Source organism: Scleropages formosus, chromosome 7, assembly GCF_900964775.1.
Source record: "Scleropages formosus chromosome 7, fSclFor1.1, whole genome shotgun sequence".
NCBI classification, from domain to species: domain Eukaryota; kingdom Metazoa; phylum Chordata; class Actinopteri; order Osteoglossiformes; family Osteoglossidae; genus Scleropages; species Scleropages formosus.
In genome coordinates, this window is record NC_041812.1 from 3,968,145 (window position 1) to 4,110,590 (window position 142,446).

Sequence of the window (142,446 nt, forward strand, 5' to 3'; positions counted from 1 at the left end):
CAGACGTCCAGGTGGCCAGGTGTCCAGGCATCCAGGCATCCAGGTGTCTGTCCATCCATCCATCCATCCATCCATCCATCCATCCAGCCATCCATCCATTCATCCATCCATCCATCCAGACGTCCAGGTGTCCAGGCATCCAGGTGTCTGTCCATCCGTCCATCGATCCAACCATGCATCTGCTCGTCCATCCATCCATCCATCCATCCATCCATCCATCCATCCATCCATCCAGACGTCCAGGTGGCCAGGTGTCCAGGCATCCAGGCATCCAGGTGTCTGTCCATCCATCCATCCATCCATCCAGCCATCCATCCATTCATCCATCCATCCATCCAGACGTCCAGGTGTCCAGGCATCCAGGTGTCTGTCCATCCGTCCATCGATCCAACCATGCATCTGCTCGTCCATCCATCCATCCATCCATCCATCCATCCATCCATCCATCCATCCATCCATCCATCCAGGTGTCCAGGCGTCCAGGCATCCAGGTGTCTGTCCATTCATCCATCCATCCATCCAGATGTTCAGGTGTCCAGGCATTCAGGTGTCTGTCCATCCATCCATCCATCCATCCATCCATCCATCCAGGTGGCCAGGTGTCCAGGCGTCCAGGCATCCAGGTGTATGTCCATTGATCCATCGATCCATCAATCGATCCATCCATCCATCCATCCATCCAGATGTCCAGGTGGCCAGGTGTCCAGACATCCAGGCATCCAGGTGTCTGTCCATCCGTCCATCGATCCATCCATGCATCCGCTTGTCCGTCCTTCCATCCATCCATCTATCTCTCCATCCATCCGTCCATCCATTATCAAAAACTGTTTATCCTGTGCAGGGTTGAGGTGGTGCCAAAGACTTTTTAGAGTGGACGGTCACTTCAATTTCTGTGTGTTCTGAAAGTAAGGAGAACGCATCATCCCACCCTATCAGTCCATGGAGAGGAGGTTCAGGGACTACAGACTAGCTCACGTTCCATCAGGATGGGGGCAAAGCTGAGACCCTCTTCAGCTTGCTCATAACAATACCTACTGTGAGGTAGGAGCCCTACAGGGCTGAAAGGGGAACATTTCCATATTAATGTGGAACATTACATATTTACATATGCACAGCGACATACATCTCCGAGAACAATACAAAGAGACCAACAGCAACAGATGGAGAGATTTGGATGCGGACACATGATTCTTGAGTAGAGTCGATTTGTCACATACCACAGTATCAACCAGAGGACGTTACTGGTTAAACAGATAAAATAGTACACATTTATGGTATGTAGGAGGTCAGGAAGAAGTGAGTCTGAAAGAGGAGAGTTTTGCTACCCTTCTCAAATGTTGAGAGAGATTCAGCAGTTCTGAGTGGGAGAGGGAGGTCATTCCACCACATTGGAGGCAGAACCGGAAACCTTCGTGCTTTTGATTTTGGACCTTTGGTGGGATGTGCACTACCAACATGGACCATGGACCACCAACCAGACAGTGGTGGAGGATGTAGCAGTCCGGTTGGGGTGTATCTGGTGATCAGTTCGATCAATACTTGTGGGTATTGGAGAGCAGACACCAGCGTTCTCCTCAGGCTGTGGAAGGTGCCATGAAACCTGCAGTGAGTACAGCGAAAAGAAGAGGATGGCTCACCGCGGAGGTGTGGGTCTGACTTCACCCCTTCTGAGATGCTGTGGGTTTTGTACTTTGAGCGGGACAAAGAGAATTCGATAACTGGCCTTGAATAAATTGGGAGGAATGTCACCATTTTCCGACAGATCGGGGCGACTCCGCAAGCCTCCCGCAGCAGTCCGGACACCCGGGGAGGTCTCTTGTTCGCAGTGTGTTTGCAGCGGTGGCTCCTATTACCGAGAACTCAGCGGCACACCATCCGAGTCCAGCGCCGCTCCTGTCCTCAGGCCACCTCTCTCCGTCATATTCCAGCAGAGCTGGAGGTGACAGGTGAATTAAGGCGCCTTCCCACCTACCCACCCGAGATCTTGACAGGTTCTGTGGCCAGAGACAGTGAGCCGAGCGCCGTCGAGAACAACGCATCTCGAGAGAGAGGCCTGGAACGGGAAGAGGGGACAGGCGGATGGACGGGCCTTTGCCACTGTGATAAATTGGACAGCGTCCTGGCTTCTGTGGTACCCATCTCCAGCTGGTCATTACAGGGCCGTAGCCCGAGCGGCGTTGATGGCCACGAGGCTCAACGTAGAGCCGTGTGTCGAATACAAATGGGCCCCGGCTCACATTAAGAGCATCGCCGACGAAGTGTGGACTGTTAAATAATACATAGAAAGCTGGCTGCGCTTCAGCTGTCGGTGACTGATATTGAAACGGAGGGCGCCATATGTATGGCGTGTAACTGCGGAGCGAAGCGGGTCGAAATTGCGTCGGTGCCGCGAAAATGTACGTGTTTCCGACGGGCAACGAAAGCAACGCAATTCCCCTCGTACGGGCCCCGTGTCATCCATTCATAATGTAAGAGCGAAAGAAAAACCGATATGCGAAGAATAAATAAGCAGACGCTTGGATTTCGTTAAAAAATCCTGCTTTTGCATAACCCTAATGTTACATATACATCTCAGCTTCCCTTGTTATGGCTTGTAACTCAGTTTTAGTTTTTACCGAGTCCGGCTTCTGACCAGGTTCGAGATTTTTGGGCCGAAATTCTCAGAAAGTGGAAAAAATACGCATATGCTTTGACTGGACTGCGGCACACACCCGCACACACCCACACACACATTTCCTGAACCGCTCATCCCATACGGGGTCACGGGGAACCGGAGCCTACCCGGCAACACAGGGCGTGAGGCCGGAGGGGGAGGGGACACACCCATGACGGGACGCCAGTCCGCCGCAAGGCACCCTAAGCAGGACTCGAACCCCAGACCCACTGGAGAGCAGGACCCAGTCCAACCCACTGCGCCACTGCGCCACCACGCCCCCCTTCTGGACTGCGGCATTCATTCACTTTTAAGAAAAAACCGAATTGTACGGTGCACCCTCAAATTAGTCATATGCTTATTCTTACGCCTTGTAACGATCATTTTGCAACAAATTAAGTCTGATATTACGGGTTGCATATGTGCGACTAAGGTCAGGTGAACTGTGTAACCGTGTTGCAGAAATCAGGGTTATGGGTTATGGGTAAAATACAGCCATAGGAAGGACCCATGGTGCAGGTGCCACCATCTCTGCGAAGGGCGGGGGACACGGTCCGGCGATCCGCTCTGTGCTGGAGCGGATTTGCTTCCGCAGGGCCCTGCAAAGCGGGGGGAGCTGGCGCCGGTACGGGCACGTTGGGCTCCGCTCTCCAACGTGTGGTGTGTGGGGGGTGCGGGGGGGGGGCACTTCCTGAGCAGATGGAAAGAGACCCTATGACTCCATTGCCATAATCCTGAAAGGCTCCGTCACGGGAGGCAACGTACCCCCCCGCCCGTCTCTCTCTCTCCCTTTTTCCCATCACGTAACACCGCTCTGCTTCCCTTTACTCCACCACTGATTGAAAGAATCTTTTTTCCAACCGCACCGCTCAGTGTTTTCTCTTTTTTTCCCCCCCTGTGCATCAGTAACAAGAAGCAGAGGATATTTGTTGAGCCGAGTCTGTTTCAGGGACGGGGGGGAGAAAAAAACTGAATGAGTAAACATGGGAACTGAGTGCTCTTTCAAGAAAAATAAACGAATACATTTGTAAAAGGAAGCTCTTGTAGCGGAAGGCGAGTCTGAACATTCGGTCTCGAGCAGGTCCGTATTTCGTTGAGTTTTCCTCGTTCGTTCGCTCCCTGAAATAATCACGCCGGACTCCTCTTATTGGCCCAGGTTCCCAGACCAGACCTGTTGACCCTGAGGAGCCACCGACACTGACTCCAATGAACAGTCCAGAGGACATGAGAGCCCGGGTGGCCTGGTGGTGCAGCAAGTAGTGCTGCCGTCTCACAGTACCTGGGTGGTGCAAGAGGGTTTCATCCCAGCTCAGTCTGTTTGGAGTTTGCATGTTCTTCTCGTGTCTGCGTGGGTTTCCTTCGGGTGCTCTGGTTTCCTCCCACACTCCAAAGACATGCTGTTCAGGTTCACCGATAATGTGTGAGTGACAGAGAGAGTGTGTGTGTTGCACTGATGTGTGGATGAGTGACCCAGTGTATCTAGCAGTGTAAGTCACCATGGTGAATAAGACGTGTGGGCTGATAACACTACATAGAGTTCATTGGAAGTCACTTTGGAGAAAAGTGTCTGCTAAATGTAAATGTAAGCCTCTTTGGCTACGCTAGGCTGTGGGGACTGCCTGTTCTCCAATCCTCAGTATTCAGATCCTGCTCTCATCCGGTTTAACAACATGGAGCTTATTAGAGAGCTTATTATAGCCCATCGCATTCCCGCCAAACACACGTGACACCCTGCATATTCATGAACCATTTAGCATTCCTGGTGAATGCCCTCACGTGGAGTGCTGCCCTTGTGCAACTGCACTTCAATGACACCTCCATGGCTGGTGTAGGGAGAGAGCAGGCACTGCTGTTGCATGCTGGGTTCAGCGTCACGGGGAAGGCAGGGGACCGAATTCGCGCCCCGGCACCTGAGTCGTCTGGGGGGTTGCGCAGCTTGAAACTCACCAATACGGAGACGTCCCTCATGGGTCGGTCGGTGACCCACCTGGGTGTCGCAGGCCACTGGAACCAGTGCAGCTGGCTAAGAGCGGAGATGCATCGGTGCTGAGGTGGCAGGGATGGGGCGGCTCTGTCCCGTGAGCGCTGACAGGCCACCAGGTGTGCAGCAGCCAGGTGAGGGCCAGAGGTCATGGTCTCCAAGGCTTTCCCACTTTTCAGCGCTTGGCTTTCAGCAAGTATGTACCCTTCATCAGCTGACACATGCAAAAAAAAACGCCCTTCATATCAGCTGCTCTATCGAGTCGGGGCTCCCAGCAGGGGGGCGGCAGGGCAGCACCTGCCCTCAGAGTCCTTCCACTCCAAAAAAAAATGACCAAACAGCGCACAAACTCTGAGCATAATTATTTAAATAACAGCTGCAGTGCTCTGTGTGCCGCATCGCAGGAGTACAGTGAGTACACAGAGTGATAATCACTTAACGTGTAAAATGTAATTGCATCATTTGTTGGCATACACGAATACGCTCGAGTCTATGCAATTAATTAGTAATTCAGAAGAAACTAATGTCGCACGGTGGCGGTTCCGTATAAAACCAGAGAATGTCAGATTTAGGCATTATGAGCTATTGCTACTGATAAAGGAGAAAAGTGCCCAGCGTAAATGTCAAACGCACAGTAAAATGTCTTGCGGTAGAGGTACGAGAAGATGACAGTATGAGCATCATGTTCAGCAGAGCTACTTGTGCAAGTTACAGTCCTTCTGACAAGCGTGAGCTTTACCGTATGGAGAGCCGTGGGAATTTCTTTACCTTCACCGTCCCCTCGTTCGTCCTGCGGTACACAGAGCCGGATGTGGCTGTCGAGCGGATGGGTTTAGAGGCAGAAACCCAAAGCCCGAGTGCTGTAGGCGAATGGAGAGTCGGGGCATGAATGGGGGTGAGAGGATGAGACGGGGACGGGAAGAGGCCACAGCCGCCACAGGCAGACGTCACAGCGGGAGCTACGGCACGCTAGCTTCTGGAGACGGAGGCGACCGCTCCCTCTTTGCAGCCCGAGGGTTGTGGGAACGCGTCCCGACGGTTGTGGGCACGCATTGCAGGCGTGGCATTAATGTGACATCTCACTCGGAGGACGCTGGTGCGGCGCCAGATCGTGCTGTTATGTGGGAAATGGCTTTTGCTGCCCCCCCCCCCCATCCCGTCCGTACGCGGCTGTGCTATTACCCTCCCAAGTAAGTGGGGTACAATCCGAAATGAGTCAGCCACGAACGGCCGTACTTTCACCGCACGTAGTCGTACCAAAGCGCGGTCCCAAGCGGCAAAAAAAAGAAATGGAAACATAGAAGAAGCATATTTATAAACAAGAAGATTGTGCGAAATTTGCCAGTACCCTCACTTCTATAATTCCATCATCAGCCACTTACCTTGTATCAAGGTAACTGAGGCTTTCACTCCAAATAAAAACATATCAGGTTACTCAGAGACTTCTGCTGACTAATACTGTTGCACTTCACAGACTCAATAAAATGCTATACTATATATATGTAGCGGGAGTGCGGTGGTGCAGCGGGTTGGACCGGGTCCTGCTCTTCAGTGGGTCTGGGGTTCGAGTCCCACTTGGGGTCCCTTTCGATGGACTGGCATCCTGTCCCAGGTGTGTCCCCTCCAGCCTTACGCCCTGTGTTGCCGGGTTAGGTTCCGGCTCCCCGTGACCCCGTATGGGACAAGCGGTTTAGATGATGTGTGTGTATATATGTATTATGCATATAGAGTATATATTTTTTTTCTGACACTAACAAATGCCAACAGCCTTGTGGAAGTTCTTCCAAGGCTGTATTTACCTAAAAGCTTGAAGGCGACCAAAGGAGATCGTTCTGCACTTTACACGGTGACTTTTGAGTGATGACACACGTCTATATGCCGAGCCCCCCCCCAGCCAACTCCCACCCCCACCCTAGCTCCCCATTATAAGATGCAGCGGAGAAAATCAAGAGGGTTTGCTTGCTTGGGCCTATCGGAGGTAAGACCAGAAGGACCTCATTATGGAGGCTTTCGTGTTCCGCGCCGAAGCGATCGGGGCCATCCGCGCTGTGGGAAGTCGGCCCCTGGTGAGGGGAATTAGCGCGCTTCCGCTGCGATGCTCGCCCACTCAGGCTGCTGACACCATTAGGACGGCAGCACCTAATACGGTTGCAGGCTTTGCTGCTTGAGCTCTGAGAGCAGCGTAGGAATCTGTCGGGGTAACAAGAAATCGGGGCGGGAAAAGAGAACGGAACAAGGCTAAGGTGAGTGTTAATAAAGGAGCTGGGCTGCTAGGGGAGTGATGTCCACATGGTCATTTCAGCGGTATCCGACCACAGAGCTCTGCCAAGAGAAAATACCACACGTCCGACTCCTACTTTCTTCAGACAGTAGAAGTTCTATTTAAATTCCGCCTGCTGTCGTTATTTTGAACCCGGAGCAACAGCAGCTCAGCAAAACGAGGGAGCCACAGGGCCGGCGATTTCACGCAATTCAGAAGCGAGGACACAACATGTCAAGGTGACCCACCTGGTTAAGGTGTCAACTGATGTTTGCTTCTGCACACAAATGGCAGTTCGGACATAAAATTTAAGTCCGTTAATGATTTTACGGGGGCGTGGCGGTGCAGTGGGTTGGACCGAGTCCTGCTCTGTGGTGGGTCTGGGGTTCGAGTCCCGCTTGGGGTGCCTTGCGATGGACTGGCATCCCGTCCTGGGTGTGTCCCCTCCCCCTCCAGCCTTGCGCTTTGAGTTGCGGGGTTAGGCTCTGGTTCCCCGTGACCCTGTATGGGACAAGCGGTTCAGAAGGTGTGTGAGAGTAAGTAAGTAATTATTTTATGTACCATAAACATTTTTTTTTTTTACACATCACAATAGTACAGTGACCAAAATCTATGGTTAGAAGTTGTGAAATTACGCTGGATGATTGAATATAATGTACAGCAGAGCAACAGAAGTGTAGATTCCTCAGGAGGGCACCTAAGAGAGGTGTGACGTAAAGGGAGGACATGCGGGGTCTCGGGTTCGGTCAGGGTCAAGCAGCAGCCGTTCCAGCTACCTGTGGGTCGGAGGAGGGCGGTCGATGAAAGGTCTCGCCTTCTCAGCCATGCACGTTCACCTCCGCTCTGCTGTAAAGACCTCTGATTCCACCCAGTGACGGCAAGAACTGGATTTCTGGTTTTCAGAGCAGGGTTGTGTGGGATGCTGAGAATGACGCACCTGTCAAGCTAAACCTACCTGTTGTATTCATGGAGGCACTATTGATTCACCTGCCAGAAATGTGAAATACCACTTAAATTTCGTGTGCTCAGAAATGTTTTTATTTAACACATAATTTCGGCAGCGGACAGTTTCGATTATATTTCTGTTGTTTCTTACAGGGAAATCAGATTCCGACAGAGGTGCCGAAGAAGACGGTGCGGAAGAGCGGCTCGTGTCTCGGGGGCCCGGGGGTCCGAGGGGCCGAGTCCTCGCTCTATTGCTCGTGGCCTCGTATGGGAAGGGCAGACCGAGAGGCCAGACGGGTTGAGCACGTCGGGAAGCGGCCGTTTTCCTCCAAGGTGCATCCCTTCGCTGCACACTAACTCTTCGCTAACCACAAGACAAATGGAGACGTCCCACTAAGACGCAGCCTAGACGAAATCGATGAGCCCAAAAGTGCATCGTTTCCATTCCCTTTCCCGAGGCCAGAGGGGGCTGGCGGCAGGCGGGTGGCAGAGCAGCGCAGGAATGGGCACGGCATTGGACCCAAAGGGTCTCAGGTGACAGTGAGCATGGAGTGGTGGAACAGGAGGACTCACCCGCTGCATCTCCGAACTACACAGACCCAAAAAGGAGCCAAAAGCCAAGGCTGGAGGTGTAATTTTCCAAGCAAACACAGGCCACCTCAAGAAACCTCTCATTCGGCATTCAAGGGTAAAAGCTGAAACGCACAGCAGCCAGATCAGCGTGTTCGGCATTGTTTCAAAGGTCTGCGTCTCACAGGTTGAGCACAGTGTTCGGGTCATACTCTGCTGTACCTGCTCTGTCACTGGTCTTCTCATTGTCTTTTTCTAAAGTGCCTGGAATGACTGGTCACCTTGGAAGTGCTGGATGGTTGCCAGACCTCTTCAAGCCCAGGATGATATAACAATTCATAACATGGTATTCAGTAACACGGGATTAATAGCTATGAGCTTCATGCTTCCTCTTGAAGTAGGGTGGCATGGTGACACAGAGAGTAGTGCTGCTGAGAACAAGGGTTCAATCCCCACTCAGTCTGTCTGGAGTCTGTGTGTTCTCCCTTTGATTGTGGGGGTTTCCTCCAGGTGCTCTGGTTTCCTCCCACAGTCCAAAGACATGCTGTTCAGGTTCCCCCATAGTGTGTGAGAGACAGAGAGAGAGTGTGTGTTCCACTGATGTATGGATGAGTGACCCAGTGTAAGTAGTGTATCTACAGTGTAAGTCACCGTGGTGAATAAGGTGTGTGAGCTAGTAACACTACATAGAGTTCATTGGAAGTCGCTTTGGAGAAAAGTAAGTAAATAAAAGTGTCTGCTAAATGAATAAATGTAAGTCACCACTGGGTTACTGCCATGCAGTCCCATTTAAACGTGGCTAATAAAGTGAAAAGGATGAAACTTCCAATGTCAACGTTTTTAAGGGCAGACAGAATTGATTTTCTCCTGATAAACATTTAGTGACAGCTGCACAGAATTTCCATGAAAAGTCTGGTAAAGCCAGGACTCCTCGAGCAAATACGGCATGTTAAGAAAAAAAAACCAAAATACAGCTTTGAGCGCCTGGATATTTCCCAGTGGCCAAATGTAGTTCCAATAGAGTCCTTTTATTGTTCAAAATTTCTGTACTGGGCTTCCTGACTCCCAAATTGATTCAGCGGCTCCACTTGATAAATGAGAGTGCCTATTCATCAGCCCTTTGCCTTGCCCTGGGTGGAGGATCTTCCCTCCCTGTAAGACGCATAAGCTCTTTTTACACATCCTCCCACACAGAGAGAGGAAAAAAAAGGAATAAAATGTCACATAGGCTTCATCAGTCGCTAATACTGCGCAGAGCAGATCACTTCATCATAATCATAAGCAATAAGCATGATATTGATCTCTCCTAAGGTCAAAGAGACAGTATTCCCCTCTCTATAGGTACGGTATGTGGGAAACTCCGTCCGCTTCTCTTGCGCCTGACAACGTGTTGATAAGTTGGCTGCGTCTCTATCACTCTGCTTCGAAATAAAATGTCAAGGTTGACTTGATGAATGTGGCAACTGGTGGTTTTAATAGATTCACTGTATTTGAGGTGATGCCTGGCCTGGAATGTTGATGTCCTACTTAAGATAAATAAATTTTCACCTTAAAATTCCGAGTCACACCGATGAACAACTCGCTGTATGGATGGTTCTATAATTAAATATTGCGAGCTAATTATAGACAGCTGGTAGCATGGCGGTTAGCGCTATTGCCTCTAGATCCTACAGTTACAGGTTCGATCCCCACCCTGCTGTGTACTTCCTCTAAGCTGCTCCAATGAAATTCATCTAGTGGCATAAATGCTTATAATGATAAGTCACTTTGGAAAAAATATCAGCTAAGTAAATGAATATAAAGTAAATTACCCTGCTGTATAAAAGGGTAAATAATTAATCCTGTAAGTTGCTTGGGAGAAAAATGCCAGCTAAATGAATGTATAATTTACAGATATTCACTTAGTGATCAAGCAAGGGAAGCTGGTAGAGTAGTGGTCAGAGCTGCTACCTTTGGACCCAAAGGCTGCTGGTTTGATCCCCACCTCTAGGTGCAGTACCCTTGAGCAATGTACTTATCCCTAAAATTGCTTGAGTAACATTACTTAGCTGTATAAATGGGTAAATAATTGTAGATAGACTAACACTGTAAGTTTCTTTGGAGAAGGGCATCAGCTGAATGAATAAACCTAAATTAAAAATGCAAATATCATGGTGTATGTATATATTTCACTTTTAGCTGTTTTTCTCCATACTGACTTAGAACGTTAAGCTACTTATGAATTTTTACCCATTTGTACAGCTGGGTCATTTTTACTGGAGCAATTTAGGCTAAGTGCCTTGATACCGACCTTTGGTTCCAAAGTGGACAATTCCATGCACTACACTACCAGCTGCACCTATATTTAATAATAGTATATAAAATAAAACCTATGATAATCCATTTCTGGAGTTAGAAACCACTGCTGGTGGGACCAAATTTTTGATGTGGGCTCCTGGTAAGGTACTCACTAGAGTGTTGCTGTTATAGCCTTGAAACTTGTAAAATCAGTAGGCTTTCTGATGGGACAGCTGGTATTATAGTGGTTAGAGCTGCTGCCTTTGGCTCTAAAAGACACAGGTTTGATCCCCACCCCTGCTTGTAGTACCCTTGAGCATCATGTGTACCCTAAATTGCTCTACTAAAATTCCCCAGCTGTATAAATGGGTAAGTAGCTTAACATTGTAAGTGGCTTTGGTGTAAAGTGTCATTAAATTAATTAATGCAGGATCATTAAGAGTGAAAAAAATCTGTTTTATGTGAAATCTTTTTTTGGGAAGCACTGGAGAGGCGTTTAAGAGTTCTATGTAGAATATCATGAGCAGTCTTTTAGAATGTCTGTTCCTCGCACAGCTAAGTTGAACCGTATGTTCCAAGAAAATCATTGACGCTAATTTTGAAATTTCCCTTTGATGTCCCTTGAAAGTTGCCGGTCTGAAAAATACAAAAGTGTCATGTAATGTGTCACCAGTAGAAAAATACTTATGAGAAGACAGGTCTTCGACTGTATTATAAATGACCTTTTCACAGATGGAATCTGTAGTGTGGGATACTTGGGCATCCCAACAAACCCCCTTTGTTATCATGGTAAGCTAAATGTGTCACTGTAGGACATCAAATTACATTTACATATTTAGCAGACACTTTTCTCCAAAGTGACTTCCAATGAACTCTGTGTAGTGTTATCAGCCCACACACCTTATTCACCGCGGTGACTTACACTGCTAGATACACTACTTACACTCGGGCCACTCATCCATACATCAGTGGAACACACTCTCTCTGTCACTCACACATTATTGGGGAAGCTGAACAGCATGTCTTTGGATTGTGGGAGGAAACCAGAGCACCCAAAGACTTACACTGCTAGATACACTACTTACACTGGGTCACTCATCCATACATCAGTGGAACACACACACACACACACACACACACACACACACACACACACACACACACACACTATTGGTGAGCCTGAACAGCATGTCTTTGGAGTGTGGGAGGAAACCAGAGCACCGAGAGGAAACTGCACACAGATGGAGTGGGGATCAAACCCATGTTATCTTGCACCACCCAGGCAGTGAGACAGCAGCACTACTTGCTGTGCCACCATACCAATACTATAGTAAAACTCGCAACCTGTATTATATCCACAATTCTCTAAAAGCTGTACTAAATCACAAGGAAAATGATTTCACTCTTCACATGTGCTGTATATACAGGCTGTTTATGCATTCACCTTCTACACTTGTCCTTATTAATAGATCTTCAGCCCGAGAGCCTTTGAGAATGGTGATGGAAGTTGATTTTAAACAAGGAAGGACAGCATCTCAATAAATAGGGGCTGCATCAAATACCATAATAAAACGTTTGGATTATGACACCCTTTATGTCAAAATATGTCTGTGCAAACACTGTCTATGAGAAATGGGGAAAAAAATGAATCCCAGCTGCACGATATCATTTCTGCTAAGGCTTATATTTATGCATCAGTTATGATAATCAACTGTCAGCATCTCTAATGCTATCTGACCACCAGAAACGTCTGCGTTCATCTTCTGTATCCCCCTTCGCAACCTAGCAATTACAATAGTCGCCCTTGATTATTGCCTGAACAAAAATGACACTATTAGAAAGTTCGAATAAAAAATTACAAAGAAAAATATTACGTAAAGTGTGTATATTTTAAGTGCAAAATATAAATCTTTAACTCGAGATATAAATGATGTTAAACTCTTCAGTTGTCAGTTCTATGCAGGCACGTATCTAGACGCCATTCACCAGGGGTCCTGGAAGCGAAGGGCCCGGCGATTGTTGTAAGATGGCGTCTTCCAGTCGCTCTCAGGTGATTTCTCTCTACAGGATGCTTATGAAGGAGAGTAAGAAATTCCCTTCGTATAATTTCAGGTAATTGGCGGAGCGGAGCACTTTTCGGTAACTTTAAAACGGGATTCATTCTACTGCGAATTCAGTGCACACTCAGTGCAAAGACTGGGAGCAGCTACTCTCTCTGTCCAGCAAGTTCGCTGTTATGCAGGCAGACTCTCTCACACCTGGTTTTCAGATATAGAAACCAGTAAACTACATATATTTCTTCTGCGACAAACGAGTTTCAGCAGTTTCTCTTTCCCCCAAATGGGCAAATATGTAGAATTTAATTTTAGGTTCTCAGACTGCTGTTATATTCTGGTTTACTGTTTTGTTTACCTCTTCTTTCCTCAAGAACAAGTCACAAGTGGATAGTCTTTTACAGCACATTTCCCTGCATTTTAGTCCTTTAATATGCCAGGAAAATCTTTCAAATTACATTCTAATAATTTATGTGATGCCTTTTCTTTCACAGTGCTGACAGTTTTACAATTTTTACTCATATACACAGCAGGGTAATTTTTTACTTTATCAGTTCAGGATAAGTATCATGTTAAACAGCACTTCAACAGGAGCAGGTTTGGTTCCAGGTCCTCAAACCACCATGCCACCTGCTGCCAATATATTGTTACTCTGTTAGATATTGAGTCCCTGAATAGCTTAATGTGGATGTGAGCTTTATTTAATTAGAAATATAACAGAGTGTTATAGCAGAGAATAATCCGTTTCACTAAACACAGGGTTTTTTTGTCACAGCCCTACGTATCTCACCTTTTGTTATCAATTCATATGGTGGGATCTGGTAAAACAGACAAGATTCTGTTTTACCTTTATGTGTTCCGCCATCTTTTACTCAATTGTCTGCTTCGTTACACCCATCTGTGGTAAACAAAAAATAATTACTTATGGTCATCCTGACGCAGCGCTTGCTGTTTTAAATTTCTCATAGAATAAATGTATAGGTTCAAATCATTAAAGAAATGAAGAGACATCAAAGGTCCTGAGATGCAAAGATGTAAAGTTGACTGATTTGTACTGTATGTTGTCCCTGTAATTCAAAATGTGGCCCCTGAATTACTGCGGTACAAAGTCCTCTCCTGGCTGTTTTCTGCATGGATGGTGAAAGGGCAAGATGCTGATCCTCTGAAGCTGCAGCTGGAGCCTTTTGAAGTAAGCTGGGGTCTTTAGGTTTGTGCCCAGCACCTGTGGCAGGATGTTTTAGAGTGTGGAAGGCGTGCCAGGGTGCAGCTGGTTTTTCTGCTGTGGTTACAATAGAAACTGTGGCAGTTGCTTTAATATAAAAAAAACAAGTGGAATGTTGATGGAGGTGGGAAGCATCAGAAGGAGTGCTTTTTATCACAGACACCTCTGAAGAGGAGCAAACCTGGCCTAACTGAGTGAAAGAGGGAAACCACCATATGCAAGAAGTGCAGGGAGCACATGTGAGGAATGTCTCTTAGACTCGCCTTTTCAATCCTTGTCGCTCTTGTTTAACTTGCTGTGTCCCATTGTGACACCGATCTTGTTTTACTTACTGTGAAACTGAAAAACACTGAGTAGTTGGCACTCATTGTATTTGATTTCAGGATCTTACCCAGCCCTGATTTGCATGTTCTCCCTGTGAGTGTTGGGTTTTCTCTGTGTTCTTTGTCATCAGAAGGACTGGCATACCATCTTGGCTGTACACCGTGTTACACTCTGCGCTTCCCTTGGTTGGAGAGAGATTGACAAAACTATACCTGTTTGCGGGCTTAGTGAAAATGGAGGGGCTTTGTTAAAAATGATCAAATTTGTGTAACCAGTGGATTGTTTTCCTCTGCACAGATGGGCAGTGACAGTGAAGGCGATGCTGTTCACATTATTCAGTTCCTGCCACGTAATGGGATTCTAATTATTCATCAATATGCGCCGCTCCTCTTTCTATTGTTAGCAAGCTTTTTCAGCAGCCAGGATGTGAGAATAGCGTGTCGGTTTGTTGCAGCTTTATCTCTGCGTACGACCGCAGGGGATGCTCTTGTTCAGGATGATACATTCCGCAGGGTATGTCGATGACAGCTGCAAATGAATAAATCAACAAATGAGGAGCTCTGTGACTAGGTCTGGTCGGGTGGATTCGTCGCGTATCTCAGTGTTCAGACCTGTTGGCAGTATTTAACAGCTTATTTGAAGCAATCATTTCATATCAATATGTAGAAATTGAGGATCTTTTCTACATGCTGAATAGCATTCTGGATTTAATTGTTATAATCCAAATGTTTCCCATTTCCCAGGCCTCCTTGTCTGCTCCAAAACGCACTGCTAGCATCTTCCATTTTAAGTTGCCTCTTTGAAAGGTAATTTTGCGTGTGCTGATTTATGTAACGTTTTAGTTCTGTCACAACTCTTTGCAGCTCGTAGCGATGTGAAGCTTGAGATTCTGTCACACTGTGATGGGAGTCTTGCGCCGTTGTGCTCGTGCGCTTAAGCCTCTATTAAAGAAACATGGAGTTTCCGTGCCGATGGCGCGGTGCATATTCCCTGAGCTCAGCGGAGGGGTCTTTTGGAACAGCTGCTCTCCGTGGACCACCGATGTGACGACGCAGCCAACCAACCCGCTTTGCAGATCGCTCTTCTGTTTCTCCGTGTACACGCAGTGCGTCTCTGTGATTCCTGCGTAGGTGCGACACTGTGGACAGTTGTACAGATGAAAAATGAAATATGTTAAACTCCTTTTTACCAATAAATCTTCACTGCTGCAGTTCCCTTGAGTAGGGTACTATCTGTGAATTACGAAAGTAAAAATACCCAGCTCTGGGTCTAATACTGTAAATTGCTTTGTTGTTACCCACACAACAACAACAGTAATACCATGTTTATCTTCTGAATGTCTGATGCCTTATCTGACTTAACTAGTTAACTGACCTGAACTTTTTAATGTTACCTCATGGGACACTAATTGAAACATCGTCATAAGAGATCAGTAATACAGTACATGTGTATGTACGTTACATAAATGGAGATATTTGTGCTGTAATGGTTATTTCTAACCTGGAAAAAAATGTGTGTGTGTGTGTGTGTGTGTATATGTATGTACGTATGCGCACACACACACATATACACATATATACATGTATGCATATGGAAGGGTCCCCCTGGGTGACAAGATGAAGCAGAAATGCTCAAGCTGGGTGTGACAAACTATTTTTTTTATTCCTTTAATTTGTCCTTTTCTTTACAAGGTACTGGGTAGGAAGGAGGTGAAGAGAGGTTGTGCAGTTAGCGAGTGATTTCACGTGGGTCAAGGTGGTTCTCGATGTCTCTGGTTCAAGCTCGCTCTCTGTCCAGCAGGGTTCCTCTTCACGCTCGTGCTCTGGAGCTTGGAAAGTGCAACGTAGGTTAGTTATACTTGTTGTAGTAGCAAATAAACGCAGAAAAGAGTATTTCATACTATCATTTGTTTTGATATTTGTTTTAATTTTAAAACAATTATTATGGGACAAGGGGTTCAGAAAATGTGTGTGTGTATGCTAAATTACTAAAAGGAATGAAATAAAAGAGCAATAACTAAACCGCTAATGGAGGTATCTGTGTGCTCTGGTTGCCTGCCTGATGAAATGGGGGTCAACATCTGCCAGAGCCCTGTGGGTGGTGTATCTAGGCGGTGCTCTCCCAGCTCCACAAAGGCTACAAACTCATTAATAATCCAGAACTTCTCTTTTGGGAGATGCTGAGCAGCAAATGTCACCCACTTCAGGGGTCATAAGTCCTTGGCATCTAGAGTTGGAACCATCTTCACAGGCCTGCTCTTGCACTGTGTGTCGCTGCTGCAGGGGCTGGAATTTTGGTGGATCGCTTAGTTGCGTTCCGCTCTGCAGTGCACTGGAAAGGGGAGTACATCTGAGTTTGATTTATGGACTTTGCACAACAGAGTCTCTGTCATCCAGGCTGGGATATCATCTCTTGACAGGCCTTGGTCGTTTGTGGAGCCTCAGCTCGGTGGAGATGGCAGACTGATGAATCCCAAGAACTGTTAATTTTGTCACTTGGACGTCCTTTTAATGCTGTGAAACCTAATCCTATGAGTCCAATCCATTTGCAGTTTCAAGGCTCAGAGTCTTCTGATTATACCACTCAGTAGTCAAACGGTGTACAAAATGCGCTGTTGACCGTACTGTTGCAATGTGTTCCAGGACATATGCCCTGCGAAGGGTGAGGGATGGCTTCCGTGCAAACCGTAATGTGGACAACCCCAGAACTCTGGACCTGCTCCTGAACCAGGCCCGGGAGAATCTAGCGGTCATCAAGAGGCAGGTTCGTTGTCCGTCGGTCCCTCCAACCATGCCATCGCAGAATTAAATGGTGCGCTTTTATGGACCAATATTAGTTGACATATCATGTGAATACTGTAAATGGAAAAAGTAGCTATGCAAGTTGGTTTTCCTATGGGGGTATCTGGAGTTGAGGTTGAGTACGTGCAGTTGGGCGGCACAGCGCTACAGTGAGTAGCGCTGCTGTCTCACAGTGCCTCGGTCGTGTGAGAGGATGTGGGTTTGACCCCCACTCAGTCTGTGGAGTTTACCTGTCCTGGGTGTGTCTGTGTGGGTGCTCTGGTTTCCTCCCACAGTCAAAGACGTGCTGTTCAGGTAGGTCGGGGAGTCTTAGTCACCCATAGTGTGCGAGTGACCGAGAGAGTGTGTTTCACTGATGTATGGAGGAGTGACCTGTTGTAAGTAATGTATATAGTGGTGTAAGTCACCTTGGGTGAGTAAGGTGTGGGCTGACAACACCACATACACACATTTTCAGAACCGCTTGCCCCATACGGGGTCGCGGGGAACCGGAGCCTACCCGGCAACACAGGGCGTGAGGCCGGAGGGGGAGGGGACACACCCAGGACGGGACGCCAGTCCGCCGCAAGGCACCCCACGCGGGACTCGAACCCCAGACCCGCCAGAGAGCAGGACCCGGTCCAACCCACTGCGCCACCGCACCCCCTTCTGACAACACTACATAGAGTTAATTGGAATTAGCTTTGGATAGCTACTTAGAGCCTGCTAAGTGAAGTAACATAACGAGTAGAAGTTGATTCATGATGACCACTTGCACGATTTTACATTTATTCATTTAGCTTTTCTCCAAAGCTATTTAGTGTTAATCTACCTAAGATTATTTACCCATTTATACAGCTGGGTAATTTTTTTTTTACTGGAGCAATTTAGGGTAAATACCTTGCTTAGGGGTACTACAGTTGGAAGTGAGATTCAGACCTGCAATCTTTCGGTCCAAAGGCAGCAGCTGTAATCACTGCACTACCAACTGCCAGGCTACTAGTTTTCATGGTGATGGAGGTAATGGTTTTGCCTCCATGTGTGTCTTTAGTTTGTGGGCATGCAGAGAACATGTAAACTCCACACAGCCTGAGCGGGATTCAAACCAATGGTTGAACGTGTAGCTTGGGCACTGCGAGGTACCAGTTGTACTGGCTACACAACTGTGCAGCTTTCTTCCTACCCTCCCTAACCAGGAAAACTACCCATATTGTAGCGATGAGTCAAACTGGACTCTGTGGCACTTACTCTACCTTATAGTGTGGACTCCTGCTTAAGTTAGGTATAAAGAGCATTCAAAATTCACAATTTCAGATTGCATTTCAGTTTTGAATAACAAGTGTGCACATTCCAGGATAAATTGTGAGAAAACCAAATCTGTTTACAGGTAGATGTGTGTCAGAGTGGGAGAGCAATCAAATGTGAATAAAAAAAACTGAAAAGTAAAATTCCAAAAAGTATGGCGGGAACAGATCAGTTTAAATGTGAACGATTTCAATGGCTCTGCTGAAGAGAACAATAGGAAATTCACTAATCTTCAGCACCTGAATAAGCGGGTGGGGCTTGGTGTTCACTGGGCTATCACGTTGTCGGCATGTAGGGCGGCACGGTGACATGGCGAGTGGATGGTGCGAGAGGATGTGGGTTTGATTCCTGCTCAGTCTGTGTGGAGTTTGCATGTTCTCCCCGTGTCTGCGTGGGTTTCCTCTAGGTGCTCTGGTTTCCTCCCACACTCCAAAGACATGCTGTTCAGGTTCCCCCATAGTGTGTGAGTGACACAGAGAGAGTGTGTTGCACTGATGTATGGATGAGTGATGGGTAAGGAGTGTATCTAGCAGTGTAAGTCACCACAGTGAATAAGGTGTGTGGGCTGATAACACTACATAGAGTTCATTGAATGTCGCTTTGGAGAGAAATGTTTGCTGAATAAATAAATGTAATGTTGCCAAGGAGCAGTTGCTCGCGGTCAGCCCACTTTTCAGCTCCCGCAGCGAGATCCTGGGCCGTGTCTGTCCTTTGAGTGACAGCCTGGTGTTGTTTTGAAATGCCGGAAAAGTTCTGGTTGCTGAATCATTGGAAGTCTGGAACAGACATACATTTACATTTATTCATTTAGCTGAGAGATTTAATTTCTCCAAAGTGACTTAAAATGTTAAGGTTATGATGATTTACCCATTTATAGAGCTAGGAAATTTTACTGGACCACTTTAGGGTTAGTACCTTGCTCAAGGGTACTACAGCAGGAGGGGAGGCTTGAACCTGTGACCTTTGGGTCCGAAGGCAGTTGCTCTACCCACTACGCTATCAGCTGTCCCTGTGTGAGTCCCTACATAGGTGGACATCCACCATGATGTGTGCATGTTGGTCCATTTTGTTTTTATGAAGTGTTTCAGAATACTAATTATGTTTTTCTTTCTTTCTTTTTTTGAATAGAATTTTTTTTTTTTCTAAAGTTGTGAGGACAGCTGCTGGCAAAATGTAAAAATGATACTGTCCGTTGCCCAATAAAATGTACTTTGCTGTTTTTCTGCTACATGATTTCTCCCAGGTGAGCCTACCGTGTTGAAACCTATGACCTTTGTTCGTCAGTTCTTTCTAGCTCTTGTGCCATAGTTTCGTCGTGACCCCGAACATGAAACCAGCCCCTAAACTACCGTCAGAATGTCAGCAGCCACTTGCTGCCAGGGAGGCTCTCAGCCCATGAGAATTATGCACTCCTTCGCTTCCATCTCCACGTGTAATTGAGACATGACACCTATGTGTTTCACTGTAACGCTCCTCTGGGTAGAGAAAAGGCTCTGGCATAGTTAAACACGCTCCGAAGAGGGGAAACGTTCATCAGGCGAAGCAGAGTGCTACTTCCACTGGAATTAAAATCCAACCAGGGATATTTAAGGAAGATTAGTTTTAAATGAAAAGCAGCTCGTGCGATCGGACGGTGTGAAGAACATCTAGCTGAGCTCTTTTCCGGAAGCCAGTGCCTGTGGACATTTCGGCACCTGATAGGACGTGGTTGCACGTGGGCTCTTGACATAAAAATAGAGTTTCTGTAACTTCTGTGTGGTTTTACGTGGGAAAAGCTTGACTGTGTGAGTTATTCTGAAGGTGTTTAATTTAGCTACACATAAACCATGTGTTACTGGTTTTATAACGAAGATACATAGGAACATTTTTCATCTATACCATTTTTTCATCTCTTGTGGCACAGTAGATGGTTCAGTTGCCTCCTCACTCCTGTGCCCGTGGGTTTGGATGTGGGATCCGATATGTCTCAGTCTGTGTGGAGTTTATATGTTCTCCCTGTGTTTGTGTGGGTTTTCTCCAGGTGCGTCACGTTCCTCCAGCAGTCCAGATACACGTTTCAAGTGAATATATGATTCTAAATTGTCTCTAATGTGTGTAATTTGTGATGGCGATGGTGCCCTATCCAGGATGTACCCTACCTTGGCTCTATGCTTCTGAGATAGGCTCTAGACCACTGTGGCCCTGCAGTAGATAAGGGGTTATTAATGATGGATTCATGGTTGTTTTTATCCAGACTCTTAAATGTACTTCAGGTCTTTGTAGCGCAGTTGTATTTTTAAAAGAACAGAGGATTATTCAGACACGTACACATATAACTATACATTACAGAAAATACATTCATGGAGCACTTTATTAGGAATACCTGTACACCTACATATTCATGTAATTATCTCATCAGCTAATAATGTGGCAGCAGCACAATGCATAAAATCATGCAGGTACAGGTCGGGAACTTAAGTTAATGTTCACATCAAACACCATAATGGGGGGAAAATGTGACCTCAGTGATTTTCACCGTGGCATGATTTTTGGCACCAGGTGGGCTGTTTGAGTATTTCTGTAACTGCTGATCTCCTGGGATTTTCGTGCACAACAGTTTCTGGAGTTTATTTGGAATGGTGTGGGAAACAAAAAAAAAAAAAAAACATCCAGTGAACAGCAGTTCTGTGGATGGAAACGCCTTGTTGATGAGAGAGGTCAGAAGAAAATGGCCAAACTGGTTTGAGCTGAAAGAGGTGCGGTGGCGCAGCGGGTTTGGCCGGGTGCCGCTCTCCGGCTGGTCTGGAGTTCGACTCCTGCTTAGGGTTCCTTGCGACGGACTGGCATCCCGTCCTGGGTGTGTCCCCTCCTCTTCTAGCCCTGCGCCCTGTGTTGCCAGATTAGGCTCCTGTTCGCCATGACCCCGCTTGGGACAAGCGGTTTCAGACTGTTTGTGTGTGTGTGGTTCAAGCTGGCAGATAACCACTGTTTACAACTGTGGTGGACATTTTAAAATGCTTTTCTGCTCAACATGTTGAACCTTGAGGTGGATGGGCTACAACAACAGAAGCTCACAGGCTCACCAAAATTGGACAGTTGAAGACTGGATAAACGTAGTCTGGTTTGATTGAACCTGGTCTGAATCTTGATTTATGCTGAGGCATACAGATGGTAAGGTCAGAATTTGGCATCAACAACATGAATGCATGGACCCCACCTGCCTTGTGTCAAGAATCCTGCTTGGTTGGTGGTGGTGGTGGTGTAATGTTGTGGGGAATGTTTCCTTGGCACACTTCGGACCCTTTAATGCCAGTCAATCGTCACTTGAACGCCACAGCTGATCTGAGTATTGTTGCTGACCATGTGGATCCCTTTATGGCCACAGTTTATTCATCTTCTGATGGCTACTTCCAGCATGATAATGCATCGTGTCACAAAACAAAAGTCATCTGAAATTGGATTCATGAACTTGTCAATGAGTTCAGTGTTCTCCAGTGGCTTTCCCAGTCACCGGATCTGAATCCAGTAGAACACCTTTGGGATGTGGTAGAACGGAAGATTCCCAGCTTGAATGTGCAGCTGACAAATCTGCAGAAATTGCATGATGCATTTCGACAGGAACCAGAATATCAAAAGCATGTTTCCAACATCTTATGGAATCCATACCATAAGGAATTGAGGCTGTTTTGAGAGCAAAGGGAGGCCCTACCCAGTATTAGTATAGCGTTCCTAATAAAGTGCTCCCTGAGTGTATATGGCTGCATATAGATGAACATCTGCTCAGCCTCACCCCACACGTCCCCAAGTGGACTAATTGCTGTAACAATCTGTGATCTGTTGTGAGCTTGTCTTCATAATGAAGCTACCTGATGAATAATCACAAAGGGTCCCAGGCCTCTTAGCGTAGCGCCTCATTCTCTCAGGTCTATGAGCCTGTGATACAGAAAGGTGTAGGTTCATATCTGAAAGCGCTTCAGAGGCTGTGCTGAAGTCCACTCCATTGCCTTTGTGTTAGAAGCAGAAACTGGCGACTAACAGCGATGTGGGATGAAGATGGCCAGTGCTGCTGACCCGCCGGATGCCCAGGACTGAGAGTGCAGCGTGTGTGTCTGCTGGGATGTGTAATGGCGAGGTGATGGAGTAGCAGGATTTAGCAGGAGGCTGAAGGAGCCACTCTGCTCTGCAGACCGGACCAGCAGGAGCTCATGGTCCCAGTGGGATTCACGGGACTGTGACAACCTGTCTGACAGCAGCATGGTGGACACACTCTGCAGGGGACGGGAGGATGTGCTACAGCGAGCAGCCTGGTCAGGCACTGAGCTACCGTTCGCGTGAGAGAGTGAATTTAAGTGGTTGTCCAGACATACGGATGGTTTCCAACCAAGTGCCAGAAGAGCAACCGGGGCTTTTGAGTAGCTGGTGCTGACCTGAGAGCCTCTGCCTCTGCCCTCCAAAGCAGAGGTGGTGTGCGTGGGAGTGTGGTTTGCTGTGCTCTGGCAGGCCACTTCCACACTGCGTAGGTTGAGGCTACGATTCGCTCTCCCCCGTCTCATTAAGTGGGTGGCAGCACAGTTGTGAGTGAGGCGCTTGGGTCGACCGTGGCCACCTACCTGCTGTCACCGGCACGTCTATGAGGACCCTCACAGGTGGAGCGACTGTGTAGGCAGACCCAACATCCACCTGTCAGCAATGCTGCCTTGAAGATGCGCCGGTGTTGAACCGCTTGCTCTCGTTTTATTTTTTGCCACATATTTCACCCTATATCTTGCGCAAACTGCTGACTCAGATTTGTTGTCCACGTTCTTCATTTAGCTGTGAAAGGGAAAGGCACAGTAGCTCAGTGGGTCGTGACAGTGCGTCACAGCACTCGGGCTGTGCTTTTGGGTGTGGGTTTGAATCCGATTCCCTCCACATCGGCTTTACAAAGCTATGCGCTACAATAAGTCATCTTGGGAAAAGACCTCTAAATACTAGTTAATAATAACTCGTCGCCTTTAACAGAAGTGTCTCTAATGAATTCACTGGATTCTCTTGTTTACCGGTTGGCTGACATTCCTCAGAGCTGGAGATCAACATGACAAACGTGCGTGTTTATGAAATTAATCAGTCAACGATTGGCATTCACTTGGGGTTTGTGGCAAGTAGGTGTTTTTTCATTCCGTGATTTTTAAATGTCTTAATTTTAATGTAGGTCACAAGTTAATAAAAGTGTTGAAAAGTGTGTAACATTTTTTATTTATTATAACTATATTCTTGACTTTTGCAGAACCCAAACCATAAATAAATTGAGGGACATCTGTTTTATTAAGCTTTTATTGATTGTCTAGATAGTTAAAGTAAGTTGGAAATGGCATGAAGCTGACAAACACTGCGAAATGCTTATGGGATTAAATGCTCAGTGCAATTGAATGGGAGGTTGTGGAGACGTATTTCTTAGTCTTAGATTTTTCAGTCATTTTCAACGTGTTTTAATTTTAATGTTGTTTTGAAGTGTAAAAAAAAAAGGAAAAAAAAAAGTGATGATGTGGTGTCATTTGTAGGAGGAACCCTGCCGTGCCCTGTTTCCATGACACAGCACATCACCGCGAATGGTTATTGATAAGGGCTGGATGGAAACATTTTTAAAGCATCTTTTATTCACTGTAGCTTTGCCAAAGGTTATTTACAGAAACTAGCCTGTTAAAAAGTGTATGGAGGGTCTGTATTATTCACCTATTATTGATTACGATGTGGTAAAAGTGACTTTGGAGTTGCAAACAGTTATAAACAGACTTCTGGTCCCAGGTATTGAGGACTCAGTATAAACGAAAGACAATCCATGGCACCATGAGACGTGTCTGTTGTTTTGTACGTGTGGCCACGGTACGGATTCCACTTCTCTAAGTGACCTTTTCTTTACACTGGCGCCCCTTCCTTTTAACCCTTACCTCCCTGGCCTCGGATGCATCATTAATGTGCCCCTGCAATACTGGCTATGCAAATATCAACATACTAATGAGGACAATTCTTCTGCCCCCTGGCTGAGTCTTGTGAGCTCTTGGAGACCCATCTCTGACCCTCCAAATGCTGTCTCCTGCTTTCCTACTTCACCTTCTGAAAGAACATTGATACAGGTCCTAAAGGGCTGCTGACCTGTTTAAGGACTTCACGTTTCCTCTCAATCAGGTTCCACTTCCTGTGGGTCACGGCTGGAGACGGGAGTCGATCACGTTCCTTCCATAAAACACCCCTTTATCTGTGAAGCACGAAAGTTGTACGTGCTCTAGATTTTTATGATAGGTTTGTGTTGGGTACAAATGTCTTCTTATCATTATTTATTATATTTACTGATTTCGCTGAACCTTTTCTCCAAGGTGACATATAGCGTTAGACTTGTATTCCAAGATACGATTCTTTACCTATTTGTAAAGTTGGGTGATTTGTACAGTATCGATTTACAGTAAGTACCTTGATCGTGGGTGCTCCACCGAGAGCAGGGATTCCAAGCCTGTTCCCCAAATTGCGAGATGACAGCTCTAATCGCTATGCCCCCTGCTACCCCCAGTAAAATTTTTTCTTGTTTACCCCGAGACCCTGAAACAATACATGTTGTTTAGGTACTTGGTCTAAATAGCCCCTGTGAAACATCCAGCTGTGTTAGTGGGTACAGCTCTACGTCACAGTGGACAGAAGTGCTACCTTTGCACAAAATTATTATTATTATTGTCTTTAAGATCAGGAAGAGATGTTTTTTGGGAACATTTATATAGCATGCAAGTATTTTGTATCCTCCAAAAGCGAAAGGCTTATTTCTTTTTCCATCCCGAATCCATATTTTCCCTCTCGGAATATTCCACAGTATATCATCAGAGTCCCACCGGGTTCAGCGTCCTGCTGTGTAGCCTGTAAATCTCCACCAGAAAAAACAAGGCCAATTTAGGCGCTGGTGCTGAGAGGCGAAAGAAGAGGAGCATCCTGGGAAAACGGAGACCCTTAAAATTAATGAGGCAGGGCTGAAGGCAAGAGGAGCTGCATCTCTCGACTGTAGAACCCCGCTCCGCCGCCCGGCCCTTCAAGCCTGATCTGAGGACAGCGTGGAGGGAAGCGGCGAGACTTTTCCGCGTTCTCTTTCTGACGAGGCCGCAGTCCCTATCCCAACCCTCGGCTTATCCCAATTTGGGGGCCGGAAGCAGCCATACATGGCGAACATGCTTCCATCCTACCCGAGCCCCCCCATTAATCTTCCTGCTACTCAGCGTGGATTTGGGCTGAGAAGTGAGATAACGACTTGAGATGGGATCCAGAATTCTCCCCCCGGATCTTTCAGCATCCCTCTTCCTGTTCCTGTTCGTGTGGACATTGTCTGTGTCGGTCCTGCCGCTTCTGCCTTTTTGTTCCTTGACGGATCACGGATGTCACACAAGCAGCTTTTATGCCTCCGTCTTTTCCACACCCTTTCTGCCTTTTTTTCTTGACTCCTCATCAAGGAACGCTGTCACTCGGAGGTGAGACGGAGGCGTTAAATGATGCGGTCCAACCCCTTTGATCTCTTCTTTTTCTCTTTTCCCTAAATTGAATTACTTGGCGGCTGAAATTGTGAGCTTCGCGTTGGGCGCATGAACGCAGAATTTAGGTCTCTGCGAGAACACAGGAAGAGAGGCTCATAAATAAGTTATTATTAGGCGCATGCAGAGCCAGACACACACACACACACACAAAGTCCTCCAGTGATCTGCCTCCTCTCCCAGACTCCATATTCCCCTTCATGCAGTCGCTAGCTGGCTTCGGTTTTATTTAGTCTGTTTCTCACGCCCTTTATGCATAATTCATGTCTGTATTCGTTTCATATTTTAATCTGTTGCATGGGGAGCGCTGCCCTCTCTACGCCACCATCGGCCTTGAACTTGGCCGGGTTGTCGCCATTTGTGTTGTATCACATGGGGGCTCAGGAACGCAGGGGTAGCGATTATTTCTCAGCGTTGTTTTGTAACGTGCTTGTGTTTGAGCACAGCATTAGCAGGGTTCACATCCCGAATAGGTTTGGAACCAGGTTTTAGTGGTCCATGAGTTATAACTAGTCTGGATGAGTAGAACTGGTCAACACATCAGATCTTTGATCCCAGTTGGCTAGCTGTAAGTGTGTGTGTTTGTGGACATAAATGGGTGTGTGTCTCCATGTAGCACCTACCTGTGTCTGTTCTGCCTCAAAAGTAGTGTATTGTGGCAGTCGGTAGTTTGTTTAGGGTGATTTACAGACTTACGGGTCACAGCAGGAAGCATTGTGGTTAGAGCTGCTTCCCTGGGACTCAAAGGTCGCAGGTTTGAATCCCAATTCTAGTTGTAGTACCCTTGAGCAAGATACTTACCTTAAATTGTTCCAGTAAAAATTACACAGCTGTATAAATGGGTAAATAATTGTAATTAATTTAACATTGTAAATTGCTTTGAAGAAAAGCATCAGCTAAACGAATAAATGTAACTTTAGTCGACGGGTTTTTTTTTTTTTTTTTTGCCAGTGTTCCTCTGTGAATGGAATACCACGCTCTGCTCAATTCCGTGCTTAATGCCAAAGCGCTGCAGTGTTGTGATGTTCCTTTTTCCAAAAATTATCCTTATTCTAGTAATACTGAGTTGGAAATATTTTTGCATTCTTTATTTTCTACTGGGGAAAGATTTTTATAGTTTTTTTTTTTTTTTTAAAAAACTGCTTAAGTCTACATGAAGCACTATCTCCATGTGCCAGTCCTTCACTATACTTTTTTCTCGTTTTTTGTTTATTTCCTCTCTGTTTTACTAGACAGAGGAGCAGCCATGAAACAGCCTCCCTGGAGACCAAGTGGTCCTGTATTAGTGGAGCTCACTTGTTCACCACATTGATTTCACATTTGTCAATTCCCCTGCTTCTCACTTTTTCCACAAAGTTTTTATTTTTTCCTCCTGTTCAGGGTAAACCGTTTCCCCTACATTCAGCTGTTCTGATTTCAGCTCATCAGCTTCTTGGGTCTTTTTTATTTTTTTTATTTTTTAAACAAAGTTTCCTTAATGTCTTATGTTTTCTCTATGGATTTAACAATGATTTGGATTCTCCTTGGAAATGTGGCATCTCATCTACTTTTTGTGTTATTGTTTTAAAACAAGACCATTTTTGTCCAAGAAATCATCAGGTCTGCAATGAGATATTATTCTAAAACCTTTGAGACTTAACCACTTTCAGTGTAGACATTTTGATGTTCATTTTACTTATTTAATAAAAACAATTTTAATTTTCCCAAGGTTAATATGAAGAGGTCATGTATGCAGAGCCCTAACTTTCCAGCTGGCTCTTTTTGAGCTTTATGCCATGGTGTAAAGATCAGTGTATGGTTGTCGGCCTCCTCGCGGTGTGACTGTTACACTGAGCTGGTTCTGAACCCGCCTGTGGCGACGGAATGCCGGGATGGCACTGCGTGTTGACGGACCTGGATTGAGGTGCTAAGGCACCGGTTTGGCCTGCGCTGATGGCACCGGCTTGGTAATCATCCTTGGGCGACACAAAACACGGACGGGTGATGCAAGCCCTCTGAACCCAGCTGAGAGTATAGAATATAAACGCATGTTCCGGGCAGCTGCGCTTGCGAACGGGCACTGAAAACGTGCCGTTTCAGCCTAAACGAAAACCGCTGGAACACTTGAAACCGCTGCCGTGGTTCAAGAAGAGCGACTTGGCATCCTGGATAATGAGATTCTGATTTTCCTTTTTCATAGGAGTCCTGCCATTGTGTGCCTGTGGCTGCAGTCCTTTGTGTGGTTGTTCAATATGGAGCGCAAGGCTTCTTTGTGAAATGCTCCGAGCCTGCGACTGCGCTGCATCACACGACCTGATTCATGTGTCGGAGAGCCCGTAGGAATGCTTCAGCGATCCGCAGCTGGAATCCTGCAGCTGTTACAGAAAGAGCACTTAAAAATGCGTACTCGCAGAGACCGTCGGTGGCGATGACAGCGGAGAGACTGTCTGGGGTTTCTAGGTAGATGTGTAATAGAAGAGGTGATGTAGGACTTTGATGCTCATTTGGGTTTTTCTTTTCTGCACTAAACTGCGAAACTCAGACGGAACTGATCTCCGTGCACAGCCATACAAAACCAATAGCACAGGAAGGAAATGATCTTTTAGGTGTTAACATGATGCTTTTATCAGAGTCACAGAATTTGGCCTTCTTATACAGCTGAGTATTTTAGTGGATAACACTGAAACAAGTAGCTTGATCAAGGGTACTAACACAGTTTTATAATTATTATTTATTCAGGGGGACTTTCAGTATTAGAAAATCAACTTTACAATTATTTACCATTTGCACTGGAGGGTTTTCTTGTTAATGTTTTCTTGCCCAAGGTAAGTACTTTGAGCAAAGGTAGGACAGCAGGAGGAGGAGGTTTCCAACTGGGAGCCTTCAGATTGCTGTGGTGATAGCTCTAACCACTCTTCCATCTGCTGTTGCCCATAGTTGACAGTGGGGCTTGAACCTACAACTTTCACATTACAAGTAATTTTCCTGAACCTCTGTGCTGCTTGCTTCCCCTCTGAGCACAAATATGTTAATCTTTGGGTATCTAGGGGTAGACACTGAGCCAAACTGCTAAACATGTTTGAAATTTCTCAAGGAAACCCAAGGCTTTGTGCTAGATGGCGAGGAGGCTGATGAAAGTGAGTTATCTGCTGAGCTTCTCTGGACCCTGGACAAGGGCAGAGGCTGGGAACGGTTGAAGAGGAGACAGGATGGAGACGGGCAGTGACGGAGCCTGGGGACTGATGAGGACGGGGCAGGGGGAGGGACCTTGGCAGAGCCACTGAAATCTGCCCTTGGGTTTCTGCGAGGCTGGATTCTGCTCCAGCCAGATGTGCTGTTTGGAAAGGGTAACAGCAGGCTGTATATGCAGCTTCGTATTTTAAAACTGCAGAAACACTGAGTACATTGCCACTGCTTTGTTCAGTTTTATTTATTCATGTTTAGGAGAGATTGGTTTTAAGATGCACATGTATTTCCCCTGTTATGAATTCAAGCAAAGGTGTCATTGTAACAGTGGTTATTACATTCCCATTCTGTAGTCCCCACTTTAGTACCCTTGATCAACATTCTTACCATATCTTGCTCCAGTAAACTTTACCCAGCTGTATAAATGTATGCACATGAGTAAATTGCTGTAAGCAGCTTAATATAAAAGCCTAACCCTACCTGTAAGCCACTTTGGACAAAAGGCATCAACCAAATGAATCAATGTAATGTAACGTAGTTGAAAAGAAAATCCCAGCGTTCTCTCTGCTTGTATAATGTTGCCTTTGTGACATCAGGTTTCCACAGCAGCTGTGCTTTTTTCACGGTCTCCTTTGTAGTGCAGGATGTGCAGACCAGCAGCAAGGCCCCAGGGGCTAAATCACCCTCCCTACCCCACTACACATTTCACATCCATTTACCGTGCAGTCCACCTTGTGAATATAAACTTACTTTGTTTGGAGGTGACTTCCATAAAATGATTTTTTTTTTTTTTTTTTGCAGAGGGATGCAGGAGTCAAGGTGGTAATGGCTGAGTAGAGATTCGGACAGCCTGCAGGGCGAGCGACTCCTGAGTGGGACACAAAACAGGGAAATGGATTTCTAATGTCAACTTTGTATGAGGTGACTCGAGGATTGTTGATTTGTTTTTTCTCGAGTACAAGCTTCTGGCTGGGATATTTTTTTTCTCTCCCCCTGTCTCTGACAGCGACGCAAAGCAGGCAGAGGCACACCAAGTCATGCGTGTGTTGCTTCCGCACAGCCGTAGTCAAGGGTTCAAAAGCTCCCGTCTGAAAATAATCCAGCACTTTGTTCACCGTGTCCTATTTCACCCATTCGGGTGAAGCGCAAAATGCATCAAGTTCCTGTGTGAAATGATGCTGTTGTTCTGAACAACCGAGGTTTTTTTTTTTTTTTTGCTGCATTTCCACTCGTTGAATGTGCTTCATGTGTTTTTCTTCCGGAGCTCGTGGATTCTCGATGGTTTCTTGTTTACCAACTCCTGCGGTGCCGTGTGTAACACAGCTGCCAGTGTTAAGGAAAATGAAACCGCTCGTGTTATAGATATGTGTGAGTACAGCTCGACAAACCTGTGCAATACATGCATCGGAGGAACTGGACAGAAGAGTGAAGGCGAAGCAAGCCAAAAATGTCCTATGTCTCAGTGAACTGCTGCAGGAAAGCTGGGAAGACATCCTGCCTCATTTCCTGCTCAGACATATTAACTGAACGCGTAGTGGAAGAAAAAACAGTTTCCAGCAAGCGTACTCTAACTTTTGACTGGCACTGCAGGCCAAACTGTGCAGATAACGTCCCCGGAAAACGGTGAACGCACACGACGTGTGCCGCACGCAGTCAGGAAGCAAACACCACTACAGATATTCAGTGTACACCCACGCTTTATTTGACAGGTATATTAAGTCGTCACCATGGATACACTGTGGGTTATACATATTCATCACCACAGGAGCCATTGCAATAAAGACGTATGTCGCCATGGGAACCTGCAGCATTCTGAAATGCTGACAGAGGATGTATGTGGCATCCTACAGTCTAACGAGGACGGCGGGGCTCGGCGGCCGTCTGGCTGATTGGCACCACGTTGGAGATGCTCAGGGTAGACAAGGTCTCTGTTCCTCAATGTAAGAACATGTCTTTGAGACTTTAACACCCCCAGGAACAGGTAGGGGCCCTCATGGCACAAGGCACCGAGTCTGCATCGATAAGTGACGCTTGCGGTAGGTCACCAGTCGATGACTTGCTCGCTGCAGTAAGGGAGAGTGGAGCAATTGCAACAGTAGTGCCTCACCCGGTGGTTCAGGAGTGTGTGACGTCCCTTACTTTGGGACGCCAGTGGGTATCTGGTGTGACCCCTCCAATTAGATTACCTGTGATATAAATAAATATAAATATTCATTGCGCTTAATTCCGTCCTCCCCATCCAGCAGTGGGCAGGCTGCTTTAGCTGGGTTCCAGCTGTTGGATCGCGCTGACTGGTGCCCTGGTTGCTCTAACCCAGAGCCAAATCCCCCACGAAACCAAAAGAGCATCCTGAGCATCGTTAGATCTCGCTGGGCACAGGTTACCTGGGAAGGAATGGTAGTGGCAGTGTTTGCCTTAGCAAGCGGAGCCTCGCTGCACGATGCTTGGCACGTGGTGGCTTTATGTAACCGTCGTTACAGTCCTGTATTTCCACTACATGGTCTGTGGTTTTTTTTTTGTTTTTTTTTTTTTTTTTTTGTGTGTTGATGAATTTAATCCATGTTTCAGTAAGGGGTCTTGGGGCGTCAGTTCGAGTGGGACGATGCGCGGTCCCTTCTGGTAGTCTCATTAATTGAATACTGGGCTTCTGGCCTCATGAGAAGCGGCTAAAGGTTACCCTGTGCAGGGATAAGATTAGGGCAGTATTTTACCAGTATTGGTGTTTTATTACAGTGCGCTGTGAACGTTTAAAGTAGATGAAATGCGAACTGCTCGTTCCCACGTTCACCAGGGGGACTCATTTCAAAGTAGCTTTACAGGCAATTTATTATTCATCAACGGAGAGTGAGGAATGACTCGAGCACATCCACGGGCACACAGCGGAAAGCTCCGTCTTGACATTCCTTTCCGCGGTAGACCTGCCTTTGCTCTCAGCACCCTGTTGTGTCAAGGCAGCTTCTTCTCTGAGCTTTTTACCAGGCTTGTTTAAAGTAAATGGGCAGTGATGTGAAGCAGTTACATTGATTTAAGTTCGTTTAATTTTGACCCAATCTGTTTGTTCATTCTTTCATTTATTCGTATTATCTATTTGTGAAATGAGGGGTCACAGTGGTCTGGAACCTATTCCGGTAATGTAGGACATGAAGCAGGGTACGTCCTGGATGTGCGGGTTGTCCATCGCTGGACACACACGCACACGCACGCCAGTTTAGAATCACCAATTCGCCTGAAACACATGTCTTTGGATGATGGGAGAAAAAACACAAACTCCACACAGATTGAGCTGCATTCAAACCCGTGTCTGAGCCCATGGCAGCCCTGCCCAAATATTTTACTTAATTCTTTCAACCTGCTAAATCTGCATTTCACAAACAATGCCTTCTTACTTTAAGCTCTTTCCTTCATAATACCCTGTTGGTAAGGGTTGAGTAACATCCACGGTATCTTCAGGTGTGCATGTGTTTAGGTGTAGTGTGTCATTGTTTGCTCCACAGTCCACCCCCCCCCCCCCCCCCCCCTCCATCGCAGCCTCTACAATAAAGGCTTGGATAACAGTCCCCGGGGAGACGTGCACATGGACATCGCGAGCATCTCCCGCACGAGTCACCGTCATCTTGATCGTTCATCCATTTCAGAGGCACCTCTCGGTGGGCAGCAGCGGCCGCTGTCCCTTCCTGCAATCGAGACGGCTCCGCATCCCATCGACACGCGACGGGAGGAAAAACTCATCTCGGTTACATAAACTTGAGGGCTCCTGTTTGATCAGTAAATGTCAGATGTAGATTTATACCGCCGGATTGTTTTCTCGACCGAGGGAGAGGGGAGTCATCGGGCATTCCTACAGAGGCTGACAAAAAGTATGAGTGTTTGTTTTTATGTGTTATTTCTGTTACAGTAGCGGCGGCTCAGATAAATGAGAAGGTGTGGGATGAGAATGAGCTGTTAATAGACTCGGCTGCAAATTTAAAAACGTTGCCGGAATTCGGCGAGGATTTTCGCCGCCCGTGGATGAAAGGACTTGCGACTACACGGCACAGCACAAAGCAGAGGTGTGCGGTAATGAGATTCTCCTGCCGGAGTGGGTCGTATTAGAGACCCCCCTCTCGGCGCGCGGTCGGGCTGCGCCGGGCACTGCTCTAAAACATGTTTTATTGGTTGACCTGTATGTGACATCGCTGTCCACACTAACATCTACTAATAGAAGCAAATTATGCGACCAGTGGCAGAAATTGGTAGATAAATTAGAGGAAAAGGCAGAGGGCCAGTCTCCTAAAGCCTGCTGTTCAAAGGCCTTAGTGTGTAATTACCCAGAATGCACTGGGACTCCGTTCTCTCCCACTGTGCTTGCATCTCTGCCGAAAGCTGCAGACCCTTCCTGTCAGATGCGTGTGAGCAGACTTGGCTGTTTGCTCCAGTATGTACCCAGAGATTTTTCTTCTTTTTATTTATTTATTTATTTATTTATTTTTTTTAAATTTATAAAAAAGTTTAAATCCCCCCCACAAAGAGACTACAGAATGCAGCATTGAGTGAGATTCGCAGCTGGAAGCGTCGTGTGTGTTGTGTCTTGTGGTGTCAGAATAAAAGCAGATCTGCTAGTTTTTACTACGTATGAAAAGGTTTATTTGGCAAATCTATTATGCACATTTGATAATTTTGAGTTAAAAGAAATGAATATGTGGAAAGTAGGTAGCAAGATGTGTGGTGGGTAGAGCCACTACTTCACTTCTACTTTACTGCTCTTGATCAGTGTAATTTACCCGGTATTGGTACAGTAAAAATTACTCAACTGTATAAATGGGTAAGTACTTTCTGTTAGTACAGGAGACTAAGGTAGCCTTAAAAGGAAATGGGGGGGATTACCATTTTCATAAGATGGTTTGGGGAAAAAAGGATAATTTATATCAATAAAAAATAATAAATAGATTGAAATCTCACATTAATAGTCTTCATTTATCCTTGAAATGGATGTTACTTTAGTTGTTTAGCTGGAAACTGGTTGTCATGTTATACATTATTACGCCGCAGTTACAGTAGCTGCCACCCACATAATGATGAAGAACTTTCTAATTTTGTGCCAGTTGGCAGCAAGTGGAATAGTTGTTTGAGGCACCGCATTACCATCAAAGGACCTAGTACCCGCTCCTGGTGTGGTAACCCTCAACAAGGTATTTATCCTGAACTGATGTAAGATTGCAAAATTGTATAAATGGATACATAACACAATGTAACAAGATTTTTTATTATATTGATGTTTTTTTCCCCCCATTTTCCATTCAGTTTTGTTAGATTGAACATATTTTTCATGTATGTTCATTCTACTTTTACTCATTTAGCTGACACTGTTCTCCAAAGCAACTTACAGTGTGAAGGTACTTTACAATTATTTACCCATTTGTAGAGCTGGGTAATTATATTGGAGTAATTTAGGATAAGTACCTTGCTCTAGGGTACTACAGTTGGAGGTAGGCATCAAACCTGCGACCTTTGAGTCCAAAGGCAGTATCTCCGACCACTACGCTACCAGTTGTCCTCCGTGGCAGTTTTTAGAATGTTCCATGTTCTTGAAATTAGCAAATTTTGGCACCAGGTTCCAAGCATCAAACATTCCAGTACGTTTTAGGATCTGATACTTTCTAGAATGTTCTGGTGCCTTCTAGAATCTTCTAGAACAAGTGTATTTTTGGAATCAGTCAACTGTAACTAATCGTAATCAATGAAAAAATCGACATAACTAAAAACTTTGAAGAATTTTGCTGCGTTGTTGGAATTAGTTTACAGACCTCATCTTGTAAGTCACTTTAGAGAAGTGTTAGCTGAAAGAATTAATAATAATAAATCTCAAGGGCTTCATTGCTCTTCTGCACTTTTTGAGCATCCTCTCATGTTGCTGGTTCACAGTTATTGCTTTAGAACATCTGGAGCGTCACCCAGTTGTGCACATCCACCCGAGTCGATCTTTGTAGTCCGTGAATCGGCTTTAGATGTTTCCTTGTGCTCTTGGGCTGTGTGGGCAGCACGCTGTATTTCCCGGTCATTAAATATAAATGACCTCCAAAAGGACAATGTGGGACGTTTCCCGTGGAGACGCTGGCCAGTAGGACGCGTTAAAGCGCCGTCCGCTCTGGCTTCCTCCGAGGAACACGTGTTAAACCCTAAAGCGGGAACCGGTCAGAAAACTTGAGTTTTCTTATAGGGGACATGAGATCCCAGGGTGACTAAGGGTACGGCCATATCTCAGCCGCTTTGGGGAAAATACCACACGCTTTCAAAAAGCCTGCATCTGCAAACGTGGAAAATGTCACCGGCGAGTGTAGCGCTTGCATCCGTAGCGTGAACTTTCGCAGCCTCTGCAACTGGAATAAAGGGCACGGCGGCTTTGTGTTTTGGTTCACTTTGGACCACGTAACCTTTGAATATATGATGTATTTCATGCAGGATTTAGCAGCTGCAGGCGGCGAAGAGTAATGTGAAATGCGGCCCCAACTCCGACTGAACTCCTCTCCTCGCAACGCCCGCCGCTCCGGACACTTCTACATGACACTCCAGATACTGCAGGGAGACTCGGCCGTGAGCTGCCTTGCATTAAGTGCGTCAACAGTTCAAGTCTGATGGGATGCGAACCTTCTTGGGGCTCCGTACTCTGCAGCGCTGATGCCTCACAGTTCTGGGCTGTGGGTTTGGACGTAGGTTCGGTTTTGACCCAACCTGTGTGGAGTTTGCATGCTCTCCCTGCATTTGAGTGAGTTTCCTCCCGGTGCTCTGGTTTTGATGGTACACGTCCCATCCAGGGGGTACCCTGCTTCACACCCTTTATTTCTGGGATAGGTTCTGGATCACTGTGACCCTTCTTTGGAAAAGAGATCATTTGATAATGGCCAGATGGATGAGTATGGATGTATGGATGAGTGACCCATTGTAAGTAGTGTGTCTAGCAGTGTAAGTCACCACGGTGAATAAGGTGCGTGGGCTCATAACACTACATAGAGTTCATTGGAAGTTGCTTAGGGGAAAAGTGTCTGCTAAATAAATAAATGTAATGCAAGGATGGATGTTCTTATGAATGCTGCTGTATGTCAGGATGCTTGGAAACAACTACTGATCATCTCATTTTGGAATCAAGCAGAAGCACGGCGTGGTTGAGAACTGGCGATGCCTAGCGTAGCATAGCTGTCACAGATTCCGTTCTTGCCCTCTAATGCTACCCGTTTGTTCCTGTCTGCGATACACATACCGTTTGCCTGCGAGGGTATTTTTGGACCTTTCAGCAAGTGAGCTGGGTAACACCTCCCTCTGTGCGAGGTCAGCGCAGAATGGAGGGGCACACCGGGGCCGTGGGGCTTCAGCTCCTGCTTCCTCCTACTTCCTGTTTTCGGGAAGGTTCTCGTTAGGAGGCCGGCGCAGGGCCCTGCGCGGATCCCCCTCCTGCCGCCCCGCGTGTGCGGCGCGCACCGAGATCGATGAGGTTCGCTCCAGCGCGCCTTTCCTCTCCAGCTGTTCCCGGGAATCTCGCTTTAATTGACCTTATTACAGGACTGCAAGTGGACCAGCAAGCCTGGACAGAAGGTTGTTTCTGTTCCGATTACCGCCCCTCCCATTCACAATTTTAGAAATATACGGTGAAAAGTGTGAGCGCACCCAGGCAACGCGTCTGTGGGGCGATCCAGATAGAAGAGGAGAGATCTCTGGGAATTGGTGCAGAAGAGCTGGGAAGACATGTCGACGTGTTTCCTGGTCAGAACCAAAGTGCCTCCAAATTACCCAAATGCCTTGTGGAGAAAAAAAAAAACAGACGTCTCACTGGGTCTGTGTGTGCCGATGCTGAGCAGTCAGTGGTCAGTGTGTGTTCACCTATGAGGACTAAGTGGAGTCGGCAACTGTGCCGAAACTCATGGAGCCTTTAAAGGAAATGGGGAAAATACTGGCCACGATTAGTATTTTATGATTAGTATTATTTAGTTGACTCTTCCCCAAGGTGACATACAGCGTGACGTTTGTACCGGGGGTCCTGGACTTACGACGGGCTTCTGTTCTGATGACATCGTCATATGTCACAAATCCCCTTAAACTGTTTTATATAAACCATTAGCAGTATAAACAATCGATATGAATGCTTTGCACTGATTTCACACATTATTCATATTAAAAGTAATACTGATGTACAATAAAATAGTGTTACAATTTTCATGCTGGACTATTTTCATTTTCACGCCTAAATTTATTTTCATTTTGCTCTTTTCTGCAGCAACAGAATACTCTGCTCAAGTTTTTTACCGACTAGCCATTTGAAATAAAAGGTAATTTGAACAGAAACGCAAAAAAAACATTCTGTAAATAAAACGTTTCCGTAAATAAAACGCAATCCCTGACCAAATGTTTGGACTCGGAAATAAAAGGCTAATAGGGCGATCATCGTAAGTCTGATTTGTCGTAAGTGTTGCAAGTCGAGGACCTCCTGTAGAGTAAGGTACTTACACTTATTTACCTGTTTTGTACAGCTGGGTAATTTCAGTTCGTGGCAAGTACTTCTCTCAGTGGTACTGCAGTAGGGGCAGGAGTTCGATCCCATGTCCATCGATTGCAAGGTGATGGCTGTAACCAGTACGCCCCCTGGTGCGACTTCACGCGTATGACATCGTGTATAATCTTTGGCTCTCGCGGTTTCGTGCAGAACCTTTCATTGGTGGCAGCGAATTGGTGTTGAAACTCTTTAAGAATGGAAAACGATGCTGTCTGACAGGGATTCGCCAACATTTCCCCGGACGGTCGATGTGTCGCGTACATTTCTTCGTGACTGGGAGTCGCTAATGCGCATCTGGAAGCATCGCACGTGTTAGAGTGGTGTGAAACGGTGCGCCGCTGCTCTTCTTTCGGCCACATTTTTGATCTGCTCTTGTGGAGCTGCCGGGTCGTATCTCTGGGTGCTGCAGATGAGCGTTTGCGTGTTTTATTGCCGTGGTGAAGGGGAACGGGAATGTGCCCTCTTGGCGCTCAGGGGTGCAGCAAGGCCCATGGTGGCCCCGCACAGATGCGGAGCCCTAGCACGACGATGCTCCCCAACAGGTTTACAGTGACGCCACTAAAAGCTCGCCGCTAGAGATCAGAAGCGCAGCATATGTGCGGTGTGTGTGTGTGTGTGTGTGTGTGTGTGTGTGTCATTTAGCGCAGTTCAAGGCTGCAGGAGATGCCAGCGACTCTTTAGGGCCTGTAGAAGTTTTAATGGGACCGCCTTCTCGTCTGCGCTGTCGTTTCGTGGAGAGACGTCTCTCAAGGTCCCGCCCATCTGAAGTTCCAGATGAGCCCCAACCCCCAGCCCTATGTGTGACCCTCTCCAGCAGTTCCAGCAGAGCTGCAGGACACCGAAGGTACGAAGGGTGGTACTGATACAAGCGTTCCCGAGATGCACCCAGGGAGGAAGCAGCAGTGAGACTCCGTTCTCATTACCAGTGACCTGGATGTGGCCCCTGCTCAGTGTCCTTAATGTCTGTGTGTGTATGTGTGTGTGTGTGTGTGTGTGTGTGTGTGTGTGTGTGTGTGTGTGAGAGACAGGCATTAGAGGAGCTCTGTGTTAGCATACTGTCAACCAGGGGTGGGGCGCTGCTAATGGGTGGGGCTCTTGGGCGCTGTTTGAACGATTTACCCATTTACCCCAGCTAGGTAATTTTTACTGCCAGTTAAGCCCAAGTACCATGATCAAAACATCACTTTGGCACCGCGGTGGACACCGGTACTCAGAATGTGTTTGCAGGGGTTTCCATTCCAGCTCGCTTAATGTGGGTTTTGCCCGTTCTTCCTGCGTCGCCAGGGGTTTCCTCCCATGCTCCGAAGACCTGCATGGAAGACGGCAATGAAAAACCACTTCCGTACCCTCTCTTACCTTGGTCACCATGGTCATGATTGCTGTGAGTGGAATTTGACTTACCTTGGTAGTGCGTGGGCAGTGGGCGGGGCTGTCACCGTGGGCGGGTCTGTGCGCATACAGGTTGCCTGGGCTGCGGAACCGGGGCTGCGGGTCTCTGCAGACCGATGTTGCTCCTGGGGGCGAGGGGAACCCCGGTATAAGTTCAGGTGGTGAGTCAGCCCTGCACTAGAGGCGGGGGACGAGGGGGGATTGCAGGGGAGACACCAGCTCCCAAAATGGCTTCCACCTGCCTGTGGCGTTCCGGCAGCTGCGCAGAGCATCCTGCTCTCTCTCTCTCTCTCTCTCTCTCACTCTCACTCTCACTCCATCCGTCTCCACCGGCGTGCGTCATACATGGATTCGCCACTGCCTTTCGTGCTCTGCCTTCTAAACGGCAGCCATGGCGAAGCTGAAGGAGTAGCTAAGGACACCTTCAATGCTGCCATGATGCTCCTTTTCGATGCTCCTGCTCTGTGTCTCCAGAGCGTTGCTCTCGGACTGAGGGTCATGGAGCAGGTCTTTGGGGGGGGGGCAGTTCTGCTCCTCCGTAAAGGTCCCGGTGCCTGCGGAGTTTACGATACGCAGCCTCCGCATTGCCACAGTCCCGTCTGTCGGGGGCGCAAAGTGACCTAGACCTAGATGACACACCATAGTGATGGACACCAGTGCTCCCAGTTGGGGGACTGAGAGATCTTGTGGTCACGCTCACCAGTTGAAGTAGCGGACTGCATTCTGGTCTTGGACAGCGCTCTCTGTGTGTGTGTGTGTGTGTGTGTGTGTGTGTGTGTGTGTGTGTGTGTGTGTGTGTGTGTGAGAGAGAGAGAGAGACCCCACCCATCCAGGCCCCTTCCCAGCAGGTGGACAGTAAGTGGATTCCACCCTTAAGCGTCCGCTGCTGTAACCGATTTCACTCCCGAGAGCATTTTCTTCTTATGATCATTAAGTCACATCGCAGCTCTTCCACTTCTGCAGGAAAATATAATTGAGACAAGAGTGCGTGTAGCTGCACATAAATGAGGTGGAACATTTTACATGCGTAAAGCAGTCGAAAGGTGTCTCGCGCCGCAGAAGCGTCTCCTTGAGCGACCTTCGCTTCCGCAGCGCTGCGTTCCGCCTGCAGGTCCCCGCGTTTATTCGGAGCCCCTTTCAGCCGTGACGGGAAGGTGTTTCCTTGCCCGCGAGTGTGTGAGCAATATGAGATCGCGGTTACAACCGAGGGGCTGCGCCGGCAGAATGCAAAGCGCGACACACCCCTTTCTGCGGGGCGGGGCGGGGGGGGGGGGGGGAGCAGCGAACTAATGGAGCCGCCAACATTCCCACCTCTAGTAATGAGGCCCTTTCCGGAAAGCGGGGTCCCACTGCCCCCTTGTGGACATGCTGATGCGTGGATGCATGCGAGCGTGCACGTGCACACACACACACACACACACACACACACACACACACACACACACACACACACACACACACACACACACACACCCCGCCCTGTCCCATCCCCTCATTCATCTCTTACTGTCGGCTCTGGAGTCCTTCCCACAGAGGCCGCGTCTCTCCTCTCCCACCTGGCTGCCGCAGGAGCACGGCCCCCCCACCCCACCCCACCCCCTACCGATCAGGTGTCTGTCCGCGTTCTCCCGCGATACCCTTGCAACCCGAGCCCTGAACCCCAACCCCCCTTGACCCCCCGCTGGCCCTTTCCTCCTCCCCCCAGCACAGGGAGCCCTTCCTGCAAAGCAGCCCAAGCCTCCCTGCAGCACAGTGGCTCGCGAAGCCAAAGACAAAATGGCTCCCGTTCAGCCCCCCCCCCCCCCCCCCCACATACACACACACTCGCACATTCTTACACACACAGACATGCAGGCACATAGTGCAAGGAGACCTGAGTGGAGCTGTGCTGCAAGCAAGGAGCCCTGGAGACCACCGAGTCCCGTCCCTCTCCTGCAGTGTTTGTCTGCAGTGGGAAGCAGAGCACAGGGGCTGGAGACACGTGTGTGTGTGTGTGTGTGTGTGTGTGTGTGTGCGCGCTGAGGGAGGCGGAAAGAGCACACTCTTCCTAATCGGCCCACGAGAGACCTTTCCAGCCCCACGCTCCCTCGTTGTTCGAAATGCTCTCCTGCACGGGGGGGGGGTCGGCCACACAGCGCGCATAGGATTGTGGGACATCTGCGACCTCAGCAACACATCCTGCCTTTGTCTTTTTCTGTGTTTAGGGCACCAGGAGGGGGCGCTGTGGTTAGAGCTGCCACCTCGCACTAGAACCACACTGGTTTGAATCCCACCTCCAGCTGTCGTACACTCAATCAAGGGACTTACCGCAAATTGATACAGTAAAAAATTACCCTGCTGTATAAATGGGTAAATAACAGTAAGTATCTTAACGCTGTAAGTGGCTTCAGGGGGTTTAGCTATGAATGGTGACCAGGTGCTGCTGTGACCATTTGCCGTGCGACGATCGAGGTTCGAGTGACCCGTACAGCTGAGGACACGCTCCGCACCGCCGCCCCCCCCCCCGTGGGCGGCCGTTGGACGTGGGCCTTGCGCAGGCAGCTCCCGGCACACCCTGGTGTGTGCGTGTGCGCGTCGCCCCGCTGTCGTGGTAACGCATCTGAATCTCCAGACCGGGTCTCTGTGTCGAACCTTCGGCATCTCTAGTTCCCCCGTTTCCTACACTCCCTTCCTGAAGACCTGGTACGAGAAATTGTGTGTGTGTGTGTGAGAGATGGATCGGAATGGCACTAATCTGTAGCCGAAGTGACCTCGAGGTTGAGAAAGTCCTCCCGCCGAGAGATTCCCGAATTCCACTGGCTCTCAGCGCCCCCCCCCCCCCAAAGAGCGACGCCCATCGAACGCGGCCCAGAACGCCGACGACGTCCCGCCCGGCCGCGTGTCTCTAGCCCCACCCGGTGGAGGAGTCGGGTACCGTAGGGGGGCGTGTGTGGAGCGCCGCTTCCTGTTGGTTGCACCTCGCTTGTTTGTTTATTCGGTAACCAGTGTATTTATTTCAGGTTGAGTCTTTTTTCCGAGTTTGTGCACTAAGGCGTGTGAGTGAAATAATGATTTGGGGGGGTGCGGTCCCGCACTGGGCAGTACGGCGCCATGATGAAGCAGCGTGATGATGAGGAGGACGCGGTGCTGCTGTGACCGGTGCAGTGGAGCACAGGTCAGGGGGGGGGGGGGGGCCTCTCCTTATGGAGCTCAGTGCCGGATTCCGAATACCTGATCAAGTGGAACTGTAGGGAAAATGTTCGAATGTGGTTAAAGGTACGAGAGCTGCTCTCAGTTATATCCAGTGTGTGGATTCCATTGTTGCAGTTTCTTGGGAAGGAGGGGGGAGCAATGGGGTGTGCGCGTGTGTGCGCGTGTGGTCCTGACCTTCCCCCGCCAGCCAGAGCTCTCAGATCCTCTCAGCACCTGCTGCTGATGCCAGCGGAAGCAGAGCCACCGTGTCGCAGTGTGGTACCTGGCCGAGGCCCTGGGAGATGCTTGGGCAGGATGTGCGAGCACCTAGGGGAATGGGTGGGTGGGGGGGGCGTGGCAGCAAGGACATTGTGCCTGAAGGGGGCGGGGCTTGGCAGCCTGCTCCTCTCACCTCCGTCATCTGAACTCATCGCCTGTAGTTTTTCCCTCACGGTGACACTTACACACCCCAACACCGCCCACCCCCCCCAGTGGGGCTCGTGAATCACAGTCACGTCACTTTTTAAACCCGGAGTCGCCGATCCGTCCAAAATCCACAGTCCGTTCCACTCTTGATCAGGGCTAGGTCTTAACTCACCTCTTCGGGTGTCATTGATCAGCATCCCCATTGTTTACACTGTTTACTACTATTTACTCATTCAGCCGACTCCTTTCTCAACATGCTACTCGGGTCCCCTTTGTACAACTGGGTACTTTTTACTGCAGTAAAAACTCAAGGGTCTGCAGCAGGAGGTGGGCATCGATTGGAAGGGTACAGACCTAACGCTACGCCACCTGCCGTCCCGGGAGCCGTACACTGAGCGCACGCGTGACGTACGATGGTACGTGCTCCTCTTTTTAATATTCCTGTATTTGTCATGGGGGATACTTACCGTAGGGGGTGCGGTGGCGCAACCGTTTTGGTCCAGGGTTCGAACCCTGTTTGGGGTACCTTGTGTGGGTCTGGCGTCCCATCCAGGTTGTTTCCCCTCCCCCTTCAGAGCTTCAGCCTTTCGCTCCGTGTTTCCGGGATGGGCTCCGGTTCTCCGCGACTCCGCTCGGGAGAAGCCGTTGTCGACATTGGTTGGATACTTATGGCATTATTGTATGTGTTATTATATTATTAATACTTCCCTTATTATTACTATTACTGTGTAACTTTGTTTGGATGTTTGATGTCGGCCGTTGATCAGCTTGACTTGACGTACCTGTTTTGAGTGTTTATTATATCCGCTGACCGCATCTGTGTGCCGTTCGTCTGAAAGCGGCTTTGCGGGAAAACATCTGTTAAATAAAGAAATAAATGTAAACACATCAGTCAGAAGTGGAATCAGCTGTACAGGAACTTTTTTTTTGTTCCACCATCAAATTTTTACTTTTTTTTTTTTAAAACCAGAAATGACTCCATTGTGGTGCTGCCTCGCTCGCCCTTCACTGCAGAGCCCCCCCCCCCTCGCTCGCCCTTCACTGCAGCGTCCCCTCGCTCGCCCTTCACTGCAGCGTCCCCTCGCTCGCCCTTCACTGTAAGCCCCCCGCAGAGCCCCCTCACTCGCCCTTCACTGCAGCGCCCCCCTCGCTCGCCCTTCACTGTAGAGCCCCCTCGCTCGCCCTTCACTGCAGCGCCCCCTCGCTCGCCCTTCACTGCAGCGCCCCCTCGCTCGCCATTCACTGTAGAGCCCCCCGCAGAGCCCCCTCACTCGCCCTTCACTGCAGCGCCCCCGTCGCTCGCCCTTCACTGCAGCGCCCTTCACTGCAGCGCCCCCTCGCTCGCTCGCCCTTCACTGCAGCGCCCCCTCGCTCGCCCTTCACTGCAGCACCCCCCTCGCTCGCTCGCGCTTCACTGCAGCGCCCCCTCGTCCACAGCCTCACTTGCCTTTTCCAGGTTTTCAACTTTGAAGGCTTTTCGGTCACTGCAGGTTTCGTGTCAGCGATGCATCGCTGTACCGTCCTCTTCCGTTAGAGATCTCTGACGGCCTCCTGCCCGCAGGAGTAATTGGAAGCTCCCGCCGTGACCTGTTGCCCCATCTGTCTCTGTGCCGCATTAGAGAAACGGCCCCTCTTTGCACCGGCGAGTGATGGATGCGCCTGCGCCGCGGCTCGGGAAACAGCGACTAGGGTACGAGGAGCAGGAGGATGGATGGGAGACGCGACTTCTGTTCTACGTAGCACATAAAGTTTCGGGTGCAGGAAATCACATGCATGTATTTATAAGTTTAAGTGTGGTCATTTATGTGGCGATCGGGAAAGACAGTATCCTGTAGGGGCAGCGACGCCGAATTGTCACAAAGCTACTCTTGTCACTCTTGGCTGCGGTGTGACTCGTACCTGGAAAGGTTAGGGTTCGAGTGCAGAGTGTATATTGTGCGCTACAGCATGGCCATAAAGTCCCTAAATGCTGATGAAACTTGATTAGAAATCGTCTGCATACTTCCCGACATCCTCTGGACGCATCGGAATGTTCTCCCATGTTCGTCTGGACATCATCGTCTGAAAGAAACAAAACATAAAACAAACATAAAATGCAAATTACAGTAAACAACCACATGTATAGGGCCTTTATGGCCACTCTGTACATTGAGCAGGATAAAAAGGCATGTGCCATTACTTATAATATTATTATTATTATTATTATTATAATAATACAGCAGGTGGTGGGAATTAAACCCTGATCCATTTGTTATTGTTATTATTATCATCATCATTATTATTATTTTACAGCAGCAGGTGGGAATTAAACCAGGGTAATGGACTCAGGTTTAAGTCACACCTCCGGCTGTATAATAATAACAATAATGATGATCATAATAGTAAATTATGTTGCCAGTCATGTTGCTTAGAGTGTTCAAGGTCCAACTTTTTGAAATAACCTGTTTGCACGTGTGTGTTTTCAGCAGAACGTTGGTGTCGAGATGTATTGAGGCGACTCCAGAACGGATCAGTGTCCGCCGTTGCCGAACCGTCGCTCGAAGAAATAGATGGACGTTGTTGCGCGAGAAGGACTTTGAGTCGGCCTCGCGGTCGACCTCGTGCTCAAACGCGCTTCCGTTTGATTTTGCTTCGCAGGGCAGCGCCGCCCAGCCGTCTTGTCTTTACCTGTTTCGGAAGTGGAGCTCCGTGGTGCTGGAGGTGCAGTCTTGTCACTCACTTTGCAGGGCGTCTGCAAAAGAAAAAAAATCCTGCAGTATGTTAGAAGGAGAATATGGTGTTTTTTGGGTATGATGTCTCCGAAGTAACACATTGTTACGTCTAGTACTAGTATTACTAGTACCATGTCCTTTACCACCTCGGAGACAGTGGTGCACAAACCAGTTTACCTCACTACAGGAACAAGGCACATCTTACATTCTGAGCCACTGCTCATCCCACATGCAATAGGTCCATAATCTAAAACCCGTCAGTCTTGGTCTCTATGTGGTGGAATTAGCTCCCTCTGTTCCTCGGAGCTGCTGAATCCCTTCCAGTATTCAAGAAGAGTTTCAAAACCAATCCTTTTCTCACCCATTTTTCTCCCAAGCTCCCAGAGCCTTCATAAGGTAGTCCCTCACTTGCTACTACTTATCTACTGTGTTTTTCTCCTCATTTTACTATTTATATACCACCTTTACAGGTCGCGTTACTGAATAAACAAGCTGGGCTGTGGAAAAGGTGCTGATTGGATCATCCGCTGTCACATGACAACAGGAACCAACTTTGTCTTCTCTGTGACTTGGCCTTTGTGTGATAAAGTGCCGCTTTAGTCGTGCACACAATGGCCGTGTTGTAATAGATGATGTGTCGCCGTGGCGACGGTGCTGGGAAAGAATTAGCTCTGTTGCCCTTGCGCTTCACCCCTCAGACTTACATAGAGCCCCACCCCCTTTCCAGAGAGGTGCGGAGGCTGTTGCTCTCAGCCCCGGGCAGTTCCACAAACAGCCGGAGGGCAGCGGTGTAGGTGTGCCGCGAAAGAACCCTACCGCCGGAAATCTTTCCTGCGCAGGATGATAATCAGACGGCCGAGGGGCAACCTGTAAATGGAAGAGGCCTGGCTGAGGGCCGTGGGACGCGCTTGTTGTCTGGAAGAGCTGTGATGTGGAGATTGAAGCAGCGGCGCCTCTGAGCCTCCCTTCGGCCGCTGAGGACCATGGTAATATACGGCTGCGGAGCTGTGGAGCGCGGTCCAGACGCCAAGGCAGGATTCCGGGGAATTTCTCTTTTCTGATGGGGACTGGGGGTCATAATAACTGTTGGAGATGCTATATGAAACTCAGGGGGTCGATATATCGGAACAGACGCAGGAAAATACGACGCAGGTTGAGTTCGGGGAGCTCCGCGTTGATCTTCTGCTGTCTGGCGAAGGACCATGTGAGGTTCATGGGGGGTGTGGGATGCCTGCCTGCATCAATGGCAGGGCCGGCTGGTACCCTAGTGTTTAGAGCTGCTGCTTTTGGACCCAAAGGTGCAGGTTCAAATCCCATGCCTAGCTGTAGTACCCTCGAATAAGGTACTTACCCTAAATTGCTCTCGTAAAATTACCCAGCTGTATAAATGGGTAAGTAATAGTAGGCAGTTTAAAATTTTAAGTCACTTCGGAGAAAAGCGTCACATAAAAGAGTAAATGTAAAGCACTGTGGTCAACCCTCTACAATCGTTCACCCACGTTAGCAGCGCAGCGCAACACGCCGATGCACAAAGGGCAGTGTAGCATCACCAGTTCACCTGAAATGGTCTTTGGGAGGAAACAAGAGCACCCGGAAGAAGCCTAGGAGGGAACATGCAAACTCCACACAGACTGAGCAGGATTCGAACCCACAGCTCCGGAGCTGCGAGGCACCGGCGCTACCCGCTGAACCGCCGTTCGGCACAGCATCTTGTCGCCAAGGGAGGATGAACTTCCTCCTGATTAAAGCACATTGCGTTTGCTGTGTGTGACACGTGCTGAGCAGAACGGCGGGAGCACGGGGTCACATCCCACGTGGTCCCAGCGTCCTTCCTAATGAGGTTTCTCATCGCTGACCAATTCTTGGTCCCATCTTGTGATCGGTGAACCACCTCCCCCCGCGTTACATCACATCCCGGTCCAGTCACCCCCCGACACACCACGCATGCAGCAGCACAACAGTCCGCTAATACTGACATTTTAATTGCTTGGATAATGAATGAGTCCAAACAATGTAAGGGGGGGTTTTCCATCGGCATGTCCCACTGGGGTCCCACTAGGGTGTCCCGCTGGATGGAATCAGCCAGAAGAGCAGCCAGGGACTCTTACACAACGTAGCTTTGTGGTTTGATGTTAGACCGAACGCACGGGTTGCTCCTATCCCTCCAGATGCGAAACCTCCGAACTCATGACCCATCCTGTCCCGACCTTAAATTTGCAAATACCCTCAGAGGTTAAAGCAGCTATTGTTTTTTTTTTTTTCCTCAGTTTTTTTTATTTTTTTTTTTTTTTGGCTGAGCCGACATGTGGTGTGGCGCTCTGTCCAAAACCCACTGCTGTGTGTTGCTGTTGTTTCCTTGGGGCTTTTGTTTAATTCTTTGAGGCCCTGGAGCAGAACTTGTCTTTATTTGGGGTGTTAAGTTGGCCTCTGGTGGGTTTTTTTTTTTTATTTTTTTTTAAAAAAAAGATGTATAAAATTAAATTTATAATGCAGTGCGAACAAAGATTGGCTTCTTGTGAGAGGCCGGCTAGTCGTCCCCCACCTTACGGAGGTCATTTGCTCCTGAAGAACTGTTCGTAAAGTCAGTTCTCACAACTCTGTTTTTCATGTTTCGTGCATAGTTTGTGCATTCCTGAGCCCCAGCACTGACATCCATTTATGGTAAAGTATCACCAAATCGGAGTAAAATGGACACAGTTACTACAATAGTTTACATTAGTTACCATAGCACAAGATAATACGGCAGTTTCCCTTCATTAATTCTTGCATAATAACACTGTTATTAACTTAGCTAAATACTAGTCGATAACCTTTCACTTTGAAGAAAGGCGACGTACAAATGTAAGTGTAAAGACGAAGAAATGCCTCGAAGAGGAGGCATGAAATGGGACTGCTCAGAAAGTGCAACTGTCGTAACTTGTGTAATGGGTGTGACTGTAGCTGGATAAGTAAACCGATGTGTGAATACTAGTGTAATTACAGTACGTTAGGATACGCTCTCTGTGTGTATGTGCCGTGCGGGAGTACGGAGGACAGTTCATCACAGAAGCTCCGTGTTCCTGTGTCAAAATGCGCTCGTGGGTTGTGCGTTTCACCAGTTGGGGAATTATTAACAGCTGCACACACAGGCCCAGCTGTTCAGTGTCTCTCTGCAAAGCCTAGAAAGAGAAGATGGTCCCACCCGGTCGTCCGTGTCCAGACCCACGTAATAAACTCCGCCCACCATTGCCCATCTTTCGTCATTCCCACCACGAATCTCAAAATCAAAGCTTTTCACTGCAATTACCGCGTCCCTTTCCACACTTTCACACACTCACGGCTCGTGTCCTTCCGCAGGTGTCCGTTGGACAGCTCTATTCCACCCAGAAGACCATCGTGGAGGACAAGGAGATGCAGAGGCCCAACTGACCAGGTGGCCAGAAGATCAGTGAGCCTCAGTTGCCATGATGAACCTTCTCCACGGGACGGAGGGGGAAACACTGTGACCTCTATAGCTTGGCTTCCCCACCATCGTTAAGTGTTCATGTCTCCACATATTGTAGAAGTATGTATCGTATTTATTTTTACCGTTGAAAGTGATGCAACAATTAAAATACATATTCAAAGCGAGAAGTATTATCTCAGTGTTTTACAGGTTTGGTGTCTCATTTATACAGGGAAACTCAAATGGGGTGGTACGGTGGCACAGCGAGTAGCGCTGGTGTCTCACAGCGCCTGGGTGGTGCGAGATGTCATGAGTTTGATCCCTGCTCAGTCTGCGTGGAGTTCTCATGTTCCCCTGTTTCTGCCGGGTGCTCTGGTTTCCTCCCACACTCCAAAGACATGCTGTTCAGGTTCACCCAGTGTGTGAGTGACAGAGAGTGTGTGTGTGTGTTCCACTGATGTATGGATGACTGACCCAGTGTAAGTAGTGTATCTAGCGGTGTAAGTCACCATGGTGAATAAGGTGTGTGGGCTGATATCACACTACATAGAGTTCATTGGAAGTTGCTTTGGAGAAAAGTGTCTGATAAATAAATAGATGTAAATAGAGGCGGGACAATCAATGAGATTGTTGTAATACTAACAGTGACAGGAACTGCAGGGAGGTTAAAATGTTTTTATTATTATATCCATGTTTTTTAGCTGCATACATGTGAGCGGTGTGTATGGATAGTGTGTATGAAGAGCTTCTGTTCAGTGCTGCACAGGAGTAGCAATTCTTTGACGCCCAAATGATGGGTTGCGTGTGTAGGTGTTTGGTGTGGCTGATGGTGATGGTGCCGAAGCTCTTCGGAGCCACACACACAGCGCGCAGCAAGTTAATGCGAGAGATGAGTGTGATCCTGCTGTGTGTCGGGCTGCAAACCAGGAGGCTTCACTGACCTCTGGGGTACAAAAGGGCTCAAAGCAGGTGCTGCAGGATCCCACCCCCACCACAAAGTGCCGGATTGTGGGTCAAGACCCAGAGACCGACGGCACCCCTTATGGAGGACTCACTGCATGGTATTTGACATGTTTTTACCGCACCGAATAAATCGGTATTAAAGAGCTCCATTTATTCCAGCCCCACTCCAGTTATGGTCTCATTTGTGTGTTAATGCTAATGGAGTAAATTACTACTGAACTGTTTTATGTGGCCCTTAACCACCTCTATCCTACCTTTTTAGGAGTTTGCCGAAGTGCCCGGACCCCCCGATCCCATCAGTTTGTTAGTATAAGTGGCAGGTGAACGGATCTGTGTGTCACAAATATAGAGAGGCTCATAAGTACAACTTTAGTCACGCGATCTGCGATTGCCAACCAATGAAAGGCTAATTATTTAAAATAATAAGGAAACATAAAGTCACTTTCTTTTCTAAGAATGACCTGAACAATGTTTGTATGATCCTTACAGTTTCTCTTTCCCTTGTCTGTTGTCATGATTATATTAAGGTGATGCATTCAGCTACATTTTGTCTCTTTGGCAAAATGATATATTTTATTGATTATTTTCCATCAATATACACAGTAACCCCCCCCTCCACGAACGACACAGGTAATGATGTCTGCTCAGGGGAAGCTCCTCTGCCCAGCGCCCACATCTGAATGTGGAGGAAATGGTGTGGAACATCACGCCTGGTGTCTCGCCGTGCTCCTCGGACCCCTGATGTCACTTTGCCGAGTTTGTTCCATCCAGGGACATGGAGGAGACATGAAGGTGGTCTTTTGCTGCACCTTGACACAGTACAGCATGCCCACTCTGGGGTCTCGTGAAGCTCCTTTGTCCCCCAGTTCTCACCTCAGGAGGGTTTGAGGGTTGCAGAGCTTTGGAACAAATAGAGTGGAGCAAAACCCACATGATTCATACAGTAATAATGCAGTAAATTATATTACTGCCTCTCCATGTGGCTCCTTATTATTTAGCAGTATTTCTCTTTACAGTGTCAGCTTTTTATACGGAAGCCACTTCCAAAGACACCCACTTATACTACAGTATACTGTCAATTTGGGGTAAACGCCCTGAGTGGGGAACTGCAGCAGGAGTGGGATTCGAACCAGCAACCCGATAGCAAGGGACTAGTGACTCTACCAGCTGCTGTTTTTTTTTTTTTTTTTTCCAATTTTTTAAATTTATTTATTTTTAATTAACGTTCATAAGACATCCAAGTAGGGTAATTATGATAGGTTTGTCTGAGTAAATAAATTTTATTTTTATATTTATAAAAGCTGTTATTCTATAATAATAAGACACACAGCTGGCCGCTTTAGTCGCACTTTATTCTCCGTGTTTGTGAACAAAAGTGTTTCATTTACACAGGACGTTGTGTGGTAATTGTGATACCTCACAATCCCACCCCCCCCCCTTTGGCGGGCGGGTCCCGGGGGATCGCTTGGAATGTTATTAAAAATCTCATTACGCGCCCCTGGGAGCCGCCGGGCATGCGCTTAACGCGGCTCATTTACCGTGTTTAACCGTGTTTTACCGTGTAGTTCCACCCCCCGTTGTTGTCCCACCACTCGCCGAGCTCCGTCCTGCAGAACACCGCGAAGCGCACCGCCGTGTCCGCTTCCAGGGGCCCGGGCACGCGCAACGTGAACGCGAAGCGCGTGCCTGCCTCGGCGCCTACTTGGTCCGGCGCGAGGGCCCCGTGCGCGTCCGCGAAGGAGAGCCACTCGTCGAGAGTGTAGCGCGCGCCCACCTCCGCGCGGCGGCTGCCCGAGGTGAGCGCGCGGACGAGGCCACGGACTTCCAGGCCGGAGACGGACACGTCCTCCAGGGCCACGTGACAGCGGCGGACACGCGCGTCGAAATCGGCGCTCTCCGGGGGCATGGAGAACGCGGGCGCGGGCGCCTCCTCGGCGGCACTGAAGCGCTTCACGCTGGCCAGGTCGAGCCCGAGCGCGTCCGCGAACTGCACCTTCTTCCTGCAGCCGTCGGAGGGGAGCGTGGGTGCAGCGTGGCCGAGCCGCGTGGGCGCGGAGATGCCCCCCCTCGTCCTCCTCCCGCGCACCTCCGCGCCTCCATCGCTGTGCGAGAACACCTCCTCCGGAGGGGGGTCCGTCCCCGGGCTCTCGGGAGCGCCGTGCGCGTCCATGAGCCGAGATGCTCCGCACCTCGGAGACGAACTTGTGTGACCCGGGGGCGCGACAGGAGACCGTCTGCGCGTGTCCGCGGCTGTCCGGCATCAGATGTACCTGTGCGGTGGTGCGTCACGGCGGCGCGGGTCGCCATCAGAGCAGCTGGGGCGTTGGGACAACGAGGGGTGGGGGAGCCCTGTCAGCGGAGAGCACGTGCGCCGGGACCGTCAAACTAGTGATGAGGTTAATGAGAGGATGAGATGACACGAAGTTGATTAAATAAACACCGGGGACAAGTTCCACTTCCCGTTACACACACACACACACACACACACACACACACACACACTTCCGGAACCGCTTGTCCCATACAGGGTCGCGGGAAACCGGAGCCTACCCGGCAACACAGGGCGTAAGGCCGGAGGGGGAAGGGGACACACCCAGGACGGGACGCTAGTCCGTCGCAAGGCACCCCAAGCGGGACTCGAACCCCACGCCCACCGGAGAGCAGGACCAGGTCCAACCCACTGCGCCACCCCGTTCCCGTTAAAATGTTACCTAATAAAAATAACAACTGTGAAAAGTGCTGCAGTAAACGCATCCCAAATTCCAGTGGAGCAGAGCGCGCGCCCGCAGCCTGCCAGTTTGTCGCTCTTTTCTGCCCCCAACATTGTGACTGTTGTCCCATTTGCAGGGTTCAGGTTCACACTTGAACACATTTTTTTATGAACTACAACTTTAAAGAGACTAGACAGGGGGTGTGTCACACACTTGTATCCTATTCACTCCCTCAGTTTGGATAAATGCCTGGTGAGGGTCCCGGCTCTCCGGACCCTATCCCGAAGGGGGGTCTGGAGGGATACCAGTCCATCACAAAGTAGCAACACACACAGTCACACACAATGGGCAAGTTAGCGTGACAAATTCACTGGAACTGCGTGTTTTTGTGCTGTGGGAGGAAACCGGAGCACCCAGAGCGGAGAACATGCCAACTCCACAGACTGAGTCGGATTCGAACCTACGTCCGAAGGCCGGGTGCAGTGAGGCTCTAGCTGTTGTGTAAAGAATATAGGAAATGAAGGGAGTGAAATTGTAAGTACCTCTAAACATCACTTACCATAGTATACTAGTACATCATTGTACACTTGACTGTAAATTATACCGCAGTAAATCATATTATACAGTATCACAACATACCTCACTGATCTATCCTATATCGTGTACAAAACTGAATTTACAACACGACCACTATACCGTAATAAACTGTACTGAGCTTTACTGTGTTTTACTGTACAGTCACGCTACACTTCAATGTACGATACTGAACCGTCAGATATTCCGTATTAGGATATAGTTTATTACGGTATATAATACTATTTGTAGTTACTAATAATACGATTGTTCATCATCATTTTTAGTAATAATAAGAATAATAATAAAACCATCATTCGGCCAAATCCGACTATAACATTAAGTGCAGGAGTAACATTAGAAATACAGACGAGGAAGTTCTCGCAGAAGCTCACATTTATTGTTCTACTGCGTTATAATGCAAATATTTCTGCTGAAAAGTGTAAACTATCACCACTTAACCCCTTGAACGCCGGCGTGCTTCTCACATCTCCGCCTAAAGTCTCAGTGCGGTTTAAAGCTTCGTGTATTATGATCACTTTCGTGTTTGTTCACTTTTTTCCATTCGTTGCTCGACCGAGAGGTCAGAGAAGGCGAGTTAAAGTAACGATCGCGTAACAGCTGCGTAGTTCAGACGCGTCATAGTCGAGAAACTGCGGCCGATTTACGCAGAAGCGTATTTACTCACCAGTCGCGTCTTCCCCCCCCCCCCCGTTTGTAGTTCGTGGGACGTTAATAATTGACACTCACTGCGCTCATATTTATCTTGGAGTTCCATGAAACCACTGGAAAAGTGTATGTAACGTCAACAAAGAAGAGTAACAGTAATAACTTCAACAATAATAATAAATAATGTGAATCTGCTCAAATTGTGACCCGAGTACCCAGTCAGACCTGTGATTTCGAACACGTTACGAAATAAAGTGTTTAAATATAATGTGTTTATAAAAACTGACCGAAACACACGACATCGGCCTTTATTAATTAAAGCATAATAAGCAACAAACTCGATGCATCTTTCAAGTTCAGAAGCGCCGCAACTTCAGACCACATGGCTGCACACGTGACGGACCAGCAGCTTCGTCAGATAAGAAGCATCCTATTGGAAGGCTGGGCCTGTACAGGATGTGACGTAAGGGGGCCGGGTTTTTCCGAGGACTGTGATTGGTTCTCGATACGCTGCGGGAATGAACTGCGGAAGAGAATACTTCTGAAAAGTTTGAGTCCGCAGATCAGTGCGGTTAAAAATAATGTTAAAAAGAAGCGAACTGTAATTTGTCCATTTTCAAGTCAAACGTCAGCCATGTTCTCGGAGCTACAGAAGTGCCCGCGAAACGTGTTGGTGTGCGAGAGATCCAGTTTTATGAATGAGAAGTCCCGGCATGACAAACACGTGTCGCAACATTATTTCAACTACAAGGTGAGCGCGCGGAGGTGTGTAGCGGCACGTGTGAGGGAGCACGAGCACGGAGCTGGCGCGTAGGACGATGGATGGTCCACGCGTGTCACTGATGGTCCCCCGAACCGCGTCGTCCCGCAGGTCTCCGTTTTCATCCCACACTGCGGGGTCCCTCCTTCGTCCCTGAGCGACGCCATGCGCCGTTTCACCCGCTTTTACCTGGTCAGGGAGGTGCCTGTGTTTGAGTTGCTGGGGGAGGAGTGTCTGGAGAAGACTGTGAGGACAGGTAGGCTGCCGCAGGGCTTTCTGGGACACGGCAGGGCCTGCAGGTGGAGATGTGTGAGATGGGTGTGATGGGGGGGGGGGTGTGTCGGGGGTGGAGGAGACGTGTGAGATGGGTGTGATGGGGGGGGGGGGGGTTGTGTCGGGGGTGGAGGAGACGTGTGAGATGGGTGTGATGGGGGGGGGGGGGGTGTGTCGGGGGTGGAGGAGACGTGTGAGATGGGTGTGATGGGGGGGGGGGGGGGGGGGGGGGGGTGTGTCGGGGGTGGAGGAGACGTGTGAGATGGGTGTGATGGGGGGGGGGGTGTGTCGGGGGGGGAGGAGACGTGTGAGATGGGTGTGATGGGGGGGGGGGTGTGTCGGGGGTGGAGGAGACGTGTGAGATGGGTGTGATGGGGGGGGGGGTGTGTCGGGGGTGGAGGAGACGTGTGAGATGGGTGTGATGGGGGGGGGGTGTGTCGGGGGTGGAGGAGACGTGTGAGATGGGTGTGATGGGGGGGGGGTGTGTCGGGGGTGGAGGAGACGTGTGAGATGGGTGTGATGGGGGGGGGGTGTGTCGGGGGTGGAGGAGACGTGTGAGATGGGTGTGATGGGGGGGGGGGGTGTGTCGGGGGTGGAGGAGACGTGTGAGATGGGTGTGATGGGGGGGGGGGGTGTGTCGGGGGGGGAGGAGACGGGTGAGATGGGTGTGATGGGGGGGGGGGTGTGTCGGGGGTGGAGGAGACGTGTGAGATGGGTGTGAGGGGGGGGGGGTGTGTCGGGGGTGGAGGAGACGTGTGAGATGGGTGTGATGGGGGGGGGGTGTGTCGGGGGTGGAGGAGACGTGTGAGATGGGTGTGATGGGGGGGGGGGGTGTGTCGGGGGTGGAGGAGACGTGTGAGATGGGTGTGATGGGGGGGGTGTGTGTGTCGGGGGTGGAGGAGACGTGTGAGATGGGTGTGATGGGGGGGGGGGGGTGTCGGGGGGGGGGGAGACGTGTGAGGGGGGTGTGATGGGGGGGGGGGTGTGTCGGGGGTGGAGGGAGACGTGTGAGATGGGTGTGATGGGGGGGGTGTGTGTGTCGGGGGTGGAGGAGACGTGTGAGATGGGTGTGATGGGGGGGGGGGGTGTCGGGGGTGGAGGAGACGTGTGAGATGGGTGTGATGGGGGGGGGGTGTGTCGGGGGTGGAGGAGACGTGTGAGATGGGTGTGATGGGGGGGGGGTGTGTCGGGGGTGGAGGAGACGTGTGAGATGGGTGTGATGGGGGGGGGGTGTGTCGGGGGTGGAGGAGACGTGTGAGATGGGTGTGATGGGGGGGGGGTGTGTCGGGGGTGGAGGAGACGTGTGAGATGGGTGTGATGGGGGGGGGGGTGTGTGGGGGGGGGAGGAGACGTGTGAGATGGGTGTGATGGGGGGGGGGGTGTGTCGGGGGTGGAGGAGACGTGTGAGATGGGTGTGATGGGGGGGGGGGGGTGTGTCGGGGGTGGAGGAGACGTGTGAGATGGGTGTGATGGGGGGGGGGTGTGTCGGGGGTGGAGGAGACGTGTGAGATGGGTGTGATGGGGGGGGGGGGGGGGGGTGTGTCGGGGGTGGAGGAGACGTGTGAGATGGGTGTGATGGGGAGGGGGTGTGTCGGGGGTGGAGGAGACGGGTGGATGGGGGCACTGACCGCCCTGTGTGTCTTGTGTGATCCAGGTAGATTCTATGCCCTGTCCTACAAGACGAGAATCGACCAAGACGACGTCGTCGCCCTTCTTCCCACTGGTCAGAATAACACTCGTTTATTTTACCGATTTGCTGATCACACTGTTTGTTCCCCCCCCACTTACACCGCTCAGTACTCTTACTGGGGTAATTCTGGCTAAGTACCTTGCTAAGGGCATTGCAGCAGCAACCTTCAGGCTACAAGTCCACATCCTTAACCGCTGCGCCACCTACCGTGTGTCTCTACGCAGCGTCTGTGTTCCGCTTCACTCTCTTGTCCCGCCAGGTCAGTTGATACTGTCTGTGGTTAAGGACACGTACGAGCAGCTGGGTCTGGAGGGCAGGCCGTCGCAGTACGCCCATAAACGGCCCATGAGATACGGTGCGTGTCTTCAGCACTTCCCCCTCACGTCAGTACAGGGTGCCACTTGGTTTGCTCTTACGTGTCTCGGTTGTTTTCTCCCCAGTGGTGGTCATAGACCTCACAGACAAGTCCATGGCCCCGGGTTCGAAACGCTACGACCGGGTGTTGTGGGCCCTCAGAGAAAAAGTGCCGCTCAAGACGGACTTCCTAATGGCCTGTCACAGCGTTGGTGAGTTGGTAGAGTACCTAGCAGATATGTGGATGCAGGTTTCAGTCCCTGTCTCAACCTGCCTGTCCCCATCCTGATTAGTATTTACATTTAGTCATTTAACTGATGCTTTTCTCCAAAGTGACTTACACATATGTACTCAAGAAATGTAGGGTAAGTACCTTGCTCAAGGGTACTACAGCTGGAGGAGGGAGTTGAACCTGTGACTTTTCAGTCCAAAGGGAGCAGCTCCAACCTCTACACTACCGGCTGCCCCTTATTTAAAAATAAATAAATAAATGTGCCAGCTTTCCCTTTATAAAGTGTGCCTTTGTATAGGAAATGTTGAGATGTTTGTGTCTTTTTCTAGGAGCCACAAAATTCAAAATGACCTAGTGCTCCTGACCTATTGAAGAGTACACTTTGTATACCGAGTTGCACATTGCGTAGTGGAAATGTTTGCTAAATGAATGACTGTAAATGTAATGTGTGATTATTATTATTATTATTATTATTATTATTATTAATAATTATTAATAATTATGAATGTGATTCTTACCCCACAGCAGTACACTGAACTGTCGCACTTAATCCATTTTGGACAGACTCATACTAGTATGGCTCTTCTGCGCTCTTAGTGGGCACCGAGGCCTGGTCTCTGCCACCCTGCCTCTCCCGGTACCCCTGGAAGGAGCTCCAGGCATCTGTGGACACCCAGACCTTGCGAGACCTGCCCTGCCCTGTCCTTCATGGCGACGACCTGCGCGGAGAGACCGCCTGCGAACCTCACGCCTTCCTGGAGTGGCTGGGAGCTGTCGGCTTGGGCATCGGCTGGTGAGGTGACCTGTGGCACGCCGTGCCGCCTCTCTGTCCCACCATCCCTAGCACAGCAGCTCATTGGTCCAAAGGCATCTTGAGGGTTCAGACATACCTAGTGGAGAGCAGTTGCTTGAGAAGGTAACGAACGTCAGTAGAAAGAGGACCCTACTGAGAGCACCTTGCTCATTAGGATGTTCGCAAATTAATCGGATTAGCCGCATCTCTGGTGTCGCAGAAACCTGAGAACATGCAGCAGTAGAGAGAGAGACGGACACGAGGTAAAGCCCAGGGTCACCGACTGGCAGCTTTTGTCATCTGCAGTGAGAACGAGGCCACGAGTTTCCTATCCACGTATGAATGTCCAGAGCCGCGGACGCTTGTGGACCAGGCTGTGCTCTGCACGGTCACTGGGCTGCTGCTTCCTGAGGATATCCACTCGCTGCTGGAGGAGCTGCGGTAAGACCGCCGCTATCCTCTTATTTTGGGTCTGTCTTTTTTTTTTTTTTTTTTGTTACAATTAAGCTTTTCACATAGTCGTGTCTTTGTATGGTCATATTTAGATGAGCTTTCTGGGAGCACTGGTGTCTCACAGGTCCTGGGGCTGTTTGAGACATGGTTTTGAATCTGGCTCCTGTGCAGGATTTGTATGTTCTGTTCTTGTCTGGATGTCCTTTAGGTGCTCTGGTTTCCTCCCACAGTCAAATGTTTCAGGTTAACAGATGCCTTTGAATTGCCGTGTGTGTGTTAAATTATTGTTCTATATAAATAGAAAGCTGCCTTGGACAAATGTATATCTCCTCAAGTATAATCAACTTATGGATGATAACATTGGACAAAGTCTCATGTCAGCACCAGTGATCCAGGTTGTTAGGTTGTGTTCATCAGTGTAAAAGCCCGCTGACGTTCTCGCTGTTTCTTCTCCTCTTGCTCGAAGGCGCTATTTTGACCAGCCCAAGTCGTCATCCTGGCTCTCACTGGTGGTCCACGGCTTTGCGGACAGTCCCATCTCCTGGGGGATGGCAGAGCACGGCTTCCACAAGGGCGGGGAGAACTTCTACAGCTTCGTGCTCTTTAAGAACCAGGACTATTGGCTGCACATGGGCACTGGGGCAAATGATGGCTGCCCTCCCTAACCACTTTAGTACACGTACGTGTCATAACTTCACGTGAAGTGTCACATGAACAGGAGCTAAGAGAGACCTGTGGGGCAGCGCACATCTGGAGGTCTTCAGATCTGCTCCATAACTGACTTCAATTCTATGCTGTAGTCACTAACCAATGGTGTGAAGACCTGTGAATCAATAAAACAATGAAGTACTTTCCTTTTTGTATGCCTGAGTGAAAAATACAATTGGTCTGCAGGGCACGGATGTTTCCCCACTACAACACTTATAATAATGTCGTACCTGAAAGGAAACATCAGTTACTGTTCCAGTTCAGCTCTGTAATAAATGTCAGTGTGATTGTGGGTTTAATTATAAAGAGACCAATGAATAGTTCAGCATTGTCAAATAGTCTCTTTAAAAATTGTTCCCTCTATTCTGTGGTAGCAGGCGAACTGATCCTAATGCACTTTCAGGTGCTGGAAATATGAATTTTAATTTCAATACTTCACTAAGACAGACATCGCAGAGGCAACCGATTCGACGACAAAGCTTCACTAAGATTGATACCAAATGAGTCAAAATAGCATAACGTATGAAACAAGTTTATTTTACCCAGGTTTTCACAGCTGTATATATTTCATATTAATCTATAAAACTTTACAGATTGTACAGTATATATAGTATTTATATATAGCTCAGTCTATGACAAGAAATAGGTCCCAAAGGTGAAAAAAATACTGTACTGGGTATTCAGGCTGAAGGCAAAAACTTACATTTGAGCTTTCCAACATGGAGCAGGACACTAAGGGTCAGCCCTAACAGCAAAATCTGACAGTATAAAAATAAGGTACATTTTAGAGCACACTGTTTTCAAATAAGCCCGCCCCCTTCCTCCAACTCAGACGCAGCACAAGGAATGGGCTCGAGGTGGGTGTTTTTCTTCTTTTTGGCAGAGCAAAAGTACCTGATATCATAGAGGACATGAAAGCTATATTTTGGTTTATGTAGGATGAGGTTTGTGGGGGGGTGGGAGGCGTGTGTTGTGTATGTGCTGATGGAGGTGGGGGAAGCAGTTTGCTCTGAGTCACGTTTCCTTGCCTCTGCTGCCGGGGTTGTCAGTGGTGTCGCCTGGATGCTCTCGCTAAAGGTCCTGCTTTTGATTACAATCTTCCCCCAGGTGTAGGATTATGGAAGAACGCTAAGGCCATTCCTGGGGATGGGGTTAAGGTTAGGGTTAGGGTTGGGCAGCTCAACAATTTTCTGATTTCCGCTCACTTCTGGTCAAGAGGTCTCACCTAGACACACCCTTGTTTTCTGGCCTCATTGTTGCAGCTAGCAGACCTCACAACAGGGCAAGAACTGGATTCACTGTGACTCACCAGAGGTTCAGAGTGTGAGTGAAGGAGGGAAACTGGTCTCGCACTAGAATGGAGAGAAGAGGAGAGGGAGCAACTACCTGTCTTAGAGCACGGCCTGAATGGCATCTGTGCTGAACAGAATGAGAGAAGGTGATTCATGCGAGACGCTTCATTGTCGCTTCAACATTATGTCCATTTTAAATACTTAAAAAAAAAAAATTTAAAAAATCCGTATGATTTTTTTTTTTTTTTTTTTTTAAAAAAAAGTGGTTTATCATTTTTAAATTTTTTAGAAAATTCACCAGACAAGTTGAATAAACTTTGTCCAGATCATGATGGACTTTTCTACAGTCCAGTTTTCCAATTTTTATGGTGTCAGAGTAATTCATGAGCTTGGCCCCCACTCAACACTGACTACAGACAATATTAGTGTTATTAATCGCCACTTGGGTTAATTTAGAGGATTGAGATCAGTTATAAACATACGCCTATATCGATAGACCCTCAGTCACCATCGTTAAGGTCGACTGCCTCAAAATATGCTCAGTGACACCACCGATACACATGCGGGCCCTGAAGGGCACATCTAGTTTTACACTTGCTACCCCTGGAGTGGTCTGGAAGATAAAAGAACGGATTCATGTTTGATGAGAGTCGACACCGGAGTTGGACGGGAATCCCAGTGTGCCTGCTGGCCGTATCTCGCTCACATTCATAAAGAAGCCTGGCACGCTATGCCTTTGGTTTTCGTTAACCAGATGACTTCAATAACGCCGCCGACCGATTCCGCTTCCGAATACAAAAAAGGGGGTTTTTGATATCCCTGACATTTACGAGGCCCGCAGACAAGAGAACGGCAGAACACACATGTTCCCCCAGCTATATGATACAAACACAGGAAGATATTCTCTCCAGATTTCCTTCAAAACAATGGCATGAAACAACTGCATATTACTTTAACTTATTAAATTAAAAATATTTTAAGACAAGCCTAGACAAAACATTTACATTAACAAGAGAAAATATTTGGTGTAACATACTTAACCTAAAGCCAAAGGAGAGAGGAAAAAACAAAGACAAAATGACCATCAACACAAACAGCCATTAAAAATAAAAACAAATATACCAAAATGTATACAAAAAACAAAAAAAAAAAAAAAAAAACTTTTTTTTTTTTTTTTTTTTTTAAAAGGATAAACTAAGCTTACATAAAACTTAGATTTAATTTCTGGTTAAAGTAATACTGCCAGGTGGATTTAACTGGTTTTGTCAAGTGTACAAGTTTTCCCAGGTCTCAAGGAGCTAATGAGGACGTCCAAAAAGGGATGGGCTCCGCTGTGGGAGTCAGCCAATCATCCCCAAATAGTCCTCTCCTGCATCGTTTAAAACTGAACTTTGAGCAGGCGAGCTGAAGGTGCGCATGGTGTCAGTAAGGCTCATTTGTCCTCAAACAAGAACGAGGACATCCGGCAGTCCAACCTGTCCAACTACATGGAGTGTACGACACTTCTGCTTTGCCTTGCCATTCCTCTGCTTCCCTTCTACCCACAAACATGGTTAAACAGTGTTGGTACTCCAGATTCTTAGCGCACATAAAGCACAGGGAAGGAGTCAAGGGGGTGATGGGAGACACTTAGAGGCAAAGCATGCTGGGAAGGCCAGTCCTAGTCCCAGTGCTGTAGTTTTGTTCACCTTGTAAGGCATTCTTTATTTCGCTTAGTCCGTCACTCCGAACAAAAGGGGAGAGAGAAAAAAAACTTCTTCCCCATGTTACACAGATAAACTTCTGTGCAAACACACACACACACACACACACACACACACAGAAAAACTGTGTGCAGAGCTCGGACGTGCGCTACCGATGCTGCAGTTGGCGATGCAGGCGTGGATGTTTAGAACTCGTCGATCTTCTTCTGCAGGTACTTGAGGATGGAGTCCATGCCCTGCGGTGAGCCCCACACCCTCTTCAGGGCCTCGCACTCCTGGTCGTTGGCTTGCTCTAGCGCCACCCTGCTGGTGTTGCGCACCAGGGCTTTGGACTCGCACAGAACCTGGGCGCCGCCAGAGTGATGGAAGGCAAGCAAAGAGGGAGGGGCAAAAGGCAAATTAAGTGGATTATGGAAAGTGATGCTGATCTTACAGTAGACACCAGGAAGAACACGTTACAATGGCATTACTGTGAAAAATGTATGTATGAAATCTATTCTGAGCACGGGGGGGATTCCAGCCTGTGAGGTAGTGACAAAAATAATGTAATGGCATGGCCTGTAACGGTAGTTACCTTTATAAATGATATGTGAAGTGACAGAAAGGCACGTGCTGTCATAAATACGCGTTTTTCTTATGAATTATTGAGGAGAACAGAAATGACAAGGGTAAACCCTGGAGGTGCGCTAATGTAAACTGAACAAATACTGCACAAGACTCTCGTTCCAGCTGCACCAGGAAAGAGGTGAAATGTAATAAACCCGTGACATGCGTCTGTAAAGTTTACAGATGTACCATGATAACCGAAGGCGCAATATCAAAAATCATACGTACACTGCTTAAATTACTGTGATGGCCAAAATACAGAAGAAATTAAAAATACATTACGCAGCAGCTGCCATAAATTATTGAAACCTAAAGACTGATGTAACATCTTTAGCATTAATAAACAACAAGCAATAAGAACACCACCCAGATGCCAATTATGAAGGCTTTTCAGAAACCCAGAAATTTCAGTACCGTCTTCAGGACAGAGAGCAGACAGTTTGATCGTGGCCTCTGCAGTAGAAACACTGACACAATTCTTGATGTGACAGAAGGTAACAGCTTGCGGTAACCACACATGAAGCTGAGAGGAGAAACCTCAGGGTACCCTACTGGAGTGTGTGTGTGTGTGTGTGGGGAGGGGGGGCGGAGCTGCACGATGTGTATGTACATGAGGTGTGAGGAGAAACTAAAGAGAACGAAAGGTCAACGAGAACGTGTGCGGTGTGAGAATGCGACAAAAGAAAATCAAAAAGAAATTAAAGGGATGACTTACAACTGAATTACAAGAGACTAGCTCCCTAATGCGCACCATCACCTCCTGAGTGAACGTCCCGGGCCAGAAGACCTGGGAGACCAAACCCTTGGAGCACGCCTCCTGAGCCGTCAGCTTGCGGCCGCTCAGCAGCATCTCGCTGGCCTGCGGGGGGTGGGGGGGGGAGGTTGGTGGTTAGGATGCAGGGAGCATGTCAGCATACGTGGTCCACGCAGCACCTGCTATGACTTCATCCAAGTCTAGGTGAAGTTAGGTGTGCTTTAGATTACAGGTGGCACCTTCCAACGAGTCTAAGCCCAACTCATCTATTGGCACAGCTCAACTATAGCACAACTACCCAACTATTTACCAAAATCTTGTTGACCACATTTAAAAAACAAAAAAAAATACTCCTGTCTACATGTTTCCATGGCAAAGATCCAGGAATATGTTATAATGGAACGTGACTTGGAGGTTCAAGATGCAGGCAGGTCAGTCACTTTGGTGGAATATCCAGGTGTAAAGAGCTTTTCCCCCCCATAGGGGTGCACTATCACAGAGCAGCAGAGACAGTGGAAGGAGACAGAAGAGTGACGTTCACTTAGCCTAAGGTCTAACAAAGAGCACCAGCATCCCCCAGAATCGTGCGTAATGGGTGCCCTTCTGTACAAGTATTTAGTAAGGAGAAAACGGGGGTGTGCCACCTAAATGTGAGTGCAGCCAGGACAGCAAGGCTCTCGTGGAACGAGGCAGAAAACGAGGTAGAGATGGCAGCCAAACACTCTGTGTCAGTCTCTGTTCTTCTACTGCCCTCTACAGTGTGGCGAACCACTCAAAGAATTGCTCTTCCCTCCAAAACACGGCCCAGCTGAACACCGAAACTTCAGCTCATATGGCTGCACTATGGAAGGTTGTCTTCCTGCTTGACCTCCTTCTGGGTTGTGTCCACGGAAGAGCTGAAGGCCAGAAGGGATGAGTAATCATGATGATTTCACAGGGGAAACTCAAAGAAGATATGTCCTTGATGTAAACTAAACTGATCGCAACTGAACTGTATCTCAGAAAAAGCCTCTTATTTTTTTTAAATTGACATTTCTCACACTTTTTTCCAAAGCGACTTGGAGTGCTAATATACTTATTATTTACACATTTATACAGCTGGATTATTTTACTGAAGCAATTTAGGGTTAGTATCTTGCTCAAGGGTACTACAGCTGGAGGTGGGATTTGAACCTGCGACCTCTTGACCATTACGCTACCAGCTGCCCGGTCATAGTTCTCCCTAGATGAATGTAAGGTGAACCGTGCTACAATGACATTCGCTGCATAAAATAAACTTGGCAGACACATTGACTTAGAAAGTATTTCTGGCACTACCAGCAGTGGAATGAAATTCAGCTGAAATGTCAAATGGAGCTGTGCTGGTCACAGATCTGGTTCAAAAGACTCACGCGGCAGGAAAGGGTCCGTCTCGTGCCAGGATTACACGCTCAGCAAAAAATCCTGGCGTCCAGAGCAGACACCAGACAGTTGTGTCTGATTCAAAGTATGCGCCTGAGATCAGCCTGAAGCCTTCGGAACTCAGCTCACCACATTGTGCCTTTCTACTGATGGAGCTGCTGACCTTCGAAATTACTACTGAATGTCACTGAACAACTAGCTGAGTGCATAATTACATGTTAGGTGGGGAGGTGGCAAAATAATGTTAAGGACTCCTTTTAGGCAGAATTTCAACGCTGCAGTAAAAGGCAACAGATCGAGTGAAATGTTAAAGCAAGAGCGAGAAAACCAGCAGAGGCGATCAGTCGACCAGGGAAGGCGCCAGGAAGGGTGAAAGGAAGAGGGACACGCAAGAAAAGGGGAAAACGTGCAGGGAGCATAAAGGGCAAGACAGCTGTTTCGAGGGTGAAAAGGAGAGGGGAGTAACAGCGACTTGGGTTATGAAAACGAGGACAAACTCACAGAAGCCATGCCCATTACTCGGGGGAAGGTGAGGGACGAGCAGGCATCGGGCGTCTGGCCAAAGGTGGTGTAGGGAGTCTGGAACCAGGCCTTCTCATTGGCCCAGACAACGTCGCAAAGTGGCAGAATGGACGCTCCCAAACCCACTGCTGGCCCGTTGACCGCCACGATGATGGGCTTCTTGAACTGGATGAAGGTGTTCACAAATGTTCTGAAGAAAGAGGGAAAACAAATTATACATCACAGTCATGAGTACCAGCTAGGGAGGCACGAGCATTTCCGTCATCTATGTTACCATGGTCATTATGTCGAGGGTAGGGTAAGTACCATCATGTGAAATCCAGTTCATGGGAAATTTCATGGTTTTCACAGTAGGGGAGGGTAACAGAAGTGGCTTTCCATTCTACTGTGCATGTCTTTGCACTGTAGGGGGAAACCAGAGTGCCACAAAACAATGCTGCAATACATAATAATCAAGATGATGGTTCTCAGCTCTGCTTTAAGTCCTCATCAAGACTTAATGGTGATAACAGTTTTAACAGGACCTAGATGCACAAAACTGAAGTAAATATAATGGTTATGTTCTTCCTGCCCATTATATGAGATAGTATGAGATTCCAAAAGACCAATTTGCTATGAGCAGGGAAAAGAGCAACAGCTGGTTACCTTCAAGCTCCCTGGCTTTACGAAGGTACAGCCTCTCCTCATGCTTACTGTAAATCTATATGTCTGTTCGGTGTGGGGCTCTTAATCCTAAATCCATAAAATATCTCAATAAAGTGGTCACGGAGGATCCATCCCAACCTTTGCCATAACCACAAAGTGATCATCTCTGCTACTTTTTACTGCAAGGCCACAACTGAATGCCACAGGATGCGGCAAAACCACAAAAAGGGCACAATGAAAAAATGGTGCTTGTGTGAAACTAAGAGCGTGTACAGTTTTAGCTCAGTTACACCAGGAAATGAAAGACAATGAAGCCATTTGCAGAAATGACTTCCCGAAATGCAACACAATTCATTATAGAAGCAGAAACCCATTCGTCCCATTTGTCCACTGGAGAGCTAAGATCAGCCAAAATCAGCTTGGCACATAGACATCCGTCCTCGTAATCGATTGGAGCGGCCCCACAAATGCATTGGAGAAACGTCTGACACCTGAGCCTTCTCTGCGCTCAGCTGGATCTCCTTCGACTGGAGGGCATCAATAACATCTGACTGAAGTGAGTGCCCCCAGGGAACAAAGGGATATCTAAGATTTTTCGCATTCCAGGGAGCTAGACCTTCCCAGGGGACTGGAACGACTGTGCCATTAACTTCTTCGTTGAGAGCAATCCGCTGTGTGTCCAACCTTTAGCGATTGACCATCGCATCTCCAGGTTTCCACTTTCAGACAACATGCTGGATAATTACAAAGCGAAGGGGCCTTTACAATCCCATCATTGCCCTTCATTCCTCACCTGATGCATTCTGCCATCTTGATGCTCTCTTTCTTCCTGTCATCCGTCAGTCGTCGGATGAAGTAAATGAAGTCGAGGCCAAAGCAGAAGACGCTTCCGACTGCACTGAGCAGCACCAGTTTGCTGTCATCTGCTGCCGCGGTGCTCATGGCGCTCTGCACCTCCTTCATCACCTGAATCATCAGTGGCACCATCATCATAAACCATCGTCATCCAGTACCTCATCGTTCAGTCTGCTCGCTAGGTTTGGTCGCTAACACATTCCACTTGCATCGCAAGTCTACACACACAGCATCTTGAAAGCAAACGTTGCTAGCAATGAAGCTCAAAGGAATCCTTCCTTTCAAAGGTGCCCAGATGACAACTATAACCACTACAGAGATGAACGAACACCTTTCAGCAGTTATATTACCATAATCACCTTCATAGTCATCATCTTCAACTACCTGCTCTTTGACATTAAAAAGCATCAGTATTAATTTATACAACTATTAAATGATAATTTAAACTTTCTTGTACATACATAATCCATTTAGGGGTCTGCTGGATCAAGGTCTGTGATTTAGGTATTGTCAGTATCTTGAAAGAATCATTTGCTACAGTGACAAATTAGACCATCAAAAGCAACATCACATATGATACTGACTCTGTAGACTAGGAAAAAAAAGTTATAAAATATGATCACATTCCCCATAACCGTTCAGAATGATAGGGGGACACAAAGCACCCAAGGGGTGAGGCTCCTTGCCGACTCACATCGGGGTTGAGGGAGTTGTTCTCGGATGACTTTGTGGAGAGCAGGATGTGCGTGAAGCCATCCTGCTTCTTCACCACGATGTCGCGGTAGCGGTAGGCGCTCTCTGTTTGCCGGACGCTGAAGCGCAGGCGCTTGTCGAAGGCAGTACGCTCCTCGAACCGGCGCTTGCTGGCTGCACTCGACGCCCCGCTGGCAGCATTCTGAGAGCTGGCTGTCCCATTGGCCGGTAGGGCTTCCATGAAGGTGGACGTACCTTTGTGGGGTGACGATGGAGGGATTACGTCAGCGTCAGGTTGAGAATCCACGATGTGTCGACTGTGTCTCGCTTTGCATCCTCTTTTTATGTGCTGATTTGGACATGGCAGGAAGTTCTGCTAACGCCTGGCCTTCCACTCGGACCAGTACCTTGGTATGCTGCAACTTTTTCAACGCATCCAACATAAGTCACCCGAAAAAAGCAGACCATCTCAAAGCACATGGAACCTGGCCACTCTCAAGCAAATGGCAGGATGTCCAAGTCAATTAGTTACCACAGCAACTGAAGAGACACATTTCAGTGTTCTGCAGATATGTTTGGAGCATGGATGGAGACAGAAGTGCAAGGAATCTCCCTCGGTCGAGCCAATTTTCCAGCCTGACTGCAGGTGACTGAAAACACGCAAGTATGCATGGGACTGAGCAAATTATTAATACACAATAATTATATACACACACACACACATTTTCAGAACCGCTTGTCCCATACGGGGTCACGGGGAACCGGAGCCTACCCGGGAACACAGGGGCGTAAGGCCAGAGGGGGAGGGGACACACCCAGGACGGGACGCCAGTCCGTCGCAAGGCACCCCAAGCGGGACTTGAACCCCAGACCCACTGGACAGCAGGACTGTGGTCCAACCCACTGCGCCACCGCACCCCCGTATAATATATATATATATATATATATATATATATATATATTATATATATATATATATGAAAGAACTCGAATTAGTATTTTTCCCACATTCCACATCAACCACTGCCTGGCTGAATTACTTGTGCAAGAGGGAAGATATTCATATTATTTTTTATACATTTGGACATAAAAATCCAAACAACCAAGAACTGCAGGTCCTCCTACACCTTAGCCCAATCTCACTGTGCAGTGAGCTGGTAAAACTGAAAAAAACTGGACAGGCTATGGTAGAGATCTGTTTTCTGCATAGAAGGTGACGAGTAATCTGACGGGAGGGACGGGGGGAATAAAGAAATGTTACAGTCTCTGGTTGGATCGTGTCTGGAAGTATTCTCTATGTATCCATGCCATCTGGTGATGGAAGTTCCTCTTAATCTAGATATCAGAAAATCATTAGCGCACAGGAGCCACTCTCGCAACGAGGGCAGCTGTGTAACCACAGCAGAGAGCAACACGGCCTTGTGTACGTGCTGCCACGGTGACAAACAATCCACGTCGCAGCCAATGGCTGTAGCCCTCTGCACAGTGCCGGTGATAAACACTGAGCAACAGCCGATAATAAACAAAGTGTCACAGATCCGGACCCGCACAACAAATTAATACCAATTTTCATTTCAATCTTCAGAGCCTAGGGAGGTGTGATGACACAGCTGGTTTGGCTGGGTCTGCCTCTCTGGCAGGTCTACGGTTTGAGTCCCGCTTGGGGTGCCTTGTGATGGACTGGCGTCCCGTCCTGGGTGTGTCCCCTCTCTCTCCAGCCTTATGCCCTGTGTTGCTGGGTTAGGCTCAAGTTAGCTGCGACTCCGCTCGGGGCAAGCGGCTTCAGACAGAGTGTGTGTGTGTGTGTGCGCACGTGTCTTCAGAGCCTGTGAGAACAGAGTGCATATTTTTTTTTTTTTTTTTTTTTAAAAACACGACATACAGGCTTCATGGCTAGATGCAAAGGATTTTCATTTAACATATTTTCTGTGTGGAAAACAAAAGCCTTGTAGAGCTACAGCTCTAGAGATGAATCAATTTCAGATGTTTCAAAAATAATGGAAAATTAAACTCTAGTACATATTTTGAGTTCCAAAATGTTACTGCCGCTAAATCAATTAGCAAGCCTGAAGGGGGGGAGGGAAAAAAAAAAAAAAAAAAAAAAAAAAATCAGTAAGTGCTACAGGAAAAAGTATACAGACCACAGCAAGAAGTGCATGCAGAGCAACTCATCTTAACTTCTGGCAAAGTTACTTTATCACAGCTGACACACAAAAGGGATGTGACAGGGCTCCATCTAACCTGCCCCAGTAAGGATACTGCTCTTACCTTTCCCGTTGAGGGAGCGCACCGCAGCAGGTGTGATGGGCACCTGTGGAGGGGGGAATATAGACTGAGTCCGTGGCCGTGTCCCCATCCGAGCCCTTTCATCTCCAGGCCCCAGAAGAGTCCCTGGGGGCTTCTCTAGCAAAGCCACCTCTGGAGGCACAGAGTCAGGCTCCTGCCCTGTCTGCTCAAGGCTGTGGGCTGCCTCGCTGGGCGACTCCTCTGAGTCAGTCCGGCTCTTCATGGGGCTCTTGGGCACCAAGATCTTAATGCCGGACTTGGCCAAATCTACACTCCGACGCCCAGTGCCAGCAGTGTGGGCTGCTGCCACACCAGTGGCAACACTGCTGACGCGTCGGTATTTCTGGCTAGAGAGAAGCTGCTCTGTGTCCATTTTGGCATCGGCATCCCGCACAGCAAGAGGGGACGGCTGCTGTTGCCGAAGTTTTTGGACAGGCAGGATCACATTGGTGGCAGTAGTGGGATTTCCAGTGAGCGACAGCTGTAATGGCGGTTGTTGCTGTGTCTGATGAGGCCTGCAGATCTGCTTGCGGGCGTTGTTGCCGGGTCCGTGGCCAGGGGAGTTGCGTGTAGACCGAAGAAGGCCACCATCCTTCTGCTGCTCACTGTGAAGACGGTTAAACTCATGGATGAACTCCATGCAGTTGGAGAGGTGCATCTCTGGTTCCCATGTGTCTCCTTCGTAGCCGTAGCCCCTCCAGCGCACCAGATACTCCATTTTCCCTTTCTTATTTTTCCGTTTGTCCACAATTCTTTCCACCTGAAGAAAATTAAGAAAAATAATGAAGAGACCAGAAGAGAAATTTGGGTCCTTTACCTCTATTCAGCAGATGCAAACAATCAGTTTGTTTTAATTGAGTTTCTTTAGGTACAATCAGTAATAAATTGGTTAAGCACACCTTTGAAATTTTATGGATAATCAACATAGCATTTCTATCTTCTTACTTACCTGTACAACAATTTCCAGGATACATAGCATCACAAATTATTTGACATGGTTATTTTTATCTTTATTTCACATTTGTATCTACTCTGTGCATGGAAAAAGAAAAATTAATAGAAAAATGAGAACTCTAATTCTTTCATTAGCCTCTGTAATGACTATGAAGGCAATGTCATATAACAGACCTAAAGATAAACTTCTGAAGACAACCCAAACATTAAATGCAGGAAACTCACAGGCTGCTGGGCAAAACTAATGGTGACAGGTAGCCATTTTCTGTCCAAGGGCAAGCAGTATCCAATGGCGTTCCCTGGCGTACCCTGTGGGAACTGGCAAACCCATGGGCCCATCAGCCTCATTTACACACATACAACAAATAATGGGCCGAGCAGCTCTGCGACACTGGTGCTCTGCGTTTCCATTACATGTTTAAGCGAGTTGCCCGCAGAGCAATGTTCTCCTGAGGGAGACAGGAGTGCTAATGAAAGGACTAGCAGGAAGGGGCTTGGTATGGTACGGTACCATGTTAAACTTGGGATTTAGGAGTTGCTGCCATAAAAACATCCCAAACTTACATATTAAGGAAGCTACTGTTTAAATAAAATATTTTTTCTTTAGTAACCAAAAAATTAGTAGCCCAAGGAAACTAACATTCAGAATTAGGTTAAAGAAAGCAATGGCCTTTGGAGCAGCACGAAGCAGAGTAGGCAGAGTGCTGCCTTCAGATCAGAAGGTTCCCTGTTCAGGTTTCACTTATGGTTCAAGTGCCTTAGAGCAAGGTACTTACCCTGATTTGCTGCAGTAAAAAGTACCCACCTTAAAAATGGTTAAATCATTATAAGTATCTTAACAGTGGAAACTGCTTTGGAGAAAAGTGTCCTAAACAAATGTCTTTGCACTCTCAATGTGAAAAAAGAACATATACGGTATATTTTAGTGTTTCATATGATCAGTAAACAATGGGTACTGGAAAAAGTAAAAAGGATGAGACCTTTTTTCTCTTTAAACAATTTTTTAAAAACACATGGTGGCCATCTCTGGATGTGGTTAAAAGGTCATGAGAACTCAAAGGATGATTCAGAGAGCAGAGGGACAAAAATGAGGGACAGTAACAGGTAAGACATAAGTAAAATCACTTGCAAAGAAGCAACAGTATGAGTACTATATATATATATATATGTATGTGTGTTTAAATGGAAGCACACTACCGCCTACTTCAAGTGTTTCACTCAGGTCACCACAAGGCTTTATTCTGTTGGCAAAATGTCATACCTACTCTCAGAAATGTTATTGTACTGCACTCAGCTCTCCAGTTTGTTTGTGTGCATCAGGAATTTCAATAGTGAATTTGTTCTGCTCCTGCCACTGCCAGACATTAAATGATGGCTGCATTCACAAAAAGAAAGTCCATTTCTTTCTGTTGGGTTCCTTCAACGTGAGCAAAATCCTTTGTTCACAACACATTATAGCCACAAATCAGTCATCAATGTAAATCTGACACGTGAAAATAGTAAATGAAGTCCTATCAGCTATAACAAGAGTGACGCCAACAATCCTCAGTGAGGGCAGTGTTGCCGGAAAAAGAGAGCGTTGGGTTCATGATTTCGGAGATGGCAAAGTCATGGACACAAGTGCAGTGCCAGTGAGGCACTTCAGTGTTCTTGGGAGAAGTGCTTGCTACTAACAATATTCAGTTCAAGTACAAACAAATAACATAAAACACAGTAGAACACCATGTACAGGGGCTGTACAACTACAGTCATTCGCCGCTTAACGTTTCGCATAAAGACTGAGCGCATATACGTACGACAGTGGTTCCATAAGATTATAATGGGGCTGAAAAATTCTTATCGACTAGCGATGTTGTAGCGCAACATGTTACTCATGTGTTTGTGGTGGTGCTGCTGTAAACAAACCTACTATGCTGCCAGTCGTATAAAAGTATAGCACATACAATTATGTACAGTACATAATACTTGAGAAGACACTTATGTTACTGGTTTATGTATTTACTATACTGTACTTATCGTTATTTTACAGTGTACTCTTTCTAGTTATAAAAAAGTTTACTGTAAAATAGTATGCTGTGTCACGCTGGCAGCATCATCATAAATCTCATGTTTACCACGTCTCTTAATTGCATCAAGGCTATATACCATCTAAGTGTGTATAAGTACACTCTACGATCGAGACTATACCATCTACGTTTGTATAAATACACTCTACGATCTTTGCACAACGACGAAATCGCCTAACGACGCATTTCTCAGAACGCATCCCTGTCATTAACGCATGTCTGTACTTGCCCTCAACATCAAGGCCTTATCCTTCTCACCTCCCTTCTGTCCTCTCTCTTTATACTGAAGACCACCTTATTTGAAACAAGCTTTAGCCCTCTTAGTCCATAACACATTTGAAGGGGGGAAAAAAAAAAAATAAAATAAAAAAAGATTTTATATCACGGCTATACGAAAACAACGCGTGTAGACATTCACTTCACACATAATATATCCAAAAACAGAAACATAAATGGACATTTCACACCAACAACTGCCTATTAATAATTTTCCAAGAAATCTGAACCCCCTGCCATAACAGTACATTTCCCAGAAAGGGTGGGCACTTCCCATGATGCACTACAAAGCCAGTTCAAACTCATTGCTTCTGTTTAGTAGTGAGTAAATAATAATCAAAATAGGCGATTTGACAAAACAGGAAAAACAAACAAAGGTTAAGTGTTGCGGTATTGTACATGGTTATTGAAAGAGTAACTGAACTTTTAACCTGAAGCACTGAATATTGGAACAATGCAATCTGTTACCGGTAGCAACATGGCCTAACACTGTGTGTGTGTGTGTGTGTGTGTGTGTGTGTGTGTGTGTGTGTGTCCGTATCCACCCACCAACACAATGCTGGGATCTTGTTATCAATATGGTGAGCATGGCTGTGTGTTTCTAGGAGTGTCTCCAAGTGGTCATACTGGGACACTTCAGTCTGTCACAATAAGCTAAAAGTTTCTCAACATAAGTCAACATAAACTACGTTTTTACCATGTCAGGAAAATGCGACGTCACCTCAACAACGAACTAAGAAGGCAGGTGTGATCCAAACACCCAAGAGCCATACCAAGTCGGGTGGGAGAGGAAGAAAAATTTAGGAAATTATTGACAAATCTCATAAATCGCAGACTTCCATTAAAAATATGGAGGCAGCAGCCAAAGGCGGCCGTATTCTCCAGAGGAAGCCCCGCAGTCGCCAAAAATAAGAGGAGTAGATGCATGAAGAAAAGAGCAATAGAGCTACACAACATGATCAGCATGTGAAACAGGGGTCTTGTGACTAGAACGATTCACACTAAAACTATCTGCCACACCCAGCTGGTCAGGCATTCCTTTGTTTTGCTGCAGCCAATACACTTTAACTGCACAAAAATGGGTAGAAGTGAGATGCTGGGAGTACATTTCTGCTGAAAAATGCAATGAAAAGTATTTATTGGAAGTTACGGAAGCGTAAGCGATGCTCGAAAATGACGCCGCAAACTCATTTTCCAAATCTTTTGTTTATCCAGATTTACATTTATTCATTTAGCTGACACTTTACTCCAAAGCAACTTACAGTTATTTACCCATTAATACAGCTGGGTAATTTTTTTACCCAAGCAATTTAGGGTAGGTATCTTGCTCAAGGGGACTACAGCTGAAGGTGGGGATTGAACCCGTGACCCCTGGATCCAAAGACAGCAGCTCTAACCACTACGCTACCAGCTATCTCACAGATGAAAGAAAATATGAATTTAATAGATGTCACATCATGCAAATGCTGAAGAATATGTATGTTGAGCAAAATCATTTTTCCAGTGGAGCATCAGCATAGCCACTCCCCCCATGCACTCCATTCGATTTAGCCACATGTGCACACGCTGCTCCTACTTCCCGTTTGTGAGAATCCCTCATCGTGACTCTCTGGATTTTCGTCAGATAAGCAGACCATCTGGCCATCAGCGTTGTTAGAGGGTCTTTGCTGAACACAGATGCACAGCTTCGCATAGCCGATCTAAGGCATACAAGGGAACAGGAGCTGCAGGTCACAGGAGTCTTGGAAAGTGGTAAATATTTGCGGTATAAGGCTTAAGCGACAGGATGTGCCAAATACCTCGATAATGACCTATATAGCATACGTGCCCACAATCTCAGTAACCATTTCCTCTCAACAAGCAGAAGCACTTAATCAAATCCTCCAGGCGGTCGGCCCAAAACCAAACAAGGTTGCTCCGGTTACTCGTCTTATCCACACTGAGCTTCTGATAGGAAGTCACAAATCCAACAGGATTACTCCACTTGGGACTTTTCGGCAGCGCCGATTCGATTCCATAAGCGCTGCATGGATGCAAACCTCCAACCTCAAAAGGCAACGGTGAAACTTCTATGTGTGTATGGCTGGGGAGCTGGACGTTGGGCAGGTGGGTAACCATGGGAACAAAGCAGATCCAGCACACATCATCATCATCATTAAACTTAAGATATGTGTTTGTTATGGTGTGGTCACAATTGCGCGTCTCCATGTCGGCAGGGGGCAGCGAAGCCTTTGCTCGATTTTGGAGGGTTGGGGTGCTTGTAACAGAGCCAAGTTCTAAGCTTTCACAGCTTTTCCGCTGCAGTGCCTTCTCCTTTTTTGCAGAATCACAGGTCTTCCTCCACACCACCGTCTTTTCATGCACCCCCCCCAACCTCACACACATGACCCGTTGCCTCAAACAGCAGCACTATTAATGAACAGGCTCTCTACTCTTGAAGGACTTCACAAACCTTATGTCGCAAAGGCTGCCAAATTCATTTTCTGCAATTGATTCAGACCAAAACTTCTGGGTTCATTTTACAGCCAAATTAAGCACCATAATACAGAATGTGCTTAAACCAGTCAGAATTATGAGCTCTAAGCACATGATTGTTATGGGTTCATTTATTTAATCCACCCAAAGTCTGAGCAGGTTAAATACTTGGTTCGGAACAAGAAGAACTTGGGGGGACAAACTAAGAGCATGATGGTGGCTAAGGACATGGGCTTGCATCCTGAAGACTGCGAGCTTCGGTGCCAACAGACAGTCCTGCCTATGCTTCATCGAACAGAACTAATCCCAGATTGCACCAGTTCTGCTGTATAAAAAAAAAGACGAAGCTGTTCTGTATTTAAATCCCACATAATTAAAAAAACAAACTGAAAATGATCTTTGGAGCCTTGAGTGTGGACACAGACTGAGAAGGTCTCTGTGGAGCTTTGGGAGGGTCACAATTCACTCGTTTCGTTGGATGAACATGTGAAAACATGTTACTGCGTCACTGGCAGTCAATAACTCCTTTACGACAGTCTTTACCGTCGTCAGCATCGAGTCTCAACACGAGGGCGAGAGCTCAGCCGAAGGGGCGACTTCATCCTGAACAATCTGAGATCTTCTTTTGAGATTCAGCCCTTGACTGGTTGGTCCTTGGAATGACAGCATACAGTATACAGGCTTCCTAAGCTCAACAGTTACTTATCAAAGTCAGCCTGGGAACAGGGACAGCTGCAATCCCTGGTGATGGAGGTCGCTGAGGAGATTGCCAGGAACAGCATGGACCCCATACCACCTGCCCCATCCCCCTCAGGGGTAAGGACATGAGAACATGTGTCCTCCCTGCACTCAGGCCTCCGGTGACTAGTTCTTCAAAATCAACAGGCCTACTTTATCATGAGGGAACATATGTATAATAAACATTTACATTTATTAATTTAGCTGATGCTTTTCTCCAAAGCAACTTACAATTATTTACCCATTTATACATCTGGGTAATTCAACTGGAGAAATTTAGGGTAAGTACCTTGCTCAAGGGGACTGCAGCTGCAGGTGAGGCTCGAACCTGGGACCTATGGGTCCAAAGGCAACAGCTTTAACCACTACACTTCCAGATGCCCTGTTAACGTACGAAAAAGCAGTCAGAATGAAAGGAAAGGAGCAGCAAGATTAATAAAAAGCAGGTTTATTCATGAAAACAATTTTTAGAGAATTGCGCACAAATTCTGGGTAAATCTATACCATCTCACCCTAGCTATACTTCGTATTAAAGGTTCATATGATGAATAGGATTAGGGTTAGGGTTATCAGCATTCAAAATTGCATGTATGATTATATTAAACTTTCGCTCCGATGACTTTTGCATATGGGTTGTTAAGCTATTTTAGGATTGACTAAACACTGGCTTCCATGTCAAGTACAAATTCAACCATTTCATCGCACTTTGACACAGCCTGCAGCTTGGGGGGTGAACGGTTTCCATTATTTAACTCGTGTCTGAGGAAGTAGACTTGGAAATTTAAAAGCTCAAACCTTTTAAAAGAAAACAAGACAGACATTACTTTTCTCGTTACGACACTGAGGAGCCGTGTCTCAGATTATGACCGTCTTTGTGACGTGCGCCACAGAGCTGTGGAGGACAGACACATGAAGCTGGCCTGGTGGAGCAGGGGCCATGATCTTCCTCTTACACTGCAGACCACAAGGCTGCAGGCGTGGCACTCGATCCGAAAAGGCTGCGCGTTCTCACCTCTCAGGGCTCAAATCCCCAGACTTCCCTCACAAGGCGGTGAGGAAGAGCCAAGTTAACAGCGCCGATTTTCCCTGGAAACACGGAAAACCTTGCCCACAGCTTGTTCCTCACACTCTCTTAGAAGCTAAGTGTAAAATTCACTCTGAGGACTGTCGGCTGAAACAAGGCTGCAATCTTTATGCATTAATTTCTCCTGCCTAGTGGCCATGAAAGCGCTCTCTACAGCAACCTGAACACACAGTTGATACACACACATTTCACTTTAGGTATCAACATCCTCAAAACTTTTATAAAGGTTTATTTTATTTATAAAAATGATTATCATATTATTACTATTATTGTTTACTTGGCACATTTCCGCAAAGTGATTAAAATTATGTGCCCATATATACAACTTGGCAATTTATACTTATCAATTCAAGATAAGCACCTTCAACAACCGCAACAGTGCAGGGGGTGGGATTCAAACCATGATCTTATGAATGCAAGATGAAGACTAACAACTACTTACTGCTCCTATGAGACACACTTTAGAACATCCTACACCACAGGCTTCTTGAGGTCTTCCATTAGCAGAAGACGAAGAAAAGGAAAATGCGATTTAATTATACAATTTAGATGTATATTGCTATGAGGATAGGAGAGCATTTTACGTAACATGAACTTTCAAGAGTGTGATATGGGAATAATTCCCATTCCAAAACTGACACTTGCACCAACCATGCTCGCATTTAGTTTTTAATTATGATCTACTTCAAGACAGTTAAACATGGTTTGCCAAAGAGATAAGAGAGTAAAGAAGCTTCCAACCAGTCAAAAGGCTCTTAAAGGTCGCAACAGAAAGACTAATGCTAGAAAAGAAGGTGTATGTTGATCTTATAAAGTACATTGAAAAAAAACTCACACACACCGCTTGTCTTGAGTGGTGTCACGGTGAACCAGAGCCTAACTCGGCAACACAGGGCACAAGGATGGGGGGGGGGGGGGAGGCCTCACCCAAGATGGGATGCCAGTCCATCGCAAGGCACCCCAAGCAGGGCTTGAACCCCAGACCCAGCAGAGAGCAGGACCTGGCCAAACCCACTGTGCCACCACATACCCCCGCTTTGAAAAAAACCAAAAATCAAAATATAACTGTGTATAATGTATCAGATGTATCAGTACAGGGCATCCCTCAATTTACAAAAAAAAATCAGTTTCTGACAAGAGTGCTGATATCAAAATTTCCCATTACTTTAAATGGAGAAAAATAATGCATTCCCAGCCCACTGAAAAACCCCAAAGAAATTTTCCAAAATATCGAAACACTGTAATATACATATATATCTATCAACCCATAATTTAAGCATAATATAAAACACATTTACACACTAACTGCTCCAAGATGATTCCCACTTTTCTTTTTACTTAGAATGATCTCCACAGGATGAGCAATAAACCAATCAGGGATCCGGTGAGCACGTCACATTTACCGTGAACAACTTTGTTAAACTGCACACTGTTGCCAAAATGTGCATAAATAGCCCAAAAGTTATTAGCTACACTTTCCCTACTAATTTCTCTGCTTTTCTGCAATCATTCAATTAAATAACAAATCCACTATGGCCGAAAGACACTCCTACGGAATGTCATACACTGCCCACTCTTGGTGCAATACTCTGACATTCCTAGCAGATGGGTAGATCTGGATGTAAACATGCCAATTATAGCACATTACTGCACAACTTTTCTTTGACAATTTTAATAAATGTTCTACAGATTTTTTTTTTTTGTTCATGTGGGCAGCACGGTGGCACAGTGAGTAGCGCTGCTGTCTCACGGCAGCTGGGTGGTGCGAGAGGATGTGGGTTCGATCCCTGCTCAGTCTGTGTGGAGTTTGCATCTTCTCCCCGTGTCTGCGTGGGTTTCCTCCCACAGCCCAGACATGCTGTTCAAGTTCACCCCTAGTGTGAGAGTGTGTGTTCCACTGATATATGGATCAGGTACCCATTGTAAGTAGTGTATCTAGCAGTATAAGTCACCTTGGGTAAACAAGGTGTGTGGGCAGATAACACTAGAGTTCATTGGAAGTCACTTTTGAGAAAAGCATCTGCTAAATAAATATATGTTTTGTAAATCAAACACTGGGTATCAAAAGTCAAGAGCTGTTACACCAAAATTTCAGATAGATAGTTTGCAAATCAAGGGATACCTGCATATTCTATATTCATAACATTATAGAAGTTACTGTACATAGAAATCAGACTTCAAAATAATGTAGCATTAAAGGCATTCAACATATTAAAGGCCATCACCATCAGGATGTGTTCTTACCTTTCTTCATGCTGACTGTGCCAAACATCAGTCCAATTTTCTTACAGTGAGGGACAGACTGCAGTTTCTTTTCTCCGAGGACAGTCGAAGGTACTTGATGTGCCTGAGGTTATTTATTTTTTGCATAAGTCAGTGGTGTTGGAGCAGGTTGCAGGGTAAATGGAAATTGCTCAAAATCACAGGCTGCATTTTTGCGACTAGAAACACACCGAGCATTCAACTTGAGAACAACGCGTGCTAAGCAAAACAATGATTGACCTTAACGTTAACGGTTTAACCATGTACATTTTTACATTTATTTTAAGCTGAACATGGAGCCTTGTTTTATTACACAAGAGCAGAATGAAACCCTGCAGTGGTGTTTATACTGCACGCAGTTGCACACATAGCTGTGCTGCCTGGGTCAGCTCTGGGCACAAATGTGTCATTTTCAGGCTTGTTTACTCTCCACTTGCAGCTTTCCACCATCTGATGAGTGACGGTGGCGATCCCGCGCCTTTCTCAGCACTGTCCTCTGACTGTTTGGAGCACACATTCAGCAGACTCCACCAGAGCAAATATCACGCTGTATTATTACAGAGCACTGAACACAATAATTACTGGGCAGTGATGAAGTGAACCATCCATTGCACAATCCCTCTTAAAAGAAGCTACCTGAAGAAGTATATCATACACTCATATTACTGAAAGACTGTTTGACTTTTGAGTTCAATGTAAAATAGATTATTTTGAAAGAGATTTAAAAAAAATGAGTGTTTAGCATAGGGGGAAAAAAAAAAAAAAAAAGACACCGGAAGGTGTCAACAGGTCACAGACGTACATTGCTGCAAACAGCTGCTAGTCTTCTCTGGAAAAGCAGGCCTACCACCCCTTGTTTACAGGCCTACACAAACACAAGGCCATGTTTGCAGATCAAGGCAGCGACCAGTATGTTTTGACTGAGAAACAAAGCCAGGCTCACCACACCCCGACGAGAACAGAGCAAATTCTTCAGCTCAGCCTTGACACCAGGATGCCATCAAGCTTACGGCACAACACTAATGAAAACCATTCTGCATGTCAGAATGCAGTCACTCCAAATGTATTCTTCATTGGGAATTACTGCTACACGTAGTTTATAAACATAAAAGCATGATAAAAACATAAAAAGAGGGTTCCATGTTACAGGTCATTTTCACAAAGGGCCACATTCATCAGAGAGATCCAGAGGAGAGTAGCTAAGGGACACATGTGATAATCCATCCACTTTCATTAACTGCTTGCCCAATGCAGGGTTGCAGTGATGTGGAGCCTATCATAGAGGCACAGTGTGTGAGATGGGTACCAGTCCACTCCAGAGTAATCCCATACAAACTGACACACTTGCCAACAGTAACGGCACTTTAGAGTCATCTATTGATCAGAAACACCTCTTTGGGGTATGGAAGGAATCTAGAGTATCTGAAGGAAACTAACAGGAACATGGGGAGGGTATGCAACCTCTAGGCAGCATGAGTCAGACTCAAACCCAACTCTAACCCTAACCCAGAAGGAGTGAGTGCCGATGGTAAAAGAAACATTTTTTTAAAAAAAAAAAAAAACCTACATGAATCAAAAATAGTGGAATATTAAAAGATACCATTGAGAAGTGTAATATATAGACCACTCAGTTATTTCAACGATTTAATGATGCAGTTTTCACACTGGCCAAAATTTCACAGCTTCACTCAATTCAGCTGAGAATTTTCCCCAATGGAAACTAAATGTGGTGGAACACAGTGTTTCCTCAGTCACCCGTGTAAGAAAAGCAAGGTCTATCCAAGAGCGGGCTCTTCAGGATAAAACACAACCTTTGGCTCCCTCCGCGATCTGACATACTGCCAGGCGTGCAGCCGTATGAAAATAAAGGCGCGGCTGTGCTAAAAGGGGCCAACATGTGACAAGAGGTTCAGGTGGCTGCACTGTCTTCTAGACAAGGCAAATGCCAACCTGCGGTAATCTGCCACAACGGCACGGTTCTCATCACGCTAAACAAGCGGGGGGGCGACGTGGCACATCTGCTCCATTTTTACTGTCCTCTCACCACTACTCCGTCACACCAAAGTCAGCAAGACAGACAGTTAATTGAAAGTGGTCCCGAAAGGTAATGAGTTATGACAGTTACTAACTGCAAATAACCCTCAAGGCAAATCCAAGCACAGCCCAGTGGTCCAATAGCTACAGTTCACAGTCAAGGATGGATTGAACCCCTATGTAGCTGAAGCTACATTACCATTAGAAAAGCTACATGAAAGGACTTAAAGTTTCAATCTAATTCTTATTTACTTAAAGTGTTCTTTTTTTCTGCAGTTGTTCTGAGGGCTGCTACACAAAATTTTGTTGTACTAATAGGTTATAAGCACACAATTATTGTTCAAAACTACACTGAGTGCATAGTTGTAAAATCTGCAGATTAACACAGTGACATGACATGCAAAAATAATTTAATAAACAAAGCTTTGGAATATGCACATTCAAAATTCATCTGGGATATTAACAGGTCTCATTTCTCATGTTCATCTATATCCATGTAAAAAAAAAAAAAATGAATATGCACTGAAATACAAACCACTGCTCAATAAAATCCTCTCTGTCATTATGCCCCCATTTCACTGATTGTGGGGTTGCATCATTTAATATGATGAAAAAGGTTATTTATATTGAAAATTCAGCTCCCACAATGAGATAATGAAGCATGCCAGAGACGGAATAAAAATCAAAACTAATGGAGCTGAATATTTATGTCATAAAATCAAATAAAAATGTTTTATGTCTAGATTACACAGCCTAGCACAGGACTGAAAAAGGGGGCAAGAAAGCAGGAAAAAAGTAAAAAATGAAAAACAAGCCACTGGTAATTAACTGACTAACCAACCAACCAACCTGGCTGGTACATCCTTGGCCCTAAGTGTCTTCACAGGGAGACGGAGAAAATGCACGGATTACACCGTGTAATACAAAACAGACACACACAGCTGAAACACATCATTAAGGCAGCTTATTTTCCTTTGACTTTCGCATGACAGCAATTATTGTCATGCAGCTTTTGAACTCTTGACGCTGTCATGAAGCCCTCACACATTCATAATCGGGTATCAACTCCGAGTACAGGAAAACGAGCTTGAGCCGGTTCATCGTTTTGTCACAACGAAACACTCCACACGACGAAAAACCAAACTGAATAGAAAGACTAGAAAGTGCGCCGCCCAAAGCTGCGCAGTGGATCATCATGTAAACGGAGAGAAATACCACAAAAACCATGTTTCTCTGTGCCCGAGTAGGTGACATAGAAGCTGAAATGCTGCGCTAATTTCACTTTTTGACTTGGATGTCTCTTTATCTCTAAACCTAAAACCTCATTTGAGACATGCAGAAAAATAAGCCTGAAAGATGCCATAATTGGGTTTCACCTCCAAAAGGTCAGTTTTGAGCCAAGTGTCCTCCTGCTCGAACCCATCCGAGACACAGAGCAAACTGTGCGTTGGGAGCTAATGAGGAGCTTGCACCCAGCTCCGTGACTGAAGACCACAGGAGGTCTTTAAGGTCAGCTGGGAGGAGACGTTCATCCGTGATGTGAAAAGAATGGAATGTCTCTCCAGTGGGTTGGGGGAGGGGAGCTGCTGCGGTTTTGCTGATGACAAGTAAACCCATGGAGACGTTGTGATAACTTTGCCTCCACTCTCTGTCCCTCCAAATTTAGAAGTCACTGAGACGGGAAATAATTTAGACCCCTAGCTCAGAGAAACTGCTGCAAACTGTGGTTTTGCGGGTGAACACAGGTGTGTTTGGGGACATTCATTAATTAGCTCTTCAGATGAGCTCGAGCAGAATATTACACCTGCATTAATTGAAGAGGGACGAAATTACCAGGCAGGCAATGAATCAATAATGAGAATGAAAGGATAAAACAGACAGCTTCATTATTAAGAATTCAATCTGAGAGATGATCACAGCTTCGTAACTGTCAGCAGGTGCCAGAGGACAAACTGCCCAAAAAAAAAAAAAAAAAATTAATATAAAAAAAAAAAAACCCTAAAAATGGTAGTTTCTGACTCAAAGCAAAATTGTGTGTTCAGTATTAACCTAAATTCAGATTAATATAAAACTAATCTGAAATTTAGTTTTATTCTCTGCTCTTTTGTCTTCTGCGTTTTTGGAATTCAAAGACCTCCAACACACAAATCAACCCGAAATGAAACCGTAAAAAAAAAAAAAAGAAGAAAAAAAAAAAAGAGAAAGCCTTAAGAAATGTGTTTTTCATGTTTCTGCAGTTTTTGCAGAACTCTTATGCTTCAGAAACCAAAACTGAAAAGAAATACATGGCAGACTTGGTAACATCCATTAATTGACATCCCAACCCAACCACTTTCAGCACCACGGAGAGCAACAGGCTTGAAAAACCTGTAACACGATTAGCTAAAAGTGGCAGCTTGTGGAATCCAAAGCCCCCAGCGATTACGTAACGCTCTAAATCCAAGAGTATTATGAAAGCAGCCCAGAGGAACCCCTACTACAGGGGTATCAACCCACCACCCGCTTACACGGACCTCCATTGTTCTTCAATGTACATAACTTTTCCCAGATGGAATGGGGAGCACTTAAAGACAAAGCTCTACAGTTTTTAATGAGTTTCATAAATACATCTCAGAATCACTACGAGATGAAAAATCAATTACATAACTTTGTTCATTTTCACCTTTAAGCTGTTAAACTTATCACTGTATTAGAACAAATCATTTTTATAATAAAACCGATAATTAGCCCGAATGAACATACACAGAAATTCATACTTGTGCAAAGTTTCTTCATACCTGTCTTATGTAAATGGAAATAAAAATATAAATATTGTTAAAAATATGAACAGTGAAAGCTATATGCTCCATAATATCTATCCCCCGTTTGGGGCTTGATAATGCAAACATCTTTGAAACATTAATGCTGATTTCATAAGTATACATTTTTCATAAATATGAGTACATTTGCCATTCCCAATTACATTTCCCTCATAGAATAGCAGACACATTCAAAAATTCACGCAATTATAACTGCAGCAGCCAAAACCACAGATTAAAAAAAAAAAAAAAAAAAAACCCACAAAAATGTTACTAAAAATAATCACTAAAAACACAACTTGAGTACAATCATTTAAAATGAAATGCTTTTATGTAGAGTTGATGACACAGTGTTAGAGAACCAACTGTGAAAGACTCAAGTCCTGCTGAAGAGCACTCGGAACATCATGACTAAGCACAACGATGACTGAATCCTCCACAGAAGGTCATTGTGATGTAACAAGTGGCTCATGTGTTATTTGGAGAAGAACAAAATGGTGTAGGAGCCCACTCCGGTTGGGAAAGAACATTGCAGGCCTTCCATTAGAACTCCGAAACCATCTTTCACATCCACACATCTTCCTCTCTTGCACCATGTAGAAAGCTCCCCACCCCCAGGCTTGCAGTCATACCAGAGGGTTGGATGGTCAACAAACAAACCCCGACTAAGATTCCTGGGAAAGAACTACTGCAAACACTGCCAAACGTCTGGTGTGGAGAAACATTTTGGTTCGACAGTGAATAGCAGGGAGGGTCAACAGCTACTGACACTTTTACTTCATAAAATCTTACTTTTAATGTATTGGCCACTATTTACTTGAAAATTCTTATTTGTTTGATTACTACCAGATGCTACAGTTACTGCTGATGAGTTTCCCAGCTATTGATTTCCCTGAAAGTATACCAACGTTTCAGACAACAGGAAGCCTCACAAATTATGTAACTCCCAATACTCATCAATAATGTTGACAACGTGATTCGCAGAAGTCGTCTGTCAGTCACCTATGAGTGCTTTGATGAGTGAATTTGACAAACGCAGAGTCTTATGTAACATGAAGAGTTTGCGTCTTAGGGGCTGACCATGACACATGCGAAGTATGTAATCATTTCCACTAAGAACTTCACTAGTGTGATGTGGGTAAATAACGTACACAAGAAATCAACGGAAAACTTAATTGCTGGTGTCGATGCCATGGTGACAGCAACATAAGACAAAGGGAAGGGTAAAACAAATATGTCCTATGTTCCTATAATCATATGCAGTGAGCTGTAATAAGTAAAATACTTATAAACTTATACTTATATTTTATACTCATAAAATATAAATGTTACACTGTAGCCAGGAAAAAGGAAACATTTATCTTATTAATTTCTGTAAAGAAAGTACAAACTGGCTTGTTATTCTGCCAAAACTGCTTGAGGGGTCTGGCATCGCACCGGGTCGCTGGCTTCTGTTTCACCTTAGCTTAGCTCTTAGCCAATCGCCAACAAGAGCTGGATCACAATGCCAAAAAGAAATCAAGGCAGTTTTACAAAAAGTGTTTTGCACCTGATTTTCTCGTGTATGGCTCAAAGGACCAAAATTCATGTGTTTCTGACTGTGGGTTATAAAGTTGTAACACACAAATAAGACACTACCTTGTACATTTTGCATTTGGCCTGTTCCATAATGTAGAGCAGGTGCCTCACTTCTCCTGGGCTGTGGGTTTGAATCTGGCTCAGTCTGTCTGGACCGTCCACGTTCGCCACATTATGTCAGTTCTCTCTCCATACGCTCTGGTTTCCTCCCGCAATCAAAAAAAATTTCATGTGAAATTTCACGTGAACCGGTGACTCCAAATCGCCCTTCAGAGTGTGTGCATGTGTGCGAGAGAGACATCTCTCTCTGATGGAACGCGGTCCTTGCCAGTGTACCCTGCCTTGCGCCCTGTACTTCTAGAATAGGACCATCGACATCGAGCATCGATTCTAGAATAGAACCATCTTGACCTTGCAAAGGACAAGTGGTTATTGACAGTGTAAAAGAAAAAAAAAAAACAAACTTATTCTGTTTCTTATTAAAAGGAGTAAAAAGTGTCTTTTCTGAGACTTGGACCAACAACCTGTTGGTTCCAGAACCACTTCACTCAGTATTAAGCTACCTGCTGACCTAAACAGTTTTTAATCTATTTTTACATGAATGTCCTGGAAGACTGAAGAGAATTCCTACGGTGCAGAAACAGAGGTGCAGCATTCAGAAATAAACGAGAGCTAAAAACATCTTCTGACCACAAAACATGGTATAGTAAACTACCACTTATGGCAAAAATGGAGTCGTGTTTGTTATTTTTTCTGGTTTATTTCGCTACCTGGACACCTCTATGGTTTGGTGAATGTTTTTTAAACACACTCAGTAGATCATTTAAGAGTTTCTACTGTTCCCACTGAGAACGATAAAAGATTTCAGCAGGGAGATCAACTTCTGCTGCCAATACATAACTTTGGTTAAAACAAAAAGAAACTCATTTCAAACTTTCACACAAACAAAACAAAAGGGTTCAGAAATACACAAGTGCTCTGCTGCTGGACAGACTTAACGCTGTGAAACACCTCCCAGTACCATAACAGTGTACAAAGTATGACTCATTGTCTTCTAAAAGAGCAATTCAAACAAAATAAGGACGCTCACTACATCAAGTGTTCTCCTCAACCAGGTCTATTCTCTTCAGAATCCCTAAACACACTTCCTGACTTGGTCTCGACAAAAATATTTATACAAAACTGGGAAAAAAAAAAAAAAAAAAAAAAAGGTGTTTTTCCTCTACTCTGCTAGACACGGCATCTAAGTTTGTTCCAAGAAAGATCTAGAAACAGCTCTCACATCATTCTATATTAAGCTCAATCCCAGCCATGAAAATCTGCCAAGAAAATGCAGTGTTCAGCTAGAAAGACTCCACATAACAACATCCGATGAGTCCATGAAGAAGAACACTGTGGTTCCCAACCTTGGACTAACACGGCCCTGCTAGGTTTGTCACTTGAATTTATACCATCAACACACTATCTCATGCACTAAGAATGCAAAGATTCTCACTCAGGAGTTTCATGGATGGCCAGGAAAACAAAGAGATGGATTTTGGATCAAATCAGGAGAAAATTCGCACTGGAAGCATTGGAAGAGTGACAAATGAAGAGTTTGAGGTTACCGTACTTTGGACACATCATGCAGAGACAAAATTCCCTCAAAGGGCTGTAATTCTTGACAAAGTTGAAGTTCAACAAGAGCAGGTTGACCAGGCACCACATGGTTGACATGGTTGCTTTCAACCTTAAGGACTCAACTGGAGGATATAAGGTTTTGGAGGTATTTATGTGGTAGGTAAGAGCTGGCACTGACTCAGTGGTACAAGTTTCACGCACTCTCAAAACCCAATTCCTTGACAAGTACTTCAAAACTCGATCTTCATAACAGCCTGATGCTCTGACTTCAATGAACAGTGCACACACCTCACAACTGTATTACTCACTTGTAACTTGCACTCTGAGATCATCTTATGGGGAAACGATTTTTCAGATGTTGTAAGAGCATTAAGGAGCTGCTTCAAAAACTGTAATAAAAAGGCAATAGATGCAGTCTTGCAAATAAATACCTGCACACAACTTGCACTTATTCTAAGATCTGACACTAAATTACAGCAAGAAAATTAAGAAATTAAAAGGAGGAGCTGTGCACAATACAATAAAGATGCACTTTGACCTGCAAATATGTAACTTCCACTTTTTACTCAACTCCAGTGTGATTATGGTCTATATGCAAACACCAGGCATAATCACCCCTCATCAAGTAGTGCGAGCACCTTAACTAAGTAACTTTGAAGAAAAGCATCAGCAAAATGAAAAAGTGTGAATGTAAATAAAATGTTTTGAATATACAACCACAGACAACTAGTGATCGCCTCTCATCATCGATCAGTACGGTTGGTAACTTATATCTGTCTTATTGCTGCATGATTACTGCTTCAAACTGCACCGTTTACGTACAAATGCTAATGCGAGGGACACCTTAGACCAGAGGTTACCTTCACCCTTCTGCTACCTGAATACATTTACATTTGAATACAGTCAAATATGAGAATCAGCCCATCTTGCCCATCGGGAAGCTCTTGGGAGGCCTTAGTTTGGGTGGCTCTTCGCCTGCCTCGCGCCCTCGGCCCAGGCCATGTCAATCATTGCAACGTCACTATCAGAGCCACGCCTCTATCGCGATAAGTGATACGATATGTGGCGAGTTTGATGGGACCGCAGCGCTGTCAAGGGTCGGGGATTCGTTATGTCCCAGGCTGAGGTGAAAACACACATTTGCTGTGGCAGACGATGTAATATCTGAGAATACGGTCAAAACCCGCACCTTTATCACGACAGATGATATATAATATTCAAGAATAATGTGGGGGAAAAAAAAAAAACACAGCAACTGTGTGTGTGCGACAGACGATGAAATATCCGCAAAAAAGATTAAAACCCACTCCTCTGTCACGACAGATATACTCTCAAAACAAAAATATATCGCGACAGGGGATATAATATAATTAGAAATATCCAAAATAAGATGAAAACACCTCTTCTGTGACACACGATGTTAATATCCAAGAATAGGTCAAACTCCACACCTCTGTCACGACAGACGATATGATATTAAAGAACAATAAAAAACAAGAAACCCTTATCGCGACAAGGCGATATCATATCCAAAATAAGGTCAAAAACACACTTCTATCATGAAAGACGATAAGAAATACGGTGAAACGGATCTCTGTTAGTTACGACGGGCGACACCAGAAAAAAAAGGATATCGGGTGGAAAAACAACCCAACAACGGCGCCTATCGCAACAGGCGACACGGATCTGCGCGAGGACGAGTCGAGGTGAAAAACGAGCTGCATGGCATGGCGCGAGGCGACAGCACAGAGCCACAGGTCAGGTCAGAAGCCGGGCGGGATAGGTGACATGTAGCCGATGCTGCTCCTGACAGCGAGTCCCAGTGCACTGTGCAGTGGTGCGGCACACACTCGTCGACTCGACCCGCCAGCAGCGAACCGAAGAACAAGAAGCGGGGCCGGAGTACCGGCCACCGACTGTGTCCAGACCAGCCAGGCAGCCTCGGGCGGGAGCGGCTCGCGCCCGCGCGCTCCCACAGCTCGCCTCGTCGCCTCCGCAGGGCTCCACACTCACTCTGCTGCACCGAGCCACTTTATTACTTTGCAAACGACTTCCTTTCACACGGGACAAACGTTAGAATAGAAAAACTAGCGAACAAAGCGTGCGGCGCCGTTGCGGAGCAACGCGGCTATGAGCGGGCGGTGCGCCGCGGTACCTCGTAGAGCTCCTCCGAGGCCATCCTGCGGGCTCTTCCGCCGACCTCTGATGCGCCTCCACTCACTTTTTCGTCCAGTTGTTGCTGTATCTATGGCCTTTCCTTTCCCCCCCTCCAGTCAAGCCAGCTGGCTCCGCTCGCTTCCCCGCTCCTCCCCCGTCTCCTCCTCCTCCTCCCGTAGCCGTCAAGCCGTACCCGTAGCCGTACCGCCCCGGTGACGCGCTCCGTGGTGCTCGCGGTCCGTTTCGCCGCTCGGTTACTCTAAAACACAACTGTGGTCGTGCGCAGTCGCAGCTGCGCGCTGGACGCGGTGTCGCGCGACTCGGACTCCTCAGCCCAGGCAGTGCTAATCGAGCCCCGAGCCCCGATAGGACGAGGAGGAGAGGGCTACATGGGGAGGGGAGGGAAGGGGGTCGGTGGTCCATCCGTACTGCCGCTTCGGGGGACTTGGTTCGCCGTGTCGTGTCCCGCGTCACACACTTTTATTTTACAGATGTCGACGTTGACTGCAGCCTTTGAAAGCATCGTCCTGCCTGTTCGCGTCGCGTTTGGGAGTCACGTGATCAGCACGTGCTCGCAGTCGCGGGGATGCGAGCGGCAATTGCGGAGAGAACAACTTCATTCGAAATTGCGGTTGTGCCTTTAAGAAACTGTTTAAAAGCCAAAGTTTGCGCGTGTATATTCTATCTCACTGATCTCTGCGTGACTTTGTTTATGTGTTACACGTTTTCCGGAACATCTCATGTGAAACGTGTTTACTTGGCGCTTCTTCCAGCGGTTTACAGTTTTAAGCTATTTAATGGTTTATAATAATTATACAGCTGGGTAATTTTACTGTTAGGGTAAGTACCTTGCTTAAGGGTATGACATCTAGAGAAGGGGGGGGATTCGAACCTGTGACCTATCGGTCCAAAGACAACAATTCTAGCCGCTGCTACCAGTTGACTTTCTTTAGTATTATTATTATTATTATTATTATTATTGGTGTTGTTAATTGCTGACACTTTTCTCTGCTATGTCTTAGAATGATACATTTACGTACAGTTATTTGCTCATTGTTCTGTATTTTTGCTATTTGAAAGCTCACCAGCAGTAAATCAAAACTGATTTTAAGTTGATAGATGTGGTTTAATTTTACTTTAAAATTGAAAAATTCAAATTTAATTTGATGGACGTGTTTTAATTAAAATTACCAAGGTGTATAAATGGGTAAACAGTTGTAGTTTGATTGTGCACAGAGAAAGCAGCATTATGTTTGGTCATTCAGTTTGGTTTCCAGACTCAACATTTATTTTGCTCTTACGGCAATGACTGAAAATGATTAATTATGAGGTATGGTGTTACCGCCCCTCAGAGTGAATTCATTAACAGCCCAGTTGTCTCCAGTGCACCTCAGAATGCAGTTCTAATGTGACAGGAGAACACGTGTGTAGATGCACTGTTGTGTGTCGGTATAGTGCTGTGTGTTGCATGGTAGGAACAAGGTCAACCAGGGAAAAGGTCAGTCTCCGTCAACAGAACAAAACATACGTAATGCTTTTTGGCAAGGTGGACACTGCGTGAGACCTGTGAGATCCTTTGACTCCTGCCGTGTAAAATTTCACTAACTTTTTACTGCAGGATTCCCTGGGAGTTGAGATAAACAGTTTGGTATACTGTAGGTCATCTGTGGGAACAGGGTGATGAGTAGTATTCCAGGTAAACAGATACTGTTGCTGGTTTTGCTATTATCCCTAGTTATGTCCTACAAAACCATTAACAGACCTTCTCCACGATACCTACAAGATCTGATCACTTGCTACACCCCAACCAGACTGCTTTGCTCTTCCACCTCTACGTGCTTGGTGGTCCTACACGCAAGAGGTCCAAAATCAAAAGCATAAAGGTTTTCAGTTCTGGGTCCGTTGTGATGGAATGACCTCCCCCTCTCACTCAGAACTGCTGAAGCCCTTTCAGCATTTAAGAAGGGTCTCAAAACTCAACTCTTTGGCACTTACATTTACATTTATTCATTTAGTAGATGCTTTTGTCCAATGCGACATACATCTCAGTAAAAGTACAATTTATGCATTACATTAAGAGAAGGAGACATAGCCGCAAACATGAAAGTCTCAAGCAAACCTAGTTTGTTCCCTACCACTTGCTGCACCGAGGTTCATCGTTCGAGTAGGTGCGTAAAACACAGGATAGACAAATCCGATACCGTCCCACCATTTTTTTTTTTTTTTTTTTTTTTTTAAATATTATAAGATACCCAAATGAGCAAGTACAATGCCAGAGTAGTGGCTGAATAAGGTTATATGTGGGGGATGCTTATGGAGTTACGATGTGTGAACAGTTATACCGTAAATGAGCTGGAGAGATCTTTGGTGACGTGGATCTGGAAAAGGTGGGTTTTCAGACCCTTCTTGAAAATAGACAGAGTTTCTGCAGTTCTAAGTCACAGGGGAAGGTCATTCCACCACAACGGAGCCAGAACCGAGAACCCCCGAGCTTCACCTTTCGTGCGTGGGACCACCAAGCGAGCAGAAGTAGACGAGCGAAGGGGCCTGGCTGGGGTGTAGCGGTTGGCTAAGTCTTGTAGATATCTGGGAGCAGCTCTATTGACGCATTTGTAGACCATAACCAGAGTCTTAAATTTGATCTAGACAGCTATAGGAAGCCGGTGCAGAGAGACGAGTAGAGGAGATACGGGGGAACGCTTCGGCAAATCAAACACAACTCGTGCAGCAGCATTCTGTAGAAGCTGCAGAGGTTTGATGGCATTAGCAGGAAGGCCACACAGGAGAGAGTTGCAGTAGTCCAGACGGGAAGTCACCATGGCCTGGACAAGTAGTTGGGCGGAGTCAGTAGTGAGGTAGGGACAGATCCTACGAATATTATGCAGGATGTATCTGCAGGACCGGGTTGTGGCTTCAATATGTTGAGAGAATGAAAAGAAAAAAAATTGGTGGGAGGGTATCGGGATTTGTCTATCCTGTGTTTTACGCACCTACTCGAACGATGAACCTCGGTGCAGCAGGTGGTAGGGAACAAACTAGGTTTGCTTGAGACTTTCATGTCTGCAGCCATGTCTCCTTCTCTTAATGTAATGCATAAATTGTACTTTTGCTGAGATGTACGTCGCTTTGGACGAAAGCGTCTGCTAAATGAATAAATGTAAATGTAAGTGCCAAAGAGTTGAGTTTTGAGAGTTTTGTGTGTGTGTGTGTGTGTGTGTGTGTGTGTGTGTGGACTGGTGCCCCTTCCAGGGTGTACCCTGCCTCACTTCCTATACATCCAGGAGAGGCTTCAGACCACTGAGACCTTCCATTGGACAAGTGGTTAGGGGTAAAGCATGAATGGATCTACGCTAACAATCTAGGAAAGTAAATAAAGAAAACAAATGTGAAAACCATAAGAGGACTATTACTTTATAACGTAAGGCAAAATGCAAAACGTATTGTGTTTTTATTCTCCGGAGTTCAGCGCATACCAGTAACATTTCATAAGATATTGTCAGATAATTTAGGAAACACACTTTTCTATAAACCGTATGACACGCTGCCATATATCTGGCAAAAGAAAAATCATGTTTTATTCGCTTGTACCAAAAAGATTTTTTCAGATGTATTTAAAACCCATTTGCTTTCACACGATGAAGTCTTTTTGAACATTTCTCCAGGTTGGTCACAGTTCTGCCTTTATGTGTGTTGCTGTAACCAATAATAACCAGTGCAACTGGAGGAGCTGCACTGATCTTGGGAAATCTGCCCCCATCCAGCCGAGAGCGTTTCATTCTGTGCTCTGCTGGGAAGCAAGAACTGCGTCTGAAGCCCACGCCAAGTGTGGGTGGGTGGGTGGATGGGTGGGCAGGTCGGAGGAGCCGAGGAAAGGTTTGGCACGCATGTGCTCTGCCTTCTCTAGAGCAGTCGGCAAAAGAAGAAAGAGCCTGTAGGGTTCCCTCGTCCACATGGAGTCGACCACAGGAACCTCCTCAGATGAGCAGTGCAGTGATTTTCTCAAGTGCTCACATGATCTTCTTCCCATTTTATCTGTTTTCACAGCAGCTGATGCAGTCCACAATAGCATCTGACAAACGATATTATTCTGTTTGCTTTTACAGAAAAGGCCAATTTAGACGCATTCTAATTGCTGTAAATTATATACTGTATACAGCGCTGCTTGTAAGTATGTGAACCCCGCCGTGTCCCTTAATTTTACCACAAAATGGGTATTTAATGAGAATCAGTGTTTCTCATGTGGCATAATAGGTGTGTAATGATCAGTTCCATATTTTGCTTTCGAGGAAATCGTGCGTGTAGTTGAAACACGCAAGTAATGTAGGTGCAAAAATAAGTGAATCCCATATTGCATTGGTTAAACCAAGTAGGTAAGCAGAATCGGGTGTAAATCATAACCATTTATTCATTTTATAAGTTAATTTTAATATTTTTTTACATGAATAATGATTATCCCTTGGGTTCATGTGCTTTCAAGCAGCTCTGTATATACAGCATATATACTATATAGTGATTAATTTGTGTTACAGTGAAAAATAATTAGAATTTCATAGAATCATGACCCAGACTTGGAAAAGTGGTTATTCATAATGTATGGTTAGTAAGAAATATTTGAAGTTATTGGAGGTTATTTCTTATTTAAGGAATTGATTCCAGCTGCTTACACCTTTAATTTGTGGGTTTAGATTATATCTGCATTTTTAATTTGCCATTGATATATTTTGAAACTTAATAATGGGTACTTATACACACATAGATCCATGAATACATACAGTATTTGTATAACACAAAAGTATTTAGTAACAACAGTGACTTTTAAAATGCCAACCTCAAAAAATATAAAGATAAATAAAAGTAAGAGTAAGTGTAACACAACAAATTTGGGGCAACAGTATGGATATGAAAAAGGAAGGCGGTCTGTAGTGCAACATTGTTTACAATCTTTTTTTAAACTTTTGGCAACTTCACTGGTATCCCAAAAACTTTCAACACTAACTGCAGAACTGTGCCAATCTCTAGAACAGAGGGGCTGAGGTCTTTCGTATAGTGAAAACACTGAAGTACTCTGCATCAGTGCTGTGAAACAGAGTAAATATATGTGGAAATTTAGATTGCTTACATGGAATAGGAATTTACAGAGTTACGATATAGGGGCAGCAGCTATCACAACAGCTGAGTGTGTGCCCTTGGCAATTGGCAGGTTCTGGGTGTGAATTTTACTCTACTACTCTTGCAAAAGGTACATCCCTAAATTGATGCAGTAAAATTCCCTGCTGTATGAAAGGGTAAATTATTGCAAATACAGAAAATATGTTGCTTATCTAAATCTAAATGAAATCTAATCTAATGTAAATTTGATTAAGGTGTTAGATAAATAATAGTAATGATAAAGGTAAATAATGATACACTGAGTATTGACCCAGGGGGGTGCGGTGGTGTAGCAAGTTTGTCCAGGGCCTGCTTTCCGGTGGGTCTGGGGTTCGAGTCCTGCTTTGGGTGCCTTGTGACAGGCTGGTGCCCTATCCTGGGTATGTCCCCTTCCCCTTTCAGCCTTGCGCCCTGTGTTGCCAGGTTAGGCTCCAGCTCACCGTGACCCTGTTCAGGACAAGCAATTCCAGACTGTGTGTGTGTGTGTGTGTGTGTGTGTGTGTGTGTGTGTGTGTGTGTGACTATTGACCCTACTTTGAGTAACTTGACTCCTAGAGGTGTAAAGTTCACAAGGAGTAGAGTCTGACTGTACTTTACTGTATCAGTGTAATTTAAACCTTTACCACTTGGTGGCAGTAGAATACAATTAAGTACAGTATTGTTACAGTTTCTGGGCCTTAGTAATATAAAAAAGTGAATAAACATTAGTTACCAACAACATCCAGGTTTTACTCACTTAATTAAGTTAAATAATAAATCCAACACTTTGATCAAATATGCTTATTCATATACCCACAACTATATATACTCCAGTGTGTGTTATGCATTTTACATTTATTCATTTACATTTATTAATTTAGCAGATGCTTTTTCCAAAGTGACGTATATCTCATAGAAAATACAATACGTACATTACATTAGCAGAAAGAGAGACATAGTTGCAGACGTGTGATTCTTAAGTGCAGTTTGGTTTTTCCCTCATCTGAACCAATGTTCATCACACGAGTAGCTGCATAAAACTTTATCCGAATAGTCACGATTCCTGATCACCTTCTAAGCAATATATACATTTATGTTACATTACAGGAGTAGCTGTGTAATGGTTTATTCCGGCATAATCTTAAAGTTGTAGCGCATGAGCATTTACACCTTACATGAACTTAAGGGATCATGGTCAAAATGAATCTGGAAGAGGTGAGTTTTAAGACCCTTTTCAAATGTGGACAGAATTAAAATTTTGCCATTCATCTGACATTTTGTTCTCTGAAAGTCTGTGGTCGTGTATTTGTGTGCCCAAGTGGAATCTAGACAAAAAATGCTGATTGGCTCCAGGTGAGTTGTCATTTATAACCAATGTGGGACTTAATGGACGTGGTGACTAGGAAGCTCAATACTTTACTTGGGCTACTTAGGTCATGAATACAGCCAGAAAACCCCAAAAAAGACTCTAACCAGCAATCTTGTCCTTGTCCTTTGCCCAAGTCCTTAACCGCTATGGTATCTTCAACCATTTGCCCCTGCCCCTTTGCCCCGGAAATTGCCTCACTCCTTCCCCTTAGCTCCATCGTTCTCTTTCGCTCGATGGCTCCCCCAGGCGGCCAGAGTGCAGGAACCGGACTATAGGCGGTGTGGGGAACACGGCCACATCCAACGGGAGTGCCCTGTGGTGGATGTTGAGGCTGTTGGGCCCACTGAGGACGCCACTGACATCGCTGCTCTTGGTCCAGCACCACGATACTGAGTTCCAGTAAGGTTTGGAGGAGGTATCTGCTGGGCTTTGTTGAACTTACGGTGTCAGCAAGCAATGGTCCAACAAAGCCTAGTTCCGTCGAGGACATGGCATGGTTGCTGCATGGTGAAGGTTTGGTATGTTCACGGGGACGTGCGCAGCTATCTAGCTACAAGGATTAAGTTCTGTAGCCGAAAGTATAGTGTGCTGGCCGCTGTCACCCCGCGACCTCCCTTTCCACTGATTTTGGGTACTGACTGGAAGGGCTTTCAGAGGGTCTCGCGCAGGCTGAAGCGGAAAAGACTTGGAAAGGAGCTGAGATCCGTTGTCTCTCAGCAATGGCTGGGACTGGCAGCCCGGGGGTCAGCTCTTTGGACTCCTCGACTGGTACATGGTGGTTCGAGGAGATGAGTGACTTTCCACTTGAGCAGTCTGGAGACGACACCGTTTGACATGCACCTGAGCAGGCAGTCAAGATGGACAGGGTGCCCGAGTGCCCCGCCTACCCGTACTTTTCTGTTATTAATGACTGTTATTATAGGGTGCACCACAACCCTAGCATGATGGAAGAGACACTCCAGTTGTTAATGCCGCAGGGCCACCAAGAATTATTATTCCATGCGGAATATTATTCCATTCTAACCCCATGGCAGGATACCTCGGGCAGGACAAAACACTGTGGCAGTTACAGGCACGTATTCTTAGCCGGCTATTTGTGGGGATACCTGCCGACGGTGCGCCGCTTGTCCGGAATGCCAGCTTGTAAATCCACCCGCCATCCCACGCACACCGCTACATCCACTTCCCCTCCTGGAAGTCCCGTTCGACCGGGTGGGAATGGACTTCGTTGGGCCCTTGGAGCGAAGCGCGCGGGGGTTCCGGTTCATGCTAGTAATTGTTGATTATGCCACCTGATATCCAAAGACGGTTCCCCTGCGGAATATGTACGCTCACACGATGGCGGAGGCGCCGTTTAATAAATTCACGAGGGTGGGTGTCCCAAAAGAAATCCTCACAGATCAGGGCATGACATTTGTCACGCACACTTGCTAACCTATATAAGCTCCTGGGGGTTCAACCCGTTCGCATCAGCATTTTTAGATGGCTTGGCGGAACGGTTCAATTAAACATTGAAAAATATGATCTCCAAATTTGTTTCTTAGGACCCCCGTCACTGGGATCTGTTATTGGACCCCCTGTTGTGTGCTGTACGGGAGGCGGCCCAGGCCTCCACAGGGTTCTCCCCTTTTGAACTGCTGTACGGATGGCTCCCATGTGGGGTCTTGGATATCATTCGGGAAGTTTGGGAGGTGGGGCCTAGCCCCAGTAAAAATGAGGTGCAACATGTTCTGGACCTACTGGCTCAATTGCGCGCTCTTGGCCGATTGTCACGGGAGCATCTACAGCAGACTCAGGAGAGGCAGGCACATGCTTACAACAAGGGGACCTGTTTGCACCACTTCACCCCAGGCAATAAGTTCGTGTTGCTTCCCACTTCGCAGTCCAAATTGCTCACCAAATGGCAAGGGCCTTTTGTGGTCACACAGCAAATAGGGGATGTCGGCTACAAGGTCATCCAGTCCGACCGGGGCAATGCCTTGCAAATTTATCACCTTATCTCCTTAAACGTTGGCAAGACATACCGGTCACCTTGCTGGCCATGCGAGACCCTGTACAGGATGAGCTGGGCCCGGAGCCTCTTGACTTGGACACAGACCTTTCCCCCATAGTGTTAGGATAGAGACTCTTGGACCAACAGCATAGGGAATTGAAGCAGCTGCAGGAGGAGCATGTTGTCGTATTCTCCCCACTGCTGGGCTGGACACCCTTCATACAGCATCGTATTTGGCCCCTGACAGGAGAGGCTGTTCGAGGCCTCCCATGTTGTGTTCCAGTGCAGAAACGCAAGGTGATAGAGGACAAAATTGACAAAAGGCTGCGAATGGAAATCATTGAAGAATCCCACAGTGACTGGAGTAGCCCTGTGGTGTTGGTTCTGAAGCCGGATGGCTCCATTTGCTTTTGTGTGGATTATCGAAAAGTCAATGCAGTCACATAGTTTGATGACTATTCCATGCCCAGGATGGACGAGTTGCTGGACGACTGGGCACTGCTCATTTTTATTTGACACTGGACTTCACCAAAGGCTACTGGTAGATTGCCTTGTCACCAGAATCCAAGAAAATCTCAGCTTTCTCCACTCCTTTTGGTTTACACCAATTTGTTACACTCCCGTTTGATTTGCATGGGACTCCAGCCACCTTCCAGAGACTTACGAACAGGGTCCTCAAACCCCATGCCAGCTACGCCGCAGCCTACCTGGATGATGTCATCATTTACAGCCCCGACTGGCCGCAGCACATGGCCCACCTATGGGCAGTCCTTCAGTGCGTGAGGGAGGCAGGCCTTGCGTCAAACCGAGCAAAGTGTGCAATTGGGAGGAGTGAGGTGCGGTATATGGGGGGCGCGGTGGCGCAGCGGGTTTGGCCTGTGCCTGCTCTCTGGTGGGTCTGGGGTTCGAGTCCTGCTTGGGGTGCCTTGCGGCGGACTGGCGTCCCGTCCTGGGTGTGTCCCCTCCCCCTCCGGCCTTACGCCCTTTGTTGCCGGGTAGGCTCCGGTTCCCTGCGACCCTGTATGGGACAAGCGGTTCAGAAAATGTGTGTGTGTGTGTGTGTGTGTGTGTGAGGTATGGTATCTGGGGTTCCTCTTGAGGAACGGGCAGATTTGGCCCCAAATCAACAAAACAGCAGCTATTGCGGCTTGTCTGGTCCCCAAGACCAAAAGACAGGTGAGGTCTTCCTTAGGGGTGGCAAATTATTACCGTCGGTTTATACCAGGGTTCTCCACCTTGACTGCCCCACTGTCAGATCTCACTCGCCAAGGGGCCCCGGATTCGGTTCAGTGGACGGAGGAGTGCCAGACTGCCTTCTGCAGGATTAAGGCAATGCTTTGTGGGGGCTCAGTCCTGGCCTGTCCTGGCTTCTCTCTCCCCTTTGTCCCACAGGCAGATGCATCTGATCAAGGCCTAGGGGTGGTCCTCTCCCAGGAGGTAAGGGGGGAGTACTGACCTGTTCTGCACATCAGCCGAAAGCTAGCTCTTCAGGAGGGTAAGTACAACACAACTGAATAAGAATGTCTTGCAGTCAAATGAGCCGTCCTCTCACTCCAGTTCTCCCTCCTGGAACAAGAGTTCAGACTTTGTATGGAATGGACCACACACCCCTGCAGTGGCTGCACTTGATGAACGACTCAAACCCAGAGGTACCTGGCCGGGATGGAATCTGGTGGTCCCTGACTTCCTCTTGCGGTGGGGAGGGGGGAGGAGTGAGCGTGGGCAGAACCGTCACTCCCCCTGCCAGATGGAGGCATGTGAATGGCAATGGAGGAGCGTGGCACGCCCGGGGAGACGGGAGAGGGAAGGACTCGCCACACCCGTGGCTAATAACAACTGCTATTTCAAACCCTGTGTCCCATAGTGAAAGAAAGAGACGGATGCCAGACACCTCCACTAGAGAATGAAGCACAGACGACCTTGCCCAACCCCAACTCAAGACCCCCCCACTGTACCAGTTTCCAATTCTCCCCTTTCCTCAGCTCCCTTCCCCGTGAACCGATCCACTGTCTGTCGAGTGACAATAAAGGACACGCACCATAAGTCTCCAGCATCTTGCGTCACAGTAAATTTACATTGCTTTAAAGGTACTACAGCCAGAGGGGGGGAATCAAACCTATAACCTTTGGGTCCAAAGGCAGTAATGCTAACCACTATGCCTCCAGCTGCCCCAAGCTGTTACCTCCTTGTGTGTATGTGTCTGTACAGGTACACCCATTTTGTCACTGATCTGTACTGTTTTCCTGTCAATCTTCACTAGTGATAAAGTCACTGTTTACCGACAGCCAATCAGATCCACTATGACAAGTTTAAAACCTAGATGATGGAACGCCCAAGCGCCCTGTTGCCTGGCTTGACATTTAATATTATTTTGCTCATTTCAACCTGTGTGAATTATTTGCTTATTGCAAATGCTTTTTGGGGGGGGGTTGCAGTGGCGTGGCATGGCATGCTCAACCTGTGTGTGTTTCGTGTTCACCGTAAATAAATCAGTTTTTTCCCGGCTTTGAAGCCTTTTGTGATCGCTGTGACTTTGTGTGTCTTGAGAGAAAAGTGAACTGGTAAGATTGTCACATGATGCCAGTGTTCAAATGTTACAGCTCTAAACCCCTAGACAAGCTGGGGTCATAACAAGGAGCGCATGCGCACGCACGCACACTTTCTGAAACCACTTGTCCCATACAGGGTCGCGGGGAGCCAGAGCCTAACCCAGTAACACAGGGTGCAAGGCTGGAGGGGAGGGGACACATCCAGGACAGGACATCAGTCCATCGCAAGGCACCCCAAGCGGGACTCAAACCCCAGACCCACCGGAGAGCAGGACCCGGTCAAACCCACCGTGCCACCGCACACCCCCGCAAGGAGCACTAAAATGCTAAAAAAAAGGATGAGGAAGCAATTGAAAGAAAAAGAGACATGGCAAAAAGTAAGAAGTCATAACTAGGGAGTTGAACACAGGTGAATCCTTGTGCTGCAGCCCATAAAGATATAAACGCTGCAAAAGTAATTAGGCAGAACAATTAAAGCTTCTTCTAAGGGGAATTTTAAGTTAAGACAATGAGGGCTTCATCCCAAATAAACTTTCCAGAGTGGTCCACAGTGTTACATGAGCCACATCCTCCAAGTGCTCCAGTCATCATGGCTCCAAGTCTTCTGTTCCCACATCCTTCAAGTGCTCCAGTTGCGCCTCCCAAATTTCAAGTCTCCATATCACTACAGCAGAGAACCTGCACTTATCACCGAATACATTCTGCCCCTGTAAATAAACTCTGCACTTAAGTTCAACACAATCTACATGTCCATGTGATAATGGCAAACAAGTTTATAGCAATATGACAAACTAGACATTTTGTTAATGATTTCTTCAGAAGTTGAATGAAAACAGTTCCAGTCAGCTCGTGCCCTTGTGATCACAGTCAAAGGATAAAAAAACTGGGCCGATAATGAAAGCAGAACTGAGATGTCCTCAGAATACCCCGTGAAGGCTCTTCGAAATTCTCACAAGAAGGAAACAGCGATTAAATGATGTGCAGTGGTGCAATACAAAGGACAGACATTGCAAAACACTTTCAGACTTCCCTTCCCGTTAAAAGCATACAGAGGTTATTAACTCCTTTCCTAACTACTTATCCAACTCTGGGTATAAAAAATAAATTTGAATAAAAATGAATAAAAGCATCTACTAAATGCATACATGTAAATTTCGCTTTCTTTCTTTTGTGACTTTTCCAGACATGTTTGACATGAATTGTGAGTGTGTGTGTGTGTGTGTGTGTGTGTGTGTGTGTTAGTGAGCGTGTGTGATTGTCCTGCAATGGACTGTTGTCCAAGATGTACTTTGCCTCAATCCTTTCCACTGTAGACCTCACACCACTCTGAGGTCTGTACTGAACAAGCAGTTTCTAACAAGGACTGAATGAATGAATGAACGAATGAATGAATGAATGAAATATACATAATTATTGCTGAAAATAAATTATAAAACAGTAATGTACACTATACCATTGTGAAATATACACACACACATTTTCAGAACCACTCGTCCCATATAGGGTCACAGAGCCTACCCGGTAACACAGGGCGTAAGGCCAGAGGGGGAGGGGACACACCCAGGATGGGACGCCAGTCTGTCACAAGGCACCCCCAGCAGGACTCGAACCCCAGACCCACGAGAGAGCAGGACCATGGTCCAACCCACTGCACCACCGCACCTCCTCGTTGTGCAATAATGGACAAAATATATGTGAAACACAGAGGGATGCTGAGAAATTGTCTGGTATTAGGGTCACGAGTGTGTTAGAAGCCTTATTAACTCAAGAAAGTTTTTTTTGGGAGTTATTGATCTTTGTTTAAACATGTGCGGGGCCTTTCGGATTGTTGCGTAAATTGTGAAAAAGAAACTTTTATTTCTTATCTGTAATGAGTTTCCCTTCCTTCTCAAGGACGCTTCATTTCCAGAAAATTCATTTTATATTTTAAGGGGGCATGCAACTTATCGTAGTATAAAATAGTGTTAGCAGGTTTTTCCACACTACAGCTTTGCTTGAACAATACTCAAGACATACAACAACTAATCTGCATGGTAAATTGCAATCCTTCTATAATTCATAAAACTAACAAATCATTTGCTTGATTACATACATAATTATTACTAGATATAAGGCATATATAACCACTTGTATTATTAATTAAATGTAATATCTTGTCTGTATGTATTTGCAATTTCTTGGTACACAGATTCTGTCTCGTGAAGTATTTCTGCTCTCTTCCATTATTAACTAAATTTAAAGAAACTATAAAATGATAAAAGTAACTAAGTGCTAGCAATATTTTTTGCCTCCACAATAATGTCATTATTTGTTACAGCAGTGATTTTAAACATATCCATTCAGAAGAATATTTATTAATACTTTAGTCGCTTCTGTCTCTCATTGTTTTACAGATGATTTTGTGTTTATTGACTTATATAAACCATTATGAGTTGACAAATTAAACTTTATCTTGGACAAAATCATACTTTCTTTATGGATTCTAAGTGGAAAATCTCAATTAGGCCTAAAGGCTTTCAGAATTTTACTCACAGTTGTAAGTGGAATAAATATTTCTTACATTAGATACAAAAATTTGTCCTAAGACTACTTAAGAATTCATTTCAATACTGATAACAGCCATGGAAGTTATAGATACATACATCACAGAAGTTCCATATTTATTAGTTGTATTACTAGAAAATCAGAAAATAAATGGCAAGGTAGTTTTCATGGCTGTACTTTTACTTTTTTGTTGCAGTTACAGATGATGAACAGGAGCAAGGACGCTACATCAGTGCAAAGGTAGTCCTTTGAAACTGTATAGTACTGTACATGAAAAATTATTTTTCTTTGTGTCAGTGTAAATTTAAAAAGTGTAAAATTCTTGAAATTACACTAACTAATTACACTAAATTTGCCGTTTGCTGCTTTTTCTTTGTCTCTTAGTGAGAATGTGCGTTTGTCTAAATCCCTCAATCCAAAGGAGGAGGAATATGTTAAAGGGAGACAAGCGGTGGTGGAAAAATGTCTAAAGGACAATGGGATTAAATATAAACAGGTATGTACTCCACACAAACCTGAGCCTCTCAACCTCTGTGTCTTGAGTTGACGACATAAAGCAGATGTTTCATGTAGATATTTTTTTGAGACAGACTTCAAAACATGTAGACCACTGTGCAAGTTTTAAAATATGCAGGACATTTTACTGTCACCTTAATAGCACTGATTTTCTCCACCTCTAACTGTACTACTGTATTTCAGTAAAGGCTGTGACCTCGGTGTCCCTTCTTTCTTGACTGGTTAGTGATTTCAGGAGATTAGAAAGTCAATAGAAACTTGATATTTGACCGAACTCCCTCAGTCTTGACTTTTCTTCTCGTCCCACACTCACTCCTGCAGGAACATGTCCCTGTCATTGCTGTCCTGGGCTCAGGAGGAGGTGAAAGGGCCATGGTGGGACTGCTGGGCTCTTTGGCTCAGATGGCAGAGGAGAAACTGCTGGACAGCATTACCTATCTGTGTGGAGTGTCAGGGTCCACCTGGTAAATGGGCAAAATATTTTGAAAACAATTACAATACACACACACACTTTCTGAACCGCTTGTCCCATACGGGGTCGCGGGGAACCGGAGCCTAACCCGGCAACTCAGGGCGTAAGGCCGGAGGGGGAGGGGACACACCCAGGACGGGACGCCAGTCCGTCGCAAGGCACCCCAAGCAGGACTCGAACCCCAGACCCACCGGAGAGCAGGACCTGGTCCAACCCACTGCGTCCCCCCTCAAATACAATAATGAGTAGTAAATAATGTCAGTTTATTTTTGTATTCATGTCAGGTGTATGGCATCACTGTATGAAGATCCCTGCTGGTCTTTGAAAGTACCCACTAACAAGGACAAACTTATGGAGAGACTCTCAGATGGAGAATTCAATATATCAGAAATGTTGGACTGGCTAAATGAAGCTGTAGAAGATGAGAATTACTCACTGACTGATTTTTGGGCTGCGACTGTTGTTTATCGTACTGTGAAAAAGGTCAGTGACTTAAAGAAAAAACAGCTTGAGTGACTGGACAATTGCTTTATCTTTAAGTTACTTTTAATGTGTGAAAGAAAATTAATATTAGATGTGATACATTGCTCTGACAAAATGTTTTTTCCCTTTAGATAGATAGACACCATCTCTCAGAGCAGAAAGACAGAGACACAACAAACCCATATCCCATCTACACAGCCATTGACAAGGGAATGAAAGAAGACCATCAGAAAACATGTGTGTACAGTATCTGAACAGACAAAACCTCTGCTCTCATGATATTACCGTTTTGGTGTCTAGGTCTAGGCATTCTTGTTCTTGTGTCTCTGTCACCCACAACCGCACACCAGACATAAGCACCTGGTCGTAGTCAGCAGGGCAGGGTATAAAGGCTCCCGGTCCACCACTGTCAGATCACGGAATCTTGTATGAGACAACCGTCCCACCTGCGTTCTTCAGCTTTACCCTCACCTTGCCCAACCTTTGCCTTGCATTTCCCTTACCTTGCTTCCTCATCCCTGTCCCCAAGTCCTGCTTTCTACAGTTTCGACCTCTACCTCACCTCGCTGATCACGACTTAGGATCACCCCTTGGAGCAACGTTCGCACCTCGATTCCAGATCCAAGCCTATCCCCGACCACGAGTATTGCTTTGCTCCTCGAGCTTCCACATAAACGACCCTGCACTTGGGTCCCACCTCTGGTGTCCAGCCCCTGGGTCTAACAGTCCCCATGTATTGCTTTTATCTGCTAAAACTGGTTTTGTAATTTATTAGTTTCAACTGATTTGTATGCTTAAGAGCATTTAGTCGAGAGCTTGGTGTACTTTTTATTAGTATAAATATGACCACACTGAACTATCATAGGGAGAATGTATTAACAGGGAGACACAGATAAAGGGCATTGGTAGTATAGTGGGCTGAGGTGCTGTCTTTGGGTTTAGAAGTTACAGGTTCAAATCCCACCATTTACTGTAGTATGTGTAAACAAAGTATTTACCCTAAATTCCCCCAGTGTAAAAATGGATAAATCATTGTAACTTTCTTTGGAGAAAATTGTCTGCTAAATGAATAAATGCAGTGTTGTATTTTTTATTTGTGTTTACAAAATTCAAGGAAACCCCTCATTCTTCTCTACGGCAATAGATGAATTGTGACATTTTGATTTGTCTTGGAGGGGCTTCAAACCATTGAATTCCTGTCTTGCAGACCCCTGGTTTGAGGTCAGCCCTCATGAAGCTGGATACACCCATGTGGGTGCCTATGTGACCACGTCCCTCTTCGGGAGCCAGTTTGAGGAAGGAATCGTAAAGAAACAGACTGAGGAAAAGGACATGCTGTATCTGCAAGGTCCTATTTGCCGTCTTTCTCTTAATTATTGCAGAAAAACTGCAACAGCAATCTGAGTAAACCGTGGTGACTGTCTCCATGCAGGACTATGCGGCAGTGCCCTTGCAGATGTGGAAAACAACAAAACAGAAATAGAGAAATGGCTCTGGAACTGGATCAAAAGTATTTGAAAAATATCTCTTTATTTGAGCTCATAATCATCAAATCTTAAGTTTTGCTGCTACATTGATCTGGGTTTTCCCATTTTGTCAATATTTCTTGTACTTATTGGGAACACTTTGTTAAAATTTTACTTTGAACTCCAAATCTATAATGGACAGTCTACTGAAAGTGAATTAATGTCACTTCTTTTTCTCAGAAATTTTTTCAGTGATGACCAGTGAACAGAGTGCTGCGAATGTGGGTGAGCTGTTATCACTCAGTGCCTTCCACATTCATCCCAGTCCTGAGTAGCTCTCTCTCTATAACTCACTCCTTTTTTTCATGAACTCCCCATGAAGATCCTGTACATCAGATACTGAATCATCTTATTCAGCTGTATGACAAATATGATGATAATGATCATGGCTGCTCTCTGCTACTGGATCATCTGAAAGAACAACCAGGTGCAGTGGAAGAGTGAAATGTGTAAATCTGTCATTTTTTTTTAAAAGCACACATAGACACACACATATACATACACACATACACGAACATAGTATTATTGTATGTATTTTTTTCAGTTCCATTACATCGCACTTGGTTTACAGTCATGGTCTTTGTCCAAGGTCATTTGTAATTGTACATTTTTTAACAGTATGAAATTTCTTATGACAACAATTGTTATGATTGATGAAAGTTCAAGGTGAGGCGTGATTGCCAGGATTAAACAAAATGACTACAGGGGCAACACACACACACACCATCTGAACCGCTTGTCCCATACAGGGTCGTGGGGAGCCAGAGCCTAACCTGGCAACACAGGGCATAAGGCTGGAGGGGACACACCCAGGATGGGACACCAGTCTATCACAAGGCACCCCAAGTGGGACTTGAACCCCAGACCCACTAGAAAGCAGAACACACTCCAACCCACCGCACCACCACGCCCCCCATCACGGGGAAACAGACAACAAATTATAAAAGAAGAAGCTGCTCTGAGAATGAAAGTTAAGCAAAAGATTTTTTACACAGTTTACATAGTAAAGTCAGATTTACATGACATCTTTTCATTGACATTTTTTCATCATATTTATTTTTCCTCAAAAGCAAAGTACAATTTAGAGGAAAAAAGTACATTTCACAACAGCCGATGAGCTATTGATACAGACCCATCATTGTCTGCACAGTTAGTGTGAGACCACCAGATACAGGTGGTGTGATGCAAATGTATTGAGCAGGTAAGAGATCAGGAGAGAAGTGGGTCCAAAAGAGAGCTGTTCCGAGTGACTGAAGTTCAGTTGTCCAGTGTGGGCAGAAAAAGGCCTGAAGAAATTGTTGAGTGGTATATTCAATGAGAAAGGGGTAGATCTTATGTGGTAAAGATATAAGCAACAGATGTAGGACAGAAGAAGTGTAAGAAGTGATTTATAGTTGAAAGATTCAACCAGTGTCTCACACTGAGGTTCTTTACAGAAAGAGAGGTGACAGAGTGGCATTCTCATGACAAGAGAGAACTTCAAGGCTGAACGTACACTGCTTAACAAAATGAATTCTTAATTTTTCAGTGCAGAACCGCCTGATGGTTCCCAGTGTGGAATTACTGCTGAAACATGCGTGGACGAACTTGAGCCCAGAGCTGAGACTGAAATATATTTCAGATCTTTCCATTGAAATCTGCAATTCCCTTGAGGACTGGTTTGGTTCTTTAAGCAAAAGTAAGCACTGCCATCACTGTTTTTGTCTATAAAATTATGTATTGCATCAGATATTTCAACATACTGCAACCAAGCAAAACAGTTCTATATTTAATATATTTGCATATGCATAAAGGTATTTAAAAAAGTACTTCTCTCATATTTGCCCTAGTTTTAACCAGAGCTCCAATTTAACTGTAGTACAATATCTGGAATGATTTTGTATGTTTCCTTCAGATTCAGAAATCATAAATATTGTGATTAATAATGTAAAATATTGGAATGTGTTGGCAAGATTTTGCATTTTATCCTCAACACAGCTGCAAAAATAATAACGAAAACCATCGTAGCGCTATGTAGCTGGACCTGGGGCACCAAATTCAACTTTCTACACAACTATTCTGTAGAAGGCAAGTTTGCTTGTGTGTTTGTGTTCTTCTGGTGTATTCAGGTCCCTTTGCACAAATCTGATTTCAGGAATAAAAAAATAGAGTGAGATTAATTCACACACACACACACACACACACACACACACACACACACACACACAATGTCTACAACCACTTGTCCCAAGCGGTCACAATGAACCAGAGCACAGGGCACAAGGCTGGAGGGGGAGGGGACACACCCCGAATAGGACGCCAATCCGCTGCAAGACACCCCAGGCAGGACTCAAACCCCAGACCTGCCTAATTCACATTCAGCTCTACATTCAGCTCTCAGGAAATATAGTTGTAACTATCTGTAAGATTATCTATATATCTCTAAGATTATCTGTAATAATTAACTCTAAGGTCTGACTGGCTTGTCTGTCCCATGAGGAACACCATTTGGGCTTCAAGTCCCATTATAATGGAGGCAGTTTGATGGTCAGCAAAATACTCTTGGACTTCACGTGTCTTCAGGGTCCCCAGTTGCATTGGTGTCAGATGAGAAGCGATACCTGATGGATGCAGGACTCCTGTTGAACTCTCCCTATGTGGCTGCCTTACGGCCGGAGAGGAAGGTGGACCTCATTCTCTCCTTCGACTTCAGCAGCGATGATCCCTTCCAGGTACTATGAGTTGGTGAAACCAGTGTGCTAACACTGAGCAGTTCTTTCATTAGAATGACAGACTTGAATGGATTTCATATTTTGGTGAAAGTTGTAATCACCATGTCACGTCTGTAACTTCCCCAGACAATCAGGCAAGCAGCAGATTACTGTAAAGAGGCCGGAGTACCATTCCCCACTGTGGTCATTCCAGCAGGAGAGGAAGACAAACCTAAAGACTTCTATGTGTTCAAAGATGGAGAAAAAGCACCCATCGTCATCCACATTCCGCTCTTCAACACTGTCAGCTGTGGAGGTCTGGTCCTAATTTATGGATTTCATGAGTAACAGTGATGTGCAAAGAAGTGGTTGAATTGCAAGCTGTCATCGTAATGAAAGTACATTTTTGCAATATAAGCTTTTTCATCCCTACTTCTGTTTTAACACATCACCTTCAGCAGAGCTGTAAAGCCAGCATGTTCCTGCTGATAAACCATTTATGTATGTTCTCGTTTCCAGTTTTTCTTCCATTATATGACATTTTTCTTCTGTGTCTCTCTCAGACAACCTCGAGCAGTGGAGGAACAATTACAAAACATTTCAACTTCCATACGATAGGAAAAAGATTGAGGAGGTTCTCTCCATCTCTAGTCTGAACGTGAAGAACAACAAGCAGCAGATCATTGCAGAGATCCAGGCAGTGTGCACAGATTGATACTGCAGATGTTCAAGTCCAGTATATCTCCAGACTAGTTTTCTTCATCAGGTTTTCTCTAATCACTTTAGAATTAACTACTTCTGTATTACTTTTCACTGGACAGACAACTTTAATCACTTTTGTCAAGCTACTGTAATACCTGTTAAAACATACCTTTATTTAATGTTTCAAGGGTATCTGCCAGTAAATTCCAGTGCGTTGCTTCTCTGGTAAAACATAAATGCAGCCAGTGATGCAGGGAAGATGGCCACATGGGAATGAAATGGCAGAAAGAAAAGTAGAAAAGCATGGAACCAAAAAATACTGTACTAATAAATAATACCAAAAACAGCATGATTGCATTGCAAAGAAAATAAAAGAAAGCTTGTCACAGAAATAAGATTACACCTGGAATAAAGGGGACAGATAAAACTGGACCTAATGCATGGTGGAACTCAATCTGATACACTTCATTAATGTTAAGCTTTCCTTCAGAAAAGGTACCTCTTCTACAGTCCTTCTTTCTTGTTGGTGGAGTTGGAAACCCTTCGCTTACAATGAATTGGCACTTGTGTGGAAGTATATAGAAGCCAATAAAGAAAAATTCACCTCTTCTGTTTTGTGCTGCTGCTTCTCACAAACATACTAACTCAAACTGTTTCATAAACCACTTGTCTTTCTCAGGGTCACGGAAGTGCAAAGCCCATCCTGCAATCAATTTCTAGCACCAGGCTAGAAAAACTACACAGAGAATGGGACACCAAGCTACAGACAGAAACACACAAACAAACACTGCAGGCAAACCTGTTTGTGACTTAATCCTTTAGTTGTCATGCTTCTTATGCTTCTAATAGTCGAAGGATTTATACTTTTGAATTTTGAGTTACAAGTTCTTTATACACCCCTCCATGAACTGCCACCTTACCGTGGTGGAGGGGTTTGAGTGCCTGAATGAGTCCAGGAGCTATGTTGTCTGGGGCTATATGCCCCTGGTAGGGTCTCCCATAGCAAACAGGTCCTGGATAACAGACGAGACAAAGTGCGGTTCAAAAACCCCTTATGAAGCAAAAATCAAGGCTTTCGTTTACCCCGAGACAAAGCGCGGTTCAAAAACCCCTTATGAAGCAAAAATCAAGGCTTTCGTTTACCCCGCCCAGTATGGGGTCACCGGGGCCCCACCCTGGATCCAGGCCTTGGGGGGGGGGTCGCATGCGAGCGCCTGGTGGCCAGGTCTATGCCCACAGGGCCTGGCCGGGCTCAGCCCGAAGCCATGACGTGGAGCCGCTCTTCGGTGGGCTCACCACCTGCCGGAGAGACCGTAAGGGGCCCGTGCATTGTGATTTGGGCGGTGGTCGGGGCCGAGTGCCCGGCCGACCCAAACCTCGGGCGCCAACTCTGGTTTTTGGGACTTGGAATGTCACCTCACTGGCGGGGAAGGAGCCTGAGCTGGTGCGGGAAGTTGAGAGATACCGTCTAGATATAGTCGGGCTCACTTCCACTCACAGCTTGGGTTCTGGAACCACTCTTCTCGACGAAGGGTGGACTCTCCACTATTCTGGCGTTGCCCAGGGTGAGAGGCGGCGGGCGGGTGTGGGCTTATTAATAGCCCCCCAGTTTAGCCGCCATGTGTTGGAGTCTACCCCGGTGAATGAGAGGGTCATCTCCTTGCGCCTTCGGGTCAGGGAATGGTCTCTCACTGTCGTTTGTGCTTATGCGCCTAGTGGCAGTGTAGAGTACCCGGCCTTCTTGGAGTCCCTGGAGGGCGTGCTGGAAAGCGCTCCCACTGGGGACTCTGCCGTTCTACTGGCGGACTTTAACGCCCACGTGGGTAGCGACAGTGACACCTGGAGGGGCGTGATTGGGAGGAACGGCCTCCCTGATCTGAACCCGAGGAGTGAGTTGTTATTGGATTTCTGTGCTAGTCGCGGTTTGTCCATAATGAACACCATGTTCATGCATAAGGGTGTCCATCAGTGCACTTGGCACCAGGACACCCTAGGTCGGAGGTCGATGATCGACTTTGTAGTCGTTTCTTCTGACCTTCGGCCATATGTCTTGGACACTCGGGTGAAGAGAGGGGCTGAGCTGTCAACTGATCACCACCTGGTGGTGAGTTGGATTCGATGGCGGGGGAAAAAGCTGGACAGACCTGGCAGGCCCAAACGCATAGTGAGGGTCTGTTGAGAACGTTTGGCGGAGGCCCCTGTCAGAGAGGTCTTCAACTCCCACCTCCGACAGAGCTTCAACCAGGTCCCGAGGGAGGTGGGGGACATTGAGTCTGAATGGACTATGTTCCGCGCCTCCATTGTCGGGGCGGCAGTTCGGAGCTGCGGCCATAAGGTCTCCGGCGCCTGTCGCGGTGGCAATCCCCGAACACGGTGATGGACACCGGAAGTAAGGGATGCCGTCAAGCTGAAGAAGGAGTTCTATCGGGCCTGGCTGGCTCATAGGACTCCTGAAGCAGCTGACAGGTACCGACGGGCCAAACGGAGCGCGGCTCTGGCAGTCGCCGCGGCAAAAACTCAGGCTTGGGAGGAGTTCAGTGAGGCCATGGAGGAAGACTTTCGGTCGGCCTCAAAGAGATTCTGGCAAACCGTCCGACGACTCAGAGGGGGGAAGCGGTGTTCCACAAACACTGTTTACAGTGGAAGTGGTGCGCTGCTGACCTCAGCTGAGGATGTCCTCAGGCGGTGGAAGGAGTACTTTGAGGATCTCCTCAATCCCTCCGACACGCCTTCCATAGAGGAAGCTGAGGCTGGGGACTTGGAGGGGGACTCGTCCATTACCCTGGCTGAAGTTGCTGAGGTAGTCAAAAAACTCCTCGGTGGCAAGGCTCCGGGGGTGGATGAGATCCGCCCCGAGTTTCTCAAGTCTCTGGATGTTGTGGGGCTGTCTTGGCTGACACGCCTCTGCAGCATCGCGTGGAGTTCGGGAACGGTGCCTCTGGACTGGCAGACCGGGGTGGTGGTCCCTCTTTTTAAGAAGGGGGACCGGAGATTGTGTTCCAACTACAGGGGGATCACACTCCTTAGCCTCCCTGGGAAAGTCTATGCCAGGGTACTGGAAAGGAGAATCCGACCGATAGTCAAACCTCGGATTCAAAAGGAGCAATGCGGTTTTCGCCCTGGCCGTGGAACACTGAACCAGCTCTATACCCTCACTAGGGTGCTGGAGGGTTCGTGGGAGTTTGCCCAACCAGTCCATATGTGTTTTGTGGACCTGGAGAAGGCATTCGACCGTATCCCTCGTGGCATCCTATGGGAGGTACTTCGGGATTATGAGGTTCGGGGCTCGCTGCTACGGGCTGTTCGTTCCCTGTATGACCGGAGCAGGAGCTTGGTTCGCATTGCCGGCAGTAAGTCAGACCTGTTCCCGGTGCATGTTGGACTCCGCCAGGGCTGCCCTTTGTCACCGATTCTGTTCATTATCTTCATGGACAGAATTTCTAGGCGCAGCCAGGGAACGGAGGGTGTCTGTTTTGGTGGCCGCGAGATCTCGTCTCTGCTTTTTGCGGACGATGTGGTCCTGTTGGCTTCATCAAGTCAAGACTTGCAGCGTGCACTGGGGAGGTTTGCAGCCGAGTGCGAAGCGGCGGGGATGAGAATCAGCACCTCCAAATCCGAGGCCATGGTTCTCAGTCGGAAAAAGGTGGATTGCCCCCTCCGGGTTAGGGGGGAGTTGCTCCCTCAAGTGGAGGAGTTTAAGTATCTCGGGATCTTGTTCACGAGTGAGGGAAAAAATGGAGCGGCAGGTTGACAGACGGATCGGTGCTGCGTTCGCAGTAATGCGGTCATTGTACCGGTCTGTTGTGGTGAAGAGGGAGCTGAGTCGTAAGGCGAAGCTCTCAATTTACCGGTCGATCTACGTTCCTACCCTCACCTGTGGTCATGAACTCTGGATCATGACCGAAAGAATGAGATCGCAGATACAAGCGGCAGAAATGAGTTTCCTCCGCAGAGTGGCTGGGCGCACCCTTAGGGATAGGGTGAGGAGCTCAGTCACCCGGGAGGAGCTCGGAGTAGAGCCGCTGCTCCTCCGCATCGAGAGGAGCCAGTCGAGGTGGCTCGGGCATCTGTTCCGGATGCCTCCTGGACGCCTCCCTGGGGAGGTGTTCCGGGCATGTCCCACTGGGAGGAGGCCTCGGGGCAGACCCAGGACACGTTGAAGAGACTATGTCTCCTGGCTGGCCTGGGAACGCCTTGGGGTTTCCCCAGAGGAACTGGAGGAGGTGTGCGGGGAGAGGGAAGTCTGGAGGACTCTGCTCGGACTGCTGCCCCTGCGACCCGGTCCCGGATAAAAGCAGAGGAAGATGGATGGATGGATGGAAGTTCTTTATACAGAAAAAAAGTCCAAGCATCTACACCAGGGAACAGCTGGGAGTGTAGTGGTTAGAGCTGCTACCTTTGGACGCACAGGTTTGATACCAACCTCTGGCTGTAGTACCCTTGAGCAAGGTACTTACCCTAAAATTGTTCAAACAAATTATCCAGCTGTCGTAGCAAACAGGAGACAGGGAGGAGGCTGGAACCAAGTGCAGGATTACTTATTCAAAACCAGAGGACTAGGCTTGGTCTTGTGGTTGGGGACAAGAAAATATTCGGTCAACTGGCAGACAGGGCTGGAGCGACGACCCAAGGGAAGAAGGAAGCAGTTGTGACCAGGGAGAAATGAAGTTGGGCTAGCAAGTGAAGATGAACAGGACAAGAGATGAGGTAGGTTCAAGAGCACAGAGGAGATGGTTGTCTCAAGTGAGATTCTGTAACTGTGGAGTGGTGCTCTTTGTAGCCGGTTGCTCTAACTAGAGCCAGGTGTTTCCGGTTGAGGCGAGGGTATGATCGTGACAGAACTGCTGGAAGGAGAGCCACCTCTGAGATGGGGTGCTAGTTGGTCTGGATGGTCCTTCTGGAAATCTAAGATAAGTGAAGGGTTGAGGAAGTCATGGGCCAGAACCCAGCTGTGTTCCTCCCCCCGTGCCCTTCCCAGTCCACCAAGTACTGCATGCCCCCATGTTGACACTTGGAATCCAGGAGGGTACGGATGAAGTAGGCTGGCGCTCCATCCACCTCCAATGGAGGTGGTGCCGGTGTCCTCTGCGCTGGGTGGAGCAGAGAGGTCTTGTAGGGCTTTAACAAGAAGATATGGAAAGTTGGGCAGATGAGGGAGAAGTTGTAACTGGTATGTAGCAGAGGAGATGCGCTGGAGGATCTTGCAGGGCCTGATGAAGTAAGGGCTGAGTTTCTGGGATGGAAATTTCAGGCGGATGTCCCAAGTGGACAGTCATACCCTCCATCCTGGCTGGAAGAGCAGGGTGTGACAGTGTTTGTCAGCTTGTTGTTTGTAGTGTTGGGTGCTCTGGTGCAGGTGGTCGCGGATGGAGCACCAGGCGTTAGTGGCTGGGAGATCTATGGAGCCCGGATGCCAGAAAAATAGTCGAGGTTGACAACCTAAAAGACACTGGAAGGGGGATAAGCCCATGGAGGAAAGAGAAAGGGCATTGTGCCCACACTCTGCCAATGGTAAAAACCACGATCACTGGTCCTGGTTCTGACCGCAGTAGCTCCGAAGAAACCGGCTAAGGTCTTGGTTGAGACGCTCCACTTGACCGTTGGCCTGGGAGGTGGTACACCGAGGTGAGGCTGACAGAGACCCCAAGCTTCTGCAAAAGACCTTCCATACTCGGGACATGAACTGCGTTACCCTGGTCAGAGATGATGTCCTCGGGTAACCTGTACAGCCGCAACACCTGTTGGTAGAGCTGTTTGGCCGTAACAAATGCAGTCGGGAGTCAAGGAAGCGGAATGAGGCGGCAAGCTTTGGAAATGTGATCGATCACCACTAGGATGACAGTGTTGCCCTCTGAGGCAGGGAAATCTGTTAGGAAATCCACCGCCACGTGCGTCCAAGGTCGGGAAGTGACAGGGAGAGGTTCCAGCAATCCCGCTGGCCTCTGAGTCGGGGTCTTGGTTTGGGCACAAACCTCACAGGCCTCGACAAATTCCTGCACGCAGCGTCGGATGGGAAGCCACTAGTACTTATGCTGGAGTAGGGCGAGAGTCCTTTGGAAACCCGGATGATTCGCGGCTGGAGAATCGTAGGCCCAAAGGAGCAGCTGCAGATGCATACCTGCCAGGACGTACTCCCTCCCTTCTGGGACTCCTTCAGGCCCTGGATCTATCTGTGCGGCCCTCAGATTCTGCAGAAACTGCCATCACACGGGACCAACAAAACAGGACCTGTGGAGAAAGGGTTCGGGTGGGATAGTGACAGGGTTGTTCTCAACGATGCGGGAAATTTTCATTTGAGTTGTGAGAATTATCTGATGCTTTTTTTCAAGCTTGTTTTTTCAGTGATAGGGGGGTGCGGTGGCGCAGTGGGTTGGACCACAGTCCTGCTCTCCAGTGGGTCTGGGGTTTGAATCCCGCTTGGGGTGCCTTGCGACGGACTGGCGTCCCGTCCCGGGTGTGTCCCCTTCCCCCTCCGGCCTTACGCCCTGAGTTGCCGGGTTAGGCTCCGGTTCCCTGCAACCCCGTATGGGACAAGCGGTTTCAGACTCTGTGTGTGTGTGTGTGTGTGTGTGTGTGTGTGTTTTTTCAGTCAATGCACAACACAGTTCTCTTTTTGCAATATATCATTTTTATTTTACATAATGCCTACAACATTTTTATTTATCATATCAAACTTTAAAATTGAAATATATAAATTATTGACAGATTATAAATAGCTGTTTTGAAACATGAAAAATTGTTTGAAAACGATTAAATGAAGGTTTCTAACTGCATTCCATTTTTTTTTTTTTTTGCCAGAAAGCAGCACAAACTATTCAAAAGTTCACGTTCTGCAGAAAAATGAGTGGCTGAAGTTGAATGCAGAGGAGAGACAGAAATATGTTGCGCATCTTTCCATTGAAATTTGCAAGGCCCTCAAAGGATCGTTTGGTCCTTTGGAAGGAATTAAGTAGTTTCCCATCAGCAATTATACCCGGTTTCCTCCCATAGTTCAAAGAAATGCTGTTCAGGTTCCCCCACAGTGTGTGACTGACAGAGAGAGAGTGTGTTCCACTGATGTATGGATGAGTGACCCAGTGTAAGTAGTGTATCTAGCAGTGTAAGTCACCGCGGTGAATAAGGTGTTTGGGCTGATAACACTACACAGAGTTCATTAGAAGTTGCTTTGGAAAAAAGCATCTGCTAAATAAATAAATATAAAGTGCAGTAAGTACATTTACTGAATGAGGGTAAAGTTTTGTTCCTGATTATGTTCCTGATCATGATAACACATTTAGAGACTCTAATTTGGTAGCTGTGATCCCTGCGTGATCCAGGGCACCAAAAGATGGCGTAAGTGTTGTAAATGACTAACACTGCAAATAAAATGCTCACAAGCAGAGGACGTTTCCATCAGCTGCACATGGCAAGGTGTTTTACTCCCACCTGACTGCTTTCAATGGACTCGTTTGTTTGTATGATTAGAGATCAAACCCTACACCGAAACTGTTTCTTGCTAAGTCTATTGTAAATTCTTCACAAAAAAGAAACAGCAAATTTAACTAATCTGTAATGGTGCAAGGAGGGTGTGATAGCATGGTGGTGCAGCAGGTTTGGCCTGTGCCTGCTCTCTGGGGGGTCTGGGGTTTGAGTTCCGCTTGGGGTGCCATCCTGGGTGTGTCCCTTCCCCCACTGGCCTTACACCCTGTGGTGCTGGGCTAGGCTCTGGTTTGCTGTGACCCCACTTGAGATAAGTGGTTTCAGTCTGTGTGTGCATTGGTGTGAGGCATAGGCTAGATGTTGCAGAACACTTTCGGACTGCCCTTCATGTTAAACGCATAAAAAAGGTTAAAAATCCCTCTTCCAGCTGTGGGTCAGTATTAAGAAAACTCTCAGAGGTTGTCTGTTTCACACTGAAATTAAATGGGATGAGTTAACCTCATATAGTTTTTCCCTGTGTTTCCTGACTTTTCCAGATGTCTCTTTTAAATGAATTATGACTCTAAACATCCCTTACTGTGTTTGTGTGTGAGTCAATGAGTTTGTGATTATCCTCCAATTGACTGGTGTCCAGGATGTACTCATCCTCATGATCTTCCATTATAGATTTCACACCACTTCAACCCTGTGCAAGACAGGTTTCTAACAAGGAATGAATGTATGAATGAAAAATACATAATTACTGCTGAAAATAAATGATGAAATAGCTAAAAGACACTTCAATAAAACAATAATGTACACTATACAGACCATATGAAACCGCTTGCCCCAAGCAGGGTTGTGGCGAACAGTAGCCCAAACCAGCGACACAGGGTGCAAGTCTGGAGGGGGAAGGGGTACACCCCAGACAGGCTGCCAGCCCGACACAAGGCACCCCAACCAGAGCTCAAACCCCAGACCCACTAGAGAATAGGCTCCGCCCAAACCCGCTGTGCCACCACACCCCCATACACTATACACCTCCGAGAAAATGAACAAAGAGAATATGTAAGAAAGAGCGGGATGCTGAGGTATTAGTGACGAGTTCAGTTGCTGTGGGGTGAGGCATTATTGGTCTTTGTTCAGATAGGTTATTCACAGTTCAACCTCTTGCGTAAATCGTAAAAAAAAAAAAAAACCTTATTTGCTTTTTTGTAATCAGTTTCACTTCTGTCTCACGGACACTTCACTTCCACAGAATTCATTTTAAATTTTTTTTTTTTGGGGGGGGGCAGGGGGGATAAAACTTACCTTACTATAAAAGAAGGCTAGCAGGTTTTTCCACACTACAGCTTTTCTTGAACACATTCGAGACATTCAGCAGCTACTTGCATGGTAAACTGCAACCCTTCTACAATTTATAAAACTAACAAGTAATTTGCTTTATTACATACATAATTATTATTAGATATACTGCATATATAAACACTTCTGTTATTAATTCAAAATAATTATTTGTCTGTATGTATTTTTCTTGTTGCACAGATTCTCTCTTCTGAAGTATTTCTTCTTTCTTATATTACTAGCCAAATTTAAAGATATTATGAAAATATAAAAGTAATTGAGTGCCAACAATATCTTTCATATTTGCTCAATATTTGCTTCCCCAATTATCTCATTATTTCTTACAGCTCTGACTTTAAACACGTTTATGGAGAAGAATATTTATTAATACATTAGCCATGTCAGTCTCTTACCAGTTTTCAGATAATTTGATGTTTCCTGAGCTATCATTCTGAGTCCACAAATTATTCATGGATTCTCAGTTGAACCTCTCAATTAGACACAAAGGGAGTCCAGACTTTCAGAATTGTACATGCAGTAATAAGTGGAATAAATATTTTTCACATCAGAAGCAGAAATTTGGCTTAGAATAATTTAAGATAGCATTCATTTCAATAGTGATACAAGCTATTACTTTGACTTTGCTGTAATTACAGATGACGAACAGGAGCAACGACGCTACATCAGTGCAAAGGTAGACCTTAAATACTGTATATTTTCAGGTTCATGATTTCAAAATTAATTAAGGATTGATAAACTTTAGTGTAGCATCACAACAGAAAAGTGATGCAGGTCAAACCATGTTAGGTACATTACAAATAACTTGTCTTTGTGTCCCTGGAAATTTTAGATGTCAGAAAGCTGCCCAATTGGTTGGTAAAAATACATTAATGAAAAAAGCTGCCATTTGCTATTTTCATTCCTCTTTTAGTGAGTACGTGCGTGTGTCTAAATCCCTCAATCCAAAAGAGGAAGAATATGTTAAACGGAGACAAGCGGTGGTGGAAAAATATCTGAAAGACAAAGGAACTGAATATAAACAGGTATGTACTCCACTCAAACCTGAGCCTTTCAACCTCTGTGTCTTGAATTGACGACCGAAAGCTGATGTTTCATATAGATTTTTTGAAACAGATTTCAAAACATGTAGACCACTGTGCAAGTTTCAAAACACAGGACGTTTTACTCTCCCCTTAATAGCATTGAAGTTCTCTACCTGTAACTGTACTACTGTATTTAAGTTAAGACTCTGACCTCGATGTCTTTCATTTACTAACTGGCCAGTAACTTAAAGACATGAGAAAGTCAAACATTTAATATTTGATCGAACCCCCTCAGTCTTGACTTTTCTTCCTGTCCCACACTCAATCCTGCAGGAACATGTCCCTGTCATTGCTGTCCTGGGCTCAGGAGGAGGTGAAAGGGCCATGGTGGGACTGCTGGGCGCTTTGGCTCAGATGGAAGAGGAGAAACTGCTGGACAGCATCACCTATCTGTGTGGCGTGTCAGGGTCCACCTGGTAAACGGAGAATATGTACACCTGATTACACACGCAGTAACAAATAAACATTAGCAATACATCTAATAACAGCCTTAATTTCATTAGCTGCTTGTTCTTGGCAGTGTCCACACCCTGGACAGGACACCAGTCCATCACAGGGTGGCCACATAGAATCACAGTCACAGCAGTTCACTTGAATTGCATGTGCCTGGATTGAGGGAGGAAACCAGAGCACCCAGAGGAAACCCACATGCATCTCCACAGACTGAACTGGATTTGAACCTACACCCAAACAGCCGAGGTTCTGTGTGACTGCAGTGGTACCATGTTGCCCACAACTAATAAGGAGACCTCATGAAAAATTTAATGCCAAATATGTTCTGAACAAAAAAGTATAATAAGAGGGTGACACAAGGAGTAGCGCTACCACCTTACAGCACCTCGGTGGTGCGTGAAAATTTGAGTTCTTTTCTTAGTCAGTGTGGGTTAAGTTTGCATGTCCTTGTGTCTGTTTGGGTTTTGTCCAGGTGCTCTGGTTTCCTCCCACAGCCCAAAAGTGTGTAGTTCAGGTGAATCATTGACTCTAAATCGTAAATTGTGAACTGGACTGTGTCTGTGCAACCATCCTGCAATGGACTGGAGTCCTGTCTCGTGTATTACCCCCCCCCCCACCCCCCACTTTGTACTGAATGCTTTCAGTGCAGACTCCAGTTCACTACAACCCTGCTCAGGATAGACAGTTTTTGAAATTGGATGAATGGTAGAATAATACAGTTATGATATATATAAGTGTGTGGCAAGATGAAGTGTGTGGACGCTAAGGTTGCTTAATAAAAGCGCTAATTTATTTTTAAAATGCTCAGGAGTTCAACAGAAAGGGGTACAGACAGGTGGGGATTCTGCTCTTTTTGGTTTCATTTTTTTTGGAGTCTTTATCCAACTGCTACTACACTTATTTACTTCAGTTTCTATATGTCTTCAAGGCTCTGCATCACTTCATAGTCTTTCTCTTGAACTTTACAAACAGAAGATTTGATTTGTGAATTATCATTTTCAGGTGCATGGCATCACTGTATGAGGACCCCAAATGGTCTGTAAATGTCGCTGCTGACAAGAAAAAAATTGTGGACAGACTCTCAGATGGAAAATTCAGTATATCAGACATGCTGGACTGGCTAAGTGTAGCTGTGGAAGATGAGAATTATTCACTGACTGATTTTTGGGCTGCGACTGTTGTCTTCAACTCCATAAAAGAGGTCAGTGATGAAAGCAAAACACAGAATGAGGGACGGTGTCGTTGCTGGGTGTCAGAATTCCCCACCTTTGGAATAAATTAACTTTAATATGAATAAGAAAATTACATTATCACACATTAGCTGTGTGATATTTTGTTCCATCATTTTCCATCCCTATAGATAAATGGACAGCATCTCTCAGAACAGGAAGCCAGAGACTCAACCAACCCCTATCCCATCTACACAGCCATCGACAAGGGACTGAAACAAGACAATCAGACAGCACGTATGTACAGTACATGTTGTGCAGATCTGATTATTGTTTCGTTGAGTTGGCTCATGTTCTCAGTCCTGGTCCCCCCTGTTCACCATGTTTACTTCTATTTATATCAACTGACCTTTTAATCAATTAGTCTAGCTTGAGCAGTGTGTTCACAAGTTTATTCTAGACAAGTATTTAGTTGATCATTATGTGCAGTTTTACGGAAAATACTTCTATTCTTGCAATAATGAGAAGAAGAGTAATTTTTTAAAAATTTGTCGATTTTAAATCAATCAGTCCTGATGTAATATAGTACTCAACCTATTCAAATTCTAAACGGGACAGCAGAGTGCATTGGTTTGAATTTGTGGTTAGAGTCTTCGGAGTTGCAGGTTCTAATCCCACCTCCTGTTGTAGTGCCCTCAGATAATAATCTTCCAATTTTTATTCAGGTAAAAGGAAGGCACTGTTTGCCTGTCAGTACGGCAGACAAACTAGACTATCCTGGCTGGTAAAGGAGAAGGCAGAACACAACATTGGCAAAGTCTCTCATTTCTCTTGTTTGCCCACGAATAATCCCCTTGAGAGTACAGCGGTGCAGCAGGTTTTGCTATGGTCTACTCTCCGGTGGGTCTGAGGTTCGAGTTCTCCTTGGAGTGCCTTGTGACAGTCTGGTGTCCTGTCCTCGGTGTGTCCCCTCCCCCTCCAGCCTTGTACCCCCGTGTTGCTGAGTTAGGCTCCGACTCGCTGCGACCCTGCTTGGGATGAGCAGATTTAAACAGTGTCTGTGTGTAATTCCCTTGACATGTCATGAATATGGGACATACAGGGCAGCTTTTATTCCCCTAAAAGACTTTTTTCAATAAAATTACAAAAAAAGTGACATATTTACATGTACATTTACCAGATGCTATCATCCAAAGCGAAATACATTTCTGAGATTAATACAAAAACATGAACGGAAGGAGAGATTTGGATGCAAACACGTGATTCCTGAGTACAATTTATCACCATCACATAAACATCACCAAATAAACAAGTACACACACACTAAAAGCGAGTGGGGTTGCAGCAAGCCGGAGCCGGGCCCAGCAACACAGGGAACAAGGCTGGAGGGGGAGGGGACGCACCCAGGACAGGGCACCAGTCCGTCACAAGGTACCCCAAGCAAGACTCAAACCCCAGACCCACTACAGAGCAGGCGTAGACCAAACCTACCGTGCCACTGTAGCCCCTATAAATCAGTATACAATACATATAGAGTTTTTCAATTATTAAACAAATAAAATAATACTTGTTTAATAACTGAACAATTATTGAGATTTATCTGGCACATGGGAGATCAGGAGAGAAAGGAATCCAAAATATATTTTTGTTTGAGTTTTGAATGAGGCTTTTTTCAAAAGCAGTGTTAATCTACTTTCAGCAGTTTATGCAGCTTAGCAATTTTAGGGTAATTACCTCCCACAAGGGCACTAGAGCTGGAGGTGGGATTCAAACACACAACCTTTGGGTCTAAAGGCAGCAGCTCAAATTTCTTCAATACCTTCTCTACCAGAAAGCTTTCTTAAATATGCTGTTGGGTATGATTTGTCTTTTTTTAGGAAAGTAACAGTTTGTAGAGGTTTAAAATGAGTCCGTCCCTGTGTTACAGCCTGCTGGTTTGAGATCAGTCCTCATGAAGCTGGTTATTCCCATGTGGGGGCCTATGTGGACACATCCCTCTTCGGAAGCCAGTTTGAGAACGGAAAGCCCAAGACGCTCCCCAAGGAGGAAGACATGTTGTACCTACAAGGTGCTCTTTGTGCTTCTTCTTTTAATAATTGAACTGTTCCAGAGACACCGAAGTGTGTAAGTAAACCTCAGTCATGTCTCTGCAGGACTCTGTGGCAGTGCTCTTGCAGATGGGATGGAAGACACAAAGCAAATATTACAGTGGATTTGGGACTGGATTCGTAGTAAGCAAAACATTTATTTGACCTCACATTTTTAACTGCCGATTTTTTTGCTTTTTGATTGTGCTCCTTTCTTTGTTTTATTTTTTGGCCGAAATCCACATTTAAGCCCCTCTAATTTTTCAGAGCTGCTTGGGTTCTACAGCTCAGTGAATGAGTCTAAAAATTCAGGAAAACTTGGTGAGCTGCTGTATTTTTTCAATATCTTGCGTTTGTTTCACATTCAGGTCAAACTGTGAATATTTCTATAACATCTTTTTTCGGTTTTTAAAAGCTCTCAGTGAGGACTCTGCATACCAAGTGCTGCAGTGTCTCGTGCGGCTACACGACTCTTATGAAAATAACGATGAAAGCGTCGCTCTGCTGGATAAAATTATGAAATTACAACAAGGTACTAAGTGTTCTGTTTAATACTAATACTGTGACCGACACCAGTTCAGTCAATGCACAACACGTATCACTTTTTGTTATATATCATTGTCATTTTACATAATGCCTACAACATTTTTATTTATCATATCAAACTTTAAAACTGAAATATATAATTTATTGACAGATTATGAATAGCTGTTTTGAAACATGAAAAATTGTTTGAAAACAATTAAATGGAGGTAAAGGAAGGTGTCTAACTGTATTCCATTTTGTTTTGCCAGAAAGCAACACAAACTATCCAAGAGTTCATGTTCTGCAGAAAAATGTGTGGCTGAACATGAATACAGAGGAGAAACAGAAATATGTTGCACATCTTTCCATTGAAATCTGCAAGGCCCTTGAGGGATTGTTTGGTCCTTTAGAAGGAAGTAAGCAGTTTCCTTTCAGCACCTATACCATGTTTATAGTAAGGTGTTCAAAAAGTGGCATTTATACTGTATACTACAATGTGTGTTATGAATTCTGCCCAATCATCTGATATTTTGTTCTCGAAAAGTCTGGCCATGTGTTTGTGTGTCCGAGTGGAATCTAGAGAAGAACGATGACTGGTCCCAGCTGAGATGCTGTTTGTAACCAATGTGGGATTTAATGGATATGGGGACTAGGAAGCTGTATACTTTACTTGAGCTACTTTGGTCATGAATACAGCAGGAGAATCCCATCCAAGAGTCAAACCAGCAAGCTTGTCCTTGTCCTTTGCCCAAGTCCTTAACCACTATGGTATCTTCAGCCTTTCACACATTCATGTGTTTGGAATTCATAGTGGCAGCACCTGCAATTTTCATTTCCAAAAGTTGCAGTAGTTAGTAAGGGTGCTCTTGTAGCACTGTCTAAAAAGATCTAAAAAAAAGGTGACCAAATCTTGGAAAATTTGTTAAAATTATGATGTAGACTGAATTTTAATTTTTTTAATGAAGGTAAGGTAAACCATTGTGAAAGGAGCCTCTGGTAATGAGATTGCAATAAGGTTCCTTTTCTTGTCAAATGATCAAGCTACCCTCTGCAATGTTAAAACAAACCTGGGTTATGGTTCATCAATGGGGAGCAATACATCAAGTGACTATCAGGGGCCCCACTTGAAGTACCCCGCCCTGCACATCAGTTCCCAGTCGCCATGAGCTAATTCTGGAACAACCGGGTCTTTCAGAAGACTTCTGAGGTCTTGTGGAGTCCATGTCTCGACGGGTCATAGCTGTTTTGGCGGCACGAGGGGGGCGTACCCAATATCAAGCGGTTAGTTTTAATATTTTGGCTGGTCGGTCTATGTCATTATAATATTGCACCCCCCCCAAGGAGCTACAGGAGACAGGAGCCTGGAAAAAGTACTTTTTATTGACCACGTACAACTCCTTTTAAGAGCAGTGTTAAGAAAGATTCCACAGACAGTACAAGACAGTCTGCTGAACACTTGAGAGTTTCTCCAGGTCACTTTGAGCCCGAGCATCAGTAATGTGATTATAGATTGGAACAAACTCCAACACAAACTGCTTACATTAATCTATGCCAGCCCCCCCCACCCACCACTATAGCTAGTAGTGTAGTGGTTAGAGTTGCTGCCTTTGGATCCAAAGATCTCAAGGTTGAATTCCTCTTCCAGCTACAGTATTCTTGTGCAAGCTACTTCCCCTAAATTGCTCAGATGTATAAATGAGTAAATAATTGTAAGTAGTGTAGCTTAAGAATGTAGCTTTATTCTGAGGAAAACCGTGAGCTAAATGCAAACTGTGATTTCTGTTTTCCCTTTCTGTGAAAATATTGTCCAGCTTTTGAAATGGGTAAATAGTTGCAGGGAGCATAACTGTGTAACTTTCTGTGGAGAAAAGGGTCAAAAGGGCAAAATATTTAAATGTGAAGTATGATTTCCTTTTTTTTAGCAGGTTTTTTCGCAGTTGTGAAAATATTGGGGAAAACTATCATAGCTGCTTACAACTGGACCTGGGGCACCAAATTCAACTTCCTGTACAAGTACCCAGCAAAAGGCAAGTGTGGTTCTCATCTCTTGGTGCCTGTTGCTTTCTGTTTTTCTCCAAACTCTCTAACCACTGAGCTGGAGCCACAGCCTGAGGACAAACTGCCTTTCCTTCACTAATGGATGTGGCCTCATACAGCAGTAAAGCACCACTGGCTCTGCTCTGTGTCCAGAGGTAGAGCACATCCCGGCTGCTCTGCTGTCAGATGAGAAGAGGAACCTGGAAGATGCAGGAATCCTGTTGAACTCTCCCTACGTGGCTGCGTTACGGCCGGAGAGGAAGGTGGACCTCATTCTCTCCTTCGACTTCAGCAGTGACGATCCCTTCCTGGTGAGAACAGAGTCATTATTTTAATACTGTGAATTTCTTTCGCTACACCGGCATTCTGGTGGATGCTGTGATGTGTCTCATTTGAATTACATGTAACAGTGTCACTACTATGATCTCTCCAGACAGTGAAGAAAGCTGCAGATTACTGTAAAGAGGCTGGAATACCATTCCCCTCCTTGGTCATAGAACCAGGAGAGGAAAAGAACCCTAAAGACTTCTATGTGTTCAAAGATGAAACAAAAGCACCCATCGTCATCCACATTCCGCTCTTCAACACTGTCAACTGTGGAGGTTGGGTCATATACCGGCCGTCTAATCCTGTACCATCCCATCCCAAAGATTTTAAAAACATGCTTTAATGATGGAAAATGTGTATCTACCATATTCCTTCATGGCTGTTAAAATATTTATTTTAAAACAAGACTCTTTACATTAATACATGGAGAGTAAAACAGGAGAAACGTTATCTTTGGAGCAAGTTGATATCCAGGTTCCTATGAAATATTGCTTTCAAGTTTCTTCTTTCTTCTGATATTCTAAGAGTTTTTCTTCATGTCCCTCTCAGAAAATATTGAGGAGTGGAGAAGGAGGTACAAAACTTTTCAGGGTCCGTACAGCAAGGAAATGATTGAGGACCTGCTGCTGGTGTCCAGTCTGAATGTGAAGAACAACAAGGAGAAGATCCTCAATGAGATCAAGGCAGTGTGTGCATGCTGATGCTTCAGATGCTGATTCTTCATCGACTTCTTTTCAAATCATTTTTAAATTAGTCAGCATTTTATTCTTTTCTAATCAGAAAAACCTTTATAACCATATATATCATTAAATGTAATTAATCTCTAGCTTTCAGATCATGAGACAACATTCTAATCAAATTTCTTCGATTCATTATTTTGCATCTAAGTCAAAACCTTAGTTTCATTTGATTCCTAAAAAGTTATGTATCCATCTATCCACTTTCAGTAACTGTTCATCTCATACAGATCTGGAGCTTATTGTGACCAACGTAGAGCATAAGGTGGATGGATGGAACTCATGGAATTGCAGGGTGATCACACACTCAGTCTGCCACACAGATACACAAACTTTGGGCAATTTAGAGCCACTAGTTCATCTGATACACATTTATTTGGTGCTTAGATCGTGATCAGGACAAGCAGTTTTTGGAAATGGATGGATGGATGGATGGATGGATGGATGGATGGAATATGGGTGGAACCTGGAGCACTCAGGGCCCAGGACCTGTAAGGGGAAAGCACTGAATTCTAACTAGATCAAGCTGTATCTTTCTAAGTTTGGCAACAGGTAAATCTTTTGCATTTTATTCTAACAAAACATGTTATAAATCAACAATTAAAACAGTGATTTGCTAGTGATTCGCTGTTGTCTTCCTGTGCTTTTTGAGTTCTCTGCTGAGCAATGAATATTTTGTACTATTTCCTGGCTTCTAAAAACAATAAACCAGATGATTTTGCCTTTGTTCAGTTTCTTCATATGAATGCTGTAAGAAATGTTTAACTGAAGAAATGAAAAATGCAACACCACTTATTCCTGGTATTAGTCCACTTAAACTCCTCCACCTGGGGCAAATTCTCTCCCCTTACCTGGAGGGGACATGCCATCCTTTTCTGTGAGAGAACCATGGACTCCGACCTGGAGGTGCTGATCCTCATCCCAACCGCTTCACACTTGGCTGAAAACCGTTCCAGTGCACGTCGGAGGCAACCATCATCCGCAAGAAGCAAAGGCTTCACCTTCCGACTTCCACGTAGAATGCCCTTCTGACCTCGACTGCGCCTTGATATCCTGTCCATGAAAACCACAAACAGGAGTGGAGACAAGGCAAAACCTTGGCGGAGTCCAACACCCACACTGAACGGGCTTGACTTAATGCCGAGTATGTGGACACAGCTCTCGCTCTGTGTGTACCGAATGGCCCGCAGTAGTGGCCCCGGCACCCCATACTCCCTAAGCACCTCCCACAGAATTTCTCGGGGAACACGGTCATAGGCCTTCTCCAAGTCCACAAAACATGTAGACTGGATTAGCGAACTCCCATGCCCCCTCATTTATCTGTGAGAGGGTAAAAAGCTGGTCCACTGTTCCACAGCCAGGACGGAATCCGCATTGTTCCTCTTCAGTCCAAGGTTCAACCATCTGCCGGAGCCTCCTTTCCAGCACCCTGGCATAGACTTTCCCAGGGAGGCTGAAAAGTGTGATACCCCGATAGTTGGCACACACTCTCCGGTCCTTTTTCTTAAAGATAGGGACCACCACCCCAGTTTGCTAATCCAAAGGCACTGTCACCGAGGTCCATGCAACATTGCAGAGGCGTGTCAGCCATGACAGCTCTACAACATCCAGGGCCTTAAGCAGTTCCGGGCAAATCTCATCCACCACTGGTGCTTTGCCACCATGGAGCTTACCAACTACCTCAGTGACATTCACCAGGGAAATGGACTCTGATTGCCCGGAAGCCTCTGGCCCTGCCTCCTGTAAGGGAGGCTAATCCCTCAGGTTTAGGAGTTCCTCAAAGCGCTCTTTCCACCTCCTGACAATGTCCTCATTAGAGGTCAGAGTTTAAAAGAGAAAAGAGACTTTACAGAAATATTCACTTTTCAAACTGAATGTGAGACAAACACAAGACACTGAATCAATTCAGCAGCTCACCATGTATTGCTAAATGATAGGATTCAATCACTGAACTGTGGGAGCCAAGCAGTCCTGAAAAACTGGAGGGACATAATAAAATGTGGCTTTCAGACAAAAATACCAACCAACCAACGTCAGCAAAGGCTCGTCCTGAGCAGGGTCGTGGCAGGCTGGAACCTCACCCGGTAGCACAGGGTGCAAGGCTGAAGGGGGAGGGGACATACCCTGGACAGGACGTCAGTCCGTCACAAGGCACCCCCCTCCCCCCCTTCTAATTTTCATGATTATTGAAGAAATGACAAAAGGAGCAGGATGAAACAGGAAGTCAAATATATGAGGTCAATGTGAGGACTGATCTCAAACCAGCAGGCTGTAACACAGGAATGGGCTCTATTTAAATCTCTTAAAACTTTTAGTTTACTAAAAAAGACAAACCATACCCAACACTACAGCCATGAAAGCTATCTGGTAGACATGCTATTTTAGAGGTCTGGGTTGCTGTTTTGGACCTGAAAGGTTGTGGGTTTGAATCCCACCTCCAGCTGTAGCACACTTCAGCAAAGTACTAAAACTAAAATTGCTCAGCTGTGTAAATTGGTAAATAACTGTAGGTAGATGAACGTTGTAGGTCACTTTGTAGAGAAGTGTCTGCTATATTAATAAATGTAAATATTTCACTTCCTTGTAATTTTGTTGGAAAAAAAAGCCTTTCTGGGGCATAAAGCTGTCCCTGCATGTTCCATGTTCATGACAAATATGATGTAATCTAATGATATAAATACAAGTAAACACAGTGAACAGGGAGGACCAGCACTGAGAACATGAGCAAAGTCAACAAAATAATAATCAGATCTACACAATATGTACTGTATGTGTCTGTCTGTCTGTGTCTCAATAGAATTGATGTTCTCTACCTCTAACAGTACTGTTGTATTACAGTAAAGACTGTGACCACAGTGTCCCTCATTTACTAACATAAGAGAGACCTGAGAAAGTCAACAAACATTTGACACCGGATCTACCCCTCGGTCTTGACTTTTTAATAGCAGTAGTTGTTGTTCTGGGGGTGCGGGGGCATGGTTGTACTTTGAGTTTCTTGTTACAATTACAGATGACAAACAGGAACAGGGACACTATATCAGTGCAAAGGCAGACCTTAGATACTGTCATGCAGGGTCGAGAGAACCGGGACGGCAGGACCCAAGTGCGGAGTCTTTCTTCTGGATTCAGGGGATAAGGCAAGTTCTCGGAGTTGGGGACAGGCGAATGGTCGGTCGATTGGCGGTCGGAGTCAGAGCGAGCAACCGTGGACGAGGTCAGGGGACGAAGCAAAAGGTCGGTCGGTCGCCGGTCCAACCCACTGCGCCACCGCACCCCCCATGACCTAAAGCAGATGTTTCATATAGATTTTTTGGAGACACACTTCAAAACATGTAGACCAAAGTGCAAGTTTTAAGACACAGTATGTTTTACTGTCACCTTAATAGCACTGATGTTCTCCACCTCTAACTGTACTACTGTATTTCAGTAAAGGCTGTGACCTCGGTGTCCCTTCTTTCTTGACTGGTTAGTGATTTCAGGAGATTAGAAAGTCAATAGAAACTTGATATTTGACCGAACTCCCTCAGTCTTGACTTTTCTTCTTGTCCCACACTCACTCCTGCAGGAACATGTCCCAGTCATTGCTGTCCTGGGCTCAGGAGGAGGTGAAAGGGCCATGGTGGGACTGCTGGGCTCTTTGGCTCAGATGGGAGAGGAGAAACTGCTGGCCAGCATTAACTATCTGTGTGGAGTGTCAGGGTCCACCTGGTAAATGGGCAAAATATTTTGAAAACAATTACAAATACAATAATGAGCAGTAAATAATATCAATTTATTTTTGTATTCATGTCAGGTGTATGGCATCACTGTATGAAGATCCCTGCCGGTCTTTGAAAGTACCCACTGACAAGGACAAACTTATGGAGAGACTCTCAGATGGAGAATTCAATAGATCAGATATACTGGACTGGCTAAATGAAGCTGTAGAAGATGAGAATTACTCACTGACTGATTTTTGGGCAGCGACTGTTGTTCACTGGACTGTGAAAGAGAACAGTGACTAAAGAAAAAAACATAGCTTGAGTGACTGGACAATTGCTTTTGTATGTTATCTTTAAATTAGTTTTAATGTGTGAAGTAAATGGGAGAGCTATGCATTGCTGTTGATGCAAGGGGTTAAGCCCATGGCTCATAGGCCTTATGTTCTTTGTAACTTAATGTTTGTTTTGTATTTGGCTGTGGTTGATGTGTTTTGAAGAATACCTTTTAGTAAAGAAAAACAAACCTTTTTTTAGTCCAACTACTTCAATTCTCCACTGCTGCCTCCATCCGTCGTCCATACCCTCATAGTCTGCTCTCATGATATTACTGTTTTGGTGTCTAGGTCTAGGTATTCTTGTTCTTGTGTCTCTGTCACCCACAACCGCACACCAGACATAAGCACCTGGTCGTAGTCAGCAGGGCAGGGTATAAAGGCTTCCGGTCCACCACTGTCAGATCACGGAATCTTGTATGAGACAACCGTCCCACCTGCGTTCTTCAGCTTTACCCTCACCTTGCCCAACCTTTGCCTTGCATTCCCCTCCTTGTTCCCTCGTTCACCTCCTCGTTCCCTCGTTCACCTCCTCGACCCCGAGTCCTGCTTTCTACAGTTTTGACCTTTGCCTCACCTCGCTGACCATGACTTAGGATCATCCCTTGGAACAACATTCGCAGCTTGATTCCGGATCCAAGCCTATCCCCGACCACGAGTATTGCTTTGCGCCTTGAGCTTCCACATAAACGACCCTGCACTTGGGTCCCACCTCTGGTGTCCAGCCCCTGGGTCTAACAGTCCCTATGTATTGCTTTTATCTGCTAAAACTGATTTGGAGCACGCCAAGGCTGCCCGGGGAGGGGGTGGAGACAGGGGCAAAGCAGCCACAGCTGGGGCTGATTTCACTCCCTATTTCTTCCCCGGTGCCCAGCAGTAGAGAAAAGAGATGAGGAGCAGAACAAGGCGAACCCGAACCCCATCCCGATCCCGATCCCAGAGATGACGCCCCCATCCCGACAGACCCGACTCTCCCAGTCCCCCGACCAGCACGAAACCTCTCCTTACCTGTTCCCTGGTCCCCGTTTCCCGTCTCCCGTCTCCTTCCTTCTCCCCTGTCTAAGGGCAAATAAAAGCCCACAGCAACGGGCGACTGCATCTCCTGTCTCCTGCCTCGTCTCTTACGTGGTTTCTTAATTCATTAGTTTCAATTGATTTGTATGTTGAATGAAAATCATGACTCCAGTCATGTCGGCTTAAGAGCATTTAGTTGAGAGCTCTGTGTACTTTTTATTAGTATAAATATGACCACATTGAACTATCATAGGGAAAATGTATTAACACTGAGACACAAACAAAGGGCATTGGTAGTATAGTGGCCAGAGGTGCTGTCTTTGGACTCAAAAGTTGCAGGTTCAGATCTTGTATTTTGCTGTAATACCCTTAAGCAAAGTACTTACCCTAAATTCCCAAGGTGTAGAAATGGATAAATCATTGTAAGTTTCTTTGGAGAAAACTGTCTACTAAATGAATAAAGGCAGTGCTGTATTTTTTGTGTTCACAAAATTCAAGGAAACCCCTCACTCTTGTCTACAGCAACAAATTAATTGTGTTATTTTGATTTGTTTTAGAGTGGCTTCAGACCACTGAATTCCTGTCTTGCAGACCCCTGGTTCGAGGTCAGCCCTGAAAGAAGCTGGATACACCCATGTGGGTGCCTATGTGACCACGTCCCTCTTTGGGAGCCAGTTTGAGGAAGGACTTGTGAAGAAACAGACCGAGGAGAAGGACATGTTGTATCTGCAAGGTCCTATTTGCCGTCCTTCTCTTAATTATTGCAGAAAAACTGCAACAGCTATCAGGGTAAACCATGGTAACTGTCTCATAATCATCAAATCCTAAGTTTTCCTACACTGATCTGGGTTTTCCTATTTCACCAATATTTCTTTCACTTATTGGGAAAACTTTTTTAAAATTTTACTTTGAACTCCATATTTATAATGGACAGTCTACTGAAAGTGAATTAATGTCACTTCCTTTTCTCAGATATTTTTTCAGTGATGACCAGTGAACAGAGTGCTGCGAATGTGGGTGAGCTGTTATCACTCAGTGCCTTCCACATTCATCCCAGTCCTGAGTAGCTCTCTCTCTATAACTGTCACTCCTTTTTTTCATGAACTCCCCATGAAGATCCTCTTACATCAGATACTGAGTCATCTTATCCAGTTGTATGACAAATATGATGATGATGATGATGATCACGGCTGCTCTCTGCTACTGGATCATCTGAAAGAACAACCAGGTGCAGTGGAAGAGTGAAATGTGTAAATCTGTCATTTTTTTTAAACACACACACACAGACACCCACACACACACATATATACAAACATAGTACTATTGTATGGTGTACCTTTTTCAGTTCCATTACATCGCACTTGGTTTACAGTCATGGCCTTTGTCCAAGGTCATTTGCAATTGTACATTTTTAAGAGTATAAAATTTCTTACAACAACAATTGTTATGATTGACGAAACTGGAGCCCAAACCAGCAACACAGGGTGCAAGGCTGGAGGGGGAGGATGAACACCCTGGATGGGATACCAGCCTGACACAAGGCACCCCAAGCGGGACTCGAACCCCCGACCCACTGGAGAGCAGGCCTGTGGTCCAACCCACTGCGCCACCGCACCCTCCACATTCAAGACATTCAGCAGCTACTTGCATGGTAAATTGAAATCCTTGTACAATCTGTAAAACTAACAAGTAATTTGCTTTATTACATACATAATAATTATTAGATATACTGCATATAGAATCACTTCTGCTATTAATAAAACCAATTATTTGTCTGTATGCATTTCCATGTTCTTGTTGCACAGATTCTATATTTACATTCACATTTATTCATTTAGCAGACGCTTTTGTCCAAAGGGACGTACAACTCAGAAAAGTACAATTTCCGCATTATATTAAGAGAAAGAGACATAGCTGCAGACATGTGACTCAAGTAAACCCAGTTTGATACCTACCACTTGCTGCACCGAGGTTCATCGTTCGAGTAGGTGCATAAAAACACAGGATACACAAAACCTGATACCCTCCTACCAATTTTTTGTTTTTAGAAATTAGAAACACAAGCAAGCAAAAACGATGTTGGAGTAGTGGCTGAATAAAGGCTTTATCTGGTGATGCTCATGAAGTTACAGTGCATGAACATTTACACCATACATAAGCTGGAGAGGTCTTGGGTGAAATGGGTCCGGAAAAGATGAGTTTTCAGACAGAGTTCTTCTTGAATGCAGACAGAGTTTCTGCAGTTCTGAGCGACTGGGGAAGGTCGTTCCACCACAACGGAGCCAGAACCCAGAACCTCCGTGCTTTACCTTTTGTGCACAGGACCACCAAGCGAGCAGAAGTAGACAAGCGAAGGGGTCTAGCAGGGGTGTAGCGGTTGATCAAAACCTGTAAATAGCTGAGAGTAGCTCTATTGATGCATTTGTAGATAATAACCAGGGTCCTGAATTTGATTCGGCCAGCTATAGGAAGTCAGTGCAGAGAAATGAGAAGAGGAGATACGTGGGAACGCTTAGGCAGATCAAACACGACTCGCGCAGCAGCATTTTGTAGAAGCTGCAGAGGTTTAATGGCAGTAGCAGGAAGGCCCCACAGGAGAGAGTTGCAGTAGTCCAGGCGGGAAGTCACCATGGCCTGGACAAGTAGTTGGACAGAGTCAATAATGAGGTAGGGACGGATCCTACGAATATTATGCAGGATGTATCTGCAGGACCGGGTTGTGGCTTTGATGTGCAGAGAGAAAGACAGACTCGCATCAGTCGCTACTCCCAGACTCTTAGCCAGGGATGTAGGCAAAATGAGTGAGTTGTCCAGTTTGATCGATAGATCATGACACAAGGATGGGACAGCTGGGAGGTAAAGAATCTCTGTTTTGGAAAGGGTGAGTTGGAGGTGGTGATCAGACATCCACGAAGAGATGTCCGACAGGCAGGCAGCAATCCGTGCGGAGATGTCTGATGCACCAGGTGGAAAGGAGAGCAAGAGCTGAGTGTCATCAGCACTGCAGTGGTATTTGAATTCATGGGAGGCTATGACAGGACCGAGGCAGGAGGTATAGATTGAGAAAGAAGAGGACCCAATACCGAGCCCTGCAGGACACCAGTTGAGAGAGGCAGAGTAGAAGAATGAGAGCCCCGCCAGACCACTTGAAAGGATCTGTCAGATAGGTAGGACTCAAACCATCTTAGTGCCACACCTTTGTTCCCAAGCCGGTTAAGAGTGGAGAGAAGAATCTGATGGTTGACTGTGTCGAATGCCGCAGACAGATCAAGAAGAATGAGGACCGAGGAGAGAGAGGTGTACTGCTGTACTTATTTACTACAGTTACTGTATGTGTACAATTCTCTGCATCATTTCATAGTCTTTTTCTATTTAACTTTATTTTACAAACAGCACATTTGATTTGTTAATTATCATTTTCAGGTGCATGGCATCACTGTGTAAGGACCCCAAATGGTCTGTAAACGTAGCTGCTGACAAGGACCAAATTGTGGAGAGACTCTCAAATCGAAGTTCCAGGGTGTCAGACATGCTGAAATGGCTAAGTGTAACTGTGGAAGATGAGAATTACTCACTGACTGACTTCTGATTTATTTTGTTTGAAATAGTCTTTGGCCCACAGTTGGATAGGGCATTCTTTACCTTCTTTAAGGGCAGTCTGAAAGTCTTTCTTGTAACCACTTGTCCCAAGCAAGGTCGCAGCAAACCGGAGCCTAGCCCAGCAATACAGGGCACGGGGCCGGACGGGAGGTGACACACCCACGGGTGGGATGCCAGTCTGTCGCAGGGCACCCCAAGCAGGACTTGAACTCCAGACCCAGTAGAGAGGAGGCCCTGCCCAAACTGGCCACACCCCCCACACCCCCCAATCTAGAAGTGTTTTACAATACTTACCCTTTGTATTCCATCATTACAGATTGTTGATATCACTCTTTCCTTCTTGTGAAGAATTTGCAGAAGACTTAGCAAGAAAGAGTTTTCGTGGAGGGTCATATCACTAATCACACAAACTGAACAAAGAAGTCTATTAAAATACAGTTAGGTGGAACACAAAAACACACTTTGCCGTGTGATGGAAATCTCTGCTTGTCAGCATTTTATTTGCACTGTTAGTCATTTACATCACATACACCACCCTCATTCACTAAATCTACCCACTCCAATCCTCAAGTGTTTTTTTTTTTTTTGCCAATGATATTTTCTTAGTCCTTGTGGAAGTGCTGATAGAAGTGGTGAAAATGTAAATTGTCATAATAGAAAATGTGCTCATTTACGTGATTATGTTCTTTGTAATAAGGTTTTTAACAGTAGAGCTATTACATTCAGGGGTGTGGTGGTGTAGTGGTGCAGTAGGGTTGGCCTTTGCCTGCTCTTTCATGGGTTTGGGGTTCAAGTTCTGTTGGGGGTGCCTTATGGCAGACTGGTGTCTCATCCTGGGTGTGTCCCCTTAATGCCCTGTATTGCTGGGTTAAACTCTGGCTCACTGGGCCCCTGTATGGAACAAGTGGTGCAGACAGTGTGTGTGTGTGTATGTGGCAAGATGACTCAGGGGGCACAAAGGTCAGGGAACAGAAGTGCTGGTTTATTTTCATGGTGCTCAGGAATTAAGGGGACAGGGATGCAGACAGAGGGTGTTTTGTTGTTTTTAATTTGTTTTTCCTGTCTCCTTATCTGGAAAATTTATCCCCTTCTCCCTCTTCCCCGCCTCGCCTCCCTTGCAGAGCAAACCCGTCAAAGCATTTTCACAAACTCCATCTGTTACTGTACTTATTTGCTATAATTCCTCTATGTGCTCAATTCTCTGCATCACTTCGTAGTCTTTCTGTTGAACTTTATTGTATAAATGGCACATTTGATTTGCTAAATTTAATTTTCAGGTATACGGCATCACTGTATGAGGACCCCAAATGATTTATAAATGTTTGTGTCCAACATCAGTTAGTCAAATGTTTGTCTTAGTATATAATATATAGTAGGGAGCAGGACCTGGCCAAACCCGCTGCGCCACCGCGCCCCGCTCACCTTACTTATTAGCACATGATTTTTACAATGTCATTTGTCCGTCAGGGGGGCGCGGTGGTGCAGCGGGTTGGACCGAGTCCTGCTCTCCGGTGGGTCTGGGATTCGAGTCCCGCTTGGGGTGCCTTGTAACGGACTGGCGTCCCGTCCTGGGTGCATCCCCTCCCCTTCCAGCCTTGGTTAGGCTCTGGCTCCCCGCGAGCCCGTATGTGACAAGCGGTTCAGATGATGTGTGTGTGTGTGTGTGTGTGTGTGTGTGTGTGTGTGTGTGTGTGTGTGTGTGTGTGCGCGCATTTGTCCACCACTGTTTTCATTTTCATTTATCGACTACATTGCAGCATCATCTCAACCATTCTTTTCTAAATATGTGTTCATTCTTGTCTAATACATGCTTGTACTGTCAATGTCTGAATCTGAGCTTCGTCACAAGCAATTCAATGCCAAGTATACCCAGTGCAACTGTGCAAATGACAAATGATTCTCTCTTTCTCTCTCTCACACTTTAATAAAATAGAAAATCCTTCAAAGATTTATCAAACACTTGAAGGGAAGTCAACAATCCGCAGCTTTGGAGCCAAAGTCTTTCTGGTTACCGGGAAGCAATGTGTTGTCAGAGAGTATTTTCTTTAGCAGGCTATACAGTGATTCAACTCAAGTGTAACAAAAATAAAAATAAAATATTACTTCTTCTGGGTGTTTCAATATGTAGTTAGTATTTCAATGTGCAGGACATGGCATATTGTAGCGCTCTCTGTTCCAATGGGGCGAAGAAGGACACACAGACACCGTTCATTACGAACATTTATTGGATCACTGTCACACAGCAAGAGGGATCGTCGCAAACATAAGGAAATGCTCTTGGTCCAAGGACCCCTTTTCCTCAAGGACCTGCACCATAAACCGGGTTTCCCAACCTGCTTAGCCCTTTTCAAGCTTTCCTTCTCCCACACTGTCCAACAGACCCTCAACCCCCTTATATTCCTCATGAGGCCCCACAGCAGTTGAACAACTATTTCACATTTTATCCACAATTCTCTACTGTTTACAATGAACATTTTTTCCCGCTCAAACATGACACTCCCAAGCAATGCGGGTCATTACAATATATATTCATAATAACATAAAAAAAACATAGTATTTTGTTGGTACCGATACTGTAGCGTATCGCTTAATCTTTAATGGTGTCCAACCCTACTCTTGGACCAGATGTGGGGATCTCTAACCACAGAAGTAGAAATATATTTATTCATTGAGCTGATACTTTTCTCCAAAGCAGCTTACAACGTTAAACCACCTTGAACCAACGTTAAATCAATTATTTACCCATTTACACAACTGGGCAATTTGACTGGAGCAGTTTAGGGTAAGTACCTTGCTGAAGGGTACTACAGCAGGAGGTGGAATTCAAACCCAAGACCTTCACATTTAAAGAGAGCAGCTTTATCCACTATGTAACCAGAAACTAAACACAGTGCAGTGTCACATTTTCCTTTATCTCCCACCTGCCACTGCCACCACTTGTCCCCGATTCTCTGCTTCACCTCAATTTCTCAAGTAAAATTGTCACTTTAAAGAGAGGTTGAAAACTGCCAACAAGGTCAATTGTCCATGGTCTAATGTACACTGCTGATCAAGGGGCTGAGGGAGCAATTGGCCAAAAAGTGTATATTTTAATGTATTTTAGCTATATGTATATGTATGCGTATATGTATTTAAGCTAGTTCTTTTGACAACACTTCAAATTCAGTTTTGTGGTTCAGCTAATAAATAGAAAGACAACTGTATATGATTATATTACTGCAATTTCTTTTAGATCTCCTATGAGATGACCTCGATAATATGTCATCAGATACAGTATTTTATACTGGTCTTTTCAAAAAACATTTTCAATTGTTTTTGGGACATTTCTGGACCTTAAAAAAGAAGTAAGTCTGTCATCTTAACAGTTCGTCTAATCATGCAAATTTTTTCGATAACCTTCCTATGAAGAAATGACTCATTTGGCTGATGACGGGACCCTTGATTGTACATATCTGTTCCATGGAACTTTATTTCAATCTGACAAGGGAACGTGAGTGTTGACATTCATGGTTGGGCGATAGTTGAGGGTACATACAGTATATATACTCCCACTGAAGTTCAGCTGTTGTTCATCTACTCAGAGAACTCAGCTTCGATCCAATTAAAAACACGACAGACAGAAGCTAACGGTAAGAACAGAAGGTAAGATGAAAATTGTTACATATTTTAACATTAAGATATCTGGTTAATGTTAAGATTTAATTGTAGAAGTTTGCTTCTTGTATTGTAATTGTCAAATGTCAAAAGTTCATTGAAATGACTGTATTTTTGTCTAAACTACCAAATATTGAGGCATCTTTGCTTTCAAGGACAGAATTTCAACAGAATTAATTTTATAGTTTTGGCGCGCATGCAACTTACCATGGTATGAAACAGTGCTCGTACACAGAAACATTCAAGGACATAATTTGCAATTTTAAATAAAATTACTCATCTGTATGTATTTGCATTTTTGTGGTGTACAAATTCTGTCTCTTGTGAACTATTTCTGCTCTCTTCTATTACTTAGAAAATATATACACAGATACATAAACACACACACACACACAGTCTAAAGCCACTTGTCCCAAGTGGGGTGGTGGCGAGCCGGAGTCTCACCCAGCAACACAGGGTGCAAGGCTGGAGAGGGAGGGGACACACCCAGGATGGGACACCAGTCTGTCACAAGGCACCCCAAGTGGGACTTAAACCCCAAACTGATTGGAGAGTAGGCCCTTGCCAAACCCACTGTTCCACTGCACCCCCCTTATAAAATATAATTAAATATAATATAAATATAACAATAATTCCATTGCATTATAAAAATAAAAAACTGACTGAATGCCAGCAATATTTTTTTGCCTCTGCAATTCTCATTATTTTTTACAGCACTGATTTTGAACATACGTATATATATATATATATATATATATATATATATATATATATGCAGAAGAATATTTATTAATATTTTAGCCACTTCTCTCCCTTACCATTGCTTTATACTTTTAGAACAGAAATGAATATATGGAGTCGAATTGAAATACAAGGTAATTTATCTAGGCACAAATTAAAACAACTTGGATAAAATTATACCGCCTTCATGGATTCTCAGCTGAAAATCTCAGTTAGGCCTAAAGCAAGACCAGATACTCAAAATAGTATTCAAAGTAAGAAGTGGAATACATTTTTCTTAAATAAGATACAGAAATTTGGCTTAAGTTGATTTAAAATTAAGAATTAATTTTGATACAGATAAGAGCCATGCAAAAATAAAAATGTTTAACCTCTTGTTGTAGATACATCTAGAGTCTCATATTAATCAATTGATTGGATAATTATAAAGTCAGAAAATAAATGGTAAGGTCATTTTCATGGTTGCACGTTGACTTTCTTATTATAATTACAGATGACTGACAGGAGCAGGGATGCTGCATCAGTGCAAAGGTAGCCCTTAAATATTGTATATTTTCATGTTTATGATTTCAAAATTAATTAGTGATTAATAGATAGAATAACACAACACTGAAGTGATGAGGCCAATTCATATTCAGTACATTAAAAATAGCTTGTCTTTGTGTCAGTGTGAATTTAGATGTGATAAAGCTGCCCAATAGATGAAATTATACTAATGAGAAAATCTGCTGTTTTCCATTTTCCTTCCTCTTTTAGGGAGTATGTGCGTGTGTCTAAATCCCTCAATCGGAAGGAGGAGGAATACATTAAAGAGAGACAAGCGGTGGTGGAAAAATGTCTGAAAGACAATGGAATTAAATATAAACAGGTATGTACTCCATGCAAACCTGAGCCTTTCACCCTCTTTGTGTTGAGGGTGCCGATCATGAATAAGATTGATCTCTACCGGAACTGTACTGCTGCATCTAAATAAAGACTGTGACCTCAGTGTCCTTCATTTACTGACTTAAGAAGGACACAAGAAAGTCAACAAAAAATTTATATTTGGTCCACCGCTCAGTCTAGAATTTTCTTCTTGTTCCACACTCCCTCCCACAGAAACATGTCCCTGTCATTGCTGTCCTGGGCTCAGGAGGAGGTGAAAGGGCCATGGTGGGACTGCTGGGCTCTTTGGCTCAGATGGCAGAGGAGAAACTGCTGGACAGCATCACCTATTTGTGTGGAGTGTCAGGATCCACTTGGTAAATGGAGAATATGTACACCTGATTACACATACACACACACACACACACACACACACACACACATACACACATACACACACACACTTTCTGAACTGCTTGTCCTATATGGGGTCGTGGGGAACCGGAGCCTACCAAGCAACACAGGGCGTAAGGCTGGAGGGGGAGGGGACACACCCAGGACGGGACGCCAGTCCGTCGCAAGGCACCCCAAGCGGGACTCGAACCCCAGACCCACTAGAGAGCAGGACTGTAGTCCAACCCACTGCGCCACTGCGCCACCGCACCCCCCACATTCAAGACATTCAGCAGCTACTTGCACGGTAAATTGAAATCCTTCTACAATCTGTAAAACTAACAAGTAATTTGCTTTATTACATACATAATAATTATTAGATATACTGCATATAGAATCACTTCTGCTATTAATAAAACCAATTATTTGTCTGTATGCATTTCCATGTTCTTGTTGCACAGATTCTATATTTACATTCACATTTATTCATTTAGCAGACGCTTTTGTCCAAAGGGACGTACAACTCAGAAAAGTACAATTTCCGCATTATATTAAGAGAAAGAGACATAACTGCAGACATGTGACTCAAGTAAACCCAGTTTGATACCTACCACTTGCTGCACCGAGGTTCATCGTTCGAGTAGGTGCATAAAAACACAGGATACACAAAACCTGATACCCTCCTACCAATTTTTTGTTTTTAGAAATTAGAAACACAAGCAAGCAAAAACGATGTTGGAGTAGTGGCTGAATAAAGGCTTTATCTGGTGATGCTCATGAAGTTACAGTGCATGAACATTTACACCATACATAAGCTGGAGAGGTCTTGGGTGAAATGGGTCCGGAAAAGATGAGTTTTTAGACAGAGTTCTTCTTGAATGCAGACAGAGTTTCTGCAGTTCTGAGCGACTGGGGAAGGTCGTTCCACCACAACGGAGCCAGAACCCAGAACCTCCGTGCTTTACCTTTTGTGAACAGGACCACCAAGAGAGCAGAAGTAGACAAGCGAAGGGGTCTAGCAGGGGTGTAGCGGTTGATCAAAACCTGTAAATAGCTGAGAGTAGTTCTATTGATGCATTTGTAGATAATAACCAGGGTCCTGAATTTGATTCGGGCAGTTATAGGAAGTCAGTGCAGAGAAATGAGAAGAGGAGATACGTGGGAACGCTTAGGCAGATCAAACACGACTCGCGCAGCAGCATTTTGTAGAAGCTGCAGAGGTTTAATGGCAGTAGCAGGAAGGCCCCACAGGAGAGAGTTGCAGTAGTCCAGGCGGGAAGTCACCATGGCCTGGACAAGTAGTTGGACAGAGTCAAT

At 45.8% G+C, this 142,446-nt stretch overlaps 7 protein-coding genes and 1 long non-coding RNA gene across 14 annotated transcripts in view; 6 read left to right on the forward strand and 2 right to left on the reverse strand.

Annotated features, from left to right (window-relative positions):
- The first annotated feature begins 12,687 nt into the window (after positions 1-12,687).
- Positions 12,688-48,886, forward strand: lyrm4a (LYR motif containing 4 a). Of its 2 annotated transcripts, XR_001965644.1 has the most exons (4): positions 12,688-12,798; positions 16,929-17,049; positions 29,861-29,980; positions 48,614-48,677. XR_001965644.1 is itself a non-coding variant. In XM_018741761.1 (3 exons), exons 1-3 carry the CDS (start codon positions 12,713-12,715, stop codon positions 48,683-48,685), a joined length of 279 nt encoding a protein of 92 aa, XP_018597277.1. In that variant the 5' UTR covers positions 12,688-12,712; the 3' UTR covers positions 48,686-48,886. The 2 variants fall into 2 exon arrangements, 1 of the variants encoding a protein (XP_018597277.1); XM_018741761.1 differs by lacking the exon at positions 29,861-29,980 and having other exon boundaries at positions 48,614-48,886.
- Positions 48,887-50,248: 1,362 nt separating this feature from the next.
- Positions 50,249-53,963, reverse strand: LOC114910917 (protein phosphatase 1 regulatory subunit 3D-like). 2 transcript variants are annotated; one of them, XM_029253326.1, is made up of 4 exons: positions 53,905-53,963; positions 53,699-53,733; positions 51,223-52,049; positions 50,249-50,563 (listed from the first exon to the last, which is right to left on the reverse strand). In XM_029253326.1, exons 3-4 carry the CDS (start codon positions 51,832-51,834, stop codon positions 50,534-50,536), a joined length of 642 nt encoding a protein of 213 aa, XP_029109159.1. In that variant the 5' UTR covers positions 51,835-52,049; positions 53,699-53,733; positions 53,905-53,963; the 3' UTR covers positions 50,249-50,533. The 2 variants fall into 2 exon arrangements, with proteins under 2 accessions (XP_029109159.1, XP_029109158.1); XM_029253325.1 differs by lacking the exons at positions 53,699-53,733; positions 53,905-53,963 and having other exon boundaries at positions 51,223-52,122.
- On the forward strand, positions 52,502-59,076 carry rpp40 (ribonuclease P/MRP 40 subunit). 2 transcript variants are annotated; one of them, XM_018741723.2, is made up of 8 exons: positions 52,502-52,909; positions 54,489-54,633; positions 56,305-56,373; positions 56,600-56,695; positions 56,781-56,906; positions 57,524-57,719; positions 58,026-58,160; positions 58,639-59,076. In XM_018741723.2, the coding sequence occupies exons 2-8, from the start codon at positions 54,543-54,545 to the stop codon at positions 58,835-58,837; spliced, it is 912 nt and encodes a 303-aa protein (XP_018597239.1). In that variant the 5' UTR covers positions 52,502-52,909; positions 54,489-54,542; the 3' UTR covers positions 58,838-59,076. The 2 variants fall into 2 exon arrangements, with proteins under 2 accessions (XP_018597239.1, XP_018597238.1); XM_018741722.1 differs by lacking the exon at positions 52,502-52,909 and adding an exon at positions 54,122-54,368.
- Positions 59,077-61,404: 2,328 nt separating this feature from the next.
- On the reverse strand, positions 61,405-90,010 carry LOC108928027 (chromodomain Y-like protein). Of its 4 annotated transcripts, XM_018741770.2 has the most exons (8): positions 89,678-90,010; positions 70,817-70,909; positions 69,620-70,397; positions 67,353-67,606; positions 66,597-66,769; positions 65,138-65,348; positions 63,197-63,340; positions 61,405-62,219 (listed from the first exon to the last, which is right to left on the reverse strand). In XM_018741770.2, the coding sequence occupies exons 1-8, from the start codon at positions 89,699-89,701 to the stop codon at positions 62,061-62,063; spliced, it is 1,836 nt and encodes a 611-aa protein (XP_018597286.1). In that variant the 5' UTR covers positions 89,702-90,010; the 3' UTR covers positions 61,405-62,060. The 4 variants fall into 4 exon arrangements, with proteins under 4 accessions (XP_018597286.1, XP_018597288.1, XP_018597287.1 ...); XM_018741772.2 differs by lacking the exon at positions 70,817-70,909; XM_018741771.2 differs by lacking the exon at positions 89,678-90,010 and having other exon boundaries at positions 63,239-63,340; positions 70,817-71,391.
- A 5,987-nt stretch (positions 90,011-95,997) lies between these two features.
- On the forward strand, positions 95,998-109,663 carry LOC108927995 (cytosolic phospholipase A2 gamma-like). Its single transcript, XM_029253515.1, has 15 exons — positions 95,998-96,021; positions 96,387-96,574; positions 103,646-103,757; positions 104,099-104,241; positions 104,534-104,732; positions 104,864-104,969; positions 105,940-106,080; positions 106,165-106,242; positions 106,439-106,483; positions 106,581-106,685; positions 107,787-107,936; positions 108,236-108,325; positions 108,821-108,969; positions 109,096-109,264; positions 109,512-109,663. Exons 1-15 carry the CDS (start codon positions 95,998-96,000, stop codon positions 109,661-109,663), a joined length of 1,851 nt encoding a protein of 616 aa, XP_029109348.1.
- Positions 109,664-118,413: 8,750 nt separating this feature from the next.
- On the forward strand, positions 118,414-127,515 carry LOC114910935 (cytosolic phospholipase A2 gamma-like). The gene is made up of 15 exons (XM_029253516.1): positions 118,414-118,443; positions 119,049-119,086; positions 119,324-119,435; positions 119,769-119,911; positions 120,951-121,149; positions 121,309-121,414; positions 123,045-123,185; positions 123,271-123,348; positions 123,472-123,525; positions 123,620-123,736; positions 123,999-124,145; positions 125,655-125,756; positions 125,920-126,077; positions 126,200-126,368; positions 126,643-127,515. Exons 1-15 carry the CDS (start codon positions 118,441-118,443, stop codon positions 126,792-126,794), a joined length of 1,719 nt encoding a protein of 572 aa, XP_029109349.1. The 5' UTR covers positions 118,414-118,440; the 3' UTR covers positions 126,795-127,515.
- An 11,480-nt stretch (positions 127,516-138,995) lies between these two features.
- LOC114910916 (uncharacterized) lies at positions 138,996-140,702 on the forward strand. The gene is made up of 3 exons (XR_003797809.1): positions 138,996-139,119; positions 140,366-140,403; positions 140,629-140,702. It is a non-coding gene; the product is annotated as an uncharacterized LOC114910916 (long non-coding RNA).
- Positions 140,703-140,704: 2 nt separating this feature from the next.
- LOC114910936 (cytosolic phospholipase A2 gamma-like) overlaps positions 140,705-142,446 on the forward strand; it is a gene marked incomplete at its 5' end in the record, with an annotated part of 16,346 nt that continues 14,604 nt past the window's right edge. Inside the window, 2 exons of the mRNA XM_029253517.1 lie at positions 140,705-140,740; positions 140,971-141,113. Coding sequence (XP_029109350.1) covers positions 140,705-140,740; positions 140,971-141,113 — 179 coding nt within the window. The remainder of the gene's footprint in view (positions 140,741-140,970; positions 141,114-142,446) is intronic.

Coding starts and splice junctions, on each gene's coding strand:
- lyrm4a (XM_018741761.1), top strand. CDS start 12,713: ATGGCGTCTTCCAGTCGCTCTCAGGTGATTTCTCTCTACAGGATGCTT. Junction 12,799..16,928: donor TTCCCTTCGTATAATTTCAG/GTAATTGGCGGA, acceptor AATGTGTTCCAG/GACATATGCCCTGCGAAGGG. Junction 17,050..48,613: donor TAGCGGTCATCAAGAGGCAG/GTTCGTTGTCCG, acceptor GTCCTTCCGCAG/GTGTCCGTTGGACAGCTCTA.
- LOC108927995 (XM_029253515.1), top strand. CDS start 95,998: ATGGTCAAAATGAATCTGGAAGAG. Junction 106,484..106,580: donor ACAGAGTGCTGCGAATGTGG/GTGAGCTGTTAT, acceptor CTCCCCATGAAG/ATCCTGTACATCAGATACTG. Junction 108,970..109,095: donor GCAGCGATGATCCCTTCCAG/GTACTATGAGTT, acceptor TAACTTCCCCAG/ACAATCAGGCAAGCAGCAGA.
- rpp40 (XM_018741722.1), top strand. CDS start 54,252: ATGTTCTCGGAGCTACAGAAGTGCCCGCGAAACGTGTTGGTGTGCGAG. Junction 54,369..54,488: donor AACATTATTTCAACTACAAG/GTGAGCGCGCGG, acceptor GTCGTCCCGCAG/GTCTCCGTTTTCATCCCACA. Junction 58,161..58,638: donor TCGCTGCTGGAGGAGCTGCG/GTAAGACCGCCG, acceptor TCTTGCTCGAAG/GCGCTATTTTGACCAGCCCA.
- LOC114910917 (XM_029253326.1), bottom strand. CDS start 51,834: ATGGACGCGCACGGCGCTCCCGAGAGCCCGGGGACGGACCCCCCTCCG. Junction 50,564..51,222: donor ACGGGGGGTGGAACTACACG/GTAAAACACGGT, acceptor TTTGTTCCAAAG/CTCTGCAACCCTCAAACCCT.
- LOC114910935 (XM_029253516.1), top strand. Junction 123,349..123,471: donor GATTTGGGACTGGATTCGTA/GTAAGCAAAACA, acceptor CTAATTTTTCAG/AGCTGCTTGGGTTCTACAGC. Junction 125,757..125,919: donor GTACAAGTACCCAGCAAAAG/GCAAGTGTGGTT, acceptor CTCTGTGTCCAG/AGGTAGAGCACATCCCGGCT.
- LOC108928027 (XM_018741769.2), bottom strand. CDS start 70,939: ATGAGGCTGATGGGCCCATGGGTTTGCCAGTTCCCACAGGGTACGCCA. Junction 67,607..69,619: donor GCGCTCCCTCAACGGGAAAG/GTAAGAGCAGTA, acceptor CACCCCACAAAG/GTACGTCCACCTTCATGGAA. Junction 62,220..63,196: donor TAGTCTCTTGTAATTCAGTT/GTAAGTCATCCC, acceptor GGCGGCGCCCAG/GTTCTGTGCGAGTCCAAAGC.